General features: G+C 43.9%; 1 protein-coding gene and 1 long non-coding RNA gene across 6 annotated transcripts; both read left to right on the top strand.

Moving 5' to 3' along the window:
- Nucleotides 1–54362: 54362 nt before the first annotated feature.
- Nucleotides 54363–141964, top strand: ARHGAP25 (Rho GTPase activating protein 25). Of its 5 annotated transcripts, XR_012325666.1 has the most exons (12): nt 54981–54999; nt 95447–95646; nt 102625–102712; nt 108408–108524; nt 121457–121664; nt 126765–126897; nt 130865–130938; nt 132824–132945; nt 133759–133955; nt 136763–137286; nt 138220–138404; nt 140082–140221. XR_012325666.1 is itself a non-coding variant. In XM_033838378.2 (11 exons), exons 1-11 carry the CDS (start codon nt 54662–54664, stop codon nt 140287–140289), a joined length of 1932 nt encoding a protein of 643 aa, XP_033694269.1. In that variant the 5' UTR covers nt 54363–54661; the 3' UTR covers nt 140290–141964. The 5 variants fall into 5 exon arrangements, 4 of the variants coding, with proteins under 4 accessions (XP_033694269.1, XP_073647397.1, XP_019798527.1 ...); XM_033838378.2 differs by lacking the exons at nt 54981–54999; nt 138220–138404 and adding an exon at nt 54363–54722 and having other exon boundaries at nt 140082–141964; XM_073791296.1 differs by lacking the exon at nt 138220–138404 and having other exon boundaries at nt 54983–54999; nt 140082–141964.
- Nucleotides 121672–126569, top strand: LOC141276323 (uncharacterized). The gene is made up of 2 exons (XR_012325667.1): nt 121672–121855; nt 123861–126569. It is a non-coding gene; the product is annotated as an uncharacterized lncRNA (long non-coding RNA).
- Nucleotides 141965–144179: the final 2215 nt, after the last annotated feature.

Here is a 144179-nt window from a genome sequence, read left to right as displayed (position 1 = left end):
CCAGATTGCCTGGTTGAAATAACAGCTTCCCCACTTACTACCTGTGTGACCTTGGGCAAGTTACTTAATGTTTTTGGTTTTTTTTATTTCAATGGAGATAACAATAGTATTAGCTCAAATGCTGGTTAGAAGGGTTCAATGAGTAAATGCATATAAAGTGCCTAGAATAGTGCCTAGCTCATATATGTGCTCAGTAAGACTCAACTCTTATTTTTTTCTATTTTCTTTGGTCTAATTGTTATATTAGATGATTTCCTCAATTGTGTGGGGATTCTTTTTTTTCGGAATTTTTGAATTTTATTTTATTTATTTTTTATACAGCAGGTTCTTATTAGTCATCAATTTTATACACATCAGTGTATACATGTCAATCCTAATCACCCAGTTCAGCATCCCACCCCCACCACCCTGCGGCTTTCTCACCTTGGTGTCCATACGTTTGTTCTCTACATCTGTGTCTCAACTTCTGCCCTGCAAACCAGTTCATCTGCACCATTTTTCTAGGTTCCACATACATGCGTTAATATATGATATTTGTTTTTCTCTTTCTGATTTACTTCACTCTGTATGACAGTCTCTAGATCCATCCACGTCTCAACAAATGACTCAATTTTGTTCCTTTTTATGGCTGAGTAATATTCCATTGTATATATGTACCACAACTTCTTTATCCATTCATCTGTTGATGGGCATTTACGTTGCTTCCATGACCTGGCTATAGTAAATAGTGCTGCAATGAATATTGGGGTGCATGTGTCTTTTGGAATTATGATTTTCTCTGGGTATATGCCCAGTAGTGGGATTGCAGGATCATATGGTAATTCTATTTTTAGATTTTTAAGGAACCTCCATACTGTTCTCCATAGTGGCTGTATCAGTTTACATTCCCACCAACAGTGCAAGAGGGTTCCCTTTTCTCCACACCCTCTCCAGCATTTGTTGTTTGTAGATTTTCTGATGATGTCCATTGTAACTGGTGTGAGGTGATACCTCATTGTAGTTTTGATTTGCATTTCTCTAATAATTAGTGATGTTGAGCAGCTTTTCATGTGCTTCTTGGCCATCTGTATGTCTTCTTTGGAGAAATGTCTATTTAGGTCTTCTGCCCATTTTTGGATTCGGTTGTTTGTTTCTTTAATATTGAGCTGCATGAGCTGTTTATATATTTTGGAGATTAATCCTTTGTCCATTAATTCATTTGCAAATATTTTCTCCCATTTCTCCCATTCGTTTGCAAATATTTTCTCCCATTCTGAGCATAAGCTGTTTATATATTTTGGAGATTAATCCTTTGTCCATTAATTCGTTTGCAAATATTTTCTCCCATTCTGAGGGTTGTCTTTTCGTCTTGTTTATGGTTTCTTTTGCTGTGCAAAAGCTTTTAAGTTTCATTAGGTCCCATTTGTTTATTTTTGTTTTTATTTCCATTTCTCTAGGAGGTGGATCAAAAAAGATCTTGCTGTGATTTATGTCAAAGAGTGTTCTTTGTATGTTTTCCTCTAAGAGTTTTATAGTGGCTGGTCTTAAATTTAGGTCTCTAATCCATTTTGAGTTTATTTTTGTGTATGGTGTTAGGGAGTGTTCTAATTTCACTCTTTACATGTAGCTGTCCAGTTTTCCCAGCACCACTTATTGAAGAGACTTTCTTTTCTCCATTGTATATCCTTGCAACTCTCATACATTGCTAGTAGGAGTGTAAAATGATATAGCCCCTCCCACAAAATGCTGACTTCTCTGGTCCTTCTCTACAGTTTCCCATAGAAACGATCCCCCTAAATACAACCAATGTCCCATTCTGGGCCATCAAGCATGTCTAGGCACATAACTGTGCATGGTGTCCTGCTCCTACCCCTACCACACACACCAGAAAGAATGTTTTAGTTACTTTGTATTTGCTAGAAAAATGGAAAACATAATCAAATTTATGGCAGCAATTTTTTTTTTTTGTGGAAAAATGTTGAATTCATTTTCAAACTGATAGGGAACTGTGTGATACTGGAGAAATTGCCCATGAAAGCAGTACAGGTAATAAGAATACCCATACTATCCTACCTTCCCCCTCTCCTCTGAGAGGGAGCAACAAACATTATCCCTCAACACCCATAGGCTCCTCCTGCCTTGTTCCTGACCCTACAGAAGGTAAGAGTGGGGACCTCAGCACTAAGGAGTACTTTTCTATTCTTTTTCTTTGTAGTTTATTACAGGATATTGAAAATAGTTACCTGTGCTATAGAGTAAGACCTTGTTGTTTATCTATTTTATATAGAGTAGTTTGTATCTGCTAATTCCAAACTCCTAATGTATTCCTCTCTTCCTTTCCCCTTCAGTAAACATGAGTTTGTTTTCTATGTCTAAGTCTACTTCTGTTCTATAAATAAGTTCATTCATAACATTTTTTTTCGATTCCACATATAATGATATCATAGGATATTTGTCTTTCTCTGTCTGACTTACCTCACTTAGTATGATAATCTCTAGGTCCATCCATGTTGCTGCAAATGGTATGATTGCATTCATTTTTATGTGTGTATGTGTGTATGTGTGTGTGTGTGTGTGTGTATACCACATCTTCTTTATCCAGCCATCTGTCAATGGATATTTAAGTTGCTTCCATATCTTGGCTATTGTAAATAGTGCTGCTATGAACATTGGGGTGCATGTATCTTTCTGAATTAGAGTTTTCTCTGGATATATGCCCAGGAGTGGGATTGCTGGATCATATGATAACTTTATTTTTAGCTTTCTAAGGAACCTCCATACTGGTTTTTTTGTTTGTTTTGTTTTGTTTTAACATCTTTATTGAAGTATAATTGCTTTACAATGGTGTGTTAGTTTCTGCTTTATCCATACTGTTTTCCGTAGTGGCTGTACCAACGTGCATTCCTACCAACAGTGTAGGAGGGTTCCTTTTTCTCCACACCCTCGCCAGCATTTATTTGTAGACTTTTTGATGGTGGTGTGGAAGCACTTTAAAGGAAAGCTGACTATGACTGCATTGTTTTTCACCATTTACTCTATTTTCTTCCTTTTCAAACTAGATTGTGATCTCTTCATCTCTGAATCTTCAGAACCTAGTATATATAGTTCCCATGCTATAAGGAGGCACAATAACTATGAGTTTGACCACTTTCATTTGGAGCCCACACAAATGGCAGGAAACAGGTTGGTTAGAAAATGTCACTTGTTCATATTATTCCTTTATTCAAAGATAATTATTGAGCTATTATTTTCTGTTTATTAATTTTAAATAAACCTCGGACTGTTGGAGAAAAGACCATATATCCATTGTCTCTTAACTACTGGGCGGAGCAGATATCAGTAATTAGAAGAAATAGATTTTATGTGAAATTTTATACTGAAATCAATCTTGTAACTGTAGCTAAAATTGGCATCACTCTCTAAGTAAGGGACTTGATAATACTTATATGAAATCTAAGTCTGGTATGAAAATTAGGTGCTTATCAATACCACTTCTTGGAAGCTATTTCCTTCCAACTGGCCATTTGGTTTGCATTCTGCATCACTGCTGAATCTAAAGCTTGAGAACTTTGTCATAAAAATTCCTTTATTCCACGTGACTTGTGTTATTTCTTCAAGTTTCAAAGTTGGAAGGGATCTTTAGAGACCACCTGGCCCGATCCCCTCATTTTTCAGCCGAGGAAACACTCCCAGGAGGTTAATCACTTAGGCAAAGATCACACAGCTAGCTGACATTTGGGATAAGAATCCAGTTTTGTAACCAGATTGTTCATTGTTGGTTCATTGTTCTTGGTTCATTGTTCTTTCCTTGGTTCATTGTTCATTGTTCTTTCCTCTACTGCAAGTAGGTGAGAAGAGAAATCCCGAGAATGGCTTTTTGTCAGGGGCTGGAGTGGGGTGGAAGGACAGAGTGTCTGCTTTGGGGAGGGTAGGTTAATCACAGAGCTTTCCAGAAGCCGTATTCCTCAGAAGCCAAACTATGCACCTCCTGTCCCCCTGCCACAGATCACAGTTTCCTGCGCAGGTTTAGGTCAAGCAGGTGGCAATGGAGCTGGATACTAAGGGATCTAGAGAAACATGAAGTTCAGCAACTCATTTCACAGGAGGAGAACTGAAACCAGAGCCGTTAGGCCACCTTCCTCATCTGCCTCTGTGTGACAGCTTATTTCTGTGGAAGCTGATTTTGAATATTGCATTTAATCACCAACTCTGGGCCAGGGGCTTTATCGTCACGAGGCTCTCATTTTACTGATAGACAAAGCAGAAAAACAGAAGTGGTGTACTGTGATGCGAAAGTTCTGGCAGGAAATGAGATGGCCAGTTACCCCTCGTGGCTCTCCTGCTTCTCTCTGCAAGGCTTCTTTTGAATTTTTCTTGCTTTGCCTCCCTATGGAGTAATTGAGCCAGGCTTCATTTAAATTGTGCTCATTTGCATTCACTCTCGTAATGAAGAAGTGTATTCCCACCTGGCCTGGAACAAAGCCTGTGGTTACTTTGTGCCTTCTGCGCTGTGTCCATTCCCTGGGGGCCTGAACGCATTCTGAGTGGAGAGTCATAGTGGGAGCAGAAGGAAGTGACTGGCAGCTGCAGGCCATGCATTAGATGAAATCACATGATATGTGCCTGACACACTGTATGTGTTCAACGTTTGTTAGCTCCTGGTATTGTGGCAGTAGAATTATGAAGCACACTACAGCGTATCATTCGTTTCAAAGGTGACATAAGGCCATACAACTATTAACCAATCTGAGTTAACGTTTTAATTTGTATTTTTGTTTTACAATCTGAATATTGCATGTTAATTCCAAACATATGTTTGCTCATTTGCAGGAGTGTTATCGGAGCAGAGTCTGTCTGGAATTGACATCAGCACGTCTTATATGAAAGGCCCTTAGGTTGTGCTTCCCAACACGTGGCGATTATAAGATGGTCAATAAGACATGCCTCTCACCCTCAGATAGTGTTTGGCAGGGGCCTATGTGTTTCCCAGCACACCTGGCCTGGGCTCTGCTGTTCAGGAAACAGCAGGCTCTGCTGTTTACTGTACTGAGACACCCGCCGCGAGCCCAGGGGTAGAGCATTTGGGGAGTGAAGCAAGTCTGCAGTGTCACTGGGTTTGGGGAGGGTCTCTAGGTGCTCAGCTGAGAACAAAGCTTTCCAGAAAGGTGCTGCTGACTGGGATGATTTTTCTGCCCCTGGCCTGTGAGCCCTCAGGCTTTAACCAGCAGGAGTAAATTAATGAGCCAGCCTCTGTCAATAGCCGGAGCAGGAAAGTCTCATTCTTGTCTCTCAGAGGGACCTGGCCTGGAAAATTCTTGTCCTGGTAGGGATGATCATTTTGGACGATCATGTTTGCATAAACATCCTACTGAAATTTGAGGGGCAAACAGTAAAGGACAGGGGAGGCCAGACCTTCCCCAGGTCATCGGTATGGATGAGAGTTGAGCCACTCAAGGCCTTTGGGGCCCCCTGCTCAGTGATTTCACATTAGTCCTCACATTTCCAAGGATTCTCATGGTCTAGGTTAAGGCTTTCATCACTGTGGCCACTTCTGGTAGAAAGGGTGTGCTCATAGCTGTAGTGAAGAGGGGCCAAGTAGATCTGTTAGTGCTAGCCTCAGAAAATCCCACTCTTGTGTTTATTTTTTTCAGTAAATCCCCTTATCAGATACAAAAGTAGTGGAGGGATGTTTCCTCTCTATCAAACAGAAGAAAAACCTTGATCCTTTCCCAGAGATCCTATCTTCCTTGTACAATACAGGTGAAAGCAAATAATGCATAAACACTCATAACCTCTGACCCTCCTGTTATCCATAAGGAAAATTCTGGAAATTCTAGGATTCTTGCCTTAGTACTTAGCCTTTGACCATGTTCTCTTCCCCCAGCCTACCCACCTCCCCAACAGACATTTCTATTATGAGGATCTAGTTTATTAGTGAACAGGAGAAGTGTAAGACAGAAAATTTATACTGAAAATGAAAAAAACCCCAATAAATCTAAAAATGGGATAGAATACTAGATATATCTAGTAAGATAGTTTTCGTGGAATTTTAAGTTGGGACTTGAGGATGACAGATAAAATGCTCCCAGGAAGTAACTTCTATCTACATGGAAGTTATTGAGAATGGAAGAGCTAAAGAGACAGGATGCTTAAGATGTTTGATTGTGGGTTAAGAAGTTGGTTCCTCAAGAAATGGAAAAATATTTGAATTACTTTGAATTGTTTTTAATAACTATTTAGTTGTCTGGCTGTTTTTCTTTGAGTTGGGAGGCATTGTTTAAAGTTTGGGCCATGGGGATGGGGACAATTATATTCATATTCTTCAAAAAAGAAAAACATAGTGAACCTATCTTTGCTCTAAATGCAGAAACCCTGCTTTAAGAGAGAAGAAGCACTTTTTCCAATTAACAACCAGAAGTGCAGCCAGTGCCAGTGTGTGCTGACCTCACCTCATTGCCGCAAAGCCTCTCTTCTTTGGGAGGTGGGTAAATCGCCTACTTGAGTTGCTCTCACTGCTGCAGTAACACTATGCTTAATTGCTGCTGACAACACTTTGCTGAGTGTGCAGTGGTACAGCCCTTGCCAAGAACCAACTCCATGCTGTCACCACTCGTGACCCTCCTCACACAACCTCTCTCTTGATGGCATTCCAAAGTTGTCTTGAAATAAAGTCTTCACTCAACCAAAATTGCCGAAGTTGATTGTCTTCCAGCAGCCTTCCCAACTACTGTCAGAACTTCCTTATATGGAGGCAAAAGGAGAAAACCTGTTCTTTGTAATCCCCACTGTCTTCTAAGGAAGGTTGCTCCTGATGAATGGAAGGCTCTAAGTTATGTTGATTATCTTGATGAATTTCCACCTCTAAGTTTCAGAGCAGACTCTGTGGGAGAGAAGAAATGCTCTGCATGATAGGAAGGGAAGAATTTGAGGGTCACAGGGTGTGCTCAGAGGAAACAAGGAAAGAGGAAGGATGGAGCTTCTGAGATGGTAGAGGGACGTGTGCTGTCCATTGTAGCTCCAAATCTTTAGCAAATCCATCTGAACTCAAAAAATGCGCTGACTTCTTGAGTCCAAGTTGATGCATGACAGAGACAGGACACATGAACTCAGGATCCATTGACAGAGAACACCAAGAGAATAAATAACTCTTGGGAATTCACAAAAATCATAAAAAATGGCTGTGGAATTGGGGATTTTCAATTAAGTTTGCCTGGATCTCTTGGACGGCTGATACTGGATTTTCATTTAAAAGGTTCGTTAGTATACAGTGAAGATAAAGATTTAGAATACAAGTATCCCTGACATAAATGCACACTGAGGTATAAAGAACTAATGTCTTATTCAAAAGACTTACTCAAAAGTACATATGGAAGGGTAGTAGGAAACTGAAGTAGAAAAAGAGGGAAAGAGAAGAGATGATACTGGTCGGGAAAGGAAGGTAGAGAGAAGGAAAGCTTATCTGTGCCTGGGCTAATTAAAATTTGCAACATATGTGGGAGGAAGGAGTAAGCATCAAATGGATAACAAGAATTAATTTTTCTGTATTAATGTATAAATTAAATGAAAAAAATTGAAAAGGTGTCAAATGCTATTCCTAAATCTCAGTGATATAAAATAATATATATTCTCCTACATCTTTTTTAAATGACCTAAAAACATCAAGTGTGAGAACTTGAGATTTTGTAGTTTATACATTCTGAAGTTTATGCTCTTTGTGTGTCTTTATCCTTCATTTAAAATATTATATACATAAAAAGAACATATTTTTGTTATAAAATGTTTTTTGCTGTCCTTAGTTTCACTAAATCACTTCTAAGAAATGATTTCTTGGTTAAGATTATTTGACTTAATTCTGAATTTGACATTGTACACATATGTTATTTCGCCATCTCACCACTCCCTAGGATAAAATCTATAAATGTCAAAAGGTAGCATTAAAATGCACCAATTCTGATTGTATTATGAAAATTTGAAGATGATTTGCATTTTTCTAGATTCCTTTAGGGAAAGGCACCTTTACTAATGAAAAACATATTTTCATTATGGAAATTACAACTGGAGACACAGCCTGCTGTGAAGAGTTCAGACCTATTTGGTTAATTGCTGAGCAGACATGACAGATGGCTACTTGCATTTGGGCCTAAGGAGTCTGATTGGTGTGTGTTTGTGTGTGGGATTCAAACCACATATATTGTTGGGGTTTAGACATAAGTGGGTATGTCTGGTGAATTTGTGCAGTGATCTGAAAGAGGCTTGCTGTGCTATGCTGCTCAGGGAAGAAGGGGCAAAGCATGAAGAGTTTGAACCAGTAAAAAGATGTACTTCTCAGAGGTGACAGGGATCTGGAAGACATAATTGCTATTACTTAAATCTGCCCTTAGCGTAGATGCCCACATGTCTACCTTGTTATAGAGGGAAGAAAAGATGGAAGAAAAAATCTGTTGTGTGATACATCAGGCTCAAGCAATCCTGCCTTGAGATCTCTCATATAGAACACAAGAGAGGGATCCTCAAAACACAAAAATGAGGAATGCTCTCTCCTTCCTCTCTAGAACATTGCATGACTCTAGTGTTCCATGGCTCATGGTTTGTAGCATGTAGCCCAGGGGAATGGTAGTGATGGTCCACTCTGGCAGAGCTGCATTGGAGCAGGATCTGCTTGGTGGAGTAATTGCAAACATAAGTTGGGAAACTGCTGTGCCCAGTGGAGATCTGAAGAGAGACCATGGTGCAGAGATTATGGCGCATGCCTATGGAGCCATGCAGGCACCCTGGGAGAGAGATTTCTCTAGGTACACAACCCATGAAACTATCAGAAATAACTTGAGCTAGAGTAACTGTGTGGCCAAGTTAGAGCTAGGATATTTGATTTCTATGTGTAACTTAATGGAAATTAATATTACGATACACTGAAGCTAAAATGTGAAGTAGATATGATATTAGGAGTATACATAGAATTGGAGTATTTTATTTTGAGTTTCATTTTGGGGTAACAAGTCACCTTGATTGACATCTTCAAGGAATTCAGTATCTAATAACAGTAAAACATCAAGATGGCATTTCTGCTTCCATTTAGGGTAGAGAAAGCCGGAAAAGAATGTCACTCCTAAACTAACAATGAGAAAAAGGCAGACTTAGGAGAAAGATTGGGCCAGGGCAGGAGACCTTAAAGAGTCCCCCTTTTTTATTGTGGTAAAATACACATAATATACAATTTAAATTTTTTTAAATGAAGTGTAGTTGATTTACAATATTATATTAGTTTTAGGTGTACAACAGAGCAATTAAAATTTAAAACAAAATCCAAACCAAGCTCAACTATTGACTAAATCAACCCATTCCTTCAGACACACACACACACACACACACACACACACACACAGACACACACACCACAGAAAAATGGTCTGAAAAAGAAGTGTACCGATTTCCCAGCATAGTATTATTTACTTACTCTCCACTGTTCTTTTACATTCACATGCTGGCATTCAATAGAATAACACAGAGGAAAAAACAAGAAAAATATCCACTATCAAAAGATAAAAAGAACAGAATAAGCCCCAGAAATGGCAAAGATGTTGAAACTATCAGCCAAAAGTTTTAAAATAACTATGATTAATATCATGAAGAATCTAATAGAAAAGATGGATAGCTGGCATGAGCAGATGGGAAATTTCAGCAGAGAGAAAAAAACTATAAAAATATCACATTACATGTTGTAAATAAAAAACTACCATGATGTCAAAGAAAAACAATTCTCTTGATGAGATTGTCAGCAGTAAGCCTGAAGATAAGTCATGAGAAATTGTTCAAATTGAAACATAAAGAGAAAAACAACAACACAAAAATAAACAAACAAATTTAAAGATCCTAGAGTGCTGGACACTATAAAAAAAACTAACAAATACAATTAGCATTTGATCAGGAGAAGAGAAAGATAACAGAACAAAATAAATATTGGAAGAGATAGTGGCAAAGAATTTTCTATAATTAAGGAAATATAACAAGCCACAGATCCAGAAAGTACAGAAAACAATACAATGGAAAATACAATAAAATAAAAAATTAAATGGCTGAAAACCAAATACAAAGAGAAGACAATCAGAGGGAGGGAAAGCCCATCATATACAGAGAAACAAAGATAAGAATGACAGCAGAGTTCTCATGGGAAACTATGCAAGCCAGAGACAACGGTATAACACCTTTAAAGCACTGGAACACTCTCAACCTAGAATTATATACTCAGTGAAAATCTATCTTTCAAAAATAAAAGTGAAAAGATATTTTTCAGATGGACGAATGCTGAGAAAACTCATAGCTGGCATACTTGCACTATGGGAAAGATTAAAGAAATTTCTTCAGGCAGAGAAATGTAATACTAGTGGAAACTTGGTTATTCACAAAGGATAGAAGAATGCTGGAAATGGAAAAAATGTGGGAAACTTAAAAAGACTTAGTCTTCTAAATTTTAAAAATGTAAATTGACAGCTTACAGTAAAATTTTTGACATTGTATTTTTAGGTTTATAACATATGTAAAATAAAATGTATGATAATGATAGCGCAAAGGCAGATGTGGGAAAATGAAAGTATTTTTAAAATAGATCTTTATTGGAGTTTAATTGCTTCACAATACTGTGTTAGTTTCTGTTATACAACAAAGTGAAACAGTCATATGCATACATATATCCCCATATCCCCTCCCTCTTGAGCCTCCCTCCCACCCTCCCTGTCCCACGTCTCTAGGTCATCACAAAGCACTGAGCCAATCTCCCTGTGCTATGCTGCTGCTTCCTACTAGGTAACTATTTTACATTCAATAGTGTATATATGTCGATGCTACTCTCACTTTGCCCCAGCTTCTACCTCCCCCCTGTGTCCTCAAGTCCATTCTCTATGTCTACGTCTTTATTTCTGCCCTGCCAGTAGGTTCATCAGTACCATTTTTTTTTTTTAGATTCCATATATATGTGTTAGCATATGGTATTTGTTTTTCTCTTTCTGACTTACTTCATTCTGTATGATAGACTCTAGGTCCATTCACTTCACTACAAATAACTCAATTCCTTTTCTTTTTATGGCTGAGTAATATTCCATTGTAGATATGTGTCACATCTTCTTTATCCATTCTTCTGTTGATGGATATTTAGGTTGCTTCCATGTCCTGGCTATTGTAAATAGTGCTGCCGTGAACACTGTGGTACATGTCTCTTTTTGAATTATGGTTTTCTCAGGGTATGTGCCCAGTGGTGGGATTCCTGGGTCATATGGTAGTATTTTGAGTTTTTTAAGGAAACTCCATACTGTGCTCCATAGTGGTTGTATCAATTTACCTTCCCACCAACAGTGCAGGAGGGTTCTTTTTTCACCACACCCTTTCTAACATCTATTTTTTGTAGATTTTTTGATAATGGCCATTCTGACCAGTGCGGAGTGATATCTCATTGTAGTTTTGATTTGCATTTCTCTTATAATTAGTGATGTTGAGCATCTTTTCATGTGCCTTTTGGCCATCTCTATGTCTTCTTTGGTGAAATGTCTATTTAGGTCTTCTGCCCATTTTTTAAATGAATTGTTTGTTCTTTTGATACTGAGCTCCATGAGCTGCTTGTATATTTTGGAGATTAATCTTTGTCCGTTGTTTCATTTGCAAATATTTTCTCCCATTCTGAGGGTTGTCTTTTTGTCTTGTTTATGGCTTCCTTTGCTGTGCAAAAGCTTTGAAGTTTCATTAGGTCCATTTGTTTATTTTTATTTCCATTACTCTAGGAGGTGGATCAAAAAAGATCTTGCTGTGGTTTATGTCAGAGTGTATTTCCTATGTTTTCCTCTAAGAGTTTTATAGTGTCTGGCCTTACATTTAGGTCTTTAATCCAATTTGAGCTTATTTTTGTGTATGGTGTTAGGTAGTGTTCTAATATCATTCTTTTAGATGTAGTTGTCCAGTTTTCTTAGCACCAATTATTGAAGTGGCTGTCTTTTCTCCATTGTATGTCCTTGCCTCTTTTGTCATAAATTAGATGACCATAGGTGCATGAGTTTATCTCTGGGCTTTCTATCCTGTACTATTGATCTATATTTCTGTTTTTGTGCCAGTACCATACTGTCTTGATTACTGTAGCTTTGTAGTATAGTTTGAAGTTGGGGAGCCTGATTCCTCCAGCTCTGTTTTTCTTTCCCAAGACTGCTTTGGCTACTCAGGGTCTTGTGTGTTTCCATATGAATCTGTAGGTTGCTTTGGGTAGTATAGTCATTTTCACAGTATTGATTCTTCCAATCCAAGAACATGGTAGATTTCTCCATCTGTTTATGTCGTCTTTGATTTCTTTCATCAGTGTTTTATTGTTTTCTGAGTACAAGTCTTTCACCTCCTTGAGTAGGTTTATTCCTAGGTATTTTATTCTTTTTGTTGCAATGGTAAATGGGATTGTTTCCTTAATTTCTCTTTCTGATTTTTTGTTGTTAGTGCATAGGAATGCCAGAGATTTCTGTGCATTAATTTTGTATCCTGCAACCGTACCAAATTCATTGATTAGTTCTAGTAGTTTTCTGGTGGCATCTTTAGGTTTTTCTGTGTATAGTATCATGTCATCTGCAAACAGTGACAGTTTTACTTCTTCTTTTCCAATTTGTATTCTGTTTATTTCTTTTTCTTCTCTGATTGCCATGGTCGGGACTTCCAAAACTATGTTGAATAATAGTGGTGAGAGTGGACATCCTTGTCTTGTTCCTGGTCTTAGTGGAAATGCTTTCAGTTTTTCACCACTAGGTATGATGTTTGCTGTGTGTTTGTCATATATGGCCTTTTTATGTTGAGGTAGGTTCCCTCTATGCCCATTTTCTGGAGAGTTTTTGTCATAAATAGGTGTTGAATTTTGTCGAAAACTTTTTCTGCATCTATTGAGATGATCATATGGTTTTTATTCCTTAATTTGTTGATATGGTTTATCACATTGTTTGATTTGCATATATTGAAGAATCCTTGCATTCCTGGGATAAATACCACTTGATCATGGTATATGATCCTTTTAATATGTTGTTGGATTCTGTTCTCTAGTATTTTGTTGAGGATTTTTGCATCTATGTTCATCCGTGATATTGGTCTATAATTTTCTTTTTTTGTGATATCTTTTTCTGGTTTTGGTATCAGGGTGATGATGGCTTCATAGAATGAATTTGGTAGTGTTCCTCCCTCTTCAATTTTTTGGAAGAATTTGTGAAGTATCAGTGTTAGCTCTTCTCTAAATGTTAGATAGAATTCACCTGGTCCTGAACTTTTGTTTGTTGGAAGATTTTTAATTACAGTTTCAATTTATTTACTTGTGATAAGTCTGTTTATATTTTCTAATTCTTCCTGGTTCAGTCTTGGAGAACTGTACCTTTCCAAGAATTTGTCCATTTCTTCGTGGTTGTCCTTTTTATTGGCATACAGTTGTTTGTAGTAGTCTCTTATAATCGTTTGTATTTCTGTGGTGTCAGTTGTGATTTCTCCTTTTTCATTTCTAATTTTATTGATTTGCATCCTCTCCCTTTTTTTCTTCATGAGTCTGGCTAAGGGTTTATCAATTTTGTTTATCTTCTCAAAGAACCAGCTTTTAATTTTATTGATCTTTGCTATTTTCTTCGTTTCTGTTTCATTTATTTCTGCTCTGATCTTTATGATTCCTTTCCTTCTACTGATTTGGGTTTTCTTTGTTCTTCTTACTCTAGTTGCTTTAGGTGTAGGGTTAGATTGTTTATTTGAGATTTTTCTTGTTTCTTGAGGTGAGATTGGATTGCTATAAACTTCCCTCCTAGAACTGCTTTTGCTACATTCCATAGGTTTTGGGTCATCATGTTTTTGTTGTCATTTGTTTCTCTGTGTTTTTTAATTCCTTCTTTGATTTCTTCAGTGATCTCTTGGTTATTTAGTAGTGCACTGTTTAGCCTCCATGTATTTGTGTTTTTTACAATTTTTTTCCTGTAATTGATTTCCAGTCTCATAGCGTTGCGGTCAGAAAAGATGCTTGATACGACTTCAGTTTTCTTAAATTTACCAAGGCTTGATTTATGACTCAAGATGTAATCTATCCTGGAGAACGTTCCATGTGCACTTTAGAAGAAAGTGTATTCTGCCACTTTCAGGTGGAATGTCCTATAAATATCAAATAAATCTATGTGGTCTATTGTATCATTTAAAGCTTGTATTTCCTTATTTATTTTCTGTTTGAATGATCTGTCCATTGGTGTAAGTGGGGTGTTAAGGTCCCCTACTATTATTGTGTTACTGTCAATTTTCCATTTCATGGTTGTTAGCATTTGCGTTATGTATTGAGGTGCTCCTATGTTGGCTGCATTATCATTTATAATTGTTATATCTTCTTCTTGGATTGTTCCCTTGAACATTATGTAGTGTCCTTCCTTATCTCTTGTGACAGTCTTTATTTTAAAGTCTATTTTATCTGAAACAACTATTGCTACCCCAGCTCTTTTGATTTCCATTTGCATGGAATATCTTTTTCCATCCCTTCACTTTCAGTCTGTATGTGTCCCTAGGTCTGAATTGGGTCTCTTGTAGACAGCATATGTATGGGTTTGTTTTTTTATCCATCCATCCAGTCTGTGTCTTTTGGTTGGGACATTTAAACCATTTACATTCAAGGTTATTATTGATATATATGTTCCTATTACCATTTTCTTAATTGTTTTGGGTTTGTTTTTGTGGGTCTTTTTCTTCTCTTGTGTTTCCCGCTTGGAGAAGTTTCTTTAGCATTTGTTGTAAAGCTGGTTTAGTGGTGCTGAATTCTCTTAGCTTTTGCTTGTCTGAGAAGCTTTTGATTTCTCCATCGAATCTGAATGAGATCCTTGCCGGGTAGAGTAATATTGATTGTAGGTTTTTCTCTTTCATCACTTTAAGTATATCCTGCCACACTCTTCTGGCCTGCAGAGTTTCTGCTAAAAAATCAGCTGATAACCTTATGAGGATTCCTTTGTATGTTGTTTTTTGGTTTTCCCTTGCTGCTTTTAATATTTTTTCTTTGAATTTATTTTTTCTTAGTTTGATTAATATGTGTCTTGGTGTGTTTCTCTTAGGGTTTATCCTGTATGGGACTCTCTTGTGCTTCCTGGACTTGAATGACTATTTCCTTTCCCATGTTAGGGAAGTTTTCCACTATAATCTCTTCAAATATTTTCTCAGACCCTTTCTTTTTCTCTTTTCTTCTGGGACCCTATAATTTGAATGTTGGTTTGTTTAGTGTTGTCCCAGAGGTCTCAGAGATTGTCTTCAATTATTTTCATTCTTTTTTCTTTATTCTGCTCCTCGACAGATATTTCCACCATTTTGTCTTCCAGCTCAGTTATTCATTCTTCTGCTTCAGTTATTCTGTTATTGATTCCTTCTAGTGTATTTTTCATTTCAGTTATTGTGTTGTTCATCTCTGTTTGTTTGTTCTTTAGTTCTTCTAGATCTTTGTTAAACATTTCTTGTATTTTCTCAAATCGGGCCTCCATTCTATTTCAGAGATTCTAGATCATCTCTACTATCATTACTTTGAATTCTTTTTCAGGTAGATTGCCTTTTTCCTCTTCATTTATTGGGTATTTTAGGTTTTTACCATGCTCCTTCATCTGTTACATATATTTTTTCTGTCTCTTTTTTTTTTTTCCTTTTTTTAATGAGTGGGATTGTGTTCCTGTCTTACTGGTTGTTTGGCCTGAGGCTCCAACACTGCAGTTTGTAGGCTGCTGGGTAGAGCTGGGTCTTGGTGCTGAGATGAAGACTTCTGGGAGACCTCACTCTGATGAATATTCCCTGGGGTCTGAGGTTCTCTGTTAGTCCAGTGGTTCTGACTTGGAGCTCCCACCACAGGAGCTTCAGCCCGACCCCTGTCTCATTAACCAAGATCCTGCAAGTGGCATAGGGTGGCAAAAAAATAAACAGATAAATAAAGGAGAACAATAACAAAGTAAAAAATAAAATTAGTCTAGGAAACTAACAGCTATATTAGAAAAAAATAAAAATATAGATGAAACAACAATCAGAATGTAAAACAGAACCACAATAGTAAAAAAGAGGAGGAGGAAAAAAAAGGTGGAAAAGGCCTTGGTTGTGGAGGGTGGGGGCCTAAGAAGGGCTGAGGTTTGGGTGATGGGCAGGGCCTATTCTTAGTACCCACAGGGTAGGAAAAGGCGGGGTGGGAGGGTGGGAGGTGGGGCTTAGGCTCAACAAAACAGAAGGGACCCAAGCATGCTTCTCTCTCCCACCTCTGGTCTCAGATGGTAGGGGACCCCACCTGGGAGCCCACCAGGCTTCCTGGGCTCAAGTGGGCAGGGCAAACACCCTCTGCTCCTCTCCTGCTCCTCCTGTAATGGAGAGCCCCTCCCACCTGCCTCTCCTGATCTCCCCAGCCTCCCTTCTACACCCCCAGGACAAACCCAGCCCAGAAGGGACCTCTGAGAGCTGGGAAGACTTCCCCAACCGGTTAGGCAGGGGAAGTGCTGTGGCTGCTCCCCCTGATTCAAGCCCTTGAGGGTCCCTCCAGGTGTGGGAAACCCTCCATCCTCTCAGCCACCCCTCAGGGGCACTGGTCCTGTCCAGCCTCCACTTCTCCCCTCCCCTCAGTCCCCCCACATCCTTTCGGTTCCCTTGGGGGTTCTTCCCATCTCCTTGGATGTTGGGGTCCTCCACCAGCATCTGCAGGTGCCCTAGTTGTGAAAGCATTCTGTTGAAACATGTTTATACTCTATGTGAAGTAGTATAATATTATTTGAATTCTTACTACAATAAGAATGAATACTGTAGTCCTAGAATAATTACTAAATACAACACAAATTACAGGTAATAATCCAATAAATAATATAGAATGGAATCATAAAATAGTAAATTAATCTGAAAGAAAAGAGAAAAATCAGAGAACCTAATAACAATTTCAAAACATATTTAAAAAAACCTGATATAACTGAAAAAGGGACACAGTCAAATCCACAATTAGAGTTGAAGATTTCAACACTTCACCCTTAGGAATAATTAGAACAACTAAATAAGGCTATAGAATACCTGAGCAAAGTCATTAGATAATTTTGCCTAAATAATAATTACAGTAAAATCCACTCACAAAAACAGAATCCACATTCAAATCCATATTGATCATTCAACAAGATAGGCAATATTCATAATAAAATTAAAAGGAATCAAATTACATAAAGTATACTCTTTGAACAAATTGAACTTAACTACAAATAAAAAAATAAAAACCTGTCTGAAACACCCTCAAATAATTGAAAACTAAACAATATAATTTACATGTAATTTTCTTTTTTTGTAGTGATTTTATCCGGTTTTGATGTTACGGTAATGGTAACTTCATAAAATAAGTCTAGGAGTGTTGCCTCTTCTTTAATTGTTTGGAATAGTTTGAAAAGGATAAATATTAATACTTTTTAAAATGTTTTATAGAAGTGACCTGTGAAGCCATCTGCTTCTGGACTTTTGTTTGCTGGGATTTTTTTTATTTTATTACATATTCAATTTTATCGCTAGTGTTCAGTCTGTTCAGATTGTCTGTTTCTTCCTGATTCAGTCTTGGAAGATTGTATTTTCCTAGAAATTTATCCATTTCTTCTAGTTTGTTCAATTTGTTGGCATATAACTCTTCATAGTATTCTCTTATGATTATTTGTATTTCTATGATATCAGTTGTTGTTTCTCCTCTTTGATTTCTTATTTTACTTATTTGGCTCATCTCTGTTTTCTTCTTGATGAGCCTGGCTAAAGGGTCATCAACTTTGTCTGTCTTTTCAACATACCAGCTCTTGGTTTCATTGGTCTTTTCTATTGTTTTGTTTTTGGTTTTGTGTGGGTTTTGTATTATTATTATTACTTTTGGTCTCTATTTCCTCTCTGTTTTTTAAAAAAATATTTATTTATTTATTTGGCTGCACTGGGTCTTAGTTGCAGCACACGGGACCTTTTAGTTGCGGCATGCAGGATCTAGTTCCCTGACCAGGGATTGAACACAGGCCTCCTGCACTGAGAGCGCACAGTCTTAACCACTGGACCACCAGGGAAGTTCCTCCTCTCTGATCTTTATTCTTCCCTTTTGCTGACTTTGGGCTTTGTTCTTCTTTTTCTAATTTCTTTAGGTTGTTTATTTGAGATTTTTCTTGTTTCTTGAGATAGACCTATATCTCTATAAAACTCCCTCTTAGAACTGCTTTTGCTTTGCCCCATAGGTTTTGGAAAGTTGTGTTTTTATTTTCATTTGTCTTGAGATATTTTCTGATTTCCTCCTTGTTTTCTTCATTGACCCATTGTTTTTTTTTTTTTTTTTTTTTTTTTGGGTACATGGGCCTCTCACTGTTGTAGCCTCTCCCGTTGTGGAGCACAGGCTCCGGACACGCAGGCTCAGCGGCCATGGCTCACGGGTCCAGCCGCTCCGCGGCATGTGGGATCTTCCCGGACCGGGGCACAAACCCGTGTCCCTTGCATCGGCAGGCAGACTCTCAAAGAGAGGGAAAGTCATTAGATAATTCCTAATGAGGAGGTCCAGCAGAATCACCTGGGATTCTTTTTCAGAATAAGCATGTCTGAATTCATCTCAGGCTTACCTTTATAGAGGGGGCTGGAGAATCTCCATTTTAGTTTGGACTCACCATTGGGAAGGCCCCTCTCCTATTTTCATCTTTTGGAGCACCGGGCTCCTTGAGAAGATTTTCCCTATTGATGTAGACCTAACTTCCCTGTCAGCTCACATTTGGCAAGAAGATGGCCCTCTGTGTGTATAAAGCACAGGACCTGGTAATAAGGGGACAAATTGTTTTCTGAAACGCCAGCAGAGGGAGCTGAGATACAAGTTTTCCTCTTGCCAAATATTCCCATGGCTACAGATGAAAAAATACAAACTTTTCCCTACTAGGTTATAATTGGGAACAGATTAAGCGAAGATCCTAATATTCCAGAATTTGGCAAGTGAGTGTGCCTGGTATTTCAGTATCACTTTCCTTCCTGAGCCAGCCATGTGGTCCTTGTCTTTGAGTGATGGGAGAACAGATGTAGCACTGTGTCCCAATGTGGACATTTATGCTGCTTTATGATCCTCTTCTGGTAGAGACAAAGAGAGGAGAATCAAACTGGATTACAAGACAAATGGTTAATACATTTCTCTTCGGCTTTTTTTCTAGTAAGTTAAAGAATGATTTTACTTAAAGTAATAGTGTTATTTATTCTTTGTGAGAGATGACTTATTGAGGAGTCTGATGACAAACGCTTCCATTTGATCCATAAAAAGAACAGCTAATTACTCAGGACGGATAGTATGAGGTTGAGTTTATGCTAGGTCTGTAAATGAGTCAAATAGATAATTTATAAAGGAAAAGGAGAATCAGTCATAGAAAGGGAGGAAAAAATAATAATTCAACCTAACTTTGCAATTGTGAAGAGAAATGGAAATGCTTAAGAGAAAAAAATTACAAATTTGAAATGTTAAAGACATGCACTGATGAACAGAATCCATTAAGTTCTTGAGTAAATGGAATAATGGCAATAATTTTATATTAGTGGCAGAACTTCACATTATTTCCTGGGTATTAGTGGCGCTAATAATCAGGCTAAAAACAGCCGTAGGACTTCTATTTATTTATTTATTTAGCCCCTATGATAAGTCAGGCCTGGCTTTTCTGATTTCTGCATAGATGAACACCAGCCTAGGAGCCCTCAGAGTTATTCCATCTGAAGAACATGCTCAGTTTTTGGAATAAAACTCCCAGTCCAGGTGTGAGCTCTGGACACACCTGGACCATCCCCTCTTCCTGGAAGATGTCTCTGCAGCAGTTGAGTAACAGTTTCTTCTCAGGAGTTCAAAGCCCTCAGTCATCTGGTTGAAATATTATTTCCTTGATATGAACTTGGTGGCTTTTTCTAGTTCTTATATAACTAACTGGTATGTCAATTGGGGGCTGACCTGCCCCTTGAGATGTAGGTAAAATTACCTTCAACTCTCTAATAACTGGGCCTGTGGAAAGTGAAACAAGATTTCTGCTCCATTCCCCTAGGGCAGACCAGTCTTACATTGTTCTCTGAGTCTCCTCTGCCTCTCTGGCTTTCCGCTTCCTCCTGGGTTGTCTAGGTCATCCCATGCCAAATGTGAAACATAGTCGCTTTAGCTTCCACCACAAAAACTCACTCAAATAAGCATGTGTAAGACTCTTAACAGAAGAGGGCCCTGAGGAATTGATGAAGGATATCTAGGTGAGAGGTCACAGCTCAAAATGCAATTCCTCCTTCTCAGTGGCACACAATTCTCTCTCTCCTCCTCTCTGCTTTCCAGTGGATTTCCTGAGGAGGTCCAATGACTTCTCCTTTTATTTTCAGAGTATTTCAGCCCTTTTCTCTTGAGCCTTGGTTTTGGCCTTCATGGAGGTCCCTGGTGATGGTGACTGAGGAGAAGTGGAAGTGAACTTTTCCCCCAGGTTCTTCTCAAATTATTTTTCCAAAGGGGAAGAGTCTTCTTCCTAAGACAAATTTTGGTGCAACCCATAGGTTAATATTTTGTCAACCTCATGATGATGATTTTAACTCAATTACTCAATAGCAACTCCCACCTACATTAAGCTCCATTCACAACATTGATATTGATACATAGAAATGACTGGTTGGAAAAAGGAGGAGCTGAAAATATTCTTTAATAAGAAAAACATGCACTACAAAAGCATTCTTATTAAAGCAATAATACAGATGAAAAGAAAAATCCAATCAGTTCAGATGGGCATGTAATAATAATAAAATATCTCATTACTTCCTTCTGCCCCCTCTGCTCCCACCTGCTCCCCAGAGGCAGCCACTTTTGACAATTTCTGCTTTTAGTTCTTCTGATGGTTACAATCATAACTTCCCTGAATGAGAGAAATGACTAAGCCCTGAGCATGAGTGCAGACCATGTGCACTAGAAGGTTTAACTTGAAACATGTGGGCAGGAAGTTAGGTTAGAACTACTTAAAATGCTGAAAGAGGATAGGCCCTTTCACTGCTGTTTGCCTCCTCAAACCCAGTGATCACGATCAGCATCATCTGGGAACTCTGCAGAAAAGCAATTTCTCTGGCCCCATCCTGGGACTTACTGAACCAGAACCTATGGGGTGGGGCCCAGCAATGGGTGTTTTAGCAAATTCTCAGGGTGATTCTGATGCATGCTCAAGTTTGAGAGGCACTGCTCTAAATCAGCCACAGAAATCCTATTCCTCTTGCCCATGATTGGCTTAGGGTGGACACGTGACCCTGTTCTGGCTAATGAGATGCCACAGGAGGTTTGTTTGAGGGGCTTCTGGGAAAAGAGTTCTTGCTCTTAAAAGAGGCGCATGGAAGATTAGGAGCCATCCTTGGTCCTTCCACCAGATATAGTCACCTCTAGGTGAGAGGATGGAACTGCTGTGGCGTCTATTGGTGGTGGGGTGAAGTGACAGAGTGAAGAGGGTGGAGTTGAGAGGTGGAAAGAATCTGATGCCCTAATGATATCCCAGGGCTCCAAAATTAACAATCTTGGACTCATTCTCCCATGGACTTTTTTTTGTTGTATGCATAGGGGAGGAGAGGGGATAGGTGAATGAACCTACTCCAGCATTTATTCCATAGGCATTTGTCCAATCATTTTCACACCTGACATGCCTGAATCCAGGACCCCTCTTCTGCTGCAGCCTTCTCTTGGGCATGTTCTGAGCTGATATCCCTTCTGCCAATGTTTATCCCTCAGTGTAATTCTACCCAAGAATCATGAAAATCCTTGGTCTGCTGATCCTCTCCTATGCTCTCCACTCTTCCTGGTCCTTCCTTATTGCCATTTAGATGGGATGTGGGGAGAGAAGAGAGAGAGGAATATGCTTAGTTTGCTAACTTGAATCAGAAGGCCTAGTTTGTTTGTTTGCTCTTATTGAGACTTGGCACTCATTGTCCCTGGTGACCCATTTCAAAAGGAGAAGGAAAGATGAAGTGCATGGAGAAGGAGGAGAGCTGTTCAGTGTGGTCTCTTCTGGCACATCCATGTAACCCTTGTGGGACGTTTCCGTATATGGAAATTATGCTTAACTCTTTCATGCTCAAAATGTAGATCCTTCAAGAGAGACAGGAATACTGCAGCAAGTCATTGTGGCAATAGAGAAGGCCAGCAGGGCTCCTGAGCTTGCCTTATGTGGCTTCTACCCTTTCCTGGAGCTTGGGCCAACATCCTTCCCTCCCAGAAGTTATTGAAACTGAAGTTTCAACTGCTGAGCACAGAAGGATTGAAAATGTGTGTATAGTTATATCCAAAACCTCAACCACATGATGTAATCTTTTTTAGCATACCTTAATTTAACATAACTTATTTTTTTATTTTTAATTTTATTGGAGTATCGTTGATTTACAAAGTTTTGTTAGTTTCAGGTGTACAGCAAAGTGATTCAGTTATACTATACATATATTCATTCTTTTTCAGATTCTTTTCCCATATAGGTTATCACATGATACAATCTTGAGTTAGCACTTACACTGGTGAGAAACCACCAGGGTCTCTAGGGACATCTTGGATAGGCATCTGTATTCTACTTTATAGAATAATTTTCCAGCTTATACTTCCTTCAATCTGATGTGCTTTTGCCACAGCTATTTCAATTTACTCTTTGATCGTAATTGAACAATACATGTGATTCTTTTTCTCTCTTTAAATGTCAGAACATGACATTCTGTTGTTTAGAAGAACAACCCTGGGTTGCTGAGGATGGCCCAGAATGAGGAGACTTTTACTGCCTCTAGAACTGAGTCAATTCACTCCTTTCTTTTTGAGCTTCAGTTTCTTCCGCTGCAAAAGATGGAGATTAATCACAGCTTCTGACAGGTTTTGGTGCTGAGGCTTGACAGCAGTGGTAGGAAACACTGCAATGTTGTGTAAGAAGAGCCAAAGGTCTGAAGTATAAGTAAGTACACCATCCCCACCATTGAGAGCAGCAATAATCACTTGACCTTTTACATTTTCACTTAAAAAGTAGATGCAAGAGTGCGGTTCTTTCCAGGGAGACATCCGCGTGGTACCAGGAGTGTGTCTGATGAGGAGGAGGTGCCACATGGCCTTGGCTTCGTAGTGGTCCAGCCTGAATGCCAGTTCTTCTTCTCCAGATTGCAGGTTCATCTTCCACAGGTTGAGCAGGGCTAGTGGTGCTCACCCATCCCAGGTGGGGGTCCCTGACGCCAGGCCTGGAGTGGGGCTCCTCCCCCACCCCGCCCCCAACCCGGCTGGAGGCTGGGCCACGTGCAGTTCTGAGTCCCCCAGGGCCACAGCCCAGGAGAGTGAGGTGCCCGAGCCCTGGGCAGCTGAGGAGATGTTGAAAGAACAATGGCAATAGAAAATCAATACAACATGAAAACTGGAATCTGCTTCCTGAATGAATTGGAAAATCAGGGACTAGTAGAAGGATAGCATACCACACAGAAACACTCTTCCATTCGTTGTTGCCGTGTGGCTGACAGGGTCTTGGTGCTCCAGCTGGGTGTCAGACCTGAGCTTCTGAGGTGGGAGAGCTGAGTTCAGGACACTGAACCACCAGATTGGCGAGAACTCTCCCAGAGATTTCCGTCTCAATGCTAAGACCCAGCTCCACACAATGACGAGCAAGCTCCAGTGCTGGACACTCCATGCCAAACAACTAGCAAGACAGGAACACAACCCCATCCATTACCAGAGAGGCTGCCTAAAATAATAAGTTCACAGACACCCCAAAACACACCACTGGATGCGGTCCTGCCCACTAGAAAGACAAGATCCAGACTCATCCAGCAGAACACAAGCACCAGTCCCCTCCACGAGGAAGCTTACACAAGCCACTGAACCAACATTACCCACTGGGGGCAGACACCAAAAACAATGGGAACTACGAACCTGCAGCCTGCGAACAGGAGACCCCAAACACAGTAAGTTAAGCAAAATGAGAAGACAGAGAAATATGCAGCAGATGAAGGAGCAAAGTAAAAACCCAACAGACCAAACAAATGAAGAGGAAATAGACAGTCTACCTGAAAAAGAATTCAGAGTAATGAGAGTAAAGATGATCCAAAATCTTGGAAATGGAATGGAGAAAATACAAGAAACCTTTAACAAGGAACTAGAAGAACTAAAGAGCAAACACATGATGAACAACACAATAAATGAAATTAAAAATTCTCTAGAAGGAATCAATAGCAGAATAACTGAGGCAGAAGAACAGATAAGTGACCTGGAAGATAAAATACTGGAAATAACTACCACAGAGCAGAATAAAGAAAAAATGAAAAGAATTGAGGAGACTCTTAGAGATCTCTGGAACAATATTAAATGCACCATCATTCAAATTATAGGAGTCCCAGAAGAAGAAGAGAGAAAGAAAGGGGCTGAGAAAATATTTGAAGAGATTATAGTTGAAAGCTTCCCTAGTATGGTAAAGGAAATAGTCACTCAAGTCCAGGAAGTACAGAGAATCCAATACAGGAGAAATCCAAGGAGAAACATGCCAAGACACATGTTAATCAAACTATCAAAAATTAAATACAAAGGAAAAATATTAGAAAGAGCAAGGGAAAAGCAACAAATAACATACAAGGGAATCCGCATAAGGTTAACAGCATATCTGTCAACAGAAACTCTGCAAGCTAGAAGAGAATGGCAGGACATATTTAAAGTTTTGAAAGGGAAAAATCTACAACCAAGATTACTCTACCCAGCAAGGATCTCATTCAGATTTGATGGAGAAATTAAAACCTTCACAGGCAAGCAAAAGCTGAGAGAGTTCAGCACCACCAAACCAGCTTTAAAACAAATATTAAAGGAACTTTTCTAGGCAGGAAACACAAGAGAAGGAAAGGATTTACAAAAACAAACCCAAAACAATTAAGAAAATGGTAATAGGAACATACATATCGATAATTACCGTAAATGTAAATGGATTAAATGCTCCAACCAAAAGACATAGACTGTCTGAATGGATACAAAAACAAGGTCCATATATATGCTGTCTACAAGAGACCCAATTCAGACCTAGGGACACGTAGAGACTGAAGGTGAGGGGTTGGAAAAAGACATTCCATGCAAATGGAAATCAAAAGAAAGCTGGAGTAACAATTCTCATATCAGACAAAATAGACTTTAAAATAAAGGCTATTACAAGAGACAAAGAAGGACACTACATAATGATCGAGGGATCAATCCAAGAAGAAGATATAACAATTGTAAATATTTATGTACCCAACATAGGAGAACCTTAGTACATAAGGCAAATGCTAAAAACCATGAAGGGAAAATTAACAGTAACACAATAATAGTAGAGGACTTTAACACCCCACTTTCACCAATGGACAGATCATCCAAAATGAAAATAAATAAGGAAACACAAGCTTTAAATGACCCATTAAAAAAGATGGACTTAATTGATAGTGATAGGACATTCCATCCAAAAACAGCAGAATACACTTTCTTCTCAAGTGCTCATGGAACATTCTCCAGGATAGATCATATCCTGGGTCACAAATCAAGCATTGGTAAATTTAAGAAAATTGAAATCATATCAAATATCTTTTCTGACCACAATGCTGTAATACTAGATATCAATTACAGGGAAAAATTCTGTAAAAAATACAAAGACATGGAGGCTAAACAACATGTTACTAACTAACCAAGGGATCACTGAAGAAATCAAAGAGGAAATCAAAAATACATAGAAACAAATGACAATGGACACAGGATAACCCAAAATCTATGGGATGCAGCAAAAGCAGTTCTAAGAGGGAAGTTGATAGCAACACAATCCTACCTCAAGAAACAAGAAAAATCTCAAATAAACAAACTAAACTTACACCTAAAGGAACTAGAGAAAGAAGAACAAACAAAACCAAAAGTTAGCAGAAGGAAAGAAATCATAAACATCAGAGCAGAAATAAATGAAATAGAAACAAAGAAAACAATAGCAAAGATCAACAAAACTAAAATCTGTTTCTTTGAGAAGATAAACAAAATTGATACACCATTAGCCAGACTCATCAAGACAATGAGGGAGAAAGCTCAAATCCACAGAATTAGAAATGAGAAAGGAGAAGTAACAACAGACCCTGCAGAAACTCAAATTCATGAGCGATTACTACAAGCAACTATACGCCAATAAGATGGACAACCTGGAAGAAATGGATAAAATCTTAGGAAAGCACAACCTTCCGAGACTGAAACAGGAAGAAATAGAAAATATAAACAGACTAATCATAAGCACTGAAATTGAAACTGTACTTAAAAATCTTCCAACAAACAAAAGCCCAGGACCAGATGGCTTCACAGGCGAATTCTATCAAACATTTAGGGAAGAGCTAACATCTATCCTTCTCAAATTCTTCCAAAATATAGCAGAGGGAGGAACACTCCCAAACTCATTCTACGAGGCCACCATCACCCTGATACCAAAACCAGAGAAAGATATCACCAAAAGAGAATACTAGAGGCCAATATCACTGATGAACATAGATGCAAAAATCTTCAACAAAATACTAGCAAACAGAATCCAACAACACATTAAAAGGATCATACACCATGATCAAGTGGGGTTTATCCCAGGAATGCAAGGATTCTTCAATATATGCAAATCAATCAATGTGATACACCATATTAACAAACTGAAGAATAAAAACCATATGATCTTCTCAATAGATGCCAAAAAAGCTTTTGACAAAATTCAACACCATTTATGATAAAAAGCCTCCAGAAAGTAGGCATAGAGGGAGCTTACCTCAACATAATAGAGGCCATATATGACAAACCCACAGCCAGCATCATTCTCAATTGTGAAAAACCGAAACCATTTCCCCTAAGATCAGGAACAAGACAAGGTTGCCCACTCTCACCGCTATTATTCAACATAGTTTGGGAAGTTTTAGCCACAGCAATCAGAAAAGAAAAAGAAATAAAAGGCATCCAAATTGGAAAATAAGAAGTAAAACTGTCACTGTTTGCAGATGACATGACACTATACATAGAGAATCCTAAAGATGCTACCAGAAAACTACTAGAGCTAATCAATGAATTTGGTAAAGTAGCAGGATACAAAATTAATGCACAGAAATCTCTTACATTCCTATACACTAATGATGAAAAATCTGAAAGAGAAATTAAGGAAACACTCCCATTTACCACTGCAACAAAAAGAATAAAATACCTAGGAATAAACCTACCTAAGGAGGCAAAAGACCTGTATGCAGAAAACTATAAGACACTGATGAAAGAAATTAAAAATGATACAAACAGATGGAAAGATATACCACGTTCTTGGATTGGAAGAATCAACATTGTGAAAATGACCATACTACCCAAAACAATCTACAGATTCAATGCAATCCCTATCAAACTGCCAATGGCATTTTTCACAGAACTAGAACAGAAAATTTCACAATTTGAATGGAAACACAAAAGACCCCGAAGAGCCAAAGCAATCTTGAGAAAGAAAAATGGAGCTGGAGGAATCAAGCTCCCTGACTTCAGACTGTACTACAAAGCTACAGTGATCAAGACAGTATGGTACTGTCACAAAAACAGAAATATAGATCAATGGAATAGGATAGAAAACCCAGAGGTAAACCCACACACATATAGTCACCTTATCTTTGATAAAGGAGGCAAGAATATACAATGGAGAAAAGACAGCCTCATCAATAAGTGGTGCTGGGAAAACTGGACAGCTAAATGTAGAAGCATGAAATTAGAACACTTCCTAACACCATGCACAAAAATAAACTCAAATTGGATTAAAGACCTAAATGTAAGGCCAGACACTATAAAACTCTTAGAGGAAAACATAGGCAGAACACTCTATGACATAAATCACAGCAAGATCCTTTTTGACCCACCTTCTAGAGAAATGGAAATAAAAACAAAAATAAGCAAATGGAACCTAGTGAAACTTAAAAGCTTTTGCACAGGAAAGGAAACCATAAACAAGGTGAAAAGACAACCCTCAGAATGGGAGAAAATATTTGCAAATGAATTAATGGGCAAAGGATTAATCTCCAAAATATACAAGCAGCTCATGCAGCTCAATATCAAACAAACAAACAACCCAATCCAAAAATGAGCAGAAGACCTAAATAGACATTTATCCAAAGAAGATATACAGATTGTCAACCAACACATGAAAGGATGCCCAACTTCACTAATCATTAGAGAAATGCAAATCAGAACTACACTGAGGTTTCACCTCACACCAGTCAGAATGGCCATCAAAAAACCTACAAACAGTAAATGCTGGAGAGGGTGTGGAGAAAAGGGAGCTCTCTTGCACTGTTGATGGGAATGTAAATTGATACAGCCACTATGGAGAACAGTATGGAGGTTCCTTAAAAAACTAAAAATAGAACTACCATATGCCCCAACAATCCCACTCCTGGGCATACACCCTGAGAAAACCGTAATTTAAAAATAGTCATGTACCACAATGTTCACTGCAGCACTATTTACAATAGCCAGGAGATGGAAACAACCTAAGTGTCCATCGACAGATGAATGGATAAAGAAGATGTGGCACATATATGCAATGGAATATTATTCAGCCATAAAAAGAAATGAAATTGAGTTATTTGTAGTGAGGTGGGTGGACCTAGAGTCTGTCATACAGAGTGAAGTAAGTCAGAAAGAGAAAAACAAATACCATATGCTAACACATATTATGGAATCTAAAAAACAAAAAAAAGGTTCTGAAGAACCTAGGGGCAGGACAGGAATAAAGATGCAAATGTAGAGAGTAGACGTGAGGACACGGAAAGGGGGAAGGGTAAGCTGTGACGAAGTGAGAGAGTAGCATTGACATGTATACACTACCAAATGTAAAATAGATAGCTAGCGGGAAGCAGCCACATAGCACAGGGAAATCAGCTCGGTGCTTTGTGACCACTTACAGGGATGGAATAGGGAGGGTGGGAGGGAGAAACAAGTAGGATGGGATATGGGGATATATGTATATGTATAGCTGATTCACTTTGTTATACAGCAGAAACTAACACACCATTGTAAAGCAATTATACTCCAATAAAGATGTTAAAAAAAAGAAAAAGTAGATGCATATCCCTATAGCTTTGCTTGTCTAAGGCTTATCTGTAATGTACTGGCAGGAAAGTTTTGGTTTCTTCAAAATGGAGTGAAAATTTATAGGCATATTTTAAAGCATTCTAAGTGTAGACATTTTTGTGATTCTCCCTTGCATTTACCCACCTGTGATTTGACATATTTTATAGTGCTATGCATTTACTCTCTCTTTCCAAAGCTAGTAACTTAATTTTCATAGAAAGAGTTATGTTTTTTTCTTTGCAGAGACTCATATTTCATTAGTTTAGGTAATCAACTTCATCCTATAATTAGAATAGTAAGTACAGCTTGTAATACCTTGGGACACACTCACTTGGGAACAGATCCAACTGAGTTTATATGTACAATATACTTGGTAGGAGTGGAAGTGAATGAGGCGTGACCAGCCCTGGGCACTCAGCGGGCCTTGTCAAGTTTTACAGAGTAGTGGACAGAGTTGGCAAGGTGGTTTAGGGCAGGTCCGTTAATGCAGCCTTTTGTGTGCCAAGCAAATGTGTTCCCTCACCCTCCCACACTGTTGGTAGAAATGTAAATTTGTGTAGCCACTATGGAAAACAGTATGGAGGTTCCTTAAAAAACTAAAAATAGAACTACCATATGATCCAGCAATTCCACTCCTGGGTATATATCTGGAAAAGAAAAAAACTCTAATTTGAAAAGATACACGCACCCCAATGTTCACAGAGCACTATTTATAATAGCCGAGACACGGAAGCAACCCAAGTGCCCATCAACAGACAATTGGCCTTAGAAGATGTGATATACATATCACATATATATATATATGTAATGAAATCTTACTCAGCCCTAAAAAAGAATGAAATATTGCCATCTGCAGCAACATGGATGGATATATAGATATTATACTTAGTGAAGTAAGTCAGACAAGAGAAAGACAAATATTATATGATATCACCTATATGTGGAATCTAAATATAATACAAATGAATCTATATACAAAACAGGAATAGACTCACAGACATAGAAAACAAATTTATGGTTATCAGAGAGGAAAGTGCGGGTGAGGGATAAATTAGGAGTATGGGATTAACAGATACAGACTACTATGTATAAAATAGGTAAGGAAATACTGTATAGCACAGGGAACTGTATATTCAACATCTTGTAATAACCTATCAAGCAAAAAATATCTGAAAAAAAAATATTACTGAACCACTTTACTGAACACTTGAAACTAGCATAATATTGTAAATCAACTATACTTCAATTTTTAAAAATGTGTGTTCCCTTCGAATTGGTCCTCTAGAGCCTGGCTACTCAAAGTGTGATCTGGGGACCAGCAGTGTTGCATCATCTGAAACGTGTTAGGAATGCAGTGTCTCAGGCCTCACCCCAAACCTCCTGAATCAGAATGTTCATGTTAGCATGAACTCTAATAATTCAAAATCATAGGATATTCTGAGAATAACTGGTCCAGTGTCTGCTTTAAGGCCTCTGTTCTTCCCACTCTACACACTGAAATAGGTACGTCATGAATATGTTCTGAAAAAACGGGAGAAACTGTTTTGTTGAAAATTGGCCCCCAGAGCCAGCTTATGAACTGCCCAAGAAAATCAGTTTTAGAGTCTTTGTATGAGTTTTTGCCTGCTATTACAACAAATTACCAGAAGCCCAGGGCCTTAAAGCAGCCCAGATTTATTCTCTGATAATACTGGAGGTCAGAACCCCAAAACTGGTCCTAATGGGCTAAAGTCAAGGCGTCAGCAGGGCTAGTTTGCTCTGAGGGCTCTTAGGGAGGACTTCTCTCCTTACCTTTTCCAGCTTCTAGAGGTCATCTGCATTCCTTGGTCTGTGGCCCATTTCTCACCTCATTCCAACCTCTGCTTCCATAATTCACATAACCTCCCCCTGCCTCCTTGTTAAAAGGCCCCTTATGATTACACTGGGCCCACCTGGATAGTTCAGGATCGTGCTCCCATCTCAAGATCCTTCTGTTAATCACATCTGCAAAGTCCTTCTACACATTCTCAGATTCTGGGGATTAAGATGTGGACATCTTTGGGCTGGCCATCACTCAGCCTTCCACATCCTTGTCGGATATTGTTTTAGGGAAAGTTAGCATCATTATCATTACTATTTAACAATGCTTGCCATGTCCTGGTATTTTACATACGTGAAACCTAATCCTCACAAGAATAGCCCACAGTAGATATGATCATCTGGTCCTTGTAGATGATAAGCCTGGGCTTCAGACATCACAGTGACACAGAGCAGAGATTGGCACCCAGAGTCCAGGCCTACTGAGCACCCCTTGACACCCGGCTAATTAACTCAGCATGAGTGACGTCGGACAGTCCAGGGTGGTCCAGTTGCCTGTTATGCCCACTGATCTAAAGCCCATGCTTATTTTGAGAAGGAAATTTTACATGTTATTCAAAGACCAAAGTGATGGTTTTGATGAAAACCCTGAGAGGCTTCCTGTGCGCTATCAGCTGAGTGATCAGGGCCCGTTTCTAGAAATCACACACCTAGACAGGAAAGGTCCCACGGTTAAAATTGCAGGAGTCAGACAGAAATGCTGTCCCTTGGCAGGAGGCAGCTTGTGAGATGCCACTCTAATGAGCTTCCATGGTAAAGTGTGGCTCAAACTTTTATGGGAGCAGAGGAATGAATCTGGGACAGAACAGAGGTGGCAGATGTGGAGACGTTTCAGGGTATATATATATACATGACTGAATCACTTTGAAACTAACACAACTTTGTTAATCAACTATATTTCAATAAAAAATTTAAAAAATAAATAAAATTGAAAAAAAAGAAATGAATTCCTTTCTTTATTTTGAATTTTATACTTTAAGGATTATATTGTATGTTTTTGGACTATTAAGGTTTGCAACAACTCATGGACAAAATATAGATCTCTGACCTGACCCTTAAACAAGTTACCTCTCCAGTACATGCCTCAGTTTTCTTACCTGTAAAATGGGATGAGTCATCCAAATTTGTGATGAAAAACATGAGGGGAAAATGAGTTTGACTGAAAGTCAAAGTGTTCTCTTTGCCGATGTGTGGAGTTAAAGTGAAGTTACCCGCTCGCGTTAACTCTTCCCTTCCCCCAGCGGGGTCTGTCTGTTCTGTGTGTACTTACTCAAAGGGAACTGTGGGTTTCATATCACTGATGAAATCAGCTGCCTTTGTCACTTCCTGTTCTGGCAGCGCCCTGCTGAGCTTCTCGTGATCTCAGGAGACTAGAAGCTGGCTGACGGAGCAGTCCAAGATGGACTTAACAGTACAGTTCCCGGATTGTTGGGTTAGATTTCCTCTCGGTGGCAAAGCTCCAGGTACACAGGAGACTACACGTTTACCGTTCTGCAACTTGGATCCCTTTCTCTTGTCTCCATGTCAGGATTAGAACTCTGCCCCTCCCCACAACACCACTTCCTTCCTCTAACTTGTCCAAGCTGATAAAATTGGGTGTGTCATTGTTTGCCCACGTGCTGGGCTGCTGGGTGGGCAAGGAGGGCTCTTGAAACTACACCACTGGTTTGTGGTCCAGAATTAGTCACCACCCTCAGCATCTCAGCCCTGCAGTGCTATGTGGACAGACAGCGCCCCTCCTCACTCTTGTCCACACCCCTCCCCAGCTGGCCCAAGTTGGCTTTGCAGCCTCATACGCCGTTTAAACAAGGCAGGTCCCTCCTGTTCACCAAGTTAGAGCCGACACCGCACATGTTAATTTGTTAACTATCAGCTTACTTTCTTATTAGATCACATGAAATGGAGCTTTACGGACTCTTCAGGTCACATAATTTCACCAGTGGAAATTAAATTCTTCTCTAAGCTTTATTAAGAACTACATGGCAGACATTATCTTGAGTGTTTTGTTGTTTTTTGTTTTTTTTTTTTTTTGCGGTACTGGACCGGGGCACGAACCCGTTTGCCCTGCATCGGCAGGTGGACTCTCAACCACTGCGCCACCAGGGAAGCCCTATCTTGAGTGTTTTTGATGTATAATCTCATCTGTTGGTCTCATCAGCTCTTTGAGATAGGTATAATTACCTTCATTTTGCAAATGGGAGAAGTAAATCTAGGAGAGGTTCCTTGACATGGTCACAGTCACACAGATAGACAGCTGAGCAAGGAGGATTCAAACCCGGGAGTCTGGTTCTAGGGCCCCTGTTCCCCATCGAGCTTCTGACTCCAGCTCAGGCTCCTGACCCCCCGAACTTTCCACAGCACTGATGGGCTCATGAGTCCTCAAGGACAGCTTCGTGAAGCCCTGAGCCAAGGATTCCGGGCAAACAGGAGCCAGTGCCACTAAGTGTGGATGCCCTCGGGCAGGAGGTGAAGAGGTGCGCCATTTCCCCACTCTCCAAACTGGGGGGAGTGAACTTGGCCTGGGTTCAGCTGGATGCCTGTGGGCCTGTGCTGCAGCAGAGGGACACCACCTCCTCTCTGCTCTCTCTCCTTACAGGGCAAGTGTGACAGTGGCTGCGTTTGACCCTTGAGCTGGCCATTTCCGTGCTCACTTAGCCCCATGACTACAGATGGTGAGGAGGGTGGAATAGCCGGCAGATTCCATGATGCTGGGCCCACTGGGAGGCAGTGGTCATAAATGGAGCTCCTATAGTCAGAGATTCCCAGCACACAATAAAGGAGGTCATTTATCATCCAACAGTCTGTGGCCATCCATTTGGGAGAGGTGGGCAAAAGTGAAGCCCCCTATTCTGGAGCAGCGAACCTGGGAAATTCATCTGCTAGTTGTGGCCAGACCCCTGGGGATTGAGGCCTGCTCACTTAGCTGACCAGCAGTGCGTTTCTTTGATAGATTCCTAGTTGGCCCTCCTGATCCTTGGTGGCTGTTACCTCACTGCGCTGGGTGTGAGCAGAGATCCCATAGGCCTCTGGGGTCAGTGGGCTCACTCTAGTGGCTGCTGTACCCAAAGGCTCGTTGGGGTTTTTCATTCCAAGTGTTGTTCTTTTTTTTTTTTTTTCAGAAGTGGACCTCCCAAAAAGCATAACCCCACACTTGTAGCCCAGAAAAGGGAGACCCTTAGTAGCAGCTGACCCTCGTGCCCGTGGTCCCAGCCTCCACAAGTGATGGCGCTGGTGCTTCGTCTGGTAGACAGTGCTGATACTGGGTAAATACTGCTCAACTAGGCATGCAGAAGGGCTCGACGGGGTCCTCCAGGGTGGAAGATGTCTCCCCCACCCCAAGGGTGCTAGCAGGTCAGGGGAGAGCAGTAATCAGGGTGACCATGATGTCTGTGGGCCACTGAAATCCCTGAGAGGGCAGGTCACGAACCCTAAGCTTCTCCTCGTGATTGTGAAAGACTAGGGGAAGGATGGGACCAAAGATTCCTCCCCAGGATAGAGCAGTTACTGTATGAATATACTGTCGGGTCTCTGGGGAAAGAGAACTGGGCTTCCTAAGGCCCGAGTCACCAGAATCTCTTGATGGAATCTGTGCAGTGGAGTAAGGCCAGTGACAGGCAGTAAAGGATTAATGCAGAACTTTTTTTGGAAAAATAGGTATGGAGAGGGGCTGATCAAGAAGGCAGACACACCTGGCCCGGTCCTTTTTAATTTAAATTTTTAAATACAATTTTTAAAGGTTACTTTCCATTTACAGTTATTACAAAATATTGGCTCTATTCCCTTGTGCAGTACAGCCTTGAGCCTGTCTTACACCCCATGGTTTGCATCTCCCGCTCCCCCTACCCTTTTCTGCCTCTCCCCCTACACCCAGCCCAGTCTTGAACCGGACTCACAGTGAATAAGTTTATATACCCGTGTGGGGAACGGAGGAGACCCCAGATGCAAAGTTGAACAGCCCTGCCGAGACCACCGGTAGCAGCCTGCCCTGTAAGATCCCAGGCAGGATGGGTGCAACCCACAGGGCTCCACCCAGGAAAGAGGGGACAAAAGGTAGAGGAAGCCCAGAAAGGGAAAGTGGGTCAAATCTGCCATGATAACCCATCACCTAAAGCAGGATGGTTAACAGCATTTTTGTTAGACGAGAAATGGAGGGGTTTCTGATTCTTAAAACATGGGGGAAAATACGGAAAGCTTGAAAGGGGAAGCCAGGCTCGGCAGAGTTTCGGGAGAACCTGGGCATGTGTGCGTGAGCTCTGTCTCTCTCTGCACGTGGCTTGGTTGGCCTACACAGGGCAGTGGGCTTGTGTTCAAGGCCAGGGGTACAAATCTGGGTTTCAGAGAGCCGGCAGGCGGCCACTTAGGTGCCAGCGCTGTGGTCGCTAGTTAATAGCAAAGAAGGCAAGATCATTGGAGCCAAAGCAAAGGAAGAGGGGTTTTCAGCCCACTGAGGGCCATTCTGGTGGGCTTACCCCCTCTGGGCTCCTTGGGCAGTGTGTCCAAGCCTGTAGACCTACTGTGGGACCAGCTGTGAAACAGGAAGCCAGTGGGCTACCCCCGAGCCTGGATGGGCCATTTTTCAAAAATGATTGGAATGGACTTCATTCATTGAGAAACTTCTCATGGCAGTTCGTAATAGTTGGACAGGGTAAGAAGGGGCAGAAAACAACCTAGAGTAGGTATGAAAAGGACGGTGACCAATCAGAACACCGTCAAGGTCAAGGAAGAGGTAGGGCAAGAAGGGCTGCCTTTTTGCCCTAGGGCTCCCTCTAGGGATCAGTGAATCCCTACCCCGCACTGGGTTCCGAGGACAAGGGGAAATAAAGGCACTGAATCTTGGCACCTTGACCATTTCCATCCATCTTTGGGCTCTGGTGTGAGCTAAGTGCTTGAGAAATGCTGGCATGGAGGGACTCCCTGGGGGGGCAATCACGAGGCCCAGGCTCCTCTGCCATGGGGAGACCCCTGGCCCCCTGAGAGTGGATGAGTGAGGGGTGGGAGAAACTAGGCCTGCATCCCTCGCTCACATGGCCGGCTTGGTCACGTTAGCCTCCAAGTTGCTCTGACCACCTATTCTGGGGGTTGATGCCTTAGCTGCAGGATGCTTTTAAAAGGGCTTGAGTGAGGGAGACAGGGAGGAGACAGGCCCTGGTACTGCCTGTAGCCTGTCACTCAGGGATGGACACAAATTGGACCTACAGATGGGCCTTGGGTGATTTCACTAACACACTTTCTGGTCCCTGGAGGTTACCTCTGGTGGCAAGATGGAGATTCCTGGGTCCCCACAGAGTGTATTGCTCCAAAGAGAGGCATACATCATCTGGTTCACTTTGGAAGGAGTGGAAGACCCCCGCTGGTTGGGCATGGACACATCCAACACTGGGAAGGAGGTGGAGTGGGATAAACCCCTAATCCAGACACCACAGAGCTATGCCCTGCGTGCTGAGCCACTGGGGTCAGACAGCCGAACTGGAGCTGAGCAGGGATGTCTAGTGGGGGCTCTGCATGGCCAGGAAGCACGGCTTCCCTTCTACCAGTGGGATAGGCTGAGACTCCCATGGACTCAACTTCCCACTGGACTGGGGAACCCCAACTCTCCAGGTGTTAGGGCGCGGACATTTCCCCTAGTCTCCTGAATACCTGGCCTGTCCCTGAGACCGCTTGACCTATGAGCCTATAGCGTGTATTTCTCTTGGGCAAGACCTCTCACGCCAGCCCCATAAGAAAGGAAAACACCCTGCTGGGCCAAGGTCCACAGTGCGTGATCTCTGCAGGATGTGGAGAGAACGGGGCCAGGGGCACCTGGGGCCCTTCAGGTTAATACCAATTGCACTTGCTGATGTCCTTCCTGAGCCACTTGGAGGACCAAAAAGTGTAAGGTCAAGGAAATGTCTATTTACATGATGCAAAATGTCCATCCAGGGGACCTCAGCCCTGAACACCAGACTCCTATCCAGCTGCCCACTGGACTGTCTCCACTTGGACGTTTACTGGGCATCTTTAGCTCACAACGTGCTGACCTTCTCCACCACTCTGCTCCACCCCTTCTCCCCAGCCCGCTCCTTCCTCGCCTTTCCATCTCAGCCAGTAGAAGCCCTATTGTTCCATTTTCTCAGGCCGAGACCCTTGTAGTTTCCCTTGATTCCTCTCTTTCTCTCACACCCCTCACCCAATCTGTTAATAGAACTGACAGGATTGTTCCAGGATGTATTTAGAATCTCAGCCCTTCTCACCAACTCCTTGGCCACTGCCAGAGCCTGTGCTGGTCCATATGGTGATGCTTTTGTAATGTTTAGAAAAACATCACGCACATAACTTAATGGGTGGACAGAGCCTTTGAAGAGAAATGTTCCCTTCCCTCTGGAGGGATGCAGCACCACACTTAGGCCTTGGCTGGATTCCAGTGCCCCTTCACCCTACCCATGAGGGCAGTGCCTCTGCAATGTATCAACTGCACAACCATGTGTGGTGTGCTGGCTGGTCCACACTGGTCCAGACCCACTGTCCCCTCTCACCTGCACTGTTGCAGTCAGCCTCTGCTTCTGTCCTTGCCCTCCTCACCCTTCAGACAATTTACCTCCTTTTGCTTCCTTCCTGCCTACTTGAGCTGGGACCTCTTATTTCCTCTTCCCCAGCCCTCAGCATGGAAACCATAGTGATTTTTTTTTTTATTATTGAAGTGCAGTTGCTATACAATATTATATAAGTTTCAGGTGTACAATATAGTGATTCACACTTTTTTAAAGGTTATGCTCTATTTATATCATAGTTTTAAAATATTGGCTATATTCTCCATATTGTACAATACGTCCTTGTAGCTTATTTTATACCTAATAGTTTGTCCCTCTTAATCCCCTACCCCTATGTTGCCCCTCCCCACTTTCCTGCCCCCACTGGTAACAGTAGTTTGTTCTCTATATCTGTGAGTTTGCTTCTTCTTCTTTTTTTGTTTTTTGTTTTTTGTTTTTTGCAGTACACGGGCCTTTCACTGTTGTGGCCTCTCCCACTGTGGAGCACAGGCTCCGGACGCGTAGGCTCAGCGGCTATGGCTCACGGGCCCAGCCGCTCTGTGGCATGTGGGATCTTCCCGGACCGGGGCATGAACCCGTGTCCCCTGCATCGGCAGGCGGACTCTCAACCACTGCGCCACCAGGGAAGCCCTTCTTTTCTTAATATTCCCTAGTTTGTTGTATTTTTTTTAGATTCCACATATAAGTGATATCATACAGCATTTATCTTTCTCTCTCTGATTTATTTCACTTAGCATCATGCCAAGTCCGTCCATGTTGCTGCAAATGGCAAAATTTCATTCTTTTTTATGGCTGAGTAGCATTCTATTATATATATATGTATATATAAAAATATATGTGTATATATAAAAATCTTCTCTATCCATTCATCTGTTGATAGGCGCTTAGGTTGTTTCCATATCTTAGCTGCTGTAAATGGTGCTGTTATGAATATTGGGGTGCATGTATCTTTCCGAATTAGTGGTTTTGGTTTTCTTGGAAATATATCCAAGAGTGGAATCACTGGGTCATATGATAGTTCTATTTTTAGATTTTGAGAACTGTCCATACTGTTCTCCATAGTGGCGGCACCAATTTATATTCCCACCAGCAGTGCACCAGGGTCCCTTTTCTCCACATAGTCGCCAACCTTTGTCATTTGTGATGGTAGCCATTCTGACAGGTGTGAGGCCGTACCTCATTGTGGTTTTGATTTGCATTTCCCTGATGATTATCGATGCTGAGCATCCTTTCATAGTGATCTTTTAAAAGTACAAATCAAGTCAAGTCACTCCTCTGTTCAAAACCTCACTCAAAGTAAAAGTCCCGGCTGGGTCCTAGAAAGCCCTGTGCAGTCGGCCCCCTGTTACCTCATCATCCCATCCCCAGCGATCTCCCCCTTCTTCCCTCCACTCCAGGGACATGGCCTCCCCGCTGTCTCTTGGTTATACTTGGCTTGCTCCTATCTCGGGTGGGGCCCTTGCACTCACTCTCCTTTCTTCTGGAATGGTCTTCTGCAGATATTCTCCTGGCTCATTCCTCACTTTCTCTAGGTCTTTACTCAAATGACACACATCCGACTATTCACAGCTGCAGCCACCCCTCCTGAAACCCAGCACCTCTTCTCCCTTCCCAGGGAACATCTACTCTTTTCCACAGCGCTCATCCCTCGTAACATAGCACACTCATCCTGCTTATTATTGTGGTTATGTCTCTCTCTCCTCACTGGAATAAGCTTCACAAAAGCAGTTTTTGGCTGTCTTGCTTTTGGCTATATTCCCAACACCTAGAACAGTGCCTGGTACATGATAGGTGAACAACTTATTTGCTATTTGTCGAGTGAATGAGCAGCAAGAAGCAGAATGGAACTCTTCCACTGAAACATATGAAGTTGTTTTTGCCAGTCGAAAGTGGTCAAGTATCAGAAATTTCATGTGGTTCAGCCTAATATAATGCAACCCATGATTATGTTATGTGGGGGACACTTCCCCTTGATTTGCTCTGTGTGCTCCCATTCAAAAACTTCAGGTTCTGTTTAGAGCCCTTCAGGGACAAATTTCCCATTTAAATGGACATTTCTCTCTCTAATCCTGTGATCCATGGGACAGTCTTCCTCCAGGGAAAATTAAAAGACATTATTTTATACATATATAAAATATACATAATATAATATTATTAATAATATAACTATAATATAAATAATATAATATATTATTATGTAATATATATAATATATTATAGTATATTATATAGAGTATAGTATATATACTATATATACTGTAATATACAATAATATATTATATTAATTTATATTATGGTATATATAGTAGATACTGTATAGTATAGTACCTATATTGATATATATCATTATATATACTATATACTTTTATAATAGTATAATAATATAATATCATATATATACTATATATACTAACATACTATAGTATATTATAGTATACTATATATTATAGTATATATATAGCTTTATATACTATACTATATATAAAAATTATATATAGCATAGTGTATATATAATTTTTTTTTGGCTATGGGATAGTTGGAAAAACTAAAAGTTAATAGACTATCAAACTGTGACCAGCCATCAGAATCAACAGTAGAGCCTTAGCAGAGGTGAGATCAGTAATGAGCAGGGCATGTCCACCTCATGGCTCAGGCCTGGAGGAAAAAGGCTCTGAGCTAAGATGCCGGTACCACATCCCTTGAACCAAACCGATTGTTCAGAGGGTAGAGTCTCTTCCTCTGCCAGTTTGGATTTTTTTTGTTCCTGTTTTACTCATATAGCTAAGGGAAAGGGAATAAAACACTGAACTTGTGACTTTTAAATACAACTCTCTTAAAGACGTAGACTATTAAAATCCATATGAAAAAGATCTTTCTCTTGATGTCTCTAAATGCCACACTTCAGGACACACATTCTGTGAAATCAGTCATATCCCTGAAGGTACGGCCTTTAACCCTGCACAGTTGAGTAGTAACTAAAAGTACAGTTGCTGGTCGACTGCACCCCCTAATATGGGACCCACATTCCAGCGCCAAAAGGAGCCAGGCAGGGAATATTAACGCATGAAACTAGCTCACTCGCGTCCACAAAGAAATGTGTTTTCTCCCAAACGTCTTGACCTTCCCAGACTACCTTTATTCTCCTCACTTTTGAATGAGACATGAGTACAAAGTGTCATACTTTTCTTCTCAAATCTATTCTAAGGAAAACAACAGTCCAAGTGTGACTATAAATGGCACCTGGCCCTGCCTCTCTGGAGCAGAAGGGTCTTGGCACAGCTGACCTCTCTGAAGAGGGTCAGCCTCTGCCGAGATTCTGCTGACCGTGATCTTGTGGACACGCTGGTGCCTGTGGCTGAATCGCTGGCTGTTTCAGAAACTCAGATTCCTTTAGGAATCTCTTGATTTTAAAATCATGGCAATGAAAAAAAAAAAAAAAACTCTGTGTGAACAAGACGGGAGGATGTCACAAAAGTGGGTGCTCTGCACAGGGGACTTTTAGGGCAGTAAAACCATTCTGTATAATACCATGATGGTGGATACAAGTCATCAAGCATTTATCAAACCTGTAGAATGCACAACACAATGAGTGAATCCTAATGCGAACTGTGGACTTTAGTTAATAAAAATGTGTCAATATTGGCTCATCAATTCTATCAAGAGTACCACACTAATGCAAGATGCTAATGTAACAGAGAAGAACAAACCCTGACTCCACATTGGATCTATTCCTTTAGCTCTAATCCTTGTGTTCTGTTGCCTCTGCTTCGTCATGCTGGCTCTGCACCTTTGGTAAAAGAATGTTGCCTATACCCTGAAATATACAGGATAACCCATTCTCAAGGCTCTGACCTTTAAATGTGTAACTCTTTTCCATTTATGTAGAGATAAAAAGTTGCAGAACAGAAAATAAAAATTGTCTTTTTGGAGTTTTACAGGATCATTGTGACCAGACCTACATGGACACAGGCAAGGACAAAGGATTCCAACACCAAGACATCTGCAACAACCAGCCACACACCCTCCACTTTCAGTATAAAAGAAGCTTGAACTCTAACTCAAGTAAGACGGTTCTTTGGGACATGAGTCCACCATCTTCTCGGTCTGCTGGCTTTCCAAATAAAATCACTATTCCTTGCCCCAACAGCTCGTCCCTCAATTTCTTGGCCTGTTATGCAGTGAGCTGTATGAGCTTGCACTCAGTAACACTAGTAGGCGGGAAAAGGAGGAATTGTGTGGGCGCTGGAGGGTGGATTGGTGGTATGTGGGAACTCTCTACTTCTCATTCAATTTTTCTGTAAACTTAAAACTGCTTAAAGAACAAAGTGTGTTCTTTTTTTTTTTTCTTTTTAAATATAGGTGCTCTACCTGAATTGTCAGGATAAAGTCATCAAGATGCAGTCGTTCAAGGCTTTTTTTAGCATGGCGTCCTGCAGGTTTTATGAACCAATTCACCTGGTTCAAATTCCAGGCTTCCTGGAAAGCTCACGAGATGAGGGGCATTGTTATAGACTACTGCTAGGGAAAGTAGGATAGGGGCTGGAATAGGGGTTCAAATCCTCAGAGAGCTGGAGTGGGAAGGATTGGGAAGGATGGGAGATGGCGCTGATATTTTCAGGTGGGCAGTGTAGTCAATCAAAATACACGAGCCCCGGGCAGGTTCCACAGCAAGGAGAGAGTTCTCACGTGGACAAGGTGGGACCATAACCAGCAGGGCTTGTCGGGCCTACCAAGGTGAGGGGTGGAAGTGTCCAGCTAAGGGGCAGAGTAGTTTTAGCGCAGACATTATTTAGAATTATCCTGTGTGGTGATAATAATAAAGGAAAGCCGAGGGCTTTTAGTTTCGTTCTATTTTTTAAATTCTCTACAGGCAAACACCTCTATTGCCTGCTTAGGGCAGGTGCCTCCCCTTTCCTCTTGCGGCGAGCCGTTTCTGACCGGCAGAATAACGAGCCGCCACACGCAAGATTCTTCTCGTATCACACTTTATTGGAGCACAGCTTGGTTGAAGAAAGATGGAAGGAAGACCCCGCAATCCTAGAGCAGTCTGCTTATATAGGGATTAAGAACATGTGTCGCTCTGTGATTGGCTTTCGCCGATGGTGCGATTTGTGAGCCAGCATCGGATAGGTCGCTACTTTAAAACCTCATTAGTATACTTAGCGCAAGCGCAGTGGCCACAGGAAGGATGACTCAGCTTATTTCAGCTTCCTGCTGCGTAGCAGTTAGCTGACCGCGCCCTACATCTCCCCCTTTTTTATTTATTAGAACACCAAACAGAATGTAGCCCGTACAAGTGTTCACCTCATGATGTGCTCACTGTTCGAGGGCAGTTTTCTGTTGGCATGTTTGAGACTCAGAATAATGGCTGATTCCCTATAGAGGTGCGATGGCGACAAGGCCTCTCTGTGCAAGGGCAATCAGGACAATGAATGACTCCCTATAGAGGTGCAATGGCAACAAGGCCTCTCTGTGCAAGGGCAATCAGGACAATGAATGAATGACTCCCTATAGAGGTGCAATGGCAACAAGGCCTCTCTGTGCAAGGGCAATCAGGACAATGAATGAATGACTCCCTATAGAGGTGCAATGGCAACAAGGCCTCTCTGTGCAAGGGCAATCATTTCGAATTATTCAGGGCGGAGAGCCAGGCTGCGGGAGAATCTCCTTCATTAATAGCCAGAAGTGCCTGAGTGAGCAGGACCCTATCTCGATGTGCCCTGATGCGCACACGACAGACCAACCAGAGACACAGCATAATCCCAAATACACAGCAGACTCCAAAGATTCCTACCCCCACCCACTCCCCAAAGGAGGAAAAGGCAGAAGAGAGCCAAGAGGCAAAATCTCCAAAGGCAACGGGCTCCAGCCCGGCAGCACTCAGTTGCACAATTTGAATAATCCTTTGTGGAATTCCAACTAATACAAAGACTTCGATTAAGAATCATCAGGAACATCCAACTCAGCATCTTCTCTGAAGTTTTCTTCAACAATTCTCGTCAGTCTTGATGGCACCCAGATCGGATCTTGATCCTGTGGGGAGACACAAAGAGATCCCCTGGATCGAGTAATAACACGATCCGGGCCCTTCCACTGATTGGACACAACACATCTTTCCACATCACTTTGCCATAATTTTTATGGTTTGTTGCCACATGGCGTTCAGCAGAGGTTTCTTTCAAGTGAAAGTCTCTGTCTAGGGGTACAGTTCTCTGCGATTCCCCCTTTTTGTTTTATTAAGAGTTCTTTAAGCTGATCTGCCTCATTGACAAACCCTGTCGTTCACAATAGGCTTTCATTAGTTTACTAAGTGGTGTATGCCTCTTAATCTTAAACTGCACCACAGAACCATCCTGCCCCGCCACCTTCAAATTAATATGATCGTTGTTCTCAGTCTTGACTCCTTCCTTGGGTTTTTCGTCGGCCATGGCCTTGTGGATTATAGGGCAAGCCTGTAATATGAATCACCTGCATTTTTTTGACTAAAAAGAGCAAAGCTTTTGGAATGCCTCTGGGGCTAACCCCAGTCTTTTGGGTAACAACTCTTCACAATATTCCTAGCCAAAGCTCTGGTAATGTTAAATTTTTTTCTTAAGACTGTAGATGACACATGATATAGCTTATGAAACTCTTGAGCCTGTGTCGTAGAGTCTAGCGCTGTTAGAGCGCGTGTGGAAATTAAATTAAAAGGACACATCCAAACAGGTTGAGAATCATCACAGCGTTCTAATTGTGCATTTGTAATAGCTTGTTCTACCTTTTGAAGTGCCTGATGGGCTTCTGGGGTCAATTGGCGTGGGGAATTAAGATCAGGATTTCCCTCTAATACACTAAACAAAGGTTTTAGATCCAAGCGGGTTAAACTTAAATATGGCCGAATCCAATTCACATCTCCAAGCAACCTCCGAAAATCATTCAATGCTTCTAAGCAATTAGTCCCAATCTCAATTTTTTGAGGTACTATCTTATTCCTATGTACAGTAGCTCCTAAAAAATTTACAACATCTCCCTTCTGTATTTTTTCGGGAGCAAGAAATAATCCCCTATTCCCTAAATATTTGATCAAAACGCCTAAGGCTTGTTCAAGCAACTCCATACAAGGGGCTGACAATAAAACATCATCCATATAGTGAATAATCCTAACTTTAGGAAATTCATTTCTTACTGGTTGCAAGGCCATATCAACATAAAGTTGGCACATAGTAGGACTATTGGCCATACCTTGAGGGAGCACAACCCAATGATATCTCTTATCGGGCTGTTCATGATTAACAGAGGGCAGAGTAAAGGCAAATCTTTCTTTATCTCGACTATTCAAAGGAATAGAAAAGAAACAATCTTTAATATCTACTGCTATAACAGGCCAGTTTCGCGGAAGTGCTGTCAATACTGGCAAACCGCGCTGTATAGGCCCCATAATTTGCATTTGCTGATTTATAGCTCGCAGATCATGAAGCAAACGCCATTTCCCTAATTTTTTCTTAATAACAAAAATCGGAGTATTCCAGGGTGACTGGGAGGGTTCTAAATGCCCTAATTGTAGCTGCTCATCCACTAGTTTGGATGCCGCCTCCAGTTTTTCCTTTGACAAAGGCCACTGAGGTACCCACACAGGTGTTGTGGTCCTCCATGTAATAGGAATCATAAATTCAGTGACCCTTGAGAAAAACCCAAGTCTCGGCGGTTTAAATTTCCGCGGGCTTCTATAGGGGCGGTCATACCTTGTAACTTACGTCCTATCCCTCTATTAGATATCAGGGGCGGAAGCTCTAGCCTCCGCAGGATTAAAATATGGTGGGCTAGCGAGCGGCGGCATGTACCAATGCCCATACCGCTCTTGTTCATATGCCGCGGCCGCTCCTTCTAAATCTTCCTCCTCTCTAGGATTTAATTCATCTTGAAACAAATATAATTCCTTAAACTCATCTAGGATTGGATATAATCCTGGCACTGTTTCTTGCTTTTCCTTTTGTTTTCTTTTTTCTCTTTTCATAATTTCAGGCCTGTCTACCGTAGTCCCTGTTTGTTCATTCTCTGATGCGCTATCTTGACACATGCTAAGAGCCTTGCGTCCTCGTTGAATAATTTCTTCACATTTTCCTTCCTTTAGGCAAGAAAGTATCATGCTCCACAAGGGGAGAGCGCCTCGAGAAAGTTCTCCCCTTGTGTTACACTCCTCTAGGTCTTTTCCGAGTTTTTCCCATGACGGAACAGTCAAGCTGCCTGATACCCCAAACCACGGCGCGGCACTTTCGATATCTTGTAGCAGCCTACTTATGTTTTTATGAGAGAGCTTTAGCCCTCGGTCCCTTAAAAGGGCTTGAATAGGCTCATGAAAATCAGTTGTAGGCTCCGTGGACGAACTATTCCCAAAAATGCTTGACTTATCTATCGGCCAGGGAAGACACACTCGATCGGGCTGGTGGTACCGTAGCCACAAGCAAACGAAAAACATGAGAAACACTAAAAGGACAAAAGCGAAAGTAAAAACTTCAGGCTCCAAACCCCCGAAAAACATACCTGACTGGACTACTCACCGACGGTTACCACTCCGTGTGTCGAGTTCTGAATCGGTCCTCCATGCAGGGCGCGAAGTTCCCGGGTTTCGGCACCACTTGCGGCGAGCCGTTTCTGACCGGCAGAATAACGAGCCGCCACACGCAAGATTCTTCTCGTATCACACTTTATTGGAGCACAGCTTGGTTGAAGAAAGATGGAAGGAAGACCCCGCAATCCTAGAGCAGTCTGCTTATATAGGGATTAAGAACATGTGTCGCTCTGTGATTGGCTTTCGCCGATGGTGCGATTTGTGAGCCAGCATCGGATAGGTCGCTACTTTAAAACCTCATTAGTATACTTAGCGCAAGCGCAGTGGCCACAGGAAGGATGACTCAGCTTATTTCAGCTTCCTGCTGCGTAGCAGTTAGCTGACCGCGCCCTACATCCTCTGGCCACCCCACACTCACTACTGAGAGAGAAAGACATTTGATTCAGGGACCAGCACCAAGGGCAGCGCCCTAACCTTTCACCAAGCAACTCTTCAGGGGCTGTGGGAGACAGGTGGGAAGGAGGTCAATCCCCAGCCACTTCTCTAGAGCCCATGATTTTGCTGTTGTTAGACAGTGAAATTAAAGCCTCTTTTGTTTCAACTCTGACACCAAGATGCTCAAGATTTCTCTTTGTTTCTATCCACCCCCCTCCACTGTAATGTACGATTAATTTTATTAAGAACAACAGCAACAAAATCATTGGGCCAGCACTAGCAACAAAGCTCCTCTCTGTCCTCCTAGGAGAAGCTTACTGATCAACAGGGCACTGTCCTATCGCATAAGGACCTGGGTTCAGAGAAACCTCCCCGACTTCGTTTCACGGGCAGAGACTTCCTGACAAAGGTGGGCACCCACAGCGTGTCTCTCCTCGAGTCTGTTCTTCACTCAGAGACACAGACTGTGGAGAATCCAGAAAACTGAACTCCCCTTCTCTGCTGTACATTTCTTTGATGCTCCTCAGTGAGGTAGCTAGGGTATCATCCTTCCATTCCCTCCCAGGCACTGCTATAAATCCCTGCAGAAAATAGATGATGATGGCAACCACACTTGGGGCATGTGATGGAGAAGGAGAGGGAGAGATCCAGCGGCAAAGGACTCTCTCCAGCAGACCCGATCACTACTGGTAAGATGCGACTCTGTTTTCATACCCAGCATCACTTACAAATTTGCCAGGCAGTGGGTAGGGGAAAGTGGTACTTCAGAATTAAATACTGCCAAAAGTTTGGTATGATATTCGGCACAATGTACATCAGCTTCCTCTTAAAGAAGGTTTTAAAGGAACCAAGACGAAACAGTAGAGTTAAAGCCAAAACTGAAGGCTTAAGTTTTAGCTGAATGTGGTCTTATAGAAATGCACGTTCCCTGTGGCTACATCTGTGGACGTTTCAAGAAGCAGAACTTATGCTTTGGAAAACCAAACCAGCCAATAAGCACATGGAAAGACCCTCAACATCACTGGCCATCAGGGAAATGCGAATCAAAACCACAATGAGATACCAGTCCATACCCACTAGGATGGCTCAGATAGAAAAGAGAGATGATAACAAGCTTTGGGGATAATGGGAAAAAATGGACCCCTCCTGTATCGCTGGTGGGAATACAAAGTGGTGCAGCCACTTTGAAAAACATTCTGGTGGTTCAAGAGTTTAAACATGAGTCACCGTATGATCCAGAAATTCCACTGCTTCGTACAGACCCAAGAGAAACAAAAGCATACGTCTACACAAAAACTTGAACATGAGTGTTCACAGCAGCATTATTCATAATACCCCAAAAGTAGAAGTAAGCCAAGTGTCCATCATCTGATGCATAGATAAACAAAATCTGCTACATACATACAATGGGATATGGTTTGGCCATAAAAGGAAATAAAGTTCTGATATATGCTACAAAATGGATGAACTTCAAAACATTACGCTGTGCGAAAGAAGCAAGTCAGAAAAGACCCCATATCATATGATTCCATTTATATGAAATGTCCAGAATGGGCAAATATATAGAGGCAGAAGGTAGATTAGTGGTTGCCTGGGGCTGGGTGGGGGAAGTGGGAAGGGGCTGCTAAAGGGTATGGGGTTTCTTTGGGGGATGACGATAATGTTCTACAACTGTGGTGACGGTAGAACAACTCTATGAGTATAGTAGAAAAATCATTGAATTTTACCCTTTAGATGAGTGAATTGTGTGGTACATAAATTATACCTCAATAAAGCCATTAAAAAAACAAAACCAGGGCTTCCCTGGTGGCGCAGTGGTTGAGAGTCCGCCTGCCGATGCAGGGGACACGGGTTCGTGCCCCGGTCCGGGAGGATCCCACATGCTGCGGAGCGGCTGGGCCCGTGAGCCGTGGCCGCTGAGCCTGCGCGTCCGGAGCCTGTGCTCCACAATGGGAGAGGCCACAACAGTGAGAGGCCCGCATACCACAAAACAAAACAAAACAGTGAGATGAAGGACAAACATGAGAAACTGTCTCGAAATGCAGAGGACATAACAGAGGTGACAAAATGAAAGACAAAGAGGCTACAAATGAAGAACTAGCAGGCAGCTAACCAGAGTTTCTGAAGGAGATCCTAGAGCTAGTGGGATGAAAGTCACAAATAAAGGTATAAGATAACCTTCCTTTTGCAAGGTCACTCAGACACATAGATACCTAGACATATGTGACCCCTACAAATGGCCAGTAAGCACATTCAAAAGTAACTTGAGTTTCACTATTAATTAAAAAATTGTTTGAATAACTGGCAATGATTTTAAATAAAACAATGCCAACTTTTAGCAAGGCCATGAGGGAACTGGACCCTTCATATATCACCGATGTGAACATAAACTGGTAGAACCTTCTGTAAGACAGTTTGGAAACACACGTCAAGTCTTAACATTTTCATATCCTTTTCCACAGTATTTCCACCTCTAAGAATTCACCTGGGGGTGAGGGAAAAAGTGGGAGAATGGATTTCCGCAGATACTTAACTATAAGAAGATTATAAAACTTTGTGTATCTCTCAGATGCTCAGTGGTTACAGGGCTTTGTTGAATAAATTTGGCTTTCATTACACAATTAAAAACTATGAGGCCATTAAGAATGATGTTTTAGGAAAACGCTTAAGGATAGATAACTATTCACTTTTTTGTCAAGGCATGATAGCAGTTTATAAAACAACATGCATGGTAGTTTTTGAATTAAAACAATATATATACAGATATGCGATATCTAACGTACAACGCGGTGACTGTAGCTAATAATACAGTATTATATGTGGGAAAGTTGCTGAGAGGAGACTGTAAGCATTCTGACCACACACGCACACACACACACACACACACACACACAAGTAGTAACAATGTTAACTATGTGAGGTAATGGATGTGTAAATAATCTTAATCTTGGTAATCACCCATCTGCATTGTATATGGATATCAAATCATCACGTTGTACACTTTCAACATATACAATTATATTTGCCAATTATTTCTTAATGAAGTTAAAAATAGCATATACATACACTACATCCAGAGAGGAGGCTGAGAAGGAGAAAATTTTTCTTTACATCTTAAATGGTAACAGTGATTTTTATTTTCTTTATACATACTTAAAACTTGCATAGACTTCTATAATGGTAAAAATAACAATAAAAGGAATGTATACGAAGTCCTCCAATGACTGTCACCTCAGAGTGGAGTCCAAGCCCTCAGCCAGTGCCTGAGGCCCTGGCCCAGCGGCCCTGCCCCCTCGGCCCATCTGTCTGTCTCCCCCTCTTCCAAACTTACCCCGTAGCCGTAGCCAGATGCCATTCCTAGCTCTTCCCTAAGTGGGTTTGGTGTTGTCGAGCTCTCTGCTCTTTCATCAGCCTGGAACATCTTCCTCTGGCTCCCTCACTATGCTTCCTGCCTGCCTGCTCTCTCCTGGGTCACCTTTCCTGGGAAGCCTTCCCTGGCCACCCAAGCAGAGCTCACAATTCCTGTTCCACCCTACTCCGTGCGTACACTATTTTTTTTGTCTCCAATGGCACTGGTTTACACTTCTCTCTCCTGAGTCATTTGAGGATTAGGCCAGGTTCTTAATCATCCTGTTTACTCAGCATCCAGCCAGCACAGTTCTGGATAAATGTTTATGGAGTGAATGAGGGAACGAATGAACGTGAGCTCTGGGTTCCCACAGCTGCAGGACATCTGCATTGAGCACCCCGCAGCTCTCTAAATGCCACCTCCCCTGGACTGACAGAGCCCACCATCTTCTCCTTGAGGTACCTTGACTCTCCCTCCTCATCAGTAGCCCTCACTCTTTCTGTCCACACTCCATCTCTGTGATTGGAGCTTCCATCTCTGCAGGGACTGGGGCCAGGACTGTGGGCATCTTTTTTCTCCCATAGAAACTCCCCGGGGCCATAAATCCTACCACCTGGATGGCTTTTGCCTTGTTTTCCCTTCTTTCCCTGAAAGCGGCCATTGACGTCTCCCCCGCTCTCACTCTCACCTCCATGTCTGCCACAGCCTCTGCAACCTCGCTCTAATAAAAACTCCCCGGTAGCTTCTGTTTCCTTCAGTGTAAAGTCAAAACTTTTCCCAGGGATCCACCACGATCCAGCCCTGGTCTCCCTCTCCAGCTTCGTCTCTCCTCCATCCCTCCCCTTTCATCCTTTTCTGGAGCAACCTGATGAGTCCTTTCTTACCTCTGTGCCTATTGCATGCTGTTTGTTTCGTATGGAAAACTTCTGCAACACTCTTCTTCCCTAACTCATTCATGAAGCCTTAATATAAAAGACACTTCCTTCAGAAAGCCTTCCCTCACAACCCCAAGTCCCAATTAGGCCCCTCCAAGATAAAGTCCCATACTCCCCAAACTGCCCCCAGTATACCCTTCTCACGTAGTATTTAATTGTTGACTTAACTATTCTCTCGCAACAGACTGTAAGTTGAATGAGGGCAGAAACAAAGTCAGCTTGTTCGTGAACATTCTACCAGTGTCCAGTAAAAAAAATAAGCTCTTAATTAATGGTTAGCATTCAGTAAGCAAATAGATGAATGAGTGTTTGCTTTTCCTTTTGCTATAGCAGATGCTGATTCAAACTTGGGAACCAGACGAGACATCTATAGTTCTTCATTTTCTGAAGGTCAGGAATCGGGGAGCAGTGCTGCAGCGACGCTGCCCGTCACCCCTACCCAAGCAGCTGACTGCTCCAGAGCAGGCTTTTCGGAGGGACGGCAGCTGTGCTGGGCCTTTCCAGGGGTGCTTTTCTTCTGGCTGCCTTTCCAAGTATTCATGAACAACTTCCCCATCAGTCATGAGATTTTTCCCAAGACTTTCAGGAACCTACCCTGAAGAGTAAGGGAAGTTCTCTCCATGTTTCTAAATGCTACCTTCAAGATATTTTCAGAGTTCTTGAGTTTAGGTCCCAGGATTGAACCTTTGCATGATGTCAAGTTCCCTGTGGAGATGTTGCTGGGCTGGGACTCGGGATGGCTATCCACACTTGCCTCCACCCCGAGTCAGGATAGAACAGAGAAGTGCTCTTTGGGTCAGGCAGGCAGTAATGCCAAGCGGGCGCTCCGAAGTCTCCAACTGACTAAGTTCAGAGGAATCCAGCACGCCTGGGGTGCTTGGAGGGTAGCTGAGCCGTGTTGGTGTGATGCACTGGAGCATTGATCAGCAGACATGTACTCCTTTTCCCCCCTGTCCCCCACCCCCGGGTTGTGTGTACTTCCTGTTTCACTGACTTTGGACTTGGTCACGTGATGTGTGTGGGTCACTAGAATATGAGCAGATATGATAAGAGCAGAGGCTTTAAATAGGCTTATGTGGTTCTTCCCTCTTACACTCCTTTCATTCACAATGAGAAGAATATGCCTCAGGTCACCCCTGCTCCTTCAGCCTGGTCCCCCGGATATAAGTTTTGGATTTTTTTTTTTTTTTTTTTTTGCGGTACGCAGGCCTCTCACTGTTGTGGCCTCTCCCGTTGCGGAGCACAGGCTCCGGACACGCAGGCCCAGGGGCCATGGCTCACGGGCCCAGCCACTCCGTGGCACGTGGGATCCTCCCGGACCGGGGCACGAACCCGTGTCCCCTGCATCGGCAGGCGGACTCTCAACCACTGCGCCACCAGGGAAGCCGGATATAAGTTTTGGACAGTTTAGTTTGAGGTGGTTATTTGTTATATAAGCAGAGATGTGTATGATTTGGGGTTCAGGGGGCAGTCTGGGCTGAAAATCTACCTTGGATGGATCAGCAAATGCATGGCATTTAAAGCCTTGAGACAGATGAGCTCACCAACATGTGGGTATAGATGGAAGAGTAGTCCAGTGAGTGAATCCTGGTTTCCTTCACTGTTAAGAGGTCAGGGAGATGAAACGGAATCAGCAAGGAAATGGAGATGAAGCAGAACGGCAGGCAGACAACCACACCAGTGAGGAACGCTGGGAGCCAAGTGGAGAGAGGGCTTGGGCTTGGAGAAAGGAATCAAATGTGTCAAAGTGAGATGACATGTGGAATTGACCAGTGGATTCAGTGACAGGGATGTGGTCGATGTCCTTGATCAGAATATATTCAGTGGAGTCATGGGAGCAAAAACATCAACCAAAAAGATTCAGGAGAGAATAGCAGGACAAGTGTTTGCAAGTATAGACAATTCTTATGAAAACTTGGCTCAGAAATGAAGGAGAGAAATGGGGCTGTAGCCAAAGGGGGAAATGACATCGAGAGAGATTTTTTAAACTGTAGTATATCAAAGAATAAGTGTGGGGCTTCCCTGGTGGCGCAGTGGTTGAGAGTCAGCCTGCCGATGCCGGGGACACGGGTTCATGCCCCGGTCCGGGAGGGTCCCACATGCCGCAGAGCGGCTGGGCCCATGGGCCATGGCCGCTGGGCCTGCGCGTCCGGAGCCTGTGCTCCGCAAAGGGAGAGGCCACAGCGGTGAGGGGCCTGCGTACCGCCAAAAAACAAAAACAAAAAACAAAAGAATAAGCGTGAATGCTGGTGGCAATGATCCAAGAGAGAGAAGAAACTGATGAAGCAGTAAAGATAGAGGAGTGATGACACAGTTTATCCTTCGGAACTGAGAGAAGATTGAGTGTGTGAGCTTCCATGCATGGAAGTGAGGGCGCTACAGTGATGGGAGCTTGCAGACGTTCTCCTCCAGTTGCATCAACTTTCCCAATGGAACAGGAAGCCAGGGCATCAACAGAGTGAGTACATGGAGGCAAAGAGGAAAGTATAGCAGAGTCATCCAGGAGGGCTGAAGAATGAATGGACCAAGGATGTGTAGCTCATATTCTGGCCAGTAGTGACTCTTGTGAGCACTCTTACCTACTATCTTATTAGTTCCATTACCTTATAGCCTTATTAGTCTTATTATCTACTCTCTTTAATAAGCCTCATGATAGCCCTCTGAAGTAGGTCCTATTATTTGCCTCATTTATAGATGAGACTATTGAAGCACAGAGTAGTCAAGAAACTTATCCAAAGTCACACAGCAAGAAAGTGGTTGGGCCAGGATTTGAACACAGGCATTCTGGCTCTTGGACCAAATACTTAATCACTAGGTCAGTCTGGCCCAGTTGAACATACGAAAGCCTGTCACAGAACTGAACTAAATGGAATAAGGGTTGAATTGATGTTTGTGGTGTAACCACTATGCGTCCAGCTCTGTACTAGATGCCTTCACAACTCTGTGCAGTCACGGTTATTATCAACCCATTTTACTGCTAAGGAGACTGAGGCCCAGAGAGATTCAGTTGCTTGTTAAAAGCTGCAGAGCTAGGAAGTGGAAGAACTGAGTTGTGAACATATATCAGTCTGATTCTCAAACCCACACCCTGTACACAGGGTCAAAGAACCACGATAACACTTAAGTGGGTCTACCCAGCTAAAGCTCACTTATTAGCTAAATACATCAGCACCCTCCTGACATCAGGCTGAGATCACTTGGAACCTTTGTCCTGAGTAGGTGGAGAACTTACTATGTGGGCCTTATAGCAGGAAGAAGGTGACTAAAAGAAGGTGACCTAAACGAAGGTGACTTTGGGGGAAAGCTCTTTGTCTTATTGACCGTTTTTGTAAGCCCACTCTGTTCAATGAGAAGGGAGCCTTAGAGGTAGATGGCCAGAGTCTTAGAATTTTCTTTTCTTTTTCTTTTAATCAAACCTCTAGCACTCACTCTACTTATATAAGCATTTCCAAAAACCATTTTCTCAAGAAAGAGATTATAATGTATCATTACACTGAACAACCACCCACTTCCTCAAATGCAAGGAAGCAGACAGTTAAAAAAAAAAAAAAAGCCAAGAGGCAGCCGTTGTTTATCACGACCTCGCCTCAGTGAGGCCTGAGATTCTTTTGAACAGGAGCTTTGCTTCCCATGACGCAGAGTGAAGTGTCAACTGGGATATTTCTGGTAATACTGAAAGCAGGAAAAGCAGGGTGCACACTTCATGAGGTACCAGCCCCCCGAGGGACCGTGGGCAGGTTTGGGTACCATCCCCGGTGACAGATGGATGGACCTTTCATCTGAGAAAGGAGAAGACATGCTGGCAGACCAACCTCAAACCGAAGATTGCTTGTGAAGCAATCGTAAAGGGGAAAACACACACACACAAGCTTGTGGGGCAAGAAGATCAAAAAGCCAAGAAGGGCGTGAATTGAGGCAGACTCCCTGCTTCAGCAGCAACTCACCCAAACCAGAAGCAAAATGTCCCTGAAGTTGCCAAGAAACTGGGATTTCAACCTGCGAGGGGAGGCTGGGAAAATAGGTATGGTCAACGTCTTTTTGCTGCCTTTGTGGTTCTCATGCTTGAGTTCCCACCATTTGCATGTCGGTCTGCAGGGAGCAGAGTCTACTTAAAAATGAATCTGTCGGCAGAGCTGGGTTTGGGGTCAAATTTGCATTCAAACTGATATGATGGCTCAGAGTTCCCAAGTGCTGGGGAGGGGTTCTTTTTTGTTTGGAGGTGGCGGGAATGGAGCTCCTTGGTGTGTGGGATCTGGGGTACTTGGGATGGACTAAGGCTACAGATCTCACAAAACATGGTGAGTTTTTCTCTGTTTATCATGGAAGGATAATTTCCCTCCTGTTTGGACACTCATCCGTATTTTGAGTGGATTTTGGTAGGAGTCTTTGGAAATGCTTGATCTGTAAAGGAATGCAAGGTGTTCTATTTTGTGAGTCCACTGGGTCCCCAGACCTTCTCTGTGGACTCGGGGCTAAGGTGGTGTTACTTGTAGCAAAAAGTAAAGAGTGTGGACAAGACAGGAATACAGAGACCTTTGAAGGTATAACAAAGACACGTTTAATTAAAGGGACAGAATACATTTTAGATTAATTACCTTAGGGGACTCTGGTATGTTTTCTGAGATATTCTGGCCTTTAATTCATACCTCTTCCATTAATGATGTTGCTGATACATTGATTTTTAAAAAATTTTTTTATTGAAATATAGTTGATTTACACTATTGTGTTGGTTTCAGGTGTACAGCAAAGTGATTCAATTGTACATGTATACAAACATATATATTCTTTTTTACATCATCTTCCATTATATGTTATGACAAGATATTGAGTATAGTTCCCTGTGTAATACAGTAGGTCCTTGTTGGTAATCTATTTTATATATAGTAGCGTGTATATTTTAATCCAAAACTCCTAATTTATTTCTCCCCTGCCCTTTCCCCTTTGGTAACCATAAGTTTGTATTCATGTCTGTGAGTCTATTTCTGTTTTGTAAATAAGTTCATTTGTATCATTTTTTTTAAGATACCACATATAAGCAATATCATATGATATTTATCTTTTTCTCTGGCTTACTTTACTTAGTACGATAATCTCTAGGTCCATTCATGTGATACACTGATTTTAATCTGTTCTATAATTGTTATCATGAGTTTCTTTATATGGGTTCCGTCTACTATTAAATTGACCCCAGTAATTTAGAATAGAGCAGTTGGGCTGGAAATGATTCCCTGTGTTTTGCCCTTATGCTTGTATAGTGAGATAACTTCCTTGTTAATGGACATAGATAAGTATTAAGGTGTTTCTAATGGCTAGGAAAAGTTTTGCTTGGAACAGTTTTAAACCTGGGCCTCTAACAGTGGTTAATGAGCTACTAAAGCAAGGGGTCCACTGCAAAGTCACATATCTGAGTGTTAATGATATAGGTCTGAGAAAGAATTTGAAAGAAAATTGAGAGTAATCAGAGAAGCCATTTATCTTGGTAACCAGGGAGGATTAGTGGTCCCTAACCAAGCTGGGAATCATCGAAGGTCGGTTCAGAGAATGAGAGATTTTACGTAATCAGAGGTTTTTCTCCTAACTACTGTTGATATCAATGTACTTGGCCAATGCTCATTCTATTGTATGTCCTAAAAAATTTGTTTTTAGAAGTAAAACTTCTCTGATTCTGTTCCTTTTGAAAATGTCTTGCTTCTCTTTACATGGGGTCATTCTACCCTCTCACCATCCGTGTTTGAACAAGTCTTATTCTCCTTCTTTTAAAAATGGAAGCTTGAGACAATTAATGGTTAGATGATTAATTGATTAAATGGTTAAATGATTTTTTTCAGGGATAGAGGACGTTACCACATTAGAGTGCAGGTCTGCATAATCTCAGACCTGGGATGAGGTTGGGTAGATTTCATGATTTCTACCAACGTTTCTTAAAACATGGTCCCATAGTTAGCCTGTGTTAGAAGTCACCACAAGTGCTCACTAAAAATGCAGATTCCTGGGCATCACCCTGACTTGTAAAATCAGAATCTTTGAAGGGAGATCCAAGCATCTGCAATTTAATAAGCTCCCAGCCCTCCATCTCACCTGATCAAGAAGTCCGGCTGTGGTCTAGGTTAGTAGACTTGGACAATTACCATTCATTTAGTATAGAGCATGGTGCTGGGTCCTACTGGGCACACAACAAATATTTGTTGACTGAATGAATGAGTGAGTACAAGCAGATATTATTTAGTATTTTTTAATGAAAAAAATCATAATTACATAATGAAATACAGAGGAGCCCTTGTCATTATCCATGCCATTTACAAGTTTGTCACCCCAAGAGATTGAACTGCAGCCAGAACACTTTTTGTGAGTGTCACGTTGATGAGAATTCAGATCACAGGCTGAGCCCTCTGAGGGAAGAGAGTCATTGACTCAACCATGGGACCTCTGGTCCCTTCTCCAGCACCCTGTGTCCAGGTGTGACGGTAGGAACTGACTTAAGAATAACCAAAGAAGCCCACATCTATTAAAAATTGTGTGGAGCTGGGAGTCATGACCTGTGGTTTTTCCGGACTGGGCTAGTCAGGAGTAGGTCTGGGTTTCTCAGTCTGGACACTACAGATATTTTGGGCTGGTTAGTTCTCAGTGATGGAGGCTATCCTGTGCATTATAGGATGTTAGCAGCATCCTCAACCTCTATCCACTAGATGACAGTAGCACTCCCCTACCACTATCAGTTGTGACAACCAAAAATATCTCCAGAAGTTACTGGATGTCTGGGGAGAGATAGCTCTCCTAGTTGAAAACCACTGGAATAGATCATCACCAAGAGGGTGTGGTTATCAGGTCACTTGGGACTGGAATCCAAGTATTACCTCATGATTCATTGTCAAGGTCAACTTTCAAGAGGCTCTTAGTAAGATATAACTTCAGGGAATGGGCAGTGCCCTAGGAGGACACCAGGTTCAGTACTCAGGGAAATAGCAAGGCACTGACCCATGATGTGTCCCAGGAAGGGGCTCCAACGTCTTTTTGGTGAGCGACACTTCTAGTTCCCTCTGAATCTTGTGAGTGCTGAGCCAGGGCTGGAATGAAAGTGGAAGTCTCCGAGAGAGGGTGGAGGACTCTCTGTACTTCCATCTCAGGGAGTGGGGAGGGCCCCAGTGGCTGGGAGGCTGACCAGAGACCACACCATGGGTCTGGAAGCGGTGGGAGAATGTGACCCAAGCTACCCTGTGTCTGACCTATTGGTCCTAGGAGGGAACAGGGGTTGGAGGCAAGGGAAACACAGAGCCAACAGACTTGACTTGAGGTGGAGCCGGGAGCACATACTTCTTCCTTCGATCCTTTGTCATCTTCAATTTTAGTCCAATGGTTAAAATCACGATAGCTTTCCATTTCTTTCATGTAGTGTTACTCATATCTTTAACTCTTTCATTTATGTGTCTTTCTAACTGAACTGTAAGCCCTAGAGGGTGGGTTCTAGGATGCAGTGTCCTTTCTTGCACACTGTCCAAGGGCATGGCGCATCCAGAGGCTGGCATGTAGGTGCTCTATTGAGAGGGTATTGACCATCCAGGGAAAGCCCTTCCTGCCCGGCTGCTGGGGAGGGCTTAGTTGGAAGATCTCTGGGTGAATTTCAGGGCCACCCACATTGTATCCAGTTGCAGGCACGTATTACATTGTTCTCTGCTCCCCTAAGCCGAATGAGGGGAGAATGTGCCCTAGAGAGCATATGACTCTGAGATACGTTAAAAAAGTGACTTTGGAGGGACAGTTGTTTTCAACTTTCTTTTACCCTCTGAAATTCAATGTTGAAAAAATATTATCCAGAAACAAAAATTCATTATTCTCATCTCCCAAGTAGTGAAGTGAAAAACAAACAACAGTAGTGGAGGGCTTTTTTTCCACTTGATAAATCATTATTTGTCTGATATGGGATCTAGTTTTGCTCTTTAGAAAATCAGAGTAAAGGGAATAAAAATATTTGTTACTTAAGACCCTGTAACTAGACCAATTTCCAAGGTAGGTTATTATTCTTGTTAAAAGCTGTCAGATTTGAAAGTACAGTTTTAGATAAACAGATGCATAGATAGATACAGAGATCCACAGAGACAGAGAGAATTGAATATATAAATAAGTCCTATGAATCAAAAAATAGTTTAAAAAATGAAGAAACAACATGAATAGGCATTTTACAGGATAGGAATAATACTGCCAATAAATATATGGAAATATGGTTGATCACAGTAATTAGGAAATGTAAATTAAAAGCACAATGACATACCTAACCTCACCCACCAAAATTACTAAAATGAAAAATTCTGACAATACCAAGTGTTGTCAAGGACACGGAGCAATAGGAACTCTCAGACACTAAGAATAAAACAATTTTGGAAAACAATTTAGCATTGATCAGTGAAACTGATGATGTACAAACTCTATGAAGCAGCCATTTCCCTCTGGAAACTGTCCCCTGGAGAAGCTATTGTGCATATGAACAAGAAGAGATGTACGGAAGTTCCGTAGTAGTATTTCCTGAAATAACAAGGGGCAGGAAACAACCCAAGTGCCCATCAATAACAGAATAGAAAAATAAATTGTAGTATCTTTATAAAATGTAATGCTACCCAAGAGCAAAAACTAATTAATTGTGGTCATATATTTCAATGAGTCTGAATAGCAAAAACTTAATTTTAGGCAGAAAAGGGAAGTCACAGAAGATCAGAATGGGGATTCATTTACAGGAAGCTTAAAAACTGTGTATGTATATGGCAAAACTATAAAGAAAAATGAGGAATTGATTAACATAAAGTTCTGGATGGTTGTTACTTCTGTAGGAAAAAGAAAGGGAAATGCATTTGGGAAGGTCCAAATGTACCTAACTAACGTTATTGGTAGTAACATGAGAAGTTATTTTATTATTGTATATAAAATGAACAAAGAAACGAATGCGTAAATAAACACCAAAAATCTGGAAGGAGATATACAATTTGTTAATACAGTTGACCCTTGAACAATGGGGTTGTTAGGGGCGCAGGACCCTCCCTCCCCATTCCGTGCAGGCAGAAATCTGAGTACTACTATCTCTGCCTCAGAAACAAAGCAATTGATAAATGACTCACTCAAGGGGGCAAGACGTTGAAATAGCAAAAGGATCTCCAATCGAACACAAACTTTTCGCTGAACTTAAAGATCTGTAAAATGAAAACACAGGAACTACATTTATCAAAAAAATTCACCTATAAGTGGAACTATGCAGTTCAAACCTGTGTTGTTCAAGGGCCAACTGGAGTAGCTAATCATGGGTGAAGGATTTGTGGCTGAGGTAGAACCACACATGTATGTATTATTACTTTATAAGTATTTTCCAGAGTTTCTATAGTGAACAAGTATTAACTACATGATTAAGAATACTCAAAGCTAAAACAAATTCCAGTGCTTGGCCAGGTGTGTTGGCACAAGGTCTGGCGGCACGTGTTCTTTGGCAGTCGGCAGCCAGGTGCCAAGCCCTCCTGCAGCTGCAGAGGTTGCAACCAGCCAGGACCTACACGTGGTCATCGGCAAGCTGCTCATTATAGGGGTGTTGGAAAGATCCTGGGACTGGTTAAGAAGACTAAGTTGGTGATGATGGTCCCATCACACACAAGACAACATGAAAGAAAAAATGCCTCGCATGAGGCAGCTCTGTGGTTGTTTCATTGGATAGAGGAGAAGGGAGTGTGTAAAGAGCTTATGTGAAGCCTCAGCGTTGGCACAGCAATTGAGACAAAAGGGCACCCGTGGAGACTCAGGGAAATACCACAGGGAGAGCCAGGGTGAGGGGCAGGCCAATGGGACAGATTCCAGCCTGGGCGTGGTATGTAAGTTTTGTGGAGTCCCCAGAGGGGAACTGAGATATGGGAGTTACAAAGAGAGAAAATAATTTACATTTCTTGTCTTGTGCTTTACTCATCACCATTTTTCTCCTTGAAAGCTTTTTTTGTTCTTCCTTTGAATACGTTCTAAAAAATCAAAATCACTTTACACACACACACAAAATGACACCCATAGGTCTGGCAAGCAAATCTAAAGGCAGTCCTGCTCTCTGCTCCTCCAAGGCTTACAGGCTAGTGTGGCATAGACAGAGAAACAATTACAGGACATCAAGACCAGTCCTATGATAACAGCCGTGGGAGCCACAGGAGGGCTCCTAGATAAAAGATATCTATAGATATATCTTTAAGATATAGATGTGTGTGTTCTTCAGTGAGTCCCAGACTTGCCATCCTTCTCAGACTGATTTTCCTGTACATGGTCCCTGTTCTTTTGGAGAAGAAAAAACTCTATAATTTTGTGTAGCTCCTCCTTGTGAAGGGATTAGACCTGCCCGCTTACTCTTGCCACAGGTGCTTCCCCAAGCAGACGCACGCACACTCTAGACCCCAGCCATGTCCTTTTCAGTTCCCTGCCCTTTCTCATCTGCCTGGAGCCCTCTCTACTCAGGGCTCCCTTACTACCACCCAATTCCTGCCCGTGCTTTAGCCCACACTTTGTCTCCTTTGGGGAACTGGCGTGCTTCCTCGTTTCTGTTAAGACAGCTGTGAAACTCATTGTATTTCTCTTTTTGTCTTGGCTGCCAGGAAGCTCAGAGCTAAATTAGGCTCTATCACATTTCAGTCACAGTGTAGACATCTTGTCCCCTGGGAGACCTTGAGTCTACCTATCACTGGAAGGAGAGTGTAACAATCTTTTCCCAGGCCATTTAAACAGAGAGACTCACAAATCTAGAAACTGTGGACTTCCTTTGCAGTGAGCTCAGCGAAGGCTCCTGAACTTGAGAGATTTGAGTCAAACCTACCAACTGATCGATTGGCTTTTATATTTTTAATTAATTAATTAATTTTAAACATCTTTATTGGAGTATAATTGCTTTACAATGGTGTGCTAGTTTCTGCTTTATAACAAAGTGAATCAGCTATACATATATATATGTTCCCATATCTCTTCCCTCTTGCATCTCCCTCCCTCCCACCCTGCCTATCCCACCCCTCTAGGTGGTCACAAAGCACCGAGCTGATCTCCCTGGGCTATGCAGCTGCTTCCCACTAGCTATCTAGTTTACGTTTGGTAGTGTATATATGTCCATGCCACTCTCTCACTTTGTCCCAGCTTACCCTTCCCCCTCCCCGTGTCCTCAAGTCCGTTCTCTAGTAGGTCTGCATCTTTATTCCCGTCCGCTTGGCTTTTAAACAAAGAAATTTCTCCTTAATCAGTAATGTGCAACCCCAGCACTCTAGGCCCTCTCTGGAGAGAATTAACTCGAATTGCCTGTAAAAAGTAGCACCGACAGAAGCTTGTCTAAGGGATGAATTGCCCATTGGCTTTTCTTGGTAAGAGTGTAGGAGTGCAGGAAGGTGTGTGTGGTACAGAAGAGAGTGCGTGAGCTTGGGACCCCTTTGCTGATTTGCAGTAAATCCCAGTAAAACATTCACTTAATTATTAAACAGAATTAATAATATGTATGTTGAGAGGAAGAAAACATTTCATGCACATAACACGTTAGGTGTTTAGCAAACACCTGTTTCCTTTCTTTATAGATAATCTGATTTCTAACCTCAGCTCAAACTAGAAGCTGTGCTTGGGCTACATGACCTTGGCATCCTTACAGATGGTCTCACTAAGCTGCACTTTACTGTCACCCCATCAGTTTTAGTCATCACTGCAGGTAACAATTTCATGAAATCTGCTCCTCATTTTGTAAAAATGAGAACAAGAAATGAACAATGCAGGCGACTCCTATGTGTAACCCTAGATGAGAAAATTCACTGAGACTTCAGTGCTCATACTTTGTCTCCTTTGAGGGACTGGCATGCTTCCTCCTTTCTGTTAAGACAATTGTGAAACCTATTGTTTTTCTTTTTTTGCCTTGTCTGCCAGGAAACTCAGAGCTAAATTGAAGCTCAATCACAACTTTTACCCATTCAATTAGCAGACTTATATTTTCCTTTGTCTTTGGTATAAATTTATGTGCTCATTGCAAATGAGTTTTCTATTTGAAGGTGAAAAACCCATGAAGTCTTTTAAGGAGAGAGTGTGAGTATATGCAATCTATCAGTAAACAACTCCTCAGGTAGCCTGTGAATAAATTTCATACTTATTAGTGGCTACTGGGCATTATAATTTCTCTAAAAACAGTGTTCAAAGAACATGGGTGCTCAGAATCAATTCTTTTAGTTCATAAATGAAAACACAATTCTATGACCACTCGTATTTTATTTATTTATTTATTTTTGCGGTACGCGGGCCCCTCACTGCTGTGGCCTCTCCTGTTGCGGAGCACAGGCTCCGGACGCGCAGGCTCAGTGGCCGTGGCTCATGGGCCCAGCCGCTCCGCGGCATGTGGGATCTTCCCGGACCGGGGCACAAACCTGCGTCCCCTGCATCGGCAGGCGGACTCTCAACCACTGCGCCACCAGGGAAGCCCCACTCATTTTTTTGCTAGTTATATGTAATGATGGTGGCTTCAGGACGCCGAGGCCGATCATTTTCATTTCATTCATTCATTCATGTAACATGTATTTGCTCACCTCTACATGACAGGTCCTTTTCAAGGAACATTCTCAACATTGTGCCCTGTGACAGCCGCTTCACTTCATCCTTATGCTACTCACTCACCTCCAAAATGTGTACACACAGATGTTCCAGATGGGGCTGGTGATACGCTACTGCTGGAACCCTGGTCTATGGCTTCTGAACCATCTGTAGGCTTCCTTGTTGGTCTGAGAGTTTCAAAGTGAAAGAGGAAGTGGTACAGTATGAAGTTTCTGATGCTGATATAAAATATTTTTTAATATTTAAAAATGATTTTTATAAAGTTTACCAAAAACCTTTCTAACAAAGTCTGAACTAGCTACAGTGACACACGCCAACTGTGCACAATATGGTAGTTAGAAAGTTACCTTAAAGTAAATTCCACCGTCACTAGTTGCTAGTCATGTGGCCTTGGTTCTCACTTTCTTTATCTGTAAAATGGGCATAATCACAGTGCTAACCCATATGGCTGTTGTGACGATTAAAGGAGACCATCTTGGTAAAACCCTTAGCATAACAGCAGACATCGGCATGTGCTTCGTATATCACTTGTCATCATCACTGCCGCCAAGCGCATGACTACAATGTGGGTACGCTATCAACTCCTTCTAGCCAAGTCTTTGGTGAAAGCCCCAGCCAGCAGTGTTACTTTAGTTTGTCTTGGTCCCGTTTAGTTCTTCTCTTTTCTCTTTAGACAAATGGCCTTTTCAGCATCTGCTGATCCCCTTTGCTGCCCAGTGTCAGCCCCCGGCTCACCACAGCACTGCTGCTCTGGGGTTGCCTGGCGTGTCTTGTTTCTGACTCCTTCACCTCCAGTCTTTGACTCTGCAGCCCTTCCTTAAGGCATACAAATTTCATCCACTATGTTTACACAGCTACATCACTTTTCACCGTTTGTCCTTTTCCTTTCCTCTTGCTTTTCTTTTTTTTGTTTTGTTTTGTTTGTTTTTGCCATTTCTTTCCTAAGTTGGTAAAGTACCTGAGTTGTGACTTTCCTATAAGGATGAGGAAGGGCTTGTGGTAAGTGTCCTGCAGGATGTTTGCTGTAGAGAGGTCCCTGTCTCCGTGCTGCTGTGATAGGGACCGTTCCTCATACTCCTCTTACTCTGGGTAGGAAAAGAGTGACTCTGGGCTGTGCACCACCTGGGTGACCCTCCTCCATTGCTGAGGAACCGCTTCCGCCAGAGCTGCAGACGTCTCCCACTGTCACGAGTATCTCTGGCCATCGAAGTGAGGTTGCATGCTGTTAGTTTGGGCCTCATTGGGGTCTATGGTTAATGTCTGTGATGTCTTACGTGTGAGCTACAGCAGCAGCAGTTTAGTTTTTCCAGTTCTGTAAGAATCCCGCATGTAGCCAACTACTCATTTCCAGGTCGTTATTTTTAGATACAATTGTGAAGAAACAGCAGGACCTTCAAAATGAGACCTCTGTCTTCCTTGGCCTCAGTTCTCCTGTTGCAACCCAAGGGTCCTTGCGAGTGCACTCTCCCCCCTCCTTGCTCTTTTGCAATTTCCTCTGGGCACTTGGTCGTTTAGAACCCAGAAACCCATTTTGCTGGTGGATGAGGAATCGCACCGGGCTCACAACCCAGATCTATGATGATCACAGGTACAGAGTAAGTTGGCATCCCCTGTCCATTCTCAGCCAGGGCCCTTTGTGCTCTGTCCCGAGCCCAGCTTGGCACCAGCCTTCTCCATCTGAGCTGTTCTGAGTTCCCCTGCTCAGCTAGGGTGACCAGCTGTCCCGATTTGCCTGGGACTCAGGGGGTTCCTGAGATATGAGATACTCAGTATGAAAACCAGAAAAGTCACCCTGGTCCCACGCTCTGTGTCTGAGAAAACAAGGCATTTTGAGAAAAGAATGCCATCATTGTAAAAGTGCTCTGTATTATCTATTGAGCCGAATTTCCGGTGAGGTCGCACAGTTTAGGGTAAAAAAATTACGGGGAATCTTTAAACCTTGAATTGTTGTTCTTTTTTCAGTACTCATGGTTAAAAATCCTTCCAGATTCTTCCTTCAGCCTGCCTGAATCTGCCATGCTAGCTTCCTCTCTCTGTTTTTATGAAATTTTAGGTTTCTTGTTCATACTTTCTCAGGAAGGATTGGGAGCCACAGCTGTCAGTCATATAGCAGGGAACTTCTTTCCAGAATCACACAAAAATCCCTGCCTTGTGGAGTCTCTATCTGGCCCCTAGGTTTGCTCTTCTATTTTCTGGATTCATTTCAACTTTACCTGTCCCTCCCCATCCCCATGGCCACCACCCTTCTCCTCTTGGAAGCCTTCCTGAATTGGCCAAGTAGGATTAAACCCTCCTTCTTCTGTGACATTGTACCACTTTGCTCATTTGCTCATTGCCCTTCTGTTCTGATTGACACATATTTATCAGACACCTACAATATGCTGGGCACAGTACTAGGCTCAGGATGTAAGAAGATAAAAAAATATTAAGATCTTGACTTCAAGTAGCTCAATCCCATTGGAGAGACCCTCAAGGTTAGGGTTAAGCAGGGCTCTCTGTAAAGAGAATCAGAAAGTCATAAATGACGTAACTGAGACTGTGACATTTAAAATGCTGACGTAGGGTTTGTTCCGTAACTAAAGTTTCCTTGCCCACTTGAGCCATAACCCCTAAATATCTATAAGGGGCAAGTTTCACTCGTTAATTAAAACACACACACACCCACACACACCCCCAAAAGCTTCCAACCCCACATGGCTATTCTGACTAAGTGCCAGTAGAGGGCGCCCACAGACAACATAACTACGTTTCTACCCGTAAACTAGGTCCATTTCCCTTATTTCTCTCCAGAAAGACCTAGATTTAACCAGTCCCTGGTCATCACAAAGTTATCCCCATATCTCATCCTCTGTGGCCTGAAATGCCCAGCATTATAACGGAAGCGACGGATGATTTAATCACCTTTTGTGTCTTTACAGATACAAAGTAGGGTTCCAGATAAAAAATGTTTCTTGAAAGAAACGGCTCATGGTCCTAAGTAAACCATGTCCTCCCTCATAACTGTACCATCTCTGAAGTCTCACTTGCAGGCACCCACTCCAGCGATTCTCGGCCCTCAGTGAGCTCCCATTCCATTGGTTCTGCCACTTTTTCACCATCAATCCTCCTTTATGTCCTCTTGACCACAGACTTCTAATTCTGGCATTGCAGAGCTGTGGAACAAACACCCTTAACTCCTCTGCCCCTAACCCTGTTTAAACCCAACAAGCCACTTTCTTGGCACCTGTACATGGGCTCCTGAACATTGCTGGGGAAAGTGAGACCACTGAGCTGCCTGGATTTACTTAAAATTTGTGAACCATCACGTGAGGTGTCTGTTCAACAGACCCAGACAAGCCTGCTACGCCTAGCTAGTAAGTTTCCTTTCCTTTTCCCCAAAACATGTTTTCTCTCCTCAAGGCCTTAACACCTACTCCCACTGTCACCCTCACTTTTATTTCTTAGAGAAAGGTATGTGCACCTGAATGAGAACCAACTCATTTTGCTACCTACAAGTGCTTCCGTCTACCCATGTCGTCACCTCCAGAACTGCCCTTAGATTTGGGCACGGGGCCACCGTCTGGAGGCCTGGATCTTACAGGGTCCTGCTCTGGTCGGGCTCTAGCTGCCGAGGCGTCTGCCCACCCGTAGCCTGGGCCCTGCTAGCTGTCTAGACCACTCGGGAAGGTGAAATTCCCCGCAAGGATAGCCAGAGCTGTTTCCAGGGCCGGCCCGGCCTGTCTTCCTGGCTCCTCCTAGTGGTTGTTCTGCAGAAGGTTGGTGGCAGGGAGGCCCGGAACAGAGCTTGGATGTCTGGGCTGGCGTGTCGACGTGCATGTGTGTGCGGCCTCTCACTCTGCGAAATGGAGCGAGCGGGCAGCGGGAAGAGGTGTGGGCGGTAGGATGAGGGGGCCTCCATCTGTATAGTCTTGCCACACGTTCTCCAGTGCTGGTGGCCACTGGTCTCTTGTCATTCTGTAGTCAGCCAAATTAAGGACTGGTGCAGGCCACACTGCCAAGAAGGTCATCGTCAAAGTCACTGATTGTTGGGAACTTGGCCAAGGGTGCATCTCTCGCTGTCCTTGTCTCACTCCAGTGCCCTGCGGTGTTGGACACAGTTGGCCATTTCCTCCCAGAAGTAATCTCTGGGCTGGCTTGATACCGTACTCTGGGCCTTCCTTACCCCATTAATCACTCTTTTTGAGCTTTCTTTGATGGAGTCTCTGTCTCCACCAGATTCTTAACTTTGAAGTGTCTGAGGCAGAAGTGGCTTCATCATCTGCAGGGCCTGGTGAGGAGTGAAAACGTGAAGCTTCTAGTTCCAAATTATGAAGAATTGCAAGATGGCGGCCGCAGAGGATTGAACCAGGTGCGAGGGACCTGGGGTTCAGCACAACCGCACAGGTTGCGTGTCTATGAGGCCAGCTCCGGCCCCAGGGCTCAGTTCCCTCGTCCTCTTCTCTCATCCGTCCTCACTTGCTGGGTAGTCTCATCCCTTCCCATGGCTTTAAATCCCGTCTATCCTTTTGTACGTTCACCCTGGTCTGTCTGCTGGGCTCCAGACTGCTCACCATCTCCACCTGGATCCCTCTCGGGCTTCTCTCTCCCGGTACGTCCGACACAGAGTCCAGAATTGTCTCTCTTCGCATTCCTCCCCACCCAGTTTAGCTGATGTCAATGAAAGACTCTACCTTTCACGCGGTTGCTCAAGCTTCCATCTACGGTCATCTTCCGTTCATGTTTTTCTCTACCACCCCGCATTTAATCCACCAGAAAAAGACATTTGGATTCGTTAGCGATTTGTGTTTCTCATCTGATTATTTTCAATTATCTCTGATACTGTAAACACCTTCATTTCTTGCTGAGTCTTCTGCCATTTTTTCCTAACTAGTCTTCCTGCCTCCACTCTTGCCCTGTAGAACAGGGGTCCCCAGCCCCCCCGGGCTGCGGACTGGTACCGGTCCGCAGCCTGTTAGGACCGAGGTCGCACAGCAGGAGGCGAGCCGTGGGCCAGCGAGCAAAGCTTCGTCTGCCGCTCCCCATGGCTTCCCATCGCTCGCATTACCGCCTGAACCATTCTTCCCCCCGTGGAAAAATTGTCTTCCACAAAACTGGTCCCTGGTGCCCAAAGGGCTGGGGACCACTGCTGTACAATGTACGCTCTGCACCATGGCCAGACTTGATAGCATTTAAAAGCAGAAATCAACTTGTGGAACGTCTTCTTGAAAACCATCAGTATGAGATTCAAACTAATTATCCCTGCCTGTGGGGTCTGACCCCCAACCCCTTCCCCCAACCCACCTGCCTCTCCTCTGCTCCTCTCACACTGCCCTTCAGCCACGCCCACCTCCTAGTTCCTTAAACACTTGGAGCTCAAGGCCACCTCGGGCCTGTCTGCCACTCTCTCTCTGATATACCCTTACCCAGATCTTACCGTGGTCTTTCCTCCACTCCATTCAGCTTCGGCTCAAATATTTTCTCTTTAAAGAGGTCTTTCCTGACCCTAATACCTACTATAGCATCCCCCTACTGCAGTCTCTCTTTATCCCATCACCTTATTCTATTTTCTTCACAGCACTTTTGTACCGGAAATGATATTCATTTGTTTTCATGTCTATGGTCTCCACCCCCACTAGACTATAAGCTCCTCGAAGGCCGGGCTTTGTCTGTTTCCCTCACTTTTAGGCCATTGCTGCCAAGAACAGTGCCTGTCATACAAATAGGTGATCTCGGAGATTTTCGTGGGAGAGCTGGGGACTGCCCTGTGGCCTGCTAACTTTGCCTCACCCCAGTGAAATCTGTACGTTACAACAAGACCAACGCATGTTTTTCTGCTGCCCTTACTGGTGTGGAGCAATGGTTTGATCCAGACAGACAATTCTGCCTTTCTTTTGGAGAAGGAAGTAGAGCTTTTGGTTTCTGAAGCTAATTTGGAAGCACATGCAGGTGACTGAGAATCTAGCTGTTCTCAAGACAGGCTGGGACCTAAGTCACAGGGCTTAGGCTGCTGCATAGGGTGCCGAGGGATACTTCTCGCTCCTGTAATCAAAGTCTTTTTTGAAAACTTGAAGTATAGCTGATGTACAATGTTACATAAGTTACAGGTGTACAAGAGCGCGATTCACAATTTTTAAAGGTTACACTCCATTTATAGTTATTATAAAATATTAGCTCTATTCCCCGTGTTGTACACTATGTCCTTGTAGCTTATTTTATACATAGTAGTTTGTACCTCTTCATCCCCAAAGTCTTCTTGATGATGGGGATTGAAGTGAGGCCAATGAATTAATCCCTCCACTTCAGACTCAGGGACTGGGGAGACATGTTCAGCAGCCCCAAACCCTCTGCCTCCCCGCCCTTTTTTTTTTTTTCGGTACACAGGCCTCTCACTGTTGTGGCCTCTCCCATTGTGGAGCACAGGCTCCGGACGCGCAGGCTCAGCGGCCATGGCTCACGGGCCCAGCCGCTCCGCGGCACGTGGGATCTTCCCGGACCGGGGCACGAACCCGCGTCCCCTGCATCGGCAGGCGGACTCTCAACCACTGCACCACGAGGGAAGCCCTGCCTCCCCCTCTTTAACTGGATATTGGTTAGCGCTAGGGTTAGGGTATCCAGGGAGCTCCTAAGAGGCGCAAAGCAGCTTTTCTCAGGAAATGGAAATATTAAAGTTGTACGTCAGTGTTGTCGTGTGATCAGTTAGTCTGGGTGGGTAGCTAAGATGAAGAGCGAGGGGGAGCAATGGAGAGGAGAAAGGAGGAAAGACAGAGGGTGGGAGAGGGACCCAGCAAAGGCAGAGGGAGGGAAAGAGGGTGCAGCAGGTGAGGTGAGTGGAAGACAGGTCTTGCCGTAGGGGAGGATGCTCTTCAAAGCCCTGCAGGTTGGCTTTCACCGACCAGCAGTCAAACTGAACTCATCAGCTGCGGATTCAGAAAGTTATCATGCTTTCAATTAGGGATGACAAAACCGGCTATGATTGTAACCCTGGACTCTCGCTGAAACGTCCTTCTACCTTTCCTTTCTTTGGAGAGACTGAAAACCTGAAACCAAGGTTTCTCAGACTCCCTCGTAGCCAGGATTCTAGAAATAGATGACGTTCTGCTGGGTCAATTCACTGGTATGCGATCCGGACCGTAGAAGTGAAGGGCAGGCATCTCCCTGTGTCTCCTTGGTTATTGCTGGCAAACAAGATGGGAACCCGTGAGGCTCCTGGACATCGCAGCTCCAGCGCCCGCTCTGTGGGGTCTCGGGCATGGGGGGCAGTGGCGGCAGTCTCTGCGGAGGGACCTTACTTGTGGAATTTCCCCAGAGGTGATCTGTCTCTGAGGGAATCAGGTTTGTTTTGCCCTGGTGCCTGAAGTCTGCTCTTTGAGCTCCTCCAAATATTCGATAAACGCTTAAATCCGTAATAGGCAATTCCTACTTCCCAAACTGAACTTGGATGGATAAGTTTTCAAATGTCACCATTGCAGTTTGCACACAACCCTTATCATCTTCTACTCCCAGAATGGCACATTCCACAGACTCCTCCACCAAATGCATCTCCACAGTCCCCGGTGCCATTGACTCCCCAGCAGCCAATAGCGAACCAGAGCCCTCAGGGTAATCCTGCCGTTCAAATATTCACAAGAAATTCACCGACAAACAGGAAAATCTACAATAACAAACAGAAAATCTACCTCCTACAATAACCCCAGCTAGCACTTCTGTGAGTCCTTCAAAGAGACAGAGTCATCACCCAGTGGCCTTTCATTTCTAGGTGTCTCTCTCCACACACCCCCTGTATCGTCCACTCCTAAAGTGGCCAAGATCCTCTCAGTGCTGGTGCTTGGGTGTGCGACCTGGGCAACCGCGCAGGGTCCCCGCGCTTGGTTAGAGGCTCTTGAAATTCTTAATTATTTTTGAACAAGGAGCCCCACATTTTTACTTTGTACTGGGGGCCACAAATTATAGAGTCAACCTTGATGTTTTTCTACCTTGTGTCCCAAGAATGGGCTGATTGTTGAGCCGGACCTTGACCTCTTGACCAGGACCCCTTCCTTCCCCAAATAGAGCACATCAGTCCTACTAATTCTCTTACCTGTATCTCAGATCCACCCTCTTGTCTTATCTCCAGATTACTGCGAGCTTCCTAACCATTATCCAGCCTCCAGTTTTCACGGTCCTTAACTTATTCTCCACGAGCTCCCCAGTGCCTGCATGTGTTGATAGTTTCATCTATCAGAGCCATCATTCCAGGGCTCAAGAGAATCACATGAAGATGGCATCAGGTTCTTGAGCTGAACCTTCCCTACCCCTCCTCTAAATCATTGGTTCTCAAACTTGGCTGCTAAATTCCAACTAGCAGAGACACTGATGTAAGTGACAAGGGTGCCACCTTGGTATCTGGCGAAGTTTGGGTTCTGCTGCTGTGGGCGTGGCCAACATACAGGGCCAGCTGACACTATTTCACCAGCTCTAAGCATGAATTGCTTGTGGGGTAGCCTAGAAGGACTTATTTTGGGAATAACACTGTAGACTCCAAAATTTAAAGACAAATTCTCTTTCCATGTTTTTCATCTCTTCACAGTGTCTCATTCCAGCCCCAAAGGGATTGAGAGATGTTCATCCCCATTCAGAGCCCAGAGACAGGGTAGTGCTTGTAATACTCACTCGGTGAGGTGGGGATGTCAGCCTAATCCCAACCGGTCTCCTCACTCCCAACTCAAGCCTCACTGCCAGCCTGCCAGCGACTCTGGCCAGAGAGCACAGGGGGATGAGAAAAAACACAGGTGTGTAAAACAGGAACCCAGTATTAAGGGTGAAAAGAGAAGGTGGGGATACACAGCGTAGATAAATATGTCTAAGGGGCCATACAGACATTTGGCACGTTCTAGAGGACAGTAAAGGGCTTAGTATCCTCCAATTGGCATAGATTTTCTCTTCCTTCTCTCTTGCCTACCCCTGAGCTTTTCCCTTTCTGTTTCAAATGGCTTCAGAGTGGCTTGTGACATACATGTATTACCCAACAAACATGTTTGTCAGGCCTGTATCCAGTGTTCTTCCCTCTGTGTCCTGGACTGGCTTCAGTAAACGCACGACCCTCCCAAAATTGTATGAAGAATTATATGTGTACGTGCAGACTCTCAAAAGGGTCTATACAAAGGCTAAAACCACTGTTTTACGTTTCCAAGCAACAAACCGCTCCCAGCACCCCGCCCCCAGTAAGGAACCCCGTGATAATTAGACACAATGTGGTGCGCACATGGGTCCATCCTCTGTCCTGTCCAAGGGTATTTTCTGGGTGTCGTGTGTAAGAGAGTGGAGGGAGAGAAAGCTGAGTAGAGGGAAAATGCCACATGGTTCTCTAGTCTACAGCCTTTCCTGGCCCACTGTTCCTGGCCTGGGACAATACAAGGGTGACAACTAACTGGGAAATTCTTAGAATTGCTTCTTGTTTCTGACCTGCTGGTCCCGGCATTCTGGACCGCATGCTGGTCCTTGATGTGTAAGCTAAAGCTGACTATGGCCACCAGAGGGCAGCACACTCAGCCGCGGCTGGGTCAGGCCTGTTGGTCCACCTGGACCTTTGGAGCTGCCTTGGGCAACTGAGCAGGTTCAAGGTCGCCCTGCCATTTCATTAGCTTCAAAATAACGTGACCTTATGCTGTAGATGACTGATTTTGGCCCCCACTGACTGTGTCGGGACAGGGATTTACTGTACTTTCCGTTATCTCATTCGGTCCATATAAACTTCAGGTGGCAAAATTACCCTTCATATCCTGACAGCTCTAAGCGGGTAAAACTTGGGACTGACATAAGGAAGCAAAACTTATTAAAGTTCATGGAATCAGCTGTGCAAACTGGGGAACATAAGTTACGGTTCTATTTGTTCTGTAGTAGCATAACAACCGCAAACTGTTCTTCAAGATAAAAAGGGAAAAAAAGGGAGATTATGAATTCCATTTCAAGGAGAGACCTGCCATTTCTGCTTCCAAGAGACCTGCGGCCCACGGTCATTTATTTAATGGTAGGCTTCTAGAGGGTAGATGGCCTTATCATCCCTTTACAGATACATTTAATAGCCTCTTTGGGGCTGTTTTTCCAGCTCCCCCTCTTGGCTTCCAACCCGTCTCCATGGGTGGCCACAGACTTGGCCTTTGCAAGCCTGTCCTTGGACAGAGCTGACTCAGCGGCAACTAGCTTGTTTTCTCACAGCCGGAGGTTCACAGAGAACGGGCATTTAGAACCGAGCCTTGCAAAACGTAGGACACTAAGAGGAAGGGCCTTGAACTCTAAGAGCTCAAAACTTGCAAAATCTACCTTGATTTCTAATCATCCTGAGCCATGATCTTTTCCCCAAAGTTACCTTAGTGTTTTGAAAGAATATTTTCTTTTTAAAAAATTATACACACATGCACATACATCATTATGTTTATACATGTATGTGTGTGTCCATACTTATAGCAGGGTTTCTCAGCCTCAACACTGTGGCCATTTTGGGCCAGACAACAGTTTGCTGTGGCAGCTGCCCTGTGCACGGTAGCGTATTTAGCAGCAACCTTGGACTTCTCCACCTCATGGCAGTAGCAACCCTCCTAGTTGTGACAACCAAAATATCCCTAGACATTGCCAAATATCCCTTGGGGGTCAAAATGTCCCCAGTTAAGAACAATTGGTTGATCTAATTATTGGTCCATGTATGTATGTGTCGATCTATCGTTCTAAGGATCTATTATCTATCTGTATTAAACCAGCTTGATTCAGAGTCTGTTTTTTTCAGCCAAAAAAAAAAAACCAAGTCTGGTAAGACAATGATAAAACATGCACTATGTAGACTGCTCAAATATGAACACAGCAAGTTAGCAGCAGAACCAGGCCTGGCTAATTAAGTCTCCTGAACACTACCCAGTGGGCTTTCTACTACTTTCCACGAAAGAACTCCTTTTCAGAGTATTTAACGCCACCAGCTTACCTATCATTGTGCTTTCCCTTGTACTAAAACCTGGAAGCACTGGAATTCAGAGACCGTGTTGATGGGAGGAAACACCCCTGGCCAGGTTCCCTTATTAGTCTGAGACACCTAAATTAGTCATCCGGGTGAGGATCATGGTCAGACTTTCTTCGCAGGAGTGTGGGCTCATTGCTGGGGACGGCATGCCATGAGGTAGACCAGCCTTTGAAGGGGTACCATCCGCCCTCCCTGCTCTCTTACCATCTGGGGAGATTTAGCTTAATATTTTGGTCTTCCCTACATTCCCATGTTTTTCTGAGGCCACTCACCTAATCCAAGTCACTGTGGGATGGTAGAAGTCACTTTCTTTTTTTCTATTCAGAACTTATAACAAACAACCCAATCCAAAAATGGGCAGAAGACCTAAATAGACATTTCTCCAAGGAAGATATACAGATTGCCAACAAGCACATGAAAGAATGCTCAACATCACTGATTAGAGAAATGTAAATCAAAACTACAAGGAGGTATCACCTCACACCAGTCAGAATGGCCATCATCAAAAAGTCTGCAAACAATAAATGCTGGAGAGGGTGTGGAGAAAAGGGAACCCTCCTGCACTGTTGGTGGGAATGTAAATTGATACAGCCACTATGGAGAACAGTATGGAGGTTCCTCCAAAAACTAAAAATAGAGTTACCATATGACCCAGCAATCCCACTACTAGGCATATACCCTGAGAAAACCATAATTCAAAAAGAGTCATGTACCACAATGTTCATTGCAGCACTATGTACAATAGCCAGGACATGGAAGCAACCTAAGTGTCCATCAACAGATGAATGGATAAAGAAGATGTGACACATATATACAATGGAATATTACTCAGCCATGAAAAGGAATGAAACTGAGTTATTTGTAGTGAGGTGGATGGACCTAGAGACTGTCATACAGAGTGAAGTAAGTCAGAAAGAGAAAAACAAATACTGTATGTTAACACATATATATGGAATGTAAGAAAAAAAAAAAAGGTCTTGAAGAACCTAGGGGTAAGACGGGAATAAAGATACAGACCTACTAGAGAATGGACTTGAGGATATGGGGTGGGGGAAGGTTAAGCTGGGACAAAGTGAGAGAGTGGCATGGACATATATACACTACCAAACGTAAAATAGATAGCTAGTGGGAAGCAGCCGCATAGCACTGGGAGATCAGCTCGGTGCTTTGTGACCACCTAGAGGGGTGGGATAGGGAGGGTGGGAGGGAGGGAGATGCAAGAGTGAAGAGATATGGGGACATATGTATATGTATAGCTGATTCACTTTGTTATAAAGCAGAAACTAACACACCATTGTAAAGCAATTATACTCCAATAAAGATGTTTAAAAAATTGTAAAAAAAAAAGTCATGTACCACAACGTTCATTGCAGCTCTATTTCCAATAGCCAGGACATGGAAGCAACCTAAGTGTCCATCGACAGATGAATGGATAAAGAGGATGTGGCACATATATACAATGGAATATTAGCCATAAAAGGAAACGAAATTGACTTATTTGTAGTGAGGTGGATGGACCTAGAGTCTGTCATACAGAGTGAAGTAAGTCAGAAAGAGAAAAACAAATACCGTATGCTAACACATATATATGGACTCTAAAAGAAAAAAAAAAAAGGTTCTGAAGAATCTAGGGGAAGGACAGGAATAAAGACGCAGTTGTAGAGAATGGACTTGAGGACACGGGGAGGGGGAAGGGTATGCTGGGACGAAGTGAGAGAGTGGCATGGACTTATATACACTACCAAATATAAAATAGATAGCCAGTGGGAAGCAGCTGCATAGCACAGGGAGATGAGCTCGGTGCTTTGTGACCACCTAGAGGGGTGGAATAGGGAGGGTGGGAGGGAGATGCAAGAGGGAGGAGATATGGGGATGTATGTATATGTATAGCTGATTCACTTTGTTGTAGGGCAGAGGCTAGCACACCATTGTAAAGCAATTATACTCCAATAAAGATGTTAAAAAAAAAAGAAAGAAAGTCAGCATTTGATATTCAAAAAAAAAAAAGAACTTAGCTACGGAAACTTTTGAAGGTCAGGAGGAAGTGAGAATGTCAGGTGGTTCTGTGTAACAAACATGCAACAAATGAGAGCAGATGAAAAACTTGTTTTGAAATTGACATCTAGTAAAACATATTTACTTTGGTCTGCAGTTGTATGAGTTTCGGCAAATGCCTAGAGTCATGTGATAACCAACATAATCGAGATAGACAGGTCCAGCGCCGTCTCTTTTTAGCCAACCCCTCTTGGCCAACCCTGGGCAAACCCTCATCTGTTCTCCATCCCTATAGTTTTACTTTGTCCTAAATATCGTATAAATGGAATTGTATAGGACGTAGCCTGTCTGCAGTCTGATTTCTTTTAGACAGCAGAATGCATTTGAGATTCATCCATGTTCCTGCTTGTATCAATAGTTTCATCCTTTTTATTGCTGAGTATTATTGTATTGTGTGGATGTGGCCATTCATCAGTTGAAAGACACTGGGTTTGCTTCTGATTTTTAGGAGTTAGAATCGCCTACTATAAATAGGTGCTTACAGGTTTTGGTGTGAATATAATGTCTCATTTCTCTTTGGTAAATTTTGAGTAGTGAGACTGCTGGGTCATATTGTAAGTGAATGCTTAACTTTGTAAGAAACTGTCACATTATTTCCCAAAGTAGCTGTACCATTTTGTATTCCCACCAGCCGTGTTTGAAAGTTCCGGTTGCTTCTCATCCTTAGCCGTCCTTAGTACTGTTAGTTTGTCTTTAAATTTTATTTCAGTCACTCTAATATGATTGTGAAGGTACCTCATTGTGGTGTTACTTTATGGTTTCCTGATATGGTTTCCTGATGTTTGGCATCTTTTCATTTAGTGAAGTCTCTGTTCAATAGTTTGCCCGTTTAAAAAATCGGTTTGTTTGTTTACTTATAGTTGAGTTTTAAGAATTCTTTATATATTCTGGGTACAATTCCTTTGTCAGAAATGTGGTTTGCAAATATTTTTTCCCAATCTGTGGCTTGCTTTTCATTCTCTCAGTGCCTTTCAACGAGCAAAGGTTTTAATTTTGACAAAAACCAATATCAATTTTTTCTCTTATAGATAGTGCTTTCGGTGTCAAGAGTAGTTTGTAATAATCCCAACCCAGGACACTCCATGGATATCAAATACGTTTTGTAAATTTTATAGACGCTCTGAGTCTCTCATTCAGCTCCTGCCTGCAATGGTTTGCAAACATTTGCTTTCATATTTCCTCTCCAGCCCTGCCCACGTGAACACACCCACACACTTAAGCGTTACAAACACAGATTTCCTGTGCCACTCTGAACCCTCGGCCCTCCCTTTCCAGCCCTCCTCCCAAAGATCACAGAAGTCACATTTTCCAAAGTATTTTTTATCATGCAGGGGAAAGTGCTGGAGATTGGAATGGTCAGTGCTATTTTTATGGCCAAACACTCCAGAAGGTCATTGTGAAGCCTCTTTCTCAAAATTATGCAAGTAGAAGTGGCATTATGGAAATTCATCCCCCAATATACATCCATCCCTCGTATAACAAAACTCACACTGTATATCAATGGGATTTAACGTTCAAGTGAATTAATTAGCTATGTTTGTCTATTTGTATTTTGAAAGAGCTTTCAATATATTCAAAGGAACAGATGTTTTCTGGGGCTATTTTTAAGTCTGAGTACAGCTTCCTTCCACTTCTCTTAGGTTGGATTTGAAGCCCTCACATTTCACAGTTGATACAATTAAGGAAATGCCAGAAAAGTGAAGGAGAGAGGGGAAGGGCGGAGATAAGGAGCTGAAGGAGAAAAATGTATGATCCATTATTGAGCACACGAATAAACCTTTCTTCCATGTTTTAAATTCCACATTAAGAGGTTTACTACTTCTTTCCTGATTGTACCCCATGCAAGTTCATTATAAAACATGTCAGTTATTGTATCTCCATTTAGTGCATACACTGAGTTGAGTGAAATGATTCCCTTTCAACAAAACCTCATGAAAACATAAGTGATTTTTCACCTTGAAAAGGTCTTTTATGCTATAAGATGCGCCAGACCAGTGGGACTTGGAAGTGGGGGCAAATCCTGCCTGTCACGGTATCAATCACCGAGTCACCCATGCGTGGTTCCCCATCTTCTGCTTCCTGTTTGTCCATCTGGGCTTCCTGCTTCTTCAGGTTCTGCACCTACCACTTCAAGGCTTAGTTTGTCTTTCAGTGGCCATCGGCTAAAAGCAAACAAATGGATAAAGGAAAAAGAAAGAAGAACGATGTTCTTCTAGATCTTCAGGTGATGTGGTGCAGAGGCTGGGAGGACTGTCAAGGGGTGGCCAGCCACAGAGAGAAGGATCAGGGCGAAGGTCTGTGTCTGCCTGTCGAAGAAGCCCACACTTCAGACAGATGCTTTCAGAAGAAATCCTAACATTTTTCTGAGGACCTTGGCCGATAATAGGGGAAACCCCTAGAGCATTTTTTTCAGACAGCTGATAAAGTTTGACAGCTTTGAAGAGGAAACAGAACTGCAGGATGTCAGCGGCAGAGTCACAGGGGAAACTCTGCCTCCTGCGAAGCCTCTCTCAAGTACCGTGAAGCATAGCCTGAAATGGATAGAAATGCTGGTAAATAATAATATTTTATGAAGGAGTAAAATCTCAGTGATTTCCCACATCAGTAGCTCTAAGCAAGACCTTGACATTGATTTTTTTTTTCTATTGGGTTAAGTTTCATGGATTTTAGAATGATTTCTTCTGTGAATCCTCAAAAAATTTTTAAAGGAATTGTAAAATGTCACAGCAATGGAAATGTTCACACATTCCACAGCTCTCGAGTATATGCCACAGTAGAAGTGTCAGAAATTTTCTGTTGTGTCATTTTGTGTTTCTTTGAAACTCTCACCTTCATCACTTTTCCTTACACAGCTAAACACCAAACACTTGGCCTTGCTCCTAAGAACTTTTTCTTGACGTTTTCTTGAAGAGTTTTTCAATTTTCAGTAGTTGAATTTTCAGCAACATAGAGCAGTCTTTCAGCTACCTCTCATTGGTTTGAGATAGACACTCCTTACCACCTAAGAAAGTATTCTATTCTTGATAATTAATTTTGCAATATCAATCGATATTGAAATTTATCAAATGTAAATTCACAATGTTTTGAAAACATATGGCTTTTCAATTCTTTTACCTATTGCTGTAATAAACCATTGAATAGTTTTCCTAACATTGAAATAACCGCATTCTTGGAGTATTCTAGACACTTGGGCTACCTGAGTGGCAAAACAGGCAAATCTCTCACTTTGTGAAGTTTATGGTCTATTTTAAATGGTCTTTATAAAATGAGTGAGGAATTGGCCCTTGTACAGCAATGACCACAATTCAGTTTTAGAAGACTTTCATCTTTCCAGAAAGTTCCCTCCTGCCCATTTGCGGCCAATCTCTACTTTTACCCTCAGCTCCAGGCAACCTCCCATCTGCTTTCTGTCTCTAGAATGTTGACTTTTCTGGGTACTTTTCTTCCATGGATTTGCAATATGCTGTCTTTTGCATTCAGTGCCTTTCACTTGCATAAGGTTCTTGAGGGTTACCGTCTTGTAACTTGTATCAGTACTTCATTCCTTTTTATTTGGGGGCAGTGTTGCATTGCACAGCTATGCACTTTGTGTTCATGCATCCAGCAGCTGATGGACTCTAGATCGTTTCCAGTTTGACCATTATGAATAACGCTGCTGGAAACACCTGCATACAAGAAATCTGTGGACATGTGCTTTCACTCCTCGTGAGGAGATTCCTAGAAGTGGAATTGCTGGGCGGCATGGTAAGCGTACCTGTAACTTTTTAAGAAGCATTCAGTTTACGGAGTGAGGCTCTGTTCATGGAGAATTTCTTTTTTTTTCTCCTTGGCGAAGCCCCAGGTTAGTTGGAAAAGTCTTCCCTGCTCTCACTGGTTCAATGGCCCAGGTTAGGAGCCAGCAAGACAGGCCCTCCCACCCTGGCGGGACTTTCAGCCCCTGGGGTAAGCAGATAGCACAGCATGCCCAGCCAGGTCTTTGTGCTCTGGGGGCCTCCCTCCGTTCCCCCCAATGAGTGCTGCTGGCCCCCTCTAGGAGGTGGTGCAGATTCTTTGGGGGACCATCCCACTCTCGTGGACAATTTGTCCTCCACAGACACCGAACTGTGGGTTGGTCGGCTCTTTCAGTTTGGTCCTGCCTAGCCTCCAGCTCACAGAAATCCTCCTCTCCACAAATAGCTCACAGACAGCATGCTTCCTTACTTTTACTTTCATTTCCCATTTCCCATTGTTATCACTGAAGTCATTCTCTGGTCATTTTGATGGAAATTTGGAAATGGGGCTGTTACACCATGGGGTCAAACCCTCCAGAATTTCAGGGGCTCCTTCCTTCCTGGGGTCCCCCAGAGCACCCCCTTGTGCTCCCTCAAGCCTTTCTGCTGACTCTTCTCTTTCCCCAAGCCCTGCCCTTTCTCAGCCCCAAAGAACTTGTTCTGGTTCTATGGTTTCTGTGATCTCCTCCAAACTATACTGATCTCCCTCCCTCGCTGAGCACATTCTCTCTTATTTTCTTTCCTAAATAATGAGTCTGCTCTGCTCGCCTTTTCTCTAATTCGACACTCTGAGCACATTAGGGTATTAGTAGAAACTGCTCATATACAAAGAGTAGAAGAATTTGGGGTCTAGAAGGACCTTAGCAAACCTCCTGTTCAACAGCCTCATTTTACACATGCAGAAACTAAGATCTGCAAAACTTATTCTTGTAAATGACAACAATAATAAGCAAACCTATACCTACTGTATATTTCATAAAGGACATTTATATATTGTATCCTGCTGGTAAGTAATCCCATCAGGCAGGGAAGGGTGATTTGCCCAAGAAAGCATAGCTAGCTTCTGAAATGCTCTATTTGAAAACTTTTGGAATTCACTTTGGTTTAGATTATGAAAATTCTTCCTAACATTGGGACTGATTCCTCTCAGTCAGTTCTTTCTTGACTCATGTTAAGTTTTAAATTTTTTAATTGGGGAAACAGCCTGCAGATCATTGAAGAAAAAGCTGACGTTCAGATTTTACAAATAACTTTTGTTCCATTTTGTTTGAAAAAATGACAGCATGAGAAGACATAAAAATTACCCATAATCCCACCTATCAGGAAAATAACCTATAACCCTACACCAGTCTGGTGTGAATCTTGCATTGTGTTTTTCTGTGCTACACCACACATGTATTTATGACTTTCTTACACTATAGTATGTTGTGTGTGCGTGTGTGTGTGTGTGTGTGTGTGTGTGTATTTTTAACAAAATGGAGTCATCCTGTGTATATTGGAGTAAGCAGTTTTTAACCAAACTACATAAATTCAATGTTTTCCATGTCATTATTATTTTTTTTCCATGTCTTTATAACTCAGGAAAGCATCAACTTTAATGGTATATAGTATTTTACTTTATGAGTATACCATACTTCGTTCAACTGATTCCGTGTTGTTGGACATTTACTTGTTTACATTTTTCAAGCAACAATGCTGCAGTGAATATCTTTGTAAATAAATTTAAGATACATTCATTATTATCTCAACTAAATTAGTAGAAGGCTTCTTGGTCAAAAAGGCATGGATGTATTTGCAGATGTTTGTATGTAAAGTCTGGTTTAAAGTTGGAGAGATGGGGCTTCCCTGGTGGCGCAGTGGTTGAGAGTCCGCCTGCTGATGCAGGGGACACGGTTCACGCCCCGGTCCGGGAAGATCCCACATGCCGTGAGCCATGGCCACTGAGCCTGCGCGTCCGGAGCCTGTGCTCCACAACGGGAGAGGCCACAACAGTGAGAGGCCTGCGTACTGCAAAAACAAAACAAAACAAACAAACAAACAAAAAGTTGGAGAGATGCATCCAGAAAGATGATGGGGTCCGTAATATTTGGGGGCTAAGGTATCACCCCAGAATAAATCGATCACGCAGCCTGTTTAATTGTCAGCCCTTGAGTAATAGTTACAGTGGCTTTTGTCTTTGTACCTCCTACCCTGTATTATTACTGGGACTTCTCAGGGGATCTTCTTTAGCCTAATATCGAAATTCACACTCTAACCAGGACGTGTCAAACCATCTGTGTTTGATTAAAATCACCAAGATTATGTCTTTTGCCAAATTCATTTTTCTTAATCAATTACATAAACGTATCACTACAGACCTGTGACCTTGATATGGAACTGGATTCTTGCCTGAGTTGGCAAATTAAGTTAGTCATGTTGCACATTAAAAACAGGATTACAGCATGAAGTATCGGCTGAAAGATGTTTGATAGGTCAATCAAAAAAATTTAGAGTTGAAAAAATTTTTTTTTAATTTAGAGTTGGAAAAGCATTCAAGATGGTTTATTTCCATCCTTTTATTTTACAAATGAAGAAATGAAGACTCAGAAAGGCCCTGAGAGTTACACAGCTGGTTTGTGTCTGAGCTGGAACTTGAATCTGGGTCTCTTGATGGCCAGTCAGATACGCCTTCCACTGCTCTAGGCTGCCTGCCTGCCTGCTTGCTACAGGGCTGGAAGGGAGACTATCATCCAGTGTTGGCCATCTACCAGGCCCCAATAGCCTATGAACTAGCACTTCCGCCCATGTTGTCATTGTAAACTCTGATAATCAGTCACTCTATTCTTTCCATTGATCTGGAACTAGGCCTCCGATGTCCCAGACGTTACTTCCGGTCAGAAGGAATTGTCTAGCAAGTCTCTTTGCCTTCCTTGCAACAGCTGTTTTTTTAAGCTCCTTCTGTGACCCTGGGGAATTATATATGTGCGTGTGTGTGTGTGTGTGTGTGTGTGTGTGTGTACATGTACACAGACAGACCATCACCACCATGAACAGTTTGAGTACAAGCTGACTTTACAGGAAATATTATCCGTAACTGGAAGCATCAGGAGTCCCTCGGTTCTTCCCCTTCATTAACTGATAAAGTGACAGCGCGGGGGCAACGGAGGGGCTGGATCTGTCCGGGGCGGGGGAATGTGTACGTGTGTGGTAGAACATCTGTGTAACATCACTTCGCTGTGCTCAGAGGAATAACTAACAGGTCTGGAAATGCAGGCCTGGGAAAACCAGCAAGTTGAAGTTCAGGGCAAGAGCTGATGTGTGAAAAAATCTTAAGCCTAAAAGAATTTATTTTTTAAGGCCTAGTAGAATCTTGAAAAAGATTTTTTTATTATACATACATTTCAAACACCAACATAGAGAATAAATATAATGAAATGCCATGTAGATCCATTACTGAAATTCAAAATTATGAAGAATTTTTTACATCTGCTTTATTCCTTTGTTTCTCTTTTCTTTGCTGAGATATTTTAAAGCCAATCCCAGACACTGTGTCATTTTATTCCCCATGCTTAAGTATGCATCTTTGAAAATACGGACATTTTATTTCCTAATCACATGCCTAATCACACCTACGAAACTAATTCATAATTTATGGGTGTCCTCTGTCCTCCATCCATAATCTAATGGCCTCCATTTTTAATAGAATCTTTTATCAGATTGTAGAAAAATGATACAGATGAACTTCTTTGCAAAGCGGAAATAGAGACATAGATGCAGCGATCAAACATATGGATAACAAGGCGGGGAGGGGGGCGGGATGAATTGGGAGGTTGGGATTGACATATACACACTATTATGTATAAAATATGTAACTAATGAGAACCTGCCGTATAGCACAGGGGACTCTACTTGGTGTTCTGTGGTGACCTAAAGGGGAAGGAAATCCAAAAATGAGTGGAGATATATATATATATATAGCTGATTCACTTTACTGTACAGCAGAAAGTAATGCAACATTGTAAAGCAACTATACTCCAATAAAAATTAATAAAAAATGAATCTTTTAATCAGATTGTAGAGTAAGAGAGACCTATTATGACTCGTATGCCAGGCCCATTCCACTGCAACAACTGTTCGTTGTTCACACTCTTATTAGAACCGTATGGTTAAAAATCACTATTCCCGAGGACCAGAGAGGGCCTCAGGAACAGACTGGAGTGACATCTGTAGGCTGGTTGATAGCTTGTAGCTTCATCAAGGCCCAGTGCTTGATTATTGAGGCCAGCCAGCCCTTAGGCAATGGCCTGGTTGGGTCACTGCTGTGAGTTACTGGAGCCACAGAATTTAGCTGGGCTTATAAAATATAAATACTTCAAGCATTCTAATGCACTACCTATTTATGAATGCTAGTGACTAAGCAGAACCCCTTACCTGGAGCAAATGACTGGCTTTGACCGTGGAAGGGTCAATAGTTCTGGAGCTTACTGTGTCAATGATGCAAAGTCCTTCCTTCCATCCATATCTGGGAAGCCAGTTAGCTTGGATACAGTTAAGGGGCCACAGTGTGGACCTCGGGGTGTGTGTGCCTCCCGATTGCCAAATCTCCACTACACCGTGTGCTGAGGAAGAGGCAGTTCCGAGCAGTGTTTAGTCGGAAGCACTCACAATTCTGCATGCTTCTTGTTTTTATGCTTGGCTTCCTGTTATGCAAAGATAGGCCGAGGGGGCTGGTGAAGTGTTGCAATGGATGGAGACACAGGCCCACGAGAGACAACTGCTCTCCACATTCCCAAGACAGGCGAGCTGCAGAATGAACACCAGAAGGGTGGCCCTGGAAAGGTAGCCTAGTCAGGCGGATTCACAGTGTAGCACTTGCAAGCCTGAAGAAGAAACCGAAAGCCAGCTCTCTCTCTCTTATTCATATGCTACAGAGACCGCATTTTTGCTTCTTCCTGCAAAAGACGTAGCTGCGTGTGCTAAATCTCTTTGTGAAGCAGCGTTTGCTTTTTTACATTGAAAGGCTTACTTGTCAAACAATACATTTCTATGAGCTATAGAACATGGGGCAATTAAACCTGCTCAGTTCCTGGGTCTGGAGACAGGTATTCAGGGAACAACCTTAGGTATTTCTTTGAATTAGGTTGTGTAAATGTGTCTCAGGGCAAGCGGCCTGGGAAGGCCCGTGTGACTGAATTCTGGGTGCCCAGAGAAAGCCCCTTGGCTGTCCTTAGTCTCACATCTCATTACCTTTTGGGGGGTTGGGGGTGGAGCAAAGTTTTTTAAGCCCAAGTTAAAAAAGAAACTGAGAATTAAAAAAAAAAAATCCAGGAGAGTAATCACAGGATAAATTTATCCTGAAGTCTAAATGCCAGGTTTTGAGAGTGGAAAGATTTTTAAATTTCCCCACCCCCCTGAATGGTGGGTGTTTCAAAGAAGAGGTCAGTTTGCCTTTGACAAGGAAAAGAGAAAAGAGGTAAAGAAAGTGGGCCTGGAGGTTCTGAAGTTAAAAGACTTAATTTCCTTCTAGGAGGGCTGTCTTCCCACAGTCTGATAACTAGACAGGCTGAGGGTCTGCAAGTGTGTTGGGGGTGTGTGTGGATGTGGGTGTGAGTGTGTGCATGTGTGTGTGTGTGTGTGTGAGAGTGTGCGTGTGGGTGCGTGTGGGTGAGTGTGGTGTGCGAGTGTGTGGATGTGGGTGTGAGTGTGTGTGGGTGTGTGAGTATGGGTGTGAATGTGGGTGAGTGGGTGGGTTAGTGCATGTGTGAGTGTGTGTGAGAGTGTGTGCGTGTGTGTGAATGAGTGAGTGTGTGTGGGGGTTAGTGGGGGTTAGTGTGTGGGGGTGTGTGGGTGTGAGTGTGTGGGGGTTAGTGTGTGTATGAATGTGTGTGGGTGTGGGTGTGGGTGAGTGTGTGGGTGTGGGTGTGAGTGTGTGTCAGGTGTACACAATGGTGTCTGGACCCCTACTGACCATCTCCAGGGAGGCAGCCATGCGGGGGCCTGCTGTTTCCCACGGCTTCCAGGGCTGCCTCTTCAGCAAGGGTGGGGGGCCCTCTGTGAGCTGCCCCGTGGGCCGAGTGCGGGGGCCCCCCTCGGGTTGGTTCCGTGCTCCTCTCTCCCACGCCTCAGCCCCACTGGGCTTTGGTCAGGTTCCTTAGGTCTCTTCAAAGGAGCTTGTGCAGAGAGCCAGTAAGTCGTGGCAGGACCAGTAATATGTCCATTTTCCTGACGGGGTGTTAGGACAGCCTCAGGGCTGGGCTGGAGGCTTCAGTGTTACTTCCCCATCACTCTTTCATCAAGGCCTGCCGAGCCTTGCAGAGGTTAGGATGGAAGGAAAAGGTAGCACAAAGTGATTTATGCATAACATTGCGGCAGAATGGGTGGAGGCCGAGGCTGGTGTCTCCGCGATGGGAATAGTGGCCCGTCCCCTTTTCATCTCACCCCTACTGTCTAACCCTGTGAATTATTACACACGATTCTCAGTCTAGGCACCTCTCTTTACCACTAGAGCATGTGCCTCTCTGTGGGCTGTGTGGCCTAGGTACGGATATTGGGCTTTGAAATTAGATTTCTAGCCGTGTACCTGGGCAAGTCACTTCAGTTCTGTGAGCTCCGGTTCCTGGTCTGTAAGATAGAGCTTACCATGAAGAGGTAGGGTGAGCCTTCAGCCAGGATGCCTTGATAGATAAGTGTGCTTGCACGGTGTCTGGCGCAGGTAAGACCTCATTGAATACGTCACTGTTGGTGGGGCTCATTATTACATCAGGGATTCTATCTTCCCCGGCTGCTCTGCTTGCATGGGCTCAAGTGAGCACATCTAGACGTCCCACAAATGGGTAGATCAGTCAACGTTTGTTGCAAATGGAAAATGCCTCAAGGTGACTCACATTTCTCTCTAAAATGTTTCTTTTATTCACTCAAGAAATATTTATTGAGAACCTTCAATTGGCCAAATGCTCTTCTAGAAGGTGTGGTTTGATTGGTGAAAATAATTTATAAAAATCCCTGCCCCTGGGAACCTATTTTCTGATACCTGAGCCTCCGTCTTTTCCCATTTCATGGTTTGTGATTGATTATGAATCTCCTTCTTTATACAAGGAGAACATGACAGAGCTCTGGCCCGTCAAGAACTAGGGCTGGGGGCTCCCCTGGTGGCGCAGTGGTTGAGAGTCCGCCTGCCGATGCAGAGGACACGGGTTCGTGCCCTGGTCCGGGAAGATCCCACATGCCGTGGAGCGGCTGGGCCCGTGAGCCATGGCCGCTGAGCCTGGACGTCCGGAGCCTGTGCTGTGCAACGGGAGAGGCCACAACAGGGAGAGGCCCACATACCGCAAAAAAAAAAAAAGAACTAGGGCTGGGATGGAGGCAGCTATCGGCAGCAGGGTGCGGTAGGATGCATTTTTGTGTGCCAGGGTGCACAGCAAATATTTGAAGCCTCACAATCTAGAGTTCACTAATTTAGAGAGCTTCCTCTATTTTTTAAACTCTGCACATTACCTAGCTCCACTCCCTGCACATAAGACATGCCCAAGAAATTTTTCTGATTGGTTAATTTAAAGGATATGAATTTCTTTGTTAAAGAGAATCCATCCTATGAATTTTCTATTTGAACTTTAGTCAACATTAACACACACACACACACACACACACACACACACGTACACTTCCTTCCTCTCTTTGTTCCTTCCAATTAACTTTTCTAAGCCAGACACAGTGATGGTCCTCAGGATACTAAAATGAATAAGACGTGGTCTTTGCCCTCAAGAACCTCTCCATAGCTCTAGCACCTTGTAACCTGCAGACATGCCATAAAAGCACAAAGATATTTATTCCTCACTACTCAGCCATAAAAAAAATGCAATAATGCCATTTGCAGCGACACGGATACAAACTATAGATTATCATACTAAGTGAAGTAAGTGAAAAAGAGAAAGACAAATACCATATGATATCACTTACATGTGGAATCTAAAATAAGGCACAAATGAACATATTTGCAAAACAGAAACAGTCTCACAGACATAGAGAACACACTTGTGGTTGCCATGCGCGAGGTGGGGGGGAGAGGGATAGACTGGGAGTTTGGGGTTAGTACAATAGCTGCAAATTATTACATTTAGAATGGATATACAACGAGGTCCTACTGTATAGCACAGGGAACTATATTCAATATCTTGTGGTAAACCATAATGGAAAAGAATTGAAAAAGAATGTATATATGTGTAACTGAGTCACTTGCTGTACAGCAGTAATTAGCACAACATTGTAATTCAACTATACGTCAATAAAAAAATAAATTAAGAAAAAAAGATATTTATTCCTGAGCCATGGGGCCTTCTGCTCACCTACACAGCCAAATATCATTTTCTGAGAGAGAACACTGAGATCAGAAACTCAAACACTTCTTTGTGGGCTTCCCTGGTGGCGCAGTGGTTGAGAGTCCGCCTGCCGATGCAGGGGACACGGGTTCGTGCCCCGGTCCGGGAAGATCTCACATGTCGCGGAGCGGCTGGGCCCGTGAGCCATGGCCGCTGAGCCTGCGCATCCGGAGCCTGTGCTCCACAACGGGAGAGGCCACAACAGTGAGAGGCCCACGTACCAAAAAAAAAAACCCCAAAACCCCCCACTTCTTTGTAAAGTACCTCTTGCTTCTGAATGGTGCTTTATGTCCTTAAGGGTCCTCTTGCAGAACGTGGATGTCTGTACAGGTGCATGGTCAAGAGTCTTGGCAGAAACGGTGAGCAGGGCTGAAACCCAGTTGGTGCTCCTATCATCAAGCTGTTACCCTGGAGAGTGGCTGCATCCATCCATCCAGGGGCACCATCTTCTCCCCCAGGACAGCTCCTGGCCCAGGGGTGTGAGATGGACCAAAACTGGCCCTGGATCTTTGCTCGGCATAAGAGGGCAGCCTCTCTCCCTTCACTCCCCTTCCAGGAAGCAACCCCTGCTCCACTGCGAAGCTCTTGGGGATAGTGGATTTTCTTGCTGCGCTTCTTTTCTCCCACACTGTTACCTAATGCAAGCTCTGTAAAGTCCCAAGGAAAACAGTAACCTTCTCTGTCTTGTATCTAAGTTGATCTCCAGTGCTTTGAGTTAATGCTAGTCTCCTCTGGGATCAGCCTTTTCTTTGATTTCTGAACATCTATTATGTTACTTTCCGGATCAGAGATTCTCACATCCTGGCTTTCACTTGTACCTCTTTTTCCCCAATAAGCTCTTTCTGAGCGCACAGGCCTCACCTGTCAAAACTAGAATTCTGGGGAAGTCGAAATCTCTCAGCCCACCCTCATATAGCATCACACCCAGAACAGGACTTTCCTGCCTATTCCAACCCACCACGTTCTCTGCTTCCTTCCCAGCTTCGACGAACGAGTCTCTCAGGTCTCTGAATGTTTGTGGGGCAGGGTTGTGTCTGATGGATCTTAGATCCCAGACCCAGTCACTGCTCCCGGCACGTGCCAAGGACTCAGCCAATGTGCATTGGATGAATGGAAGGAGAAGGCCCCTCACCTGAGCCACCCAAACCCCAAACTCCCACCCACCTCCTGTTCAGCCAGCTCTGGAGCTCTGGTGGTCTGCCTCATCATTGCCTCTCCTACGCTTTCCATCTCCCTGGCCGCCATCCTAATTCAGGCCTCTGGATTCACACCTGGAATTTTGCTTTCCTCATTCTCTCTCCCTCCTTTCCTCTCTTCCCTTTCATCTCTTCTTCCTTTTCTCTCATATAACATAATATCCAGTCCATTCTACGATAATACTGCTAACAATAATAGCTTCCATTTAATGCCCATGTTTTAAGAGGCAGACATTGGCTGGGGCCCGTCCACTTATCTTTGTTAATCCTTATAGACTGGCCACTCCACGAGCTATGAAATTAGCTGTATGTTATCACAGTTTCACAGAGAAAGTAACTGGCTCTCAGAGACAGAACATGATCCACCCAAGGCTGCATATGCAGAAGCCTGTGCTCTCTGCTACCTCACCCTGCCCTCTCTTTGTCAGCACTGTGTTAGATGTGGGGGATACAGGGCGAACAAGGCTAAGCATGAAAGCAGAGCCCCTGTCCTCTTAGAGTTCAAGTTGAGAGAGAAGACAGAGTCCCCCAGGAGGGACGATAAGTGATTTGAAGGACATGTGTCCCCAGTTAAGAGGGAAGAGAGCCCAGGGTGTGACTCAGTCTGCCTGGGCTGAGAAGGCTTCTCATGGGAGGTGTGGCCGGAAGTAAGTCTTGAAGGGCGAACAAGAACATTTCAAGAACTGGGGGTGGGTGAGAATGGGTGGGGAGAAGAGTCCAGCAGAGGGAATGGAATACCATCATGGATGGAGTGCAGAATGGGTATGCAGGAAGAGAGCAGGACATGCAACAGGAGAATCACAAAGGACTCTGAACCCCATGGTAGGGAGCTTAGTCTTCATCTTTTAGGATGAAGATGTTGGAGGGTCACTGAAGGCTTCTAGGTCAAAGAGTAACGTGATCAGATTTGTGTTTCAGAAGGACCATGTCACAAACAATGTCATCAGTGGATTAGAGATGAGATTGGTAGGAGGGAGACAGGACAGGGAACTATTGCGGCAATCCCGGGAGAGGATAAATGGGCCAAGAAAACCAGGTAGGGGTAGAGAGAAGGGATCAGAGAGAAAAAGAGCTATTGATTGTGAGGACTGTAGGAATGGGTCAGCCTTCTGGTTTGGCTGGTTGACCGGGGAGAAGTCAGTCACAGCAAACCATAGAAAAGCAAGCTTGGGTGTGTTTGTCACATAAGCCCGGGGAACGGTAGGAGGTAGGGGGACAAAGACGGTAAGTTCAACTAGCATCACGTGACCTGGAGATCCTTACGGAGGTACCTGCGGGTGGTCGGGTAGATGAGTCTACAGCTCAGGAGAGGGTGTCTGGGGGTAAGTTATGTATATTCTACTCCCTTTTCAACTTTATTTAAACAAGGTTCCCAGACTAATGCACTGCTCAGATCAACATATTGAGAAAATACCTTCAGTGGTTTTCCAGCTTTGATTGAACTATTCCCATCTCACATGTTCGGAGCCTCTAAAACAGAATCTAAACTCATGCAGAGTTGAGAGAAGATGGAAGAAATATCTCAGAAGTAGACCCTAGAAGATTGTGTGATTGACTTTCTGTGGGGGGAGGGTGGAGTCAGAGGATGAGAAGATAAAGAGAGGAAGTGATAACACCTCCCCAGCTGACTTCCCTGTTTATACTTCCTCCTTTAACTTTTTCTCGCTCTAACTTGGGGCAAAAAGCAGCTACCTTCTACTGCAGAAACAGCACCCCTGAGACTGTGGAACTTCTTTCACGTGTCTTCTTTCTATGTCTCTTCTTGCCCTCCCTCACCTGCAGACCAAAATGCAGCCTATGCGGTTCAATGACTTAACTTGTCTCTATTTTATCATGAACCTCCCTTGCTGAGGTACGTGAGATTGGTCCCTGTTAGCTCTCAGATCAAGGTTGAACTTCTCACTCTGAAAAGAAGCTACTTTTCGGGACCTTCCAGTTTGATTTCTCACTTTGATGAAATGCTACCCATACCTTTATGGCCCAGTTTGTCTCATGCTTGGTAATGATACTATTCAGATTCCCGGAAGAGCCAACCAATAGACCTTTCTGTGATGATGGAAATATTCTCTTCCTGTGTTGTCCATTACTATAGCCATGAGCCACATGGGCTACTACTGAGCACTTGAAATGCGGCTGGTGTGACCGAGGCACTGAAGTTAATTTATTTTAATTCATTTCAATATCCGTATCCAGTCACGGCAAGTGGCTACAGTACTGGACAGTGCAGTGCTGGGGGCTTGTTCTTTCTTTATCTACTAGAGTACGGGTGGGTTTCCCACCTCCCTAGAGTGTTCTGCAAACTCTTAGCAACTGCCTTCCAACTACCTGCCTTTTGCTGGTCTTCCCTCGGCCCCCGGTCCAGCCCACAGCCTGGCTCAGACGTCCTTCCCGAAGGGCTGGGATTGTGCGCTCTGTATGTGATGACTGGCTCACAAGCAAAGCTTATCATGGTTATTATTTTCATTATGAGAAACAGCTCTAGAAATAGTAACAGATCTCTTTGTTTACTTTATCCGGGAACATGTCACACCCACAGACAAGAGAGACTGTTCAAAGGAACGAACGAGGAAAGTCATCAAAAACAAGTCCAACTCAGGGCCCACCAGGCTTTCTTCTCTGCTATTTGAATCACCCCATGATAGGGCTGGCCGACGAGCCATACTGAGGGCCGAGGTGGCAGATGGCTCTGATATGGGACGGAAGGAGCCCCTGCTTCGTTACTGTCTCATCAGAACCCCTGCTGTCATCTCCCCAGTGTTCAGGCCTCATTCGAGCAGTGACAGTTTGCTCTGAGTCATCTGTACTCATGGCCCAGTGCCCACAGTCATATCACGTATGGTGGATGTATGGGTGAATGGGATCATTTCTGAAATATAACAGATGGTTAGCCAAGACCTTGATCCCATGCATACGGACAAAGTGTCCACCTACTTGTCATCAGGACATCAAGACCCCTCTTGGCCAAGTATGAGAACATAACATTCTCATATCTACTCTTCCTTCGCCAGGCCATTCTGCAATGCACAGATGCTTCTAGGGGGAGGTTTTGAGTGTTGCATATTTGTTTTTGCTATTATTGTTTTGGCCACTACAGAGCATAAAAAAGTTTCCCAGAGCTATCCCAGCAGCTGAATTATTCTGTGCTGGGTTCATTCTCTTCAGTCTATGGTGTCTTTTTGGCCCCTGCTCCCCCTATCCTACTCCTACTTCTCCAATTCTTGTTGGAGTTCTTCAGTTTCTCCCATTTTCTAGAGCAGTCCGAACAGTTCCTGTGGGTCTCTGGGGGTAGCCTGAGTCTGCGGGGACCTGAGTCTTCACAGCCACCATGTGGCACCCACCTGCTTTCCTCCTCTCCTGCGCTGGCTGCCTTTGGTGGTATCGCCCTAGAAGCCTAGAAGCCCTCCCTCCCAAGTCTGATACTGCTTCAGCTGGATAAGCACAGAAGTCACTCTGGGCTGGGCAGAGGCTACCGAGGGGAGGGAAAGTCCCCGTGCGTCTGCCAGAATCCCTCACTCTTCAGAAATTCTGCGTGCCAACCATTCTTTCCATCTCTGCCCTGTTTCTAGCACGAATATGAGTCTTTCCATGTTACAGTTTCAGACCTAGAGAGACACAGAGCTGGGCACAGTTCTTCCAGCTCCCTCCTCCCCACTGTATTCCTGCCCAAACCCTCCTCTGTTTCCTTCAGATCATTTAAACAGCCTTAGAGCAAGTGATCAGCCCCAGAGTGGCTGTTCTTTGAGTTACAGGTGGAAGACCTTGAAGACTGCAGTGAACTGAAGATTAAGATCAAAGATAAAATTCTTAACTGGCGTGCCGGGACACATGGATATAAAGCAAACCCTTTGCTAACACACTGCTAAATTTTCATAAAAATGTCAAGTTACTTTTTACTGCAACAGGGTATGGGAGTATCTGCACTCTTATGATATCTGTCTAATAGGAGGTTGAATCAGGTGTGTCTTGTGCCCTGGTGTACAGCATAGTATGATCTCTCCAGTCCCCGGTGGGAGGCGAGGGGTGACTGCAAGTTGGCATCTTGGGAATGAGGGTATGTGACAGGAGCGCAGACCACTTGTGGGGTTGAGGGAGCCCAGTTAGGGCAGAGTCCGCTTCAGACAGCAATCCAGGATGAGCTATGTAAATAGGGTGATAATTCTGGATCCAGTTAGACTCAGTGGAAGAAAGACTCTGTAATGCTGTATAAAATTCTGGTATTTGAAAGCAAGTCATGAATGTAAATAAAAGACAAAAACTATAGGCCTAGAGGGAGATAGAAAGAAAGGAATCAAAAGCGATGAGAGAAGCTGTTGATTCAATTCATTGAAAATGGGAATAGAGGAAGAGGGAAAGTTTGACAATGCAGCAATATTTTGAAACGAAGAGGGAAGTTTAGGAGGTTCTCGAAGATGATCTCCATCTTCGCAGTAGGAAGTAAAGTCATCTGTTGATAAAAATAATGAGTGACATTTGCTCACCTTGGACCAGGGACTGTGCAAAGTGGTTTATATATATTAACCTGTTTAATCTCCCCAACAGTTCCATAGAATAGGGGCTATGATGATCCTAATTTCACAAGCAAGGAAACTGAGGCTCAGAGAAGTTGCATAATGTACCCAGGGTCAAAAAGCAAAGAAAGGAAAAACTGGTCTTTACCAGGTGAGATGAGATTGGATGAGAGTGGAGCTGGCTTAGTTCAGCTTCTTCGTGAATGCTCTGGGGACTGACAAAAGCTGGTTATAAGACGGAGACTTCCTTGCAAGGAGGAGAATGCAAACACTGGGGACTGGCAAGTGTGGAGCACACCGCATAAGGTCGAGGAGACACGGAGCTCCAATGCGGTTTTAAGGGAACTGTGGAACCAGCTGCGAAAGAAGGAAGGGGAGAATCAGAGGAAGGACATGTTGACTCCCAGGGGACCACAGGCCGGCTGATGGATCGCTGTGGAGAGGAGGAAAGGAGAGAGTTATCCTGGGTGGGAGTTACCATGGAGACGAGCTGCAGACACCTGGATCTAATCTGATGAGAGGCAGAGCTCTTATGTGAAAACAAAAGCAAACTACAGGATGCAGTGGGTTGGGGGGGTCTGGATTCAAATTCTGCATCTGTGTCCTGGTGGCAGATTCATGTCATTTTCAAATGCTTGTGTGCTGTCAGCCCCGTGGGAGGGACAGCCCAACTGAAAACGTAGTAGGAAGGCAGCTACAGGGAGGCCCTTTGGTCCAGCAGAAAGGGCTGTGAACACTCTCCGTGGGCGGGGAACAGAGAGTACTTGACGACACTGGGCAGGAAGATTCAGGAGGTGCTGGCATCCTGCACGCTGGCTGTGTTGTCAGGGGTCGGGGGGCTTTGGGGGGCCGCTGGGGCAGGGCAGTACTGGACAGTGAGGTTGGGGAACACAGTGACTCCTTGTGAGGAAGAAGCCGGGCAGCTTCTGACTGCCTCTGCAGCTGTGTGGGACTCACCCTGAACCCTGAGAGCAAGAGGCATTATTTTCTCCCCTCTCTTGTCAGATATTGACTCCCACGCAGGAAAAAGGAAGCACCTTTTGTCAGATGCTGCGGCCACTTCCTCTTCAGAAGGCTCCAGCCAATCTCTGGCTTTGCAGAACGAGGGCGCTGACTCCAGCTGCCGGACCTTGAGGGTGTAGGGCCCCAGGGCCGGCGCTGATGGGAGCCAGCCCCTCGGCTGGCCCGCTGGGTTCCGGGGCAACCTCTCTGCTGCAGATCTGGACCCCTGAGCCCGGCCTAGCTGGGACCCAGCGCTTCCCGGCCCCTCCCTGCACACTGCTCACAGCCCCTGTCAGCCCGCCTGTCTGTCCCTCTCCACAGCTCGGTCAAGGAGTGTGATGACCGGAGAGCAGATGGCGGCCTTTCACCCCGCATCCATCCCCAACCCACTGGAAAGGCCCATCAAGATGGGTTGGCTGAAGAAGCAGAGGTCCCTCGTGAAAAACTGGCAGCAGAGGTACTTCGTGCTGAGGGCACAGCAGCTCTATTACTACAAGGACGAGGAGGACGTGAAGCCGCAGGTACCAGCCTGGCTGTTTGCCCCCTACCCAGGGCTGTCCCCTCCTGGGTGCGGGAGGTGGGTGGAGCCCCGGAGATCACTACAGACTCGCAGGGGGGCTTCTTACTAGGATGAGACCCCTGTCCATTTGAAAGGACTTCTCTCTCTCCTTCTCACCCTTTGTGAGATACATAAACTGAGTTGCAGAGATGACAGGGTGATCTTCCTTCACGGAGCCCCAAGATGAGCGCTGGGGCTCTTCCTAAACGCAGCGCTAAGTCAGGGTTGGCAGCGTGGTCTTGATGGGAACGTAGAGCACAAGGGCTCAGGGAGAGTGGATTTGGGTTCAGGAAAATTGATTTGGGGCTTTCATTTATTTGTCTGTTCAATCAATATTTATTGAGCATCTACTGTGCGCCAGACACTGTTCCAGGGAGTTGAAATAACTCAGTGACTAAAACAGATAAGCACCCCTGACACGTGGAACTTAGAAGATGGGGAGGGGGGAAGCAGAAAGATAAACATAATCAATAAGAAAATTATGTGGTTTGTTAGAAAATGACTAGTTCTATGAGGAAAAAATAGAATGGGCTAGGAGGATCAAGCATTTGGGGGAGGTGGTACAATTTCAAGAAGGGTAGCCAGAATGACTTCATGAAAAAGGGGACATTTGAGCAAAGATTAAGGAGGAGAAGCAATCCGCCAGGCAGATCTCTGGGTAAAGAGCACTCCAGGCAGAGGGGACAGCCAGTGCAAAGGCCCTGAGGTAGAGCATGTCTGATGTGTGTGGGAAATAGCAAGGAGGTCAGCGTGGGAGCAGCAGAGTTAGGGAATGAAAGGATCAGAGGAGATGAGGTCAGAGAGTGGAGCGTTGGGGGTTGGGACACAAATTGTAAAGGACATTGTAGTCCACTGTAAGGACTTGAGTGTTTACACTGAGGGTGATGGCCGGCCTTGCAAGGTTCCTGGCAGAAAGGGGTCATTCCTGGGTTATGTTGTAAAAAGATGGTTCTGGTTACCATGCTCAAAAATAGATCCAAGGCTGAAGGGAGGAGGTATAAGGGTAATTTAGGTGAGAGGTTACTGTGTTTAGAATCTCAGTGGGCTGGAAGAAAATGATCAGATCCCTGATATACTTGAAAATACAGCAAACAGGGCTTCCAGATGGAGTGGATGGGGCTAGAGAGGGCTTTGATCGTAAATCTTGGGCCCGGGTCTTTTCTTCCTGCCTCATTGATTCCTCATGGCCATCGTGGTGAATGAGAGCAAAAGGGGATGCTGTTAACAGCTGAGAGACCCCAGGTGTAAATTGTATGTCTCAAGGCAGCCAGGAGGACTGGACACCCTTTCTAGAGTCATGCCTGTGGAGGTGGAAGAGTGGGCAAGGAACTTATTAGGGAGGACAGACTCTAAAACTTTCTGGAGCCAGAAAAAAAGCCCCAAGAAGGGTGGGGATATTGAAGGTGGATGGCCGGGTAAGCAAAGAAGTGAGAAGGTCATTTGGAAGAGGACAGTTCTCTCTAAGGGCAGGCTGGAGGCTCTGTGAGGCACCGGCAGTGCCCGGTTAATCAGGCCCTCCACTCAGAGGGCTGTGAGTGTCTGTCCCTGCAGAGGCTGGAGAGGGGCCAGAGACCCCACCACTGCCTGGGTTCTTGCCCAGTGTCCTGCGCGTGGTAACCAGACTTTCTTCACTTTATGAACAGACCCTATCAGAGGCAAGCAATTACAAGCTAAGATGGGGTTCCTGGTACATTAATAGCCGAGGCAGGAAGTCTTCCCGTCTGCGGAGCGTGAGGGAGATGGCAGTAATGTGTTAGCCTTCCCAAAGCAGCAGAAAGGGAAGTTCAGTGAGGCTTACTTCCGCGAGGTGTAGCAGGGAGCTCGTGTTCTTTTCCTGGCTCTACTACCATCTGGCCGAGTAATTATTTAATTTTTCTGGACCCCTCGGTTTGTCTTTTGTAAGATGAGGCAATCATACCTGGCCTGCATCTGTCCCAGGATTAAATGATATGAAGCACATGTAAAAAATTGTTTTGTAAAAACATAAACGGATGTCAAAGAGTAAAATAAATTATTGGAGGTCCTGGCTTGTCTCCCTTACTTTTGGAGGAGGAAACTCTGAGTCCTCTCAGGATTAAATTAGTCTGATAATTAGGTAGAGCTTCGTCTAGAATGACAAGTATGGTTTATGTTTTAGAAAACCTATGAATGTATCAGACCAATAAGTCAAGATCAAGAAGTCGAATGAGAAAAACCACACAACCCCTAAATAGATGGCTGAAAAGAGCATTTGATAAAATCCAAAACTCATTTCAGATATAAAAAGTATTTTTTTAAAAAGGAATAAAATGATAATTTCTCAGAATATTTTATTTTATATGGATGTGAATATCTTGATTACAAAAGCTATATGGGTATATAGTTGGAAATCTGGAGGAAGCAGAAAATCACGAAGTAGAAAATAATAATTATCTCTTCAGTGAGAAATAACCACCTAAATCCTCAATTCTTCCAGTTTTTTCTATGCACATGCATTTAGAAACTCATCTAAATGCAAAATTAGGATAATAGTATTCTTTAATTAAAAATTAACACTATGTCTTGAATATTGTCCAGTGTTATTAACTATCATTCTACAATGTAATTCTTAGTTGTGGCAAAATAACTTATTTTATGGACATTCTATAAGTTATTTAACCAATTTCCTCCTAGGAAGTAGTTGAATATTTGGGCTGATCTTTCTGTTATTATAATAGAAATATTATAATAAACAAGAATTAAGTGGATATCCTTGTAGACTTTTCATATATCCATCATTATTTTATTAAGGTAAAGAAAAGTCTATTCAAAATAAAACACTTTCATTATGCTATCATTTAACATTGTTTTGGGATTCATAGACATTGCAAATATCTAGACGTGAAATGAAAGATATGAACTGAATTCTTGGGAAAAAATAAAGGTCTATTTCCACACTACGTTTCACACCATTCATGATTCTGGATGGGTTAAAGACTTAACGTGTGAAAACGAGTTCATAAAAATCCTAGAAGAAAGTGTAATTATCTGTGTGCTCTTTGGGAAGCAGGTGTTTCTTAAGCATAGCAACAAAGACAGCACAAGGAAGAGACTGATTTAATTGCATAAATAGAAACGTCTGTACCTTAAAAACCAAAATAATAAGGTGAAAATGCAAAAGTAAACAGAAAAAATTGTAAACAGCTATTCTTCCTATTTAAAATAGTCTCAAATCTTATAAGAAACAGCAATAGGAAAATGAGTAAATGACGTAAATGGGCAATTTCCCAAAGAAATGTAATAGCCAAAAAGCATATGTAAAAACTCCACTCAGTCATAATTAAAGACATGCAATGGAAGTTAATGAGATACCATTGTCCCCTTATCAAAATGGCAAAGATTTTCTAGAAATTCCAATGTTAGTAAAGACCAGGGAACAGGAATTCTCATGCACAACTGGTGGAAATGAAAATCTGTACAACCTTTCTGGAGGGTAATATGCCTCTTAGAAATGCAAATTCTTTGACCCTGCATTTCTAATGTAGGGGTTTATAATAGTGATGTGGAAACAATGCCCGGTGGTAGGGGCTAAGTTATGTGAGGCAACTTTTATATATCTATCCGATAGAATATAATTCAGCTGTTGATGCCCTAAATTAATACTTTTTAAAATTGAAAGATGTCCATGATATCATTGCTTTGAAAAAAGCAGTTAACAGCAGAGGATGATTTATATGCTAATCCTATTCTTTTTTTTTTTTTTTTTTTTTTTTGCGGTACGAGGGCCTCTCACTGTTGTGGCCTCTCCCGTTGCGGAGCACAGGCTCCAGACGCGCAGCCTCAGCGGCCATGGCTCACGGGCCCAGCCTCTCCGTGGCATGTGGGATCCTGCCGGACCGGGGCACGAACCCGTGTCCCTTGCATCGGCAGGAGGACTCCCAACCACTGCGCCACCAGGAAAGCCCGCTAACCCTATTCTTGAGGGGAAAAAAACAATGAATCTGTAATTTATGGGAAAAGCCTTGGAAAGAAATACACAGAGATGTTAACTGAGTTATCTCTGAGTACCGGAGTTACACATAACTTTTACTTTTCTTCTTTCTCTATGACTAAAAAATAAATTAGTTGTAAATTTAAAAAGAACACACATACACTCCGATTCCTAAAAAACTCAAAAAACAAAAATCACTCCAGTAATCTTAAAGCAATCAGATGAAAAATGCCCTCATGTATACTGATGATGTGTACGCTTGGTGCAGTCTTTCTAGAAAGCAATTTGGCCAGATTTCTAAAAGCCAAAATATATCATATCCAGAATGACCCAGTCATTCTGGTTTTAAGAAGCTATCCAAAAGAAATAATAAGATATATGCAGTGCTATTTGTAATTAGAAACAGTAGACCAAATGTCCAACAAAGGAGAATGATTAAGTAAATTATGGGGCCCTCTATGATGCACCCTTGTATGTGCTCTTCGAGGGGACCCTGGGGTTCAGGAGAAGGCAGTCTGTGCAGTTTTTCCTCTGAGTTCTCAGAAAGGTCTGTCTAGCTTTAACAGTATAATGCCCTGTAAGTCCATGACCTAGCTTCCTATAACTCATTCCAAAAGTTTCTTTGTCAAGGAAGTTGTTTAAAACAGAATCTCAGTGAATTGCCCTCGAGTCTCTGCTACAATGATGGTTTTAGACAATCCTGGCTTAGATGTTCCATTGCCTCATCTGCTTTCTCTGAAGTTAGAGCAGAGAGTTGTCTATCAGGGGTGAGCTGGGAAATGTTTAATCAACAGCCCTGTGGTAGGGGAGTTGCTCTGGACACAGCATCTGCCAATTTCTGTTGTGTAAATACTCCCACTGTGGCTGATTCAAGCTACCAGCATCCCTGAACACAGAGTCGAGAAGGGATGTACAGTAGCAGCGTTAGATAGTATTTCTACCACACAGATAGATTTGATGTAAATGACCGTACGAACAGAAATAATAGTAAAATAGAGCAAATAATTAGGTAAATAGAAATTTTTCTCTTTTCTTTTGTATTTATATGAGATGATGGATGTTCACCAAACTTATTGTGGTGATCATTTCATGACGCCTGTGGGTCAAATCGTTGTGTTCTGCACCTTGAACTTGGACAGTCTGGTATGTCAATTGTGTCTCAGGGGAATTGCAAGAAAAAAAAAAGAAAAAGAGAATTAGAAAGTGTTGAATTCTGAGTAGTACTACCTTTATTTTTAATATAAAATATTTCATTGTAAGTTTATATAATTTAACTTTTAATAATGGCTGTGAGTTATGTCACCAGAATAAAACACTATGTTGTTTTTTCAGACAGGAGGAAGCACTACCTGGTAGGAAGATAAAGAAAGTGTCATTTCAGGGGTACCTGCCTCTCCTAAGTTTGTCTCTAAACTATTATTTGATAGTTTCATCCAAAAAGAGTAAAAATAAAATACAAAGTATGTAAATACCATTTATTGAACACTTACTAGGTGCCAGGCTCTGTGTTAAATTTCCTGAATATACCATCCAGCAGCACAATTTAAGGGTCATTTTTTTTCTGAGACAACTGATATTATTTAAAGATGGCGGGGAGCATGTAGGTGGTGGTTATTTTTAAGTAATAAAATGAGAGAAGTGTAGGCAGAATTTTTTTTCTTTTCTCTTGTCCTCCTTCCGCCGGCTCCCCTCCTTCCCCTCCTTCTCTTCCCCTTTCTCTACTCCACCCTCCTCTTCTGCTTTCGCTTCTACTCTTTTTCTCACTCAGTCTTAGACATTTGCATTCATAGACCCCCAAGAAACATTTATTCTTTCAGGATTCTGAGCTGATCTGGGAGTTCCTTAAGACTCTTCCTTTATAGCTTTTCTGCTACCAATCCTTTTCATCCATGGTTTGTTCTAGAAACAAGACATCACTGTTTACTCAGCTCAGAATCAGACACCCTACCTACGACAGCTAGTGCAATGTAAATTATGAGTAAGGAACTCTAGGACAATTAACTGTGCCCCCTCGTGCTGTTACTTAAACTTTGAAAGTGTTGGTTTCCTCATCTGTAATGTGGGAGTGGCCATCCTGCCACGTTTCTGATTTGGGGGCTGTTCTGAGGTCTAAGGAGATGTTGCATGTGACGATGCACTGTCAATGGTAGAGCAATGAGCGTACACGTGGTGGAAGTGACTTGGTTTTCTGATGACATATTCACGTGTAAGGTCACAAATGCCACCCTCACTCCACCCCTCCCCCACAACGGATCCATGATCCTCCTCCCCTTGCCTGTTCAAGGGACTTCAAGCTGCTGGGTCCCAGCACTTCCACTGTGATGGTGAAGAGCACAGGGTTTGAACACACTTCTGAGATGAATTACCATTCTGCCACTTACTAGTTCTGTGACATTGGACAAATCACAGAACCATTCTGACCCCCAGTTTCCTCACTTGTAAATTTGTGTAGCAATACCTTGCCTGGAGAATTGCTTAAAGGACTAAGCGAATAATACACATTCAAGGTGCTTAGCAGAGGGACAGACACCTGGAGTGTGCTGCTCAGAAACTCTTGCTGCTACTAAGTACTGCATCGCCTCAGTGAACCTGTGGTTCAGTCCCCAGTGCCCCCTTTGGCAGCCCGGCAGGTGGTATGGTCCCGCCAGTCTCAGCATGGCCTCCACAAAGATCAGGTGTCTTGTTTGGCAAGGAATTTTAGCTCTTGGAAAGTAGGAAGAAGCAAGTGTTGGTGATGGCATCCTCTCAGTTCATTCTCCAGTCAGAACCTTGTCCTCCTGTCTCTTTAGGCACCTTGCTTGCTGCCACATAGCCGCCACTTAATTTCACCAAGGTCTGAGTAGCAGAAGTGCCCCATTCGAAGCTGGGATGCCAGCTTTCCATGCTCCTCTCTGCTATCCCATCATTATCCTATCTGTCCTCCACCTTTATTTTAGTTCATAGCTGGTAATGTTTTTGCTTACCTTAAAGGCCTCGTTTTCAATCTTTCAGGGTTGCATGTATCTACCAGGGAGCACAATCAAGGAGATCGCCACAAACCCAGAAGAAGCGGGGAAGTTTGTCTTTGAAGTCATTCCAGGTAGGTGACGAAATGTGGGATAGACGTGCATCACGTTCCCATGTTACTTCTGACCCCAGAAGTCAAGGTTACATTCAGTGAGTCCGTCAACCGGCTAGCCAACCAACCTAGTAAGAATGCATAATAGTTCTGTATATAGTTAATGGTCCCATACTAGTTCATTAACGACACGTGAACTAAGTGCGTGTGCATCCGGTTGAGCTCTGTAAGCATTTCACGAGCACCTGCGTGGAGCCAGGTATCCACTAGGCACTGGGATACTGATCGGAAAGTGCATCATCCACGCTCGCTAAAAGGAGCTCAGCTTTGAAGACGAGTGGGACAATAAAATGAACAGTTAAATTATAAATTGAACCATGTGAAATCGCCATGTTGGTAGGTCAAAAACGGTCGACAGTCAACAGTCTCATATGGTTCATTGTGACCTATTAAGAAATGACAACTCCGACTTCCTGAGCACTTACTGCATGTCAGGCGCTGTAATTTACCTATTGCACAAGCTAGCCACGCACTGGAGGGTGTCTCTTTCTAATCAAGAGTTACCTTCCTCGAATGCATTTGGGGAAAGGGGAAGTTTGTCTCAGTTTGTCTCAAGGGAAGTTTGCTTGTGTCTGTGGAAGTCTATCACACTGAGGCTCTCTTCCCTGTCTCTTGCTCCTTCACCAGCCCCCCGCAACCAACAGGAACTACAGAGCTGCTGGTCCAGCTATGCAGCCAGGTTGCTGCTGCCATGCTGACACAGCAGGGGAGACCAATGTCCCCTGAGTGCCCCTTGCCTTAAATTTCTTCTTACCTCTCACACAAGGCAGCTGTGCGCATAAGAAACTGGATGGCAAAGTCAGTGTAGCAGAGAGGGTAGACATGCCCCATCTGGAGCCAGCCTTCCCGGGGCCACATCCTGGCCCTGCCACTTACTATGTGTGCAATGGTGATCAATTATTTAATTTAATAATTTAATTTAATAATTTAATTTCTCTTTGCCTCTGTTTCTTTACCTGGGAAATGGGAACAATGATGATGGTAGTGAGGATTAAGTAAAGAAGTATATATGCCGCACTTGGTGCAGTGCCAAGTGTCTGAAGTTTTGGCAATAACTAGAGGAAATTGTAATGTAGAAACCAATCCCCAAACTGGCTCTGACTATTTATAGAAAACAAAGAAAAACAGGTGTTTTTTTTTTGAAAGTTCAGCTCTTCCCAAGTGGCCCCCTCATGGGCACTCTCTTGCTTTTTATCTGAGAGTCTATTCATTTTTCTTCCTCCTCAGAGGAAGAGCCTACTTTTCCAGTCTCTCCTTTCTGGGATAACCCCACCCTTTCCCACAAGGTTTCTTCTATCCCTAGGATCCCTTTCCCAGCACAATTCAAGGGATGTGACCATTCATGATGACACATGTCCCCAAACCTGATTTTTCAATCTGGGGTGACCCTATTGAGAGCTCCAACTGCAAATTTACTGTGGACTTTGCAGTAAATTGAAGATTGCTGTCACTGTAGGATGAAGATTTGTCCTCTCATTGTCACTCACGCTTACAGCTGTCTCCTGGGCTGCTGGGGGAATTCTTGGACAGATTCACACATGTGTGTACGTGCACATACACACACTCAACTCATATGGACAAACCACAATTCTAAAGCAATAGTATGGCAGGGAACCATTTTCCTAAAGACACCATCATTCTCAAGGCTCCACCTAACCTAAAATGAGACAACCCTTTATGTTATGATGTAGAGAATTTTCAGTTCCTCTTTTTGTCGTCCTCTTGTGCAAGACAATTCTCAGGGGCCAGCGCTGGCATCAGAAATGGTCTCCCTAATCGGGGCCCCCTCTCTGTGATCACCAGTTTTAGCTGCACAAAGGCCATAGAGAAGAATTTGGTTGTGGTTATGCTGTTTTTCTTTACTTGGAGCAGGCAAAAATTTGAGGCAAGCTTCTCTCTCCGTAACTACCTCAAGCAGAATAACTATCTGTTCTCCCACCCAAAGGGAGTCATCAGGGATGGGGGGGGGTTATTCCTTCTGTAGAATAAGTAGCATTTAATTCTCATACTGCCTTCTGAAATGTTACACCAAAATTATTGAGCACCTGCTACGAGCCGGGCACTATTGTAGGAACTGGGGATCCAGCAATGAACAGAACAGCCTGTATGCAGCTTACAGTCAATGGGGGGGAGACTGAAAACAAACCAAATAAATGAGAACGTTGTACGGTTTTATTATGGGATAAGTATTATGGGAAGAAAGCAAAGAAAGAGAAAGTACTGGATGAGGTGGGGATGGCAACTGTTGATTTGTCATTTGAAATAGAGCGGGAAGAATAGACATCATTGAGAAGGTAACCTTTGAGCCAAGATGGAAGGAAGTGAAGACGTGAGCCAAGTGCACATCTGGAGGAAGAACATTCCAGGAAGGGGAGCAGCCAGTGCAAAGTCTCTGAGCCTATTTCTTGTGTCCAGGAAACATCAAGGAGGCCAAGGTGGTTACAGTGGAGTGCTGAGAGGGGAGAAGAGTAGGTGATTTGGTCAGGGGTGGGCACAAGTTTTACAGGCACTGGTAGGCAAGTGTAAAAAGTTTAGTTTTTGTGCTACAAGGATGAAAATCCATTGGGAGGTTTTGAGCAGAGAAGTAATGTGATCTGACTTTTGTTTTAAAACTCTTTTGAGTTGAGACTAAAAGACTAATAATTATTGTAATTATCCAAGTCAGTGATAGTAACAATGAAGGGGGTGAGAAATGATCAATTTCTGGACACAATTTGAAGCTAGAGAGGACTTCATTTGCTGATGGATTGGATGTAGGAAAGAGAAGTCAAGATTGACTCTAAGGTTTTCACGTAAACAACAGGAAGGACGGCTTTCCTGAGATTTGTGCGTGTGACCAGTTTTGGGTGGAAGATCAGGGCTTTAGCTTTGGACGTATTAAGTAATTAATTCAATTTTAATGATAAGGAAACTAATGTTCAGGATAATTTAGCTACTGCTGTGATAGAGGTGATGATAGGATGTTAAGAGGTTTAGAAAAGGGAGTCCCCACTCCATCTGGAGTGGGAGGGGGAGGTTTGAAGGAAGGGTCCTTAGAGAAGATAACATTTGCACTAGGTTTTAAAGGATGGATAGGAGTTCCTTAGGCAGGGGAAGAAAAGAAGGGAGGTTCCTTTCTGACAGGGGTAGCAGCCCAGTAGGTGACACAGGCTGAACAGACTGTTTAAGTCAGAGAAAGTATGTGCCTGAGGGCAGAGATGCTGTTCATGGGCTTTGTGTTAATGTCATGCAGTTTCCCTCAAAGACAGCTCTTCCTCGCACCCCAATGTGCCCAAACATTCATTTTTTTGAAGGGTAACAAAGAATTTTCAAATTCCCTTTGGCTCTTGTCTTTTGAATCTATCTTAATATTACCCAGCCTCACCTTCCTTACCCTCTGGGATGACTGACTTCTCAATCCATCTTGTCGTCAGCTCTTCTAATCAGAAAGATCAGTCCATGGAAGCCCTGGTCATTGAGGAACATCCTGAGAGGTGGTTGCCATGATGGAACTAAAGGAATCTCTCAGGAATGAGAGATAACTGAGAAGGCATGTTCTTGATAACGTAATAGACTGGAGTGTAGGCATGGTGGAGAAGGATACCAGATAAATTTTGGCCAAGGTCAAATTTGAAGCGCTATGGGCTGGTGGAAACTATTGGGAGAAAGACCCATGGCCTTGCCTTGAGTTTGGTGGTAACTTACTGGGTACCAATGGGCAAGGCCCTTTGCACCTCTGGGCTTCAGTTCCATTATTTGTAGAGCAGAAATGATACTAGAGCTCTACTCTATTAGTAAAGGATGTTGTGTTTCCTATGGGATTCTTTAGTTCTGCCCTGAGGGCTTTTTACTGCCCATCTTACTTCTGGAAACACCCAGTTTCAGGATGTTCCTCAGTGACCAGCACTTCCATGGGCTGACCCTTCTGGGCAGAAGAGCTGATGACCCAGTGATAAGATGGATTCAGAATCAGGTTGTCTCAAAGTGTAAAAGAAAGTGAGGCTGGGTAATATTAAGATAGGTTGAAGAGACTGAAAACAAAGGCACTTTGAAAGTATTTTGTTGCTATGTAAGAAAATACAGGTTTGGGCCCAACTGGGCAGCTAGAACAGGGTCTTTTTTTTAAGCTTTTTAAAAGTTGAACTATAGTTGATGTACAATATTATATAAATTACAGGTGTACAATATACTGATTCACAGTTTTTGAAGGTTATAACCCATTTACAGTTATTATAAAATATTGGGTATATTCCCATGTTGTACAATATATCCCTGTAGCTTATTTTATACCCAATGGTTTGTCCCTCCTAATCCCCTACCCCGTATTGCCCCTCCCCATCCCTCTCTCCACTAGTAACCACTAGTTTGTTCTCTATATCTGTGAGTTTGCTTCTTTTTTTGTTATATTCACTAGTTTGTTGTATTTTTTAGGTATGACATATAAGCAATATCATACAGTATTTGTCTTTCTCTGACTTATTTCACTTAGCATGATGCCCTCCAAGTTCATCCATGTTGCTGCAAATGGCAAAATTTTGTTCTTTTTTGTGGCTAAGTAATATTCCATTGTATATATATACCTCATCTTCTTTATCCATTCATCTGTTAATGGACACTTAGGTTGCTTCCATATCTTGGGAATTGCAAATAATGCTATGAACATCAGGGTGCATATATCTTTTCAAATTAGTGTTTTTGTTTTTTTCAGATAAATACCCAGGAGTGGAATTGCTGGGTCATATGGTAGAAAAACAGGCTCTTTTTGAAGGAAATGCCCTGATATTTTGAGAAGAATGGGTTGATGTCCCCTAAAGCGATGTGAGATTTAATAGTATCCTGTAATTGAAAGGGATTGCTGTTATTTTCTTGTACTTTGTAAGACCTATGTTTGATGTGCCCCTTCTCCCTCTCCTCTCCTCTCTCCCTATTTTTCTCTCTTTGTCACTTTCTCTTATTCTTTCTCTTGGTCTCCTCTCCCCACTCTGCCCCCTTGTCATTTCTTCCACCCTTTTGTCCATTTGATAACACCAACCCAAGACATACTACAGATGTCTGTCTGTAATCTTGGGTTTAAAGTGAAAACGATAAAGAATGTCCTAACAAACTTCATTTGTCCATCAGCTATGTATCAAGAGCCTACCACTTGCAATGTCTTCATGCAGGCAGGAGGGCAGTAATCCTGAACAGGAGGCACAGATTCATAAGAAAGGCACACGGTGCTCATTGCCCCTCCCTCCTGAGTTGCTGTTCCCTCCTCCAACCCCACGGCTGAGCTCAGGGTAGCCTAGGAAGGTATCCATGATTGGCATGATGGACTTAGGTTTCAGAATCGTATGGGCTGAGCCTGTCTCCTCTTGTACTGACACTGCCCCTTGAACTTCCTCTTAATTTTTGATAGGAAATGGCTTCTGTCCTCCATGGGGACAGATCTCAGCCCAAATCATCTCAGTTGCAAACCACTGAGTTCAATGATTTGTGTATAGGATTAGAGCTCCAGCAAAAACAATAAAGGTGCATAGATACTCAGTTGTGCTGAGGAAAATTAGATGCCTTTGTGCTGTTTGACCGCTTGTTTAATTGGACCAAAGAAGCAATTCAGGCTCAGCTTCCCCTCGCTGCCCCTTGCTCTGGCCCCTGACCAATGTATGACCTTCATTAGTGTTACTTCTTCCTCCAGCCTCATGTGACCAGAGTCGCACGGGACAGGACTCCTATGTCCTCATGGCCAGCTCCCAGGCGGAAATGGAGGAGTGGGTTAAATTCCTTAGAAGAGTCGCTGGCACACCCTCTGGAGGTAAGGACTCCTGCAGGCTTTCCTGGACAGGTGTCTGTGACATCTCAAGGATGGGAAGGAAGTCGTTTCAGACAAGAGCTTTCCTTGAACAGTGTTCAAAGAAGACCACCAGAGGACAACTCTGAGGCCATGCTCATTGCCAAGGCTCTAACTTCCCTCCCTGGGTGATGTCAAAGCCAACTCCAGATTAGCTGGAAGGACTGCAAGCCCTTTGCACTCATCGGCAAATGTGTGTGATGCCCTGAAGCAGTCCTTTCTCCTCTCTGGACACAGTGCTCTCATCTGTAAAACGAACGGGTTGGACCAGCTGACCCCGGTTCCTGGCAGCACTAACCTTCAGTGGTACCAAGAGCCTGCCCAGTTATGGGGGTTTGGGAACCCAAGAAGGTTGATGGCAAGATCTATGCTGAAAGCATAAGTTAGGCTGATCAACACAGGAAACTAAAGCTGCTGTCCAGAATTGGGGTGGTCACAAGGAGGAGAGGTTCCGGAATTGTGTCTGCAGTCTTACAGGTACACAGTGAATTCAAGGTTGAACACTTTTCTGGGTTACAGGTGTTTGAGTTTATAAGCTCAATTTCAAGGTTACAAGCTCAAGTGTTTGAGCTCTCTGAGAACACTCAGTGTTGTGTCCACACTGCAGGAGGGCCCTGCCTGTGAATAACTAATGTGAAAAAAATCTGAAATTAACAAACAGGTGAATTCAGTATGTGTTTTTTCCTTTCATAAAAATATGAAAGAACTGGTGACGCAATCTCAAGTGACCATTTTCCTTCAACTTTTTTAGGAACACACTCATTTGTGTCAACTCCAGGACAACGATATAATTTATGATTATTTATCACTTATGCTGCCTGTTATTTTGGAAATTATTTGGGGGGGGCTGTTATAGCTCAAATATTAAATATTTATTTGATTTCCCAATAACTTCTTTCAAAAATTATGAACATCTTAACAATTTTGTGGACATTTGAAAAAATATAGGAAAACAATCACTCCTAAGACTACCAGAGGTGTTTTTATATTTTCCTTCCAGCCGGTGTTCATATATACATACTTGTTTCTCAGGATGACAAACACAGGATTTATGCAGTTCAACACGGTTTATTTTCGAGCTTAATTTTCCCAAAGGGCTGTATAATCTTAATTGATAAATTCTATCCAGATGATGTTAAGCAAGAAAGAGGCATTTGCGGGGCAGGTGCAAGTTACTCCAAGAAACCAAGGGCAGGAACTTCCAGGAGGACTGAAGGGACTGGGGCTGAGAACTGATGTTTCCCTGGGGCCACGCAGCTTCCCATTCCACTTTTCTCTGCCTGCCTCTTTTTGTCTAGTTAACAGCCCTCTGGCGCTCACGCCCGTCCCAAATACTGCTGTGCCAGCCCCGGCTATCCTATATTTATCCCCGGAGTACCAGCAGAGGCTGAGCTCAGCCTCTAGTGCCTCCCCCTTCCAAACTCCTGGCTCAGCTGTGGTCAGGATCTGGGGCAGGGAGGAAGTCCTGCGGCCAGTGACCTGCCCAGGAGGGGCTGCGAGAAAAGAAGTGACTTGGTGGGACAGCCTCATTTGAGTACCTGCCTCATACAAACAGCTGCAACCTATTACAAAAAAGAGGAGTGTAGTTTCATTAACCATTTCCCAGTTCCTAAACACAGTATTTTTTATGGTGCTGATCAGGTTGAGATGAGCGGTTTATTTATTAAAGCTCTGTTACGAGCTGCTCAGCCCGGATGGTCTGACCTGTGACCTTCCTTACTGCCCTGGATTGTGTGAGGGCTGACATTTTCTGTTTTCCCTGGTCCAGTGCTTTCGGCTGTCTGCAGCGACAAGGGTAGCACATGTCGTCTCAATTATGTACCTGTTCTGAGCCAAAATGCTGTGGAGGGCTTCCCTGGTGGCGCAGTGGTTGAGAGTCCGCCTGCCGATGCAGGGGACACGGGTTCGTGCCCCGCGGTTCGGGAAGATCCCATGTGCCGCGGAGCGGCTGGGCCCGTGAGCCATGGCCGCTGAGCCTGCGCGTCCGGAGCCTGTGCTCCGCAGCGGGAGAGGCCACAACAGCGAGAAGCCCGCGTACCGCAAAAAAATAAATAAAAATGCTGTGGAGGCACTGTGACCGGCATCTATGCCCCGTGTGGTGCTCTGCTCAGCCTTGTCAGGGTGAACCGCTGCAACGGTCATAACCCACATGGGGATTTCTCCCTCACCCCACTTGGAGGCCACCACCGTCAGAAGCAAGTCAAGCGTAAGTCCTGTAGGCAGAGGAAAGTCCAAGGGAGGAGAAATAAGAGTCCAGCACTATTTATGTATTCAAAGAACAAGGTTTGGATTTGATGTGGCATCTCCGATTGAACCAAAATCAGAGATCTCAGGAGGAGAAGGCATTTTAAGACAGCAGAGTCCAGTCTGTGGTCTTGGGACAAGTCAGACATTTGCTCTTCCTGTTTGTAAGTCAGGAAACTTCAGACCTGAGGAAGTAAACGATTTGTCCAAGGGACCCAGCCGTCGAGGGGCAGGGCTGCGGCTCCTGCCCCTGGGGAGCCCTCTTTCGCCTTGTAAAGTGCCTCTGATCTGGGTCTACTAGATGGGCAGGGTGTGCCCCCTCACACTCTGGAAAGTCACTGAGGTATGTTGCTGCTGTCTTTTTGCAGCTCTTCATGAAACTTTCTATGACTTTTCCCACCCAGAACCTACCCGCTTCTCACCACCTTTGTTACTTGCCATCCTGGTTGAGGCGCCAGACTGCCTTGTTCGAGTTGCAGCAGTGGTCTCCAAACTCTCTCCACGCTTCCAGGCTCGCCTTCTTCTAGTCTGTTTTCAACAGAGAGAAGAGTGAACCTATTAAACCTGTCATCTCAAGACCCTTCTCTGCTCATCACTGTCTAATAGCTTCCTTTCTCTCTCAGAGGAAAAGTCGGACTCCTTATAATGACTCCACACACAATCTGCCCCCACCCCCATAAGCTCTCTGACCTTGTTTTCGAGAACCCTCTCCAGTGCCCATTTCACTCCAGCTTCACCAGCCTCCTTGCTCTTCCCCAAACACCCTAGGTACACTGCTGCCTCACGGCCCTTGCACTAGCTGCTTCCTCTGTCTGGAACCCTCCTTCCCCAGGGTGCTGCACGACTTGGTCCCTTGCTTTCCTCAGGTCTTTGCTCAAACTTCACTTCAGTGAGCCTTCCCCTGATCGTCCCGTTTCACATTGAACCCCTTCCCCACCAAGTCATTCTCATGCCAATTCTGCAGAGCGGAGGCTTCTTCCTGCCCCGACTCCTTTTCTGGCTCCCCTGATGGGAGAGAGGGTCCACATGTTTCCCGTGGCATACCTAACTTCTTCCCCGCAGCTCCTCCTGCATCTGAGCTGACTCTGGACATGTCTCTTATGTTGTCCGATTTGATTGTGGGACCAATTCCAGTGGGTGCGTGTTGGGGAGAGGGGGAGGGCTCCCCACACGTCTAAGCAATTCTTGGACACCAGCTCGGTGTTCTACAATTTAACTCAATTTTGATGCTGTCTACCTGGAGACAGCTTCAGATTTCACAGGTTAATGGCTCAGTCCTACAAAACTGCCCTCATATGCCTATGGCAAGTCCAGATTGTACCCTGTGCATCTAACCAACCAGCTACAGATAGGAAGTTCCACAACCCCCTCCTTGGGTTCAAATAATTTGCTAGAGTAGCTCACAGAACAGAGGAAACCAGTTTACTTACTAGATTACTGGCTTATTATAGTAGAACAAAGCTCTGGAACAACCAGATAGAAGAGACGCATAGAGAAGGTACGGGGAACAGGCACGGAGCTTCCATGCCCTCTCCCAGCGCCATTCTACCTGCACCTCCTTGGGTTCACCAACCCGGAAGCTTTCTGAACACATCCTCTCGGGCTTTTCTGGAGGCTTTAGTACATAGGCACGGTTGAGTAAATCATTGGCCATTGGCGATTGAACTCAATCACCAGCCCCTCTCCCCTCCCTGGTGGGTGGGACTGAAAGTTCCAAACCAATAATCACATGGTTGGTTCCCCCGGCAACCAGCCCCCATCATTAGCTGGGATCCAAAAATTACCTCTTTAACGTAACGAAAGACACTTTATCGCTCTCATCACAGGAAATTTGAAGAGTTTTAGGAACTCTGTGCCAGGAAGTGGGTGGAAGACGAAAAAATATTTATTATTATAAATCACAATATTGCACCTTGGAGAGCAGCTCTTTGGTGCATCTGGGTGTTCCAGCCTTTTCCTTCCTAGACAGCCAATTTATCTCTCTCTCTCTCACTCCCTTTTTTTTTTTTTTCTTTCTTTCTTTTCCTACCTTTTCTTAAGGGCCCAGCTGGAAAGGTTAGATTAATTTTTTCCCAGAAATTCTGGATGCAGTTCTAGGTTGTCCCGAATTACGTAGGAGAAAGGGAAGGGAGGTGATCACACCTCAACTTCAGGTGACTTGTTCCCAGGCTCCCAGCTGCCCACTTTCTCCAAACCACCTCCTCCTTTTAGTAAGGGGGCTCTGCCTTCCCTGGATCTCCGCATTGAAACCTGGTCTCCATCCCATCCCCAGGAGGCTGGCAGCCACCCTGCTAATTGTTACTCAGTCGGGACCTGCTTTGCCTTCTTCCTCTGGAGGATGGCCTCTGGAGTTTTCCTTGGGCCATCACTGGGCGCAGAAGCACGGCACTAAATTATGCATAATTCTGCTCCACCCAAGCAGGTTGAAAGACCCTGGGGCAGGTCGCATGGTTTAAGCGTCTTTGTGTGTTTGCCAGCACTAGGTATGGATCATATAAATATGGAATTGTTCTATGCCTCAGGTTCCCTTTCTCCCTCTCATTTCTTTAGGTCTCTGCAGCCTTCAGAGCAAGATTTCACAACCCACAGCCCAGCGTAACCTGTGGGAGTGTGGTCTCTGTGATTCACTGTTACCTCATGTGTCCTGCTTTTTCTCTGTGGCTAAATGGGACATTACGAGGGATGATTTTTATTTATTTTCAATAATTCCCTCACCTCCCTTCCCCTGAGATCCTAACACCAGATGGATACTTAGTTAATTCATTTACTCAACAAATATTTCTTGAGCATGTGTCACGTGCCAAGCACGGCACCAGCACTGGGAGTACAACAATGAGAGAGAGAAGAAGAGAGAAAAAAAGAAAAGACAAAGTCTCTACTTTCAAGGAGATCACAGTCTAGCAGAAGACACAGAAAGGAAACAAAAACCCCAAGGAAAACCATAAAATTACAACGGCGAAAAGTACCATGAAGAAAAAACTCATGATGCTATGTAGGGGAAAAAGAATGTCTTTGTTAAGAAGTTCAGGGAAGGCGTCCCTGAACTAGTGATGATTAAGCTTCTATCTGAAAGGCCAGTAGAGGCCAGCTAGGCAGAGAAGGGGGAAGAGGAGCAGTGTCCCAGTCAGAGGAATAGCATGTGCAAAGGTCCTGTGGCAGAAAGGAGAATGGGCTCTGGAGTGAGAGGAAGGTGAGAACAGTGGAGATAGCTGTGTTAAAGATGTGGGTCTTCATCCTAAAGTGGCTTGGATGAGGGTGGGGGTGGTGGAGGTGGAGAGAAGTAAACAGGCTTGCTTGTTTCTGTGGTAGCATTGCCAGGACACGGGAGTGAATTTGACATGGAAGGAGACTGTGGCGTCAAAGATGAGTCCTCCTTTCCTAGGAGCACGTGGAAGGGTGAACTTGGTTGGCAGCATCCCACTGCCCAGGACCCTTCCTGGCAGTCCTTCCCTGCCCCTGCCTATCCTGCCCACAACGCTGAGAGTCCATTTCAAGTCTCCTGGGCATGTCTAGTTGGCCTGCTGAACTCTTTGCTGAATCTTCTCAATGGGAGGGGGGAAATCATCTCATTTTACCCGGCAACCCACCTCCAAGATCCTTCTCTCTGAACGCTCCACTGAGCCACATGCAACTCAGTCACTTCCAGGGAAGGGTAGGCTGGCTTCATCAGCGCTAAGTGAAATCCTGTGTTCCTGCCAGAGGCTTTGATATATGGAGCGATGTTGGTAAGGGCTGTGTGTGGGATTTTTCTTTTTTTTTTTAACCCACGTCCCTGGTATTCCTTGAATGGCAGTTGACAATTCGCTGCTAAGTAAAAGGAGGTACTTATTTTTATTGCGGGGGCCTTGACAGCTTTATGTTCACTCTTTAAAAGCCAAGAGTCATGTGTGTAAAGGTGAGTGGGGAGGAGAAGCAGTGTGGGAAGGAGGAAGGGAGGGCCGGGGCAGGTGCCGACACATCCCATGGTTTCAGTGCTGGAATCAGAACCTGAGCAGTATTGACAAGCATGTGTTGATCTGGAAGCAAGAGGGGATGGTTCTTGCAGCTTGGGGAGGAGGGAAGGTCTGAGCCTGGCCCAGCAGAAAGTACGATTCCTCGGCCCCCGCCATGCCTCATATTCCCAGGATGCCGCGGTGGGAACTGGGCTGTGGCTTTCCTGCCCTGGCACTGCCCTTTTGCTGGAATTTCAGGAAGAAAACCCCCAAGCTCCAAAAGAAAGGTATTTCTTTCCTATTTTGTGATTCAATTCTTCCACGAAAAGACACTTCGCCCAGCTCCCCTTCCCTCTCCCGTCTGAGAGGGGGATGCTCCTGGGACTGAGCCTCTGGGGACGGGGCCAGTGGGGAGAAGGAGGAGAGGGGCAGGGTGGGCTCTCGGTGACCTGCGCCGGACTGGAGGTGGGGTGGGAGGGGCTCTTGTCCTGAATCCAGGAGTGTTGGAGCGATGATGAAGTAGGAGCTATATTAAAGGGAGGTGACAGCTAATCTTTCTACTTTTGCTTACCGGAACCAACACAGTGTTCTGGGGTTTTCCAGCAAATCTGGGGAGAGGGCTTAAGAAGTAAAGAATGGAGGATGGTTTGTGAGTAGAAACGGCGCAGCTCACCCCTCTCTCTCTTCCCTTGAGCCTTGCTGCTGTCTGAAATTTCACCTAGACAATTTTATTCCACTGAGTTTAAACAAGAAGGATTAAAGTACTGATTTTAGAATCACAGGGCAAATATGACCTTGGACAGATTCCTAATCTGATCTCAGTTTTCTCATCTATGAAATGGAACAACTGTAGGGTTCTTATGAGGACTAAATGAGAGCACACGTGAAAGCTTTTAGGGTAGTCTGTCATAAATTAGCTTAATTAATTAAATGTATTAATAATTAGATTACATATTATAATTAATTAAGATTTGTACCTGTTTAGGTGGAAATGCGTCTGTTAAGGGTGACGGGTCCAAAGCGATGAGCAGTTCCGGGTGGATGCGTGGCCGGCAGAGGTTAAAAAGGGTAGTAGGGCACTAGTTCCCTGAAGGACTGAGTGCAAGCTAGGAGGGCTTGGCACAGAAGGGGGAGCTGGGTTTCACCTCTCGGAATCCTTGGGGTGGGAAATGGTCGTTGAGTACCTGTCTGCCGTCTTCCTCCATCACTGGTCCCTTCCCTAGTTTCCCTGGATTTTTTGGGTTCATCTATTATTCCCTTATATTTAGGCTCTTTCATGTCCACCCAGGATCAAAGGGTAGCAATTAGGATCCACAAGTCAGCAGTAGGCAGAACTCACGATTGGGTCTTTGGAGTTCCAGGGATATGGAGTTCATCATATGCGATGTGAGATGAAAAGTGACCAACCCTGACCTAGACAAACTGAACAAACAAGGATGCCCTTTCTCTCACGTTAGAAGGGACCTGTGGATCCTGATGTCTCTAGAGCAGGTCGTGGTCATTTCTTGGTAAGAATAACTTGGACTGATTTCTAGGCTGGAGATGGAAAGTTTGGAACCTTTGACATATGGGTGATATTTAAAGCCATGAGATTATGAAGTAGACGCAGACGCAGAAGGAAAGGCCTGAGACACTGCAACCTTTAGAGGACAGGGAGGAAGCAGGAATCATCGAAGGAGGCAGGGAACGAGAGGCCAAACAAATAAATGGAGAACCAAAAGTCACGTGGGAAATTGTCTCAAGAAGGAGGGGTGATTTGCTGGGTCACATGTTGCTGATGGAGCAGTTCAGATAAAGACTAAGAATTTGACCCTGGATTTTAGAAACGTAGAGGCCATTGATTTCTTTGACAAGCCCAAGTTTGAGGAAGTGCTGAGAAGAGTACATTTAGGAGAGGAGAGATGGGCAACAGGAGGAATGGAAGATAGCAGGTAACATCACTTTGAGGACGAGTCTGTCGTGTGGCAGGTTCTGTGCCAGGAGGTAAAAATAGATGGTGAGCCAGGCAGGCTGTCTGCCTCTGAGGAGCCCACAGTCCAGTGGAAGAGAGATGCTTAACTAAATCATCATAAAGGGACACGAGAAGCGATGAGGTATGCACAGGGAACGCCATGAGCACAGCAGAGGGAGTAACCGGTTCCCTCTTAGAAGAAGGTGTTTGAATTCAGGCTGCAGGAGAATCAGGTTTCCAGGTGGGCAGGAGGGAGGGCTTTCACTCCAGAGATTTTCTGTTTTTGTTTTTTGCGGTACGCAGGCCTCTCACTGTTGTGGCCTCTCCTGTTGCGGAGCACAGGCTCCGGACGCGCAGGCTCAGCGGCCATGGCTCACGGGCCCAGCCGCTCCGCGACATGTGGGATCTTCCCGGACCGGGGCACGAACCCGTGTCCCCCGCATCGGCAGACGGACTCTCAACCACTGTGCCACCAGGGAAGCCCCTTCACTCCAGAGTTTTTAAGAGAAAGACTGTTTTTCCTTCTTTCTATCATAATCTCCAGCTACCAAAGAAGCTGGTCCACAGCAGACGCTCAGTCTATATTTGCCAAATGATTTCATGAGTTGCAGTGGAAGGAATTCGCAAGAAAAAGAACTGCAAAAGAAACCATTACAATAATGTGGACAGTACGAGCGAGGATAGAGAAGAGAAAGAGTTTAAAGGGGATTTAAAAGGTCCTGATCTGTTAAGAAGGAAGGAGGGTTGTTGCAGATACTTTGAATGCTCACACTTTTGCTAACTGGATTAGTTGAGGGCGGGTACCTTGCGTTAATAGCTTTGTACTCTCAAGGTCTAGGAGAATGCGTGCTGCTTGACTGCTTGATTGATTGAAGGCTATTGCCTGTGGGGAAGTGTGTAGGAGAAGCAGTGATATGAGAGAGTTGGGGATGGGATGAGAGTGAGATTAGAGAAGACAGTGGGAGAGCTGCCATCAGATGTTGGGCTTATAGGCACAGAAGAGGGACAGAAAGAAATGAGGGAGATAGAGATGATATAGAGAGAGAGATTGGACCAGGTATGCAGATTTATGTGTCAGTTTATAGGTGATATCCAAATGCATGGAGTTGCATGAACTTTCGCAAGGATAACATCTAGAATGAGGAGAAGTCAGAGTCGGAATGCTAGGAGATGACACACTGAAGGGGCAGGTGGAGGAAGGGCAAGTACTGGAGCCTGCAGAGCAGCTTGCAGAGAGATGAGACTAGAATGAGGGTGGACTGTTTCACAGCCACATAAGGAAAAAGTCTTGGGGAAGGAAGGAGGATCAATACCACAGAGTCTTCAGAGAAGACCAGTAGAGTGTGGAATGAACATAGGTCTGATCTGGCCATTAGGAGGGCACGAGAAATCTTAGTGAGCAGATTGGATGGGAAGATGCAGCTTGTGAAACAAGGTTGAGATGGATTGAGAGTTTACATGAATAACAAGGGAAACAGTAGAGGCTATGAGGGTGGATGACTCCCTCCAGAGGTAGACATGTTTTTCTATGAGCATATTGGTGAAGAGAAGAAAGGCAGGTATTAGTTGATGGCATGAGAGCAGGGGTGGGAGATGATTCTTTAATAAATTGGTAAAGATTTAGACTCACATGCTCTTTCAATCTAAGATATAAAAGAGGAGTGAAGACCTAGGAGAGGTGAAAAGGATGGAACCCACAGTTCAAGAAACATCATCTTAGAGGAAAGCACAGGGTACTTTTCTTCCCCTGAGAGAGGACAGACAGACGGACAGAGGAGGAAGGATAGGAGAGGCAGAGACTGGAGACCAGGGGGCTCTCTCATGATGCCCTTCATTTGGGGAGATAAGCGAAGGAGGAGACAAGGTCACCTGCTGAGGCAGAGGGGAGGGGATTGCGTGGTGAAGATTTGGACTGAAGGTCTTGTGGAGATCGGTATGCTCTGTACGTCTGCGGCCTGAGAAAGGCATGGAGGGAGTGGTGGAGATGCTGGACGGAAAAGGAATGTTGGAAAATGAGTGTCTTGAGGAGAATGACATTGAAAGGCCTGACTGTGGACATGGGAGGAAGAGAAGATGAACACAGGACACGGCTGAGAGACTCGGTTGAGGAGAAGAGCTGGTGGGCTGGCTGTGCAGAGGGCTGGAAGAAGGAACTTGATTCCAGATCGTCTGCCTTGGGACCTCAGAGTTGGAGATCATGTTTGATAGCTCTGACGTCTCCATGACGGTATCCTTCTCCATGGGCATCCAATGGGCTCCTTGAGCCCAAGTTTCAACTGCTCTGAAACACATCTGCTTCTCCCTTTGGGGTGCCCTCCCTGGACCCCTCAAAGGGAATTTTACAAATGTCTCCTCGTCTGTGTTTTGAGTCAGATCATTTTAATCATTTCCTTCCAGTTTGGTGAAAGCAGAAACCTAAGGCTGTATAGTTCCTCACATCCTCTAACTGTTTCTCATTATTTTGCATGGAGTCCTTTCATTTTCATAACTTGGTAGTAAGCTAATTGAAAGTGAGAACCACATCTTACAGTCCCTCCTTTTCTGTATAACCCATTTCACGTGACCTGCTGTTAACACATGCAGGGCACTCAGTAGATGTTAGTGTGAAGCTGGATTCATTTACTGATGGGGTCCCTACTATTGTTTAAACTATAGAAATGCCCAAATTGTCATGAATCACGGAAAGCACTTGCTTAAAGATGACATCATTCATTAAGTAATTCAGCAAAACTGGTTGACTGTCTACGGAGCCCAGGCCCCATGCTAAACAAGATAATAACAAGAGACCCCTCCCCATACTCCCGGCCTCAGGAAGCCTACAGTCTTGCAGAGGGCACAGTACTTACAAATGACAATAGCACAGTGGAAAAGGGATTGGGGTATTACAGAAGGGATACAGGCGCACAGAGTGGCAATGGAGCCCCTCGGGCTGGGTCAGGGAAAACTTGGCAGAGGTGATGATATTGAGTCAGGCCAAGGAACACATAGAATCTTAGTAGACAGGGAAGGGAGAGATAAACAGACTGCCTCAGCAAGGGCATGAGGACTAGAGAGCACTGTGGGCTTTGAGATCATCAGGTTGAGGTGTCAGATCAGGCAGAAAGGTAGGTAGGAGCCAGTACAAATGCCAACCTGGTTTTCAAATTTTAGCCACAGAAATATTTAAGCAAACAGTCTCACTGGAATGCTGAAAGTAAAACAGACAACAACCCAGCAGGTCAGGTTGGGAGGAGGGAGGAGGGAGGCCCACGTGCTCAGCTCCTCCGAAATGCTCTCACCTCTCAGCATCTGAGGGGCCTCTGAGGAACCCCTGGAGCTTTGAAGGGGGAATTTGAAAATCGCTGCTGTGGCAATTGGGGAAGAAGTGGGTGACTATTAAAAACAAGGACAAACGTGCTCAGGTAGACCATTTGTTTAAATAGCAGGAGGGTTTTGAACAATTACAGGAGAGGAGACCACAGCAGGGGGAAGTGAGAGAGGAGTCCAGCCTGGCCTAGGGCAGCGGGAAGTGGGGAGGACACGGTGGATTCCAGAGAGATCGCTGCAGCTCTTTACATGTGGCATCCGCGTTAATTAGAGACTGGATAAAGGGGACCAACCAGAGAGAATCATGGGGGAAACCAAAGGGCTTTGGAAACAGTGTCCTAGCGACTGGAGTGGTCAGTGTAACAGAGCCCTAATTATGCCAGAGAGAAAACCAGGCCGGACAGAGCTGAAACCATGACTGTCTTCTGAATCTCCAGGACACAAAGGCATGGGGCCCTGGGGCCCTATGGGGCCCAGCCAACCAGTGTCCTGATTTATAAACAAACCTTGTTACACTGCTGGGGTGGGGAAATTATAGAGCCAAGTGCTGACAGGGCTCAGTGGAGATGGTCCACACATGCTGAAGGGAGGAAGGGAGGGAGGGAATTACACTGAAGGCAGTGTAATTTGGAAAAATATTTTTAGAAAGCAATTTGCATACTGTAGTCATTAAAATGTTCAAACCACTTAAACTAGGAATTCTACATGTGGGAATGTAGAATGCCCTAAGGAAATAGTCCAAAAGAAGGAAGAGCCTAGGTTCATCCATCCAAATGTTAATTAATCAATTAATTGGGAATTATACATTGCACTATATACATTCCAGGAACTCTGCTGGGGGGGTGGCCATGTTTGCTGTGGCCATGCTCATAATAGTAGAGCCCGGTAAACAACGTAAATTATTTAAAATGCCGCAATGGTTTAATACAGTATGAGACATCCGCATGATAGACCATTATGCCTTAAAGCTGCATGACACAAGCAGAATTCAATTGCTTCTCTTGAGTTTACTACCTGGGCTTGAATTCTGACTGTACCGTGTGCTGGCCCCTGACCTCGGCAAGCTCATTAGCGCCTCTAAGGCTCAGTATCTTTCATCAGAAGGCGGGCACAATGATATCAACATCTCATGGGATTCCTGTCCAGATTAAATGAGAATCTGGTGTACACATTCAGCATGGTGTACACAAAGGTGTACACATTCAGCATGATTCCTAGCACAAAACAAGCACTCATTAAAAGCGAGTTGTTATTTTAAATATGATAAATGTGGACAAACAGAAAAAGACTGACAGACTGCTTCAAGTGGACCTCCCCCAGTTTATAGCCCCAGGAAATATTCTGTGTGATTTGTCTTCTGTGGTTTGTTTAGACAATCAAGACATAGACAAAGCACTTTGACCTATCAGTTCCTCCAAGGGAAGTCAGAGTGACGGGCAGGCTCTGCTTTTTTCTCTTCCCAGCGGTGTTCGGCCAGCGCTTGGATGAGACCGTGGCCTATGAGCAGAAATTCGGCCCCCACCTGGTGCCCATCCTGGTGGAGAAGTGTGCCGAGTTCATCCTGGAGCACGGCCTGAACGAAGAGGGCATCTTCCGACTGCCTGGGCAGGACAACCTGGTGAAGCAGCTGAGAGATGCTTTCGACGCAGGGGAGCGGCCCTCCTTTGACAGGTATGCCGTCCTCGCCTCGCCTCTCCTGTGCCCTGCTCGGCCGAGAGGACCTCTTTCTACCAGTTGAGCTATGGGACTCGGACAGATGCTTCCAAAAGCCCTGGTTTGCAACAGAAAGAACCTTTTGTTTTGCTCGCAACTCAGAATTTGGGAGCCTGGAACACAGTTAGAGGAATATTCTGATCATTTAGGTGAGAGATGATGGAACTAGAACTGGGGCCTTGCAGGGCGGTCAAGAGGTGTTTAGGATATGGTGGGAGGGGAAGGGTGGACCAACGGAGCAAGATGGGACTTAGCTCTAGGCACGCACTTCGGAGCGGGTGAGGGGTGGAGAATTGCTGAGCTGCCTGTACCGACTCTGGGTGGTGGATAAGACACCATGTCCCTATCCAAGGGCTCCATGGTCTTCCTCAGCTTTCCAGAAACGGCCAGAGCCAGGACTTCTTGTTAACTTGGGCGACCACAGTTCCGTGCAACTCTGAACTTGGTTCTGAACCCTTTGGGAGGGGGTGCATACCGACATCTTGGCGTTCTCCCAATCTCCTCTGTGGAGGTTGCCCAGTCCTGTTTGGGGCATTCCAGACGCAATGACATTTCTTCCACCATCCCCCTCCCGCCCCTGCTGCTGCAGCCACCCTGCCAAGGTTTCCTTCTCTGCCCTGCTCAGCAGGTACGACCGCCACCCGACATTGTATACTTTCTGTCTGTTGTGCAATATTTGCCCCAGTTGCCTGCACGCGCTTGTCCTGCTGGCAAAAAGGAACCACTCTTGTTTCCAAATCGGCAGCCCATAAAACAGGATTCATTGAGACGGGCCTGAACTCTTCCAGTTTCCAAAGGCTGAAATCCCCCCAAGAGCTTATTTACAATAGAGGACTCGGGCTGATTCTGGGAAAATCGTGAACAGCTAAGTGTGATGCTGTGTGGAACGTCTCACCCTCCCTCTCCCTCAGCTCCCACTCCAGTCACCAACGATGCCCACCCTCCCTCGGAAGCATCGCCGAGACCCGTCTGCTTCTCTCCATTCTCAAAGCCACTGTCTTAGTTTGGATCACCATATGTCTGTCTTTGCTGCCCTTGGCATGCAATAGGTTAATTTATCAAGGTGCTGTATTGTATCAGGAAAGCAACAGGTGAAGATGTTACTGGAACTAGAGCAGGTTGGGGGCATCAAATTTACAGAGCTTTCAGCAGGACCATAAATCACATTTCATTATCAGGCACCTATTCAATCAAGTTCACTACCTTTATATTCACTTTTCTTTTTATGGTTTTAACTAGCTTTATGTTGATCAAAAAATACAGGTGGGTTGTTGCGAAGGCAATGAGAACAGTCAGACAGGAGGACTAGAGGTGATGGTGGGGATTACCGAACACCTGCCCAAGCCTTGAGCTTCTGCATCTGTAAAGTCAGCCTGGGTGGTAGACTTGGAGTCTTTGATTCTGTGAAATATTTGGGGCTGGAGGGAAGAGAGTTACCACACCTTTTCATGATAGCTCCACCCTCTAGAACTGAGGGAAAGAGTTTACACATCCAGTAATAGGAAGGATGGCCTCTGGCTCTTTGGAGTCCTCCCAGGGATGACTCTCGTGTCCACGTGACCCGTGTGGGTGCTCACCTAGATTCTCTACACGGGTCATGTATGCAGTTCCACCAGAGATCCCCGAAATTGCCTCGCTAGAATGAAGAAAAACAAAGGCGCTCTTACTAGGTAGATTCTACTGGATGTATTTGGTGCTCATTAAACATATAAACAGTATGGGATGGATATCCATCTACTGGGATGGATACTGCCAATACACAATACACTTCCCGTACCTATATTTCTGTGAGAAAATGACATACATGCCACATTATAAGGTCAGTGCTACAAGGGAAGAGTAGGCGGACCACCTGAGAGGCCCTGGCTGATCTCTGATGGGTCAGGCATTGAACTCAGAAGTTCATATAACCTCATATAGGGATGTTCAATTAGGTTGGAGGAAAAGCAGACTCAGGAAAAATCATGCTGGAAACTTAGATTATAAGCATGACATCTGATCCAGCTCTGTTACAATGGGGGCACAAACATTAAACCAAAAATGTAAAGACATAACTGTAGAATTTCCATTGTGTTAAATGCCAAAAAATAGATGGTATGAATACCATCTATTTTTCATTTCATTCCATTTTTTCATCATTTTTCATTTCAACAGGAGGCTTTTGACATGGTCTGCTGGATTTAGAATGCCCCCCCCCCAAATGACACTTACGCTGAGACAATAAACAAGCCTGAGGACTTAGCCCCAGACCAAGCAGCATCATCTTCCCCTGGCAAAATGAATTGGGAAGTTTTCTGTGGTTTGCAATATTCTATGATGACTTAGATGGCTAACTGTGTTTTCTGATGATAATTTTGAAGTATCATTCCTATATGTGTGGTTACACCCCCTTTCTCTTTTCTAATGTTGGCTATTAGTTTCTCCTGATTGAACTATCTATAGAGTTTGTCTTTTTTTATTGCTGTTTCTCTTCAAAAGTTTCTGGCTCTTGATGTATCATCTATACTGTTTTTCTCATTTCCAATTCTTGGTTTTCCATATTTGTTCTGTGGGTATGTTTTGAGTGTTGGGGGCTGTGCCAGTGATGGACAGTGCATTGGAGAATGGAGTTGAGGAGCCAAGAGGCCAGAAAGGGGCTGGCAGAGTCCTAGCAAAAGACCGTGGCCTTCTGGAAAAGGACAGGGAGTGAGGCCTAGAGGGATTGCTGGGACATTTGCCGAGTGGGATTAGAGGATGTGGGGTGAGGAAGAGACTTCAATCAAACTTGAGACCCTGGACTCTGATGAAGCCCACTGGGTGGACTGTGGTGCAGAAGATTTGGGACAAAGGAGATTTTAGGACTTAGGAGAATGCTGCTCCTGCAAAGTGTCAACTGGCTGCTGTCCTGCCATTTTCTGGGGAACTTCTCCTGCATTTTGACGAGAGGGCTTTGCCAAGGTATTTTTAGGCAGTGACTCAGCAGGGAAGGCTTTTCCAGAATCCCCACCTTAAGTGAATGGTCTCCACCCCCGATTTCCTGAGGGCAGCAGTGGAGCAGAGGCAGGGCTCTGTGCCAGCTCAAGTTCTCCTTTGGAGGCAGAGTTCACAGGCTGCAAAGTGGGGAACTTTTCCAGAAGACAGTTCCAACCACTGGCTGTCAAAAACCAAAAAGAAAACATTTACATGAAACGTCAAGATAGAGAGCTCCACAGTCAAGCCTTGATGTTCTGGTTTCTGAGGCCTCAGATGCCTGCCTTCTTCTCCTGCGCAACTCCACCCCTCCCGGCTCTCCTCAAGGATGTGATCCCACCCAGCCCAGCCACTTCTATGTCCCCATTGCTGAAGCCCAAGAGCCACTCAGATCAGCTGGACCTCTTGCCCCATCACAGCTTTTCAAAATACTACTGGGAGTGTCTCTTACAGATATCAGTTTTTCTTTTTCTTTCTTTCTTTTTTTATTGAAGTATAGTTGATTTACAAAGTTTCAGGTGTATAGCAAAGTGATTAATTTATATAAATATGTGTGTGTGTGTGTGTGTATATATATATATATATATATATATGTATTCCTTTTCAGATTCTTTTCCATTGTAGGCTATTACAAGATATTGACTATTGTTCCCTGTGCTATACAGTAGGTCTTTGTTGTTTAGCTATTTTATATATAGTATTGTGCATCTGTTAATCCCAAATTCCCATTTATCCCTCCACCCCCTCTTTCCTCCTTGGTAACCATGTTTGTTTTCTATGTCTGTGAGTCTATTTCTGTTTTGTTAATAAGTTCATTTGTATCAAATTTTTTTAAGATTCCACATATAAGTGATATCGTATGATATTTGTCTTTCTCTGTCTGACTTACTTTACTTAGTATGATAATCTCTAGGTCTATCCATGTTGCTGCAAATGGCATTATTTCACTCTTTTTTATGGCTGAGTAATATTCCACTGTGTATACATACCACATCTTCTTTATCCATTCATCTGTCGATGGACATTTAGGTTGCTTCCATGTCTTCGTTATTGTAAATAGTGCTGCTATGAACATTGGGGTGCATGACCAGTTTTTCTTGATATGGAATAAATATTTTTCACTAATGAGTTTCAAGTATATGGTATATTCAGACTCATTTTCTCTTATAGAGCTGCGGAATAAACACAATAGCTCCATAAACCAGGGATCAGCAGACTTTTCTTAAAGGGCCACATATGAAATATTTAGGCTTTGCAGACCAGACAGTCTCTGCTGCAGCTACTCAACTCTGTTCTTATACCAGAATTCAGCCAAAGACAATACAAAAATGCATGAGCATGGCTATGTTCCTATAACACTTTATTTATGGATGCTGAAATTCAAATTCCACATGATTTTCACGTGCCATGAAATATTCTCCTTTTGAGTTTTTTCCCCAACCATTTGAAAATGTTAGATCCATTCTTAGCTCACAGGCTGTACAAATAAAAGTGATGGGCCAGGCTTGGCTGGTAACATGTATATGACTTGGTAACATTTGAGTCTGCATAGCTCTGTCACTCCATGAGGACAGGGATCCTGTGTGCCCCTCAGGTTCACTGCTGAAACCCCAGTGCCTGACATAGTGTCTTGCACCTAGTAGGTTCTCTCAACACATTGGTTGAATAAATGATTGTGTGAATATGTGAATGAATCCCAGACCTACTTTAAGCTCTCTGATAGACTAAAGAGATCAATGGGTCATAGCTATAAGGAGTTACCACATGAAAAACTAGAGACTAAGTAGAGAATGCTCAATTGTACTAAGTGACTTGGAGAAAGAAGAAAGCAATGAAGACTAGAATAGTTTAACAGGCTTATTGGAAAAGTAGACCTTAAACTTATCTTTGAGGCAGTTAGGTAGAAGAGATAAAGGAAAAGGTCTTGGGGGTTATTATTCCAGAAGGGGGAGTTGCAAAAATATTTTGGTCAGATACATCTTTATCAGACTCTACTCCTCTGCAAAATTTCTTTTTGGAAGCTGGGATCTTATTCAGTGGATCACCAAGGGGGAGGTGAGGAGAGTTCTGGAGTTTTGTTTTCAAAAAACATTGTTTGTTTTTTTCCAGAGATACAGATGTGCACACGGTAGCCTCCCTGCTGAAGCTCTACCTCCGAGACCTCCCAGAGCCAGTAGTCCCCTGGAGCCAGTATGAGGGTTTCCTGCTCTGTGGGCAGCTCATGAATGCAGATGAGGGAAAGGTTTGTATCTCAATAGAGTTAGTTGTCCTGCTTCAGAAGGTGAGGGTTACTGAACACTATTCTGGTAGGCAAGCAACAGTGGGTCAAGGGTGAACCCCATAACTTTTGGTGAGATACTTTGTCAAACTGGAACTCTCAGCAACAAAAGTCCAATGAATCCAATCATGGTGACAGCCTTTATGGGATGTTGCACTCCAACAAATTACTGGACTATCATTAAATACCCCCAAGTCACTCTAAAATTAGTAAGAGAATGAGGATGCTTCTGAGAAGGGTTTCAAGCAATATGGCCTTGCTAAGACCCGCTGGGACAAAAAGACAGACTGACCCACCTGGAGGGCAGGTGAGAGGTCCAAATGTTCTAGATCTGTGATGACCATGCGTGTCACGCATGGGTATACAAGAAACACATGTGCCAGGGAGAGGAAGGACAGAGCTTTTCTTGGTTCCTTTCAGGTGCAGCTGCCTGTAGGGTCTGCAGTCCCCATCTGCAGCATCATGTAGCTCCTCATCAGCAGGAATTTTGATCCTTATGTAAATTGTTTCCTTAAAGCCCTTATAGTCAACATGTTAAACAAACTAACCAACCAGTAAGAGGAAATCTGACTGACAATAAGCTAGCCAACCAGCAAAAGAAAACCTGACTGACAACAATAAAACCATTATGGTTTTTAACCAAGATTTGCAAAACTAAATGGCCCATGAATGCATTTGTTGCGCAGCTAATAAAGGGGTCTAACTGCCCATTTGGGGGAGGTTAGTGTTTAGCACTACTATGTTAAAAGTTCTCTCTGGCAAAGTGGCGCACAGAAAAACTTGCAATGAATTTCACTTTGATTTTGCCATTTAGCAAATGATGCATCTTCTGTGAGACTCAGTTTATTTACTTAGCCCAAGAGAACTTTCTACAATGATGGAACTCTTACCTAACTGCGCTGTCCAATGTAGTAACCACTAGTTATACGTGGCCACTAGGCACTTGAAATGTGGCTGGCACAACTGAGGAACCAAATTTCTAATTTTATTTTATTTTATAATAGTCACATGTGTCAAGTTGCTGTTGTATTAGACGGCACAAACTTAGACACATTTCATAATATCAGGATTGTTTTGGGGACCATGGGATATGTGTCACAAGTGAGTGACATTTTAAAATGATTGATTCAAGGGGATGTTTAGTCTCTGCTCTACTTCAGAATTTATTATATGCTCCCAGAAAAAGTATATATATATACACATACACACACATATGTGTGTATATATACACATATACATATATATATAAAATCATTGAAGAGATAGTGCCCTAGCCCTGGAAGAAAATACAGCTGTGAGAACTTCCATCCTGATTCAGAGGGAGGAGACGCATAAATTAAGTAGATCCTGGTACAAGAAAAAAGGTGGTTTTATATTTTAGCATGAGGAAAGAAAGAGCACAATAAGGATGCAACTAATACACTATAGCCTTTGTAGCTATTTCCCAACACAAAAATTAGGTTGCATGATCTGATTTTAGGATATTTTGTGTATGATTTATGAATTTTGGGGGGGTTAAAATAGGATATGGAAAGTCTTAATTTATACAGGCATATCAGCTCACCTTTGCAAAAGTAATACAATTTTATGGAATAAGGTTTAAAAGTTGGCTAAAAGATGAATGCTTCAGGTGATGTCTTGCCCCACAGCTTCAGGGAAAGGAAAGGAGGTCCGTGGATGCAGTTCTGACAAGCAGACTCCCACCCCTGAACTTCCTTGATTTAGATCTGCTTCTCCCAACTTTTCTCGATCTCAACATACTTGAGAGTTTCTAATCCATGGTAACACAGATCTGGACAGGGTGAGGGATCACAGCCTCTCTCATGGGTGAAAACGTGGCAGAGGCAATCACTGGGAGGCGTGAGTCTAAAGCAACCTTTGCAAAGAATTTACTTGACTAAACTGAAGAGGAGGGAATCAGTGTGAAGCAGGCATTCTAGATCCAGTGGGGCTTCACCAAGTCACTGCATGCAGGCCGACACGCCATAGGGTGCATTTTCTCCTGGAGGAGCTGCTCAGGTTTGAGGAGAGCCTGTGTGTCTCATGTGCACTGGTGCACTTTCACACTCATGATGTTGTAGATGGTGACTGCAGACACTATAGGCACTGTGAGCAAAAAGAACAAAGAAAATTCACTGCCCTTCCTCTTCCTGGCACTTGCATTCCTTGTAGGGCTGTCTCTAACATTCAGTGTCATCATGAAGCTATAACCTTTGGACCTCTCACCTGCCTTCCAGCTTGGTCAGCTGTCCCTGGGTTCTAGCAGCTCCCAGCAAAACCATATCGCATGAAACCTCAGTTCTCAGAAACATCCGCCTTTTCACAATACTTTTAAAGTGACTTGGGGGGCATTTGGTTCTGGTCGAATTCTTTATTGGAGAGTTACAGCTCAAGCATTTATTAAGCAAACAGTTATTGGGAGTATGGTGATCAAATAGTTCTTGCCTTAGAGTAGCTCTGAGGCAGGGAGGAGGACATAATCGCAGATGAATAAAAAAATACAAGGTACAAAAAAACAGTGAACCTCTCCAGGCTATTCTTGCAACTTCCTGTGGATTTATAGTGATTTCAAAATTAGAAGTTTTATAAAAATAAACAAATGGGACCTAATGAAACTTAAAAGCTTTTGCACAGCAAAGGAAACCATAAACAAAACGAAAAGACAACCCTCAGAATGGGAGAAAATATTTGCAAATGAAGAAACTGACAGAGGATTAATATCCAAAATATACAAGCAGCTCATGCAGCTCAATATCAATAAAAGAAACAACCCAATCCAAAAATGGGCAGAAGACCTAAATAGACATTTCTCCAAAGAAGACATACGGATTGCCAACAAACACATGAAAGGATGCTCAACATCACTAATCATTAGAGAAATGCAAATCAAAGCTACAATGAGATATCATCTCACACCAGTCAGAATGGCCATCATCAAAAAATCTGGAAACAATAAATGCTGGAGAGGGTGTGGAGAAAAGGGAACCCTCTTGCACTGTTGGTGGGAATGTACATTGATACAGCCACTATGGAGAACAGTATGGAGGTTCCTTAAAAAACTAAAAATAGAGCTACCAAACGACCCAGCAATCCCACTACTAGGCACATACCCTGAGAAAAGCATAATTCAAAAAGGGTCATGTACCAAAATGTTCATTGCAGCTCTATTTCCAATAGCCAGGACATAGAAGCAACCTAAGGGTCCATCGACAGATGAATGGATAAAGAAGATGTGGCACATATATACAATGGAATATTACTCAACCATAAAAAGAAACAATATTGAGTTATTTGTAGTGAGGTGGATGGACCTAGAGACTGTCATACAGAGTGAAGTAAGTCAGAAAGAGAAAAACAAATACCGTATGCTATCACATATATATGGAATCTAAAAAAAAACAAACAAAAATTGGCTCTGAAGAACCTAGGGGCAGGACAGGAATAAAGACGCAGACATAGAGAATGGACTTGAGGACACAGGGAGGGGGAAGGGTAAGCTGGGACGAAGTGAGAGAGTGGCGTAGACATATATAAACTACCAAACGTTAGGTAGATAGCTAGTGGGAAGCAGCCCCATAGCACAGAGAGATCAGCCCGGTGCTTTGTGACCCACTAGAAGGGTGGGATAGGGAGGGTGGGAGGGAGGGAGACGCAAGAGGGAAGAGATATGAGGATATATGTATATGTATAGCTGATTCACTTTGTTATACAGCAGAAACTAACACACCATTGTAAAGCAATTACACTCCAATAAAGATGTTAAAACACACACACACACACACACACACACACACACACACACACACACAACTATGGGAACAGGAGTGACTGCCAAAGTGTTGCTTCTGCAGAGATACACCAGTTATGCTCCAGGGTCCCATTGCTGGCAAGTGAGCAGGCTCTTCTACTGGCATTAAAAATCTCTTCCCAGGCTCAGCAGGAGTTGATGAAGCAGCTCTCCATCCTTCCTCGAGACAACTATAGCCTCCTGAGCTACATCTGCAGGTAAGAGGCACCTGGTATCAGTTCCATAATTTTCAGCCACACCAGAATGAATTCCCCAGTTAGAGGAGGAAAGAGTATCTCTGTGAACTTAAGAGATTCTGTTCCAAACCTCTGGAAGGTCAACTCTATTCACATAGCACTCAGGTAGTTTCCTGTGTCCCCAGGATAATTGAAAGGATCCCGGAAAACTAATCAGCATAAAAAAAGAAACATGCTTCCTTCTTCAAGCCTGCCCCAGTGCTGCCCAGAGTCCTGGGACAGGCATTAGAACCCAGAATCCTTATAATATTTCTACAATTATCTCCCATCTTCCTGTCTCTGGATCATAACTTAGCACCCCAGAGACATTCATCCCAGGCCACCTTTCTTAATTCCCTTTCTGAGGACGGACCTGCTATGTGCTGTCTCTGTGGCAACACATAGCATGTGGATTGACCCAGATCTGGCTGAGTTGGGAGCCTGGATCTCCACATCAGACGTAGCTGAAAGTTATCTTTATTTTTTTAAAATTTATTTATTTAATTTATTTATTTTTGGCTGCTTTAGGTCTTTGTTGCTGTACGTGGGCTTTCTCTAGTTGCGGTACACGGGCTTCTCATTACTGTGGCTTCTCTTGCTGTGGAGCACAGGCTCTAGGCGCATGGGCTTCAGTAGTTGTGGCTCGTGGGCTCTAGAGCACAGGCTCAGTAGTTGTGGTGCACGGGCTTAGTTGCTCTGCAGCATGTGGGATCTTCCCGGACCAGGGCTCAAACCTGTGTGCCCTGCCTTGGTAGGCGGATTCTTAACCACTGTGTCACCAGGGAAGCCCTACTTTTATTTTTTTTATATAATTTTTTGTAGTTTCCAGATGATAAAAGAGTTACATGCTTGATATGGAAACTAAGAGAATATGAAATGCTGTAAATAAATGAAAATTTCCCCAAATCCCCTCACCCAGAAAAAGTCACTGTTAATATTTGAGTGTGTTTCCTTCTGAATGTTTTTGTCTCTGTGATAGATGATCACATGCATCAATATAAATATAGGGAAACAATTTTTATACAAAATTAGAAATATATTTTTTAATAAAATATATATACATATATGCTTGTATCCTGCTTCTTTTGGCTAAATGTTGTATTGTGAGCATTCTCCTATGTCACAAAGTAGGATTATACATGACTCCGTAATATTCCATAATGTTTCCTTATTTGGACACCCCTCCCCTGCCACTTATTTGATAATTTCTCTGTATTTGGAATTTTATGTTGCTTCAGCCGATCCACTTAAAAATGGTTTTGAGAGACAATATTTAGAGGTGTTTTTTTCTGATCTTTTCAGGTTTTTAAAATAGTGAATCTGAGAGCTTCATTCCTCAAATAGGTAGGATTACAGCAAAAATTCAGTGTTAGTTTTTGAGCACTTGCTGAGAATTTGAGACGCTTGGTGTTGTAACCTGAGGATGAGAGCAGGGAGGCACCATGAATTCCCATGTCTGAGATCTTCCCACGATGAAGTTTTCTTCTCCGGAGACTCTGCTGGGATAGGTGCTGAGAGCCTGGGAGAGAAGCTTGTAAAGTCAGGACCAGGGAGAGTCAAACACCCATTTCAGTCCTCTTGTCTCCTCTTAGCTCCCTGAACTGGACCCTGCCTCCTGCTGATGTGACTCCTCACCCACCCCTGGCCCCAGTGCCACCATCAGCAGCTGGGTTGCTTGTGTCTCTTCTTCCTTGATCTTGACTCTTTCAGGGGGAAGCTAAATCCTTGTAGTCAGAGCAGACTGGTCCCATTCCTGAGACCAGAAGTAAAGAGTTGAGACCCACCTCTGGGATCCTGTGGGTACCTGGAAGTGCTTCCTTGTGGCAACTTCCTATTTCCTACTCTGGGATTTCCTGGTTGCCCACAGGTTTCTCCATGAAATCCAGCTGAACTGTGGAGTTAACAAGATGAGTGTGGACAATCTGGCTACTGTGATTGGTGTGAATCTCATCAGGTCGAAGGTCGAAGACCCTGCTGTGATCATGAGAGGTACGCTGGTCCTGTGGTGAATGTAGGGGCAGAGGAAGTAAAGACAGTGACATTGGTACCAAATTGCTCTGCAATTTGCCAAGCATTTTCCGTTGATCATCTTGTCTGAGTTGTAAAATAGCCCTGTGAAATAAGCAGGCAGGAATTATGTTCATTTTCCAGGTCACAGCAGAGCAGAGAGGTTAGAGATTTACCAATCATCACACAGTATGATAGGCTAGCACGAGAACAGTTAGTTAGTGTTTCTTAGTCTTTTAGTACTTTTAAACATCCTTAGCCAGAGAGAGCAAACAAGTGTGATTTTATAAGACAACTCCCAAAGAGGTTACTTGTTAAGCTGCGCTGAAAAGACTTCTGAGGTAGTGTCTTGGTTCAGTGAACAAGAGTCCTGACACAGAGTACTGATGTCTGCCATGGTTTGGGGGAGGCAGTATGCCTGGTATGCGTCCTCTATGCATGCAATAAGAAATCAGATGTCATATTGAGGGTCACATCAAGAGAGAAAGATGTATTCATTTTCTTTCCTGTCGTATTGCCTATAACCTGATCAAAGACTGATCCAGAGGACTGTTGGCCGAAAATAACCCTCTTTCACCCCACTGCCATATTCTTCTTCTGTCCCATCCCATTCACCACAATCTCCTACCCCAAGCAATTAAGAAGGATCCTGTGAGGAGCAAATGAGGTCCTTTGGGGCCATGTGGTTTTAGAGTCAAGTTTAGAGACAGACATCTCATGGGTGGAGAACCTTGAGGACCACCTGCCCTCTGCCCCATAGTCCAGCACTACAAATCTCTTTCTTCTTTCTTTCAGGGACTCCTCAAATCCAAAGAGTGATGACCATGATGATCAGAGACCATGAAATCCTCTTTCCCAAATCCAAGGATGCACCCTTGTCACCCCCTGCCCCCAAAAATGACCCCAAGAAACCTCCAGTGGCGCGAAGCTCTGTGGGCTGGGATGCCACTGAGGACCCTCCAATTTCTAGGACAGACAGCGTCAGTAACATGGTAAGGTGCAGAGAGCCTTCCTCCTTCCATCCGACTCTTCCTTCAGTCCAGGTCATTCCATGTAAGAGCTGCTCTGGAGTGGCGATTTAGGGAGTCCTGGGTGATGCTGTGGCAGTGGGCACAGCTGATATAGACCCATTTGAATGAATCTTGAAAGCCTGGCCTCTTTCAAAATCTAGTTTCTAGTTGGTATCCTGGAGGTGGGATTGGTGACATGTGTGCCCATCCCCCAGTGACTAAGCAATGGGAGTCCTCACTAAAGCCCACTCTAAACCCTTTTAAGCTCAGTCCAGGGAATTTCGATGGGGAAACTACATATCGCAGTGTTAATGTTCTAGTGAGAGTTGTTGAAAATTCCGGGTGAAAGTCCAGAGAGAACGGTTTCCTGCTAAGCCATGAAACGTGATTCCTTTCTCAGAGTATGTGATGTGTTTGTGTAATATTTCTCATTCCCTGATAAGCTGTCTCAGCAATGTCAACCCCCTCATTTGTACTGAAGGGTTGGGGCTCACGTTCACAATGTCAAAAAACTCTGCAGACTCTGAAATTTAGGCCAATAATTTACAAAGCTCAAATATTTTAACGTATTTATAGAGGCAAATATTTTTTAAAAGAACGTGTGAACTTTATATAGCAGCTTAATTCTTTATGTGTGGTCAAGGAATGAATGTAAAATTTCCAGTTTGCCAGGTAATGTCAGTTGCCTACTGTTAATCCCGAGGGTGATTAAGAATGTATTGGAGGGCTTCCCTGGTGGCGAGGTGGTTGGGAGTCCACCTGCCGATGCAGGGGACACGGGTTCGTGCCCCAGTCCGGGAAGATCCCACATGCCGTGGAGCAGCTGGGCCCGTGAGCCATGGCCACTGAGCCTGTGCTCCGCAACGGGAGAGGCCACGACAGTGAGAGGCCTGCATACTGGAAAAAAAAAAAAAAAGAATGTATTGGAAAAAAGATGGTGGTAGTTGTGATTTTTCTTGGGTGATGCCTGCCTGGACACAGTGCATTTACTAATACTCTAAAATCAAATTAATATTTAGAAATGTTTATACGTCATGTAATGAAATCATCCTAGACATCCTTGAGAGTAGCCAGTGTTGTACTCATTTGACAGGTTTCTTTATTTATTGTAACAGTATGGGCAGCAATGGACAGGCAGTGTGCTGGGAACCTTAAACAGATCACATCTGGAGTCCTCACCGTTACTTTGTAGGGCAGAATTTATCATCCACATTTTATAGATGAGGCGCTGAGGCTCAGGGAGGTTGACCAGCTGTCCCAAGATGACAGCAGTAGAATGGTAGAGTGGGACTTAGATCTAGTTTGCACCTCAGGACCCAGGTCCTTCTGATTCCAGGTGGGGTTGCCAAAGCAGGTGATGAGCTAGAAGCATCAGACAGACAGCTTGAGACCTGATTCTCTCATTTTAGGGCTCAATCTTTTTAATTTAATCTAAAAATATATAGCATCACTCAAGAAAGTCAAAACAAAAGAGATATGTTTAGAACTCCTGCTCCCTCTGCTGTCTTCACCCACCTTATTTTTCCCTGCCTTTATCAGTTTCTTTTTTATCCTTCCAGGGTTCCTTTATGCAAATATAAGCAGATATGAGTGTAAATTGTTATTTACCTCCCTTTTTACACAAAGCATAACATGCTCACTCTCTCCCTCTCCACACACACACACACACACACACACACACACACTATTGTGTATCTTGAATTTTTCTGTTTAACAGATACCCTGGAGACCTTTCCATGTCAATACATAGGCAGTACCTCATACAACCTCAAGTTTCTGGCAGATGTATGGTGTTCCATCCCGTGCATGTACCGTGATCTACTCAGCCAACCTCTATAGATGAACAGGTTTCTTTTACTCCTTTGTACTACAAGCAAGGAGGCAATGAATAACCTTGACCATACTTCATTTTGTGCTCAGGCAAATGTATTTCTGGGATAAATTCCCAGAAGTATGATTGCTGAGTCAGAGGGTAAATAGATTTGTCATAGGTAATTTTGATTAAAATTGTTAAACAGTGGTTGTACCATTTTGCACTTCCACCAGCAATGCATGAAATAACCTATTTCCCTATAGTTTCGCCAGCAGAGTGTGTTGTCAGATTTTGGAGGATTGCCCATCTGTTAGATGAGAACTAATATTTCAGTAATTTTCATTTCAGTTTGAGTTTTTCCTGTTATAAGAGTGTTCAAACATTTTTTTATGTTGCATTTTTCCTCCATGAAATCTCTGATCTTGCTCTTTGCCCATATTTATATTAGTCTTTTTCTTCTCAATTTTTATGAACTTTATGCATTACGGAGAGTAGCCTGTTGTCTGTGATATACATTGCAAATATGTTTGTCAGTTTGTCATTTCTTCTTTGATTTAGCATGTGGTGGTTTCTTTGTTTTATTTTTAATTTTGTGGGTCATGGAAACACATGTGGGTTGAATTTATCAAATTATTCTTATATGGCTTCTGTATTTGGGCCATAGTTAGAAAAGCCCCCCTCCCCCCCCATTCTAAGGTTATAAAAGAATCCTAGTTTAGGGCCCCTTACCACAAGCAAACCATTGATTTTAGTCAGCAGTTTACCTCTAGAGCATGAGTTCCTTCAAGTATAATATCCTTTTGGAAAAATGCCACACAGATAATCAACTAATGTGACAAATTAGGAGATTGTCTTCTAATTGAGTTTCATAGATGTGTGGCCAGGAGATACTTTCTTTCAAGTCTCTAATCCTTATCTTGGGAACGTGACACGTGTGGGAAAAACCCATGTAACATCCGTGGTCACTTTCTTCTAGGCCAGCGACTCAGATGCAACCAGCCCCACTGGACAACGGCCAAGTGATGGGTGTCTGGAAGACAAAGCATCCAGGGAAAAGCCAGGAGATTGGAAGCTGCAGTCACGAAAAAGGACTCAGACGCTCCCTAACCGGAAATGCTTCTTGACATCAGCTTTGCAAGGTGCCAACAGCTGCAAAGCAGAGATCTTTAAAAATGAGTTCTGGTCTTCTTCGGAGGGGAAGGCAGGGGACGGGCACAGGAGAACGATGTCTCAAGGTGTGCCACAGTTTCTCGACTCCCAGCGGACTTCCACCTACGATAACGTCCCCACGCAGCCGGGGTCCCCTGGGGATGAAGCCGGTACACTATCATCCCAGGCCTGTGACTCCAAGAGTGATGCTCTTGCCAGCCTAAACTCTGAAACCGGGCCTGGGAGAAATAACTCTGGAGAAGAGGAACTTGAATCTTTGCAGAGGATGGTCCAGAAGCTGCGAAAGGAAATAGAAACACAGAAGCAAATGTATGAGGAACAGATTGAAAAGTAAGTCAAAAGTAAGAGGGCCCTGGGCAGCCACTCGCCTTCCATCTTAAAAGCAATAGGGATTGTTCTCCTCTGCCAGAGAAGTGACATTATAAAACTTCAGTTACAGAAGACGCTATCTACAGCAGTTGGACCTAATGAGGAACAGGGCAAAGGCATTGAGGAGATGACTAAATTAGTGAAAACTCTAAGCTTTACCTTACATTCATGAAAAGTTAAATATGTAGCTTAAGTAGTTTAATCAACTGTTTCCAAACAGTGGTTGTTTAAGCATCAACATGTCTTAATGAATTAAGAGAAATTTTTAAAATTTTCATATTAATGTCATTCATCAACTCTGCAAACATTTATTGAGCATCTACTACGTGCCAGGCACCATCTCAGCTGTTAGAGAATAGCACTGAACAAAACACACAAAAGCCCTTTTGCTTATAGAGCTTTCCTTCTAGTGGAGACAGACAGAGAATACAAACAGATAATTTAAACATATGCTATGTTAGATGGTGGAAAATGCTAGGGAGAGAAATAAAGCAGGGCAGGGGGTTGGGGAGCTCAGGAAGGGGGTTCCAGTGTTACATAGGGTGGTTGGGGAAGGCCTCACTGAGAAGGTGACACTCGAGCAAAGACCTGAAGGAGGGGAGGGAACTAGTGAGGTCCACGTGGGAGGGATTGGGGTGGGTTTGGGGGAGAGCAGGCAAGGCAGAGAGAACCGAAGTGCAGAGGCTATGGGAAGGGAGGGGTCTGGCGTGTTCATGCAGAGGAAGAGCGGTGGTTGGTGGCAGCAGGGGAGTGACTGAGGGGAGAGGGCAGAGAATGCAGAGGGCCTGGTCAGCCACCTGAAAGCCTAAGTGAGGCAGAGCTTCTGGGCACCCCTGACCTGACTGAGGCTTCACTGGGTCAGGATCACTAACTCTCCACGATCTCCGACTGCAGGGGGTGAACGGAAGCGAGGCCAGTGACATGGCCATTGCCACCATTTCACACAAATCTCTAAGATGCTCGGACATGATTTGCTCACTTGAGTAGATAAACTACTTCCTTGAAATCTTTTTCACACCGCTGATTTTTCCTGAGAAGAAACCTCAATCCAGATTTGCCTAAAGTCACGCTAATCAAAAGTTAGTGAAATGTGAACCTAGTGGGGTTTTCGAACGACGGGTACTTTTCAGTCCCTAGAGACTCAGGTACATGAAAGAAAGACTTTGGTTAGCCTGATCCTTTGTTCCCTGCAGAGGGCCGCCCATCTAGAACAACACGTAACTTCTTGTCTAAGAACCTGAAATCAGCTGTTTATAGGCTCTGAGACTTGGGCGACATCTTGGCAGTGACCAAGGCAGCCCCAGAGCAGACACTGAGCCCCAGTTTCTAGCACAGGGGTCTTTGACAGGGTGGGGAAGAACTAGCTGCCCTTGAGGTGGCCGCTCCTCCTGAAGGGAACAAAGTCTTCTGAATCCACTGTCAGGGGAGCCTCCCATTCCATTCCCGGGAGAGGAAGGAGAATTAACATTCTACAGTGCCTGCTCTAAGCTTCATGCTTCAGACACAGCTTCTCATATAATCCCCTCAGTTATCCCGTGAAATAGGTAATACCCCCATTTTACAGAAGAAATGGCAGTTTAGGAAGTATAAAAAGGTTGCACAGCTCGTCATTGGTGGGGCTGGGATTCGAACTCGGGTCAGCCAACCTCCCAAACCCACTCAGATTCTACCTCTCCACTGGAGTCAGTGGTCAAGATCTAGCATGGTGTCTCTTTTGAGGTTTCCCCCCCAAAACAAGAAAGATATGGAGACCTCAGAGAAGAAAACTAAATTTGTAATGGGTGGAATTCCAGAGGAATGAGACTAATTTGGCTTTAAGAAGAAACAGGCAGGGGCAAGCAGGGCTCTGAAGAGAGGCCATTGCCTGCAAAATGGACCAAGGCCCTTGAAGATAGAAGCCAGAGATGGGCTCAAACAGGAGCTCAAGTCTCCGTATAAAAATGAGCAGGCCATTGGGTAGCAGGGAAGCTGCATCTCACAGAAAGAAATTCTGAAGCCACTTTCCAATCATAGTCTCCTCATAGGCCTGAAATTCCCTCCTTTGGCTCAAAAATGTCATATGTACTCTCATTCCCAAGGGTTAATTCAGCACAGCCTGGAGGGAGAGAAATGGGCACCTGAGGCTAGACTAAGATTTTGGCCAGTAACAGTGAAAATCCTGCGAATTCAGGAATCCAACAGATCCTTCACCTGGAGTGGGATTCAGAAGCAAGGGTGGGACTGGCAGGACAGTTGCTCCCAAGGGGCAGCTCCCCCAGATTCTCCAAATCTCGGTCCCCAGGAGCCTTCATAAGAGAAGGCTCTGGTCCGTGCTCTGCAATGAAGCAGGATGAGAAAGCATGCGTGTGCACACAGGTGCCGAGAATCTGGAATCTGGATGGGGTTCAGCCGTCAGTCAACCTTGCAACTGAGCAGGACAGATGCGAGGCGCTGTGGGGCTGTAAATATTAGAGGTGGTCTCTTCATTCAAAGACTTTATTGTGTGGTGGGAGATACAAAACACAAAATGGCATGAAAAACAACACAAGAGATGTCATGATATGGATGACAAATGACAAAAATGGGGACAGGCTCTGGAAATTCAGGTTTACTGGGAAGTCCTCCTGTCGGGGGTGGGACATAACTAGGAAGTACAGGTTGGAGATGGGTCTTGGGATGTGGAAGGTTAAGTGGACAGAGGGGGTTGAGGGCAAGGCTGAAGAGAAAGTCTAGAGGTCACACCCCATCCTTTCATTCTTTTCTTTCCTTCCTCGTAGCCTTGAAAAGGAAAATTACGATGTGTGGGCTAAGGTGGTGAGGCTCAGTGAAGAACTGGAGAAGGAGAAGAAGAAGTCTGCAGCCTTGGAAATCAGCCTCCGCAATGTGGAGCGCTCCCGGGAGGATGTGGAGAGGAGGAACAAGGCCTTGGAAGAGGACGTCAAGGAATTTGTCAAATCGATGAAGGAGCCCAAGACCGATGCTTGAGCGTCCCAGGAGCACCACAGAGACAGCCTGCAGAGACCTAGCAATGCTCCCTTTCTCGCTGCTAGCTGATGACCAGGAAGCGATATTCCTCCCTAAGAAGGAGAGGACATTTTGGGGGGGAAAACATCACATTTCCCAGTAGATAAATCAGTGGAGTTTGCAGGAGGATAAGCGTGAGCAAGGACTTGTGTGGACATCTCCGAGCCCCGGGGCTGTATTCAAAGGGATTGCATTATCCCACTGTGGTCTCAGGCCGAGTGAAGTGGCACCTCCCATGGCTGAATAGCTGTGTCCAATGGAGACTCTGCTGCAGGCCACATCCCAGGACCCAGGCAACGGGCTGACCCCAACAGAGGCTGCACTGACGAGTTGGTTCTTTGTTTCCTGTGTGGGACATTTCACCTAGTCAGATGGCCTCCGGGTGTCTCTGAGACACAGGGGCCAAACATGATATTCAGCTTTTGATTTCTCAGCCGTGGTGGGCTGTGTTTTGAAGGGCTGCACCTACTGAAGCCGGGACCCCATTCTGCCACCCGTCCCCCCGCCATGACGCACATTCTCCAGGGCTGCAAACTCAAAATTAGTATTAGGCAAAGACAAAACAAGCAGTAAACTGGATTCAGGAAAGCAATTAGAAAATTAGATTCAAATTTTAAAAAAGCAGAGCTCTTGGCAATCCATACAACACCATTATGAGAGTAAAAGTCTCCCCTGCCTGGGGAAAGATGTGCCGCTCTCTGGGCACATGGCTTGATGAGCAGGTCACGGGCTGCATTCCAATCCCACTTGCCTTTCAGGGGCCACGGCTGCATAGGGCAGGCCCACTATGATACAGCTTCCTTAGATGCTAGTTGGGTGTTTAGATAGTAACAGTCATCCTTCTGCATTAAGCCACCCTGGCCAAGGCCCCTGGTGAGGCCCCAGGCCTTGGTACATAGGATGGTGGAGTCTTTCGTGGTTTTTGTCATTGTTCTAGTTAGGTGGTCTCCAGGCTCTTTTGACCATGTACCCCATCAATAGAAAATATTTGAGCATACATTCCTCAATATAGGTATATTTATTTATTTATAAATTATACACACGTACTACTGTATTGCTATATCATAAAACATACACAGGACAAAAACTGAATCATGATGAGATAAAAACAAATATAAGTAGATATTCTCAAATGTGCTTTTAGCTCTGGAAACTCCTGGCCCAATTTCCCAGCAGGTATTACCTGTACTAATGTTACATAGTTCACCCCATTACTCCCATAATTTTCTTGAACTCTTGAAACCACGTGGCTGAATTAGTGGTTTGGAATCTCTGGTTACCACAGTGAGAGTTTAGCCTTCTGCAGCATCTGTGTCTCCTCCCTTATTCCTTTCTCTCCCTTCGTTTTCTACCTTTTTCTCCTCCTCTCTGTGCTTTCCTCACTCTAGTTATTCCCCACTGCCTGTGGCCGTGACATATTACTCACAGAGTGAAAGGGATGGACAGGGGGTCGGTGTTTCTCAGTCCTGCTACCCAGACCCTGCTCCGCCCACCTCCAGCCCCCCAAGGACCAGACTGACAGAGGGCAAGGATGACCCCTAGAGCTCCTCGTAGAGACTTGCTTACAGCAGACTGGGGGCGGGGAGACTGATTTGGAACATCGTTAAGTAAAGCAATAAAATATTTGATTTCCTGAGTTGATTTGTTTTTCAGTTACAGAGTAGCAAACATAGAAACACTTCCTGAACACCTAATGTCCACTGATGAGTGTCTGTAATTCTGCCAGACGTGTGCCATGTTCTCCCATGGGTTCCTGGCACGGACCCTTTGAATGCTAACATAGACTTGAGTATGGAAGTAGCCGGCTTCACAGTTCCAAAGGGAACATTTGTTTGAAGTAGCAAAGAGGAAGCCCTGAAGCCTGTTTTCTTGGGGGTCCACGTTATAGGACCTTGCTGGGTCTCAGGCTGGGTGGGAGGCCCATGTTTGAATCCCAGGCCCCTCCTGGTCAGGTGATACCTCTCATTCCACACCTTTTGCCAGAACTGCAAGATCACAGAGCGGCAGGTCCAGCATCAGAAGACAGAAAGTCAAGTCTTCACAATCGAGAGGGGACCTGGCTTGCCTAAACTGCTCCTGTGCCACCCTCCATATGAGGAGAACACAAGAAAGAGTTTCTCCAGGACCCCAGGCCGTCGTGAGTCCAAGGAAGGGCCAGGGAAGAAGATCTGGGGTCTGAGGCCACTGTCCTCAATGCCCCAAAAGACCACCTATGCTATGCATGGCAACGTAGCTCCAGGCCTTACCTGGACCTGGGAGCCAATTTCTGGAAGGCAGAGCCAGACTGACCTATGTCACCGGTACTCTCTTGGACCCAGGAGCTCCCACTGTTACTTTCAAAGCCCTGCCATGGGCAGGATCTACTGAATCTGCCTTTTTCCAGCCACCCACTCCTTCGCCGTCCCCTCTCTTCTACCGGCACAGGTGCTGAGAACTCCAAAAGGTCTGCAATATGCATGTTCAAACCCCTTGCCCTCTTCCCACCAACATTCTGCATGTCCTCACAGCCTCGAGCATGACACGTTAGGGCATTTTCTCCTAAGCGTGAGGCACATCTGATGGTTTTCCATACGTGTGTGCACTGGGTAGGACACTTTGTATTAGGGGATTGGCTGGGATGAGTCCTGTCTACATCCGCTTGGACCACTCTAACGAAATCCCACGGACGGGGTGGTAGCTATTTGCCACAGCTCTGGAGGCTGGAGGCTGAGATCAAGGTAGGTGAGGCTCCTTTTCTGGGTGGCAGGCTTCTGGTTGTATCCACACATGGCAGAAGGGGGTAGGGAGCTCTGTCGGGCCTATTTTGTAGGATATTAATCCCATTCGTGAGGGCTCTACCCTTATGACTCACCTCCCAAAGGCCACATCTCCTAATACCATCCCTTTTGGGGGTTAGGATTTCTACATGTGAATTTTTCTGGGGGGTGGGGTGACAAACAGACCAGAGCAAATCTTTTCCAGTGAATCTTGGTCAGTCTGAGGCCTGGAGAGGTGGAATGTGACGTCACTAGTACAGAGTTTGCTGCCGAGGATGCAAACAATAGACGTTTTGTTGTTGTTGTTTTGACCAATTGTTTAAGTCCTGCTCAGAGGCCCATCCTCTCAGGAAGCATGGAGCAGGGGACTTCAAAGCAGCCCAAGGCTCGCGAGAAGCGGGGGAAGAGATGCAGCACGGCACAGTAGCTGATGGCTGGGCTCCCAGCTCAAGACAGGAGGATGTGTGTGCACTGACATCATGTAAACTTCCACATTCCATCCCTTCCTCTGCAGATACCATCAGGCTGTGTGCTGGCCCGGGAGCAGAGAGATCACTTAGAGGCTAGTCCTGCCATTCATGTGGGCTGGCTTCACGAGAATGGCATGTAATCTTTCATCCTGCAGGAGAAGCCTGGGTGAAGGGAGGCCCCAAGGATGGAGATTCAGCTGTTGCTCAAGGCTGGCCTTTGGTCAGCAAAAGAGAGCTGCCGAGTGACTTCAGACAAAGAGTGAGCAGAGAGTACCAACAAGGATGTGCAACGCCAGCCTCTCTTTCCTCTGATGCCTGGAAACTATCTTAGGATCCTAGAACAGCACTGGAAGGCACCCTTGAGCTTGTCTAATCTAACCTGTTCATTTAATGGATAATGAAACCGAGACTCAGAGACAAGTGAATTGCCGGTGTTTATGCAGCAATGAGGAAGAGGATTAAAGGGCTCCTCTGATCCACTGTGCAGGGATTCTTGGCTTCTGTCCAAAAGTTCTCTCCCCCAGTTTCACAACCATGCTGTGAAGCTCATTGAACACCAGTCGCTAAGTGCTTCCAGAACATAGAGCTGGGCTCAACTCTTGGTCGCAACAAGACCCACCTCATA

This window comes from Tursiops truncatus, chromosome 14 (genome assembly GCF_011762595.2).
Source record: "Tursiops truncatus isolate mTurTru1 chromosome 14, mTurTru1.mat.Y, whole genome shotgun sequence".
Lineage (NCBI taxonomy): Eukaryota > Metazoa > Chordata > Mammalia > Artiodactyla > Delphinidae > Tursiops > Tursiops truncatus.
Note: the sequence above shows the minus strand (reverse complement) of the source record. Positions and strands in the feature narration are given on the sequence as shown.

Bases quoted from the DNA above. Each gene is read 5' to 3' on its own strand.
- ARHGAP25 (XM_033838378.2), top strand. From the start codon at position 54,662: ATGTCCCTGAAGTTGCCAAGAAACTGGGATTTCAACCTGCGAGGGGAG. The intron at 102,713-108,407 runs GTAGGTGACGAA...TTCTTCCTCCAG, and splicing joins TGTCTTTGAAGTCATTCCAG to CCTCATGTGACCAGAGTCGC. The intron at 108,525-121,456 runs GTAAGGACTCCT...TTCTCTTCCCAG, and splicing joins CGCTGGCACACCCTCTGGAG to CGGTGTTCGGCCAGCGCTTG.